Consider the following 128,080-nt stretch of genomic DNA (forward strand, 5'->3'; position numbering starts at 1 on the left):
CAAATGCTAGGGCCGGCCCTGTTAGTAGATATCACACTTAAGAACTTTAAATAGAAGGGTGTGATAATAACTTCAAAAGGAATGATGTGCTAATATTATATGATATTAAGTCATTGTTTGTTGTTTATGTTTTGTGCGAAAGCAAAAGGATTAGATGGAAATAAAAAGAGAGTTTCCATTGGATTGAGGAAAGATGAATAGAGGGGTAATAACTCGAGTGTGAAGTTTAATTCTGAAATTATATACGCCAAACCCGAATAATGGACTATTCAAGCATTACTAAGAATAACTTTTGGATCTGTTATACTCGATTGTGTAAATTTTGTTTGAAGGTTAATTAGTGTAGCAATAAAATACTCGCCATTTAGATATATTATTAGTAAAAATAACAAGTTACCTGGAATTCGCTGTATATCATGCAGTTTTATTCGTGGCAACAAAGTTTAAAATGAAAAACTAACTTTAAAAAAACTTTGATTTCTGTGGAAAAAAATATTTTTAAAATGTCAACAAAGTCAACGTACTGATAGACCTAGATCTAGGTTTAGTCTTTGTTATAAATTTAATCCATAAATGTTGAAAACAAAAAAAAAAGACACCCGTTGACACTATTTGTCAATCAAATATATTAAATTTATGTATTTACAAATAAATTTTGGACACCCATTTGGGCCCCCCCCCTAGGTGGTGGCCCTGGGGGATTTTTTAATTCTCCCCCCTCCCTTCCCCCTTTAGTTACGCCACTGACTACCATAAAGTGTTTTATGAAATTAATGTTATTTCTAGTCTTCCAAAACTCGGACTCACTCAATCCTTATCCTTTGTGTTTGTTTGGTAACAAATGTCACTCTAGAAAGCAAGAACCCAGCAATCTACGCATTCGCGACACATTGGTGGTGCCCAGTCCAATGTGTGATAGTAATACGGCATACTTCAACATTACACATTACACCATGTAAATATCATCTTTTACATCCCCAACTCCAAAGTTCTAGATCCGCTAGTTATTCTCTTTGAAAGTGAAAAAAAAACTATATTTCTTTATTAATTCTCATTTAAAAAATCAATTGTTTACAAGTTATATTTACATTGCGACACTATAAATGACCTGCCATATAGAAATAACTATAGTCAAGCAACAGGTTCAAACTTGATCAGTACGCGTTTTCCTATTCAAATTAAATTGGATGTTGTTTATTTATAAAATAGACGATGCTAGTTGGTCACTTCCGGCTACTTGTATTTATTGATGCCAAGGTAAACTGTTAAACAATGATTGACTCGTTGAATCGACAGGTCATAAGTTGTTGTCTTTACCAAAACTGAAGGGCATTTGAAAACGAATATGTCATGTTAAGAGCTTGAATAGGGATTGGTATCATATATTCAATATATATATATCACAGATAGACTACAGCCTTCCTGTGCAAATTTATGGCTCTAGGACTGTTCTTGAACAACTTGATAAAATACAGTCCCAAGCACTTAAGATTTGTCTGTGAAACCTTTAGGGCATTCCAGTAAATGCTGCTGAAATAATGGCTAATATAGGTCCACTAATTCTTAGGAGGGAATGGTCAATACTGACCTGCAATGAGCGGTATAAAAGGCTGGATGAATACCTCCCATCTAGAAAACTAGTGGATGGTTGGAGATGCAGAAGACGTATCCAGATGCAGTCTTTTATGCATCATGCCACTAGACTATCTGATGAAGCTGGCCTCTCCACCAACCGACAAAATATTCAACGCTTTCATCCCCTTTCCCCTTGGTGTCGCCCAATGACCCCAGACATACGCTTGAAATTAGTAGACCCTAATGCCACTAAGCAAAGTCGGTCATCTAACGACTTTAAAATCCCAGCTCTGAAGACCATTAATACCTTCAAGCCCAGTGCTATTTGTTGTATACACTGATGGGTAGGCATCAATAGATTCTGTAAGAGCAGGCTATGGAGCTTACATCGACTTTCTTGGCTCTTACACAGTCAAAATCTTTGGACCATGTGGTAGTGTTTGCAGTTTTGATCCCGAGACCATGGCAGTCTGTGAAGCCTCAAAAGTCATTGACTCTCAACTCGGCGAGGGACATTTGAGGGCAACACAGATTGTTGTGGTCACTGACTCAAAATCTGTACTACAGGCTTTGCAAAGCCCCGGACCATAGCCCCCAAATATCAACACTGTCATCATGTCTTCACATAACATTAAACAACACTATGGCACCCCTGTGGGTACCGAGTCACATAGGTGTGATTGGCAACACAACTGCAGACTCTTTGGCCCACCAGGGAGGGCAAACTCCACAGTGCAGGACAGGCCACTCACCGCTATGGCCAAATTTTGATTCACGGTTTCCCCGCTGCGGGTAAGAAGAGGAAACCGTGCCTCATATTATGTTTGACTGCCCCAGACTTGCTGATCTCCGTCTCGACAGGTCTGGGAAACCCAATATTATCGACCTGCATGGCGACATTGATGCACTACTCAAGACAGCAGGGTTTCTGTCCAGGGCTTTTGCAAGAGAGGATTTCAGCCTCTCAAGTCCTCACTCAAATGGAGTTTGATGATGATGAAAGAAAACTATTATGGATTGCAAATTTGAAGATGACAAAAAAATCTACAATCGCGGGGCCTGGACTGTTCCATCACTTGCCAAGGGCCGCTACTGCTCATAGTAATTACTTATTAAATTATTACCACCGATGATTGACTTTCTCTAATTTTTCCCTAACTTTATAATTATTATTATTTTATATTCTTTATTCATTCTTCACTTGTGGTCTATGTACTTCTATTTGGTTGTGAAAGTTGGACATTTAACGCTGAGGCTAAACGAAAAATTTAAGCCTTTGAGAGCTGGCTGGATGAATATAAAAGAATGGACGGCCTCTCTCATGATATCCTACCAAGAAGAGACGGACGACTGGAAAAGTGGAGGGATATGTATACTTAGAGTTAACACCCCTACAATGAAAGTTGAAGGACAAATGGTAGATGACTTTTGTTTTACTCTACCATTGTTTTCAATTTTCTGTTTTGTATGAGTGTTGCTCTAGTTCAATGTTATTGTCTACGCCCCTGCATGACATCACTAGGTGTGTCTCTATTTGTTCTTTTACCTTAATGAAACTTTTACAAGTGACAGCGACTAACGAGAACAATGTACACAGGTTGCAGTGTAGCTCAATGGTTCTAAAAATATTTATTTTGACCATTTTGTTTTCAGATTTTTTTTCACCTATGAATCTAAGAGCTCTAGGCCCTTTTTCTAGTATAAACATTAGTACATTTTTAATTCTGGGGAAACAGCCGTAGTGTCTGGTCGATTAAAGTGTTTAAAACCTTTTGTATGCTGCTGTTAAATAATTACTATTTACTGGTGTGATTAATTAAGTCAAAATGTTTGAGTCAAAATGTTATTGCTTAGTACGCTGTAGTATAATAACGTGTAATATTATTATTATTATAGCTTTCATATAGCGCTACTTTTATGCTTATAGCATGCTTAGAGCGTTTTTTTTTTCCAATTTCATTTCTGGACCAGCAAACATATCTTGAAATGAAAAATTAATTACAAACATTTTCGTTATACAGATCTTAATACTTTTAAATCGAACAGGGTGATTGTGCCGAGCTATTGTCGTTTAAAAAAAATCTACTGTCATTCTTATTATTTATTATATAAAATTACGTTATTAAAAAGCTTATATGAATTCACTTAATGTGTCTGGTATTGTGGCAAAAATTTGAACAAGTTTTTTCTCCCACACCCAATCTATGATCAAATTAAAATATTACACATTTCTTGTGCCTGATAAAACCAGAAATCAATGACAAAAAAAAATCACTTAATTCATTGAATATTGTTAAATATTTTCTTTATTTGACATCAAATAAGGTACAGATATCGTACTTGACAGATGTGGTATATAAGTGGAATTAGTTCCCTTGTGGAGGCTTAAGACTTGAGCTCTAATTCTTCTTCTTCTTCTTCTTCTTCTAGCCAGCTTTATTGCTGCTGAGCTGTCAGCTCTTTTGTAGACTGTGCCAAGGAAAAAAAGTGTGCTGTTTTCTTCAGTTGTTCAGCACTGCCATATAGGGTGTTGGTTATATTGGGCTGTAGTGGAAGTAGGGTCTTCCTAATGTGGATTAGGGAGGGGCATTCAAAGATAATATGCTTTACGGTTTCAAAGGGGTGGGCGCAGTGTCTGCAGAGGGAGAGTTGTGTGGAGTTTATTTTGTTCAGATGGTAATTTAATAGTGGTGTGTGTCCTTTTCTTAGTTGGAAAAAAGAAAAAAGCGCATAAAATTATGACAAAACCCCAAACAAAGCCTTTAATAAATTAAAAGACATCTGAAATAAAAACTTTACGGTCAATGCCTTAGATAATAAATAGCAACGTTTTACTTTGGAAATATTAACTAGCTTAGCTATCAAAAGAGAAATAACATTACTTTTTAAAAAAATTATCTAAGTTAAAGAACCGCTAATTACTGTCATTTATCTTCGCAAACACGAGACACACACAAGACACACACAAAGCACACACACAAGACCCACAAGATACACACGAGACAAACACACAAGACTCAAAAGACACACAGAATACACACACAACACAAGACTCACAAGATACTCATAAGATACACACAGAATACACACACAACACAATGTCGGTGACATCTACTGCGGTTAGTTAAAGGTATCAACTCAACTCACAATCACTTCTCTCTAAAATTGTTATATTCCAAAAAAACTTATCTTTATTATTAAGCGTGCAAAAGTTTGTTCATGTATCAAGATAATTTATTCTAACGTCTGCTGGTGATGTGCCACGTGATGTGACCCTGCTGTTTTTATATATAAATCTGTTCTTCAAAATTTTGACAATAGGTATGAAATTCGTTGCTCTATATTTTATAACTTACAAATAAATAGTGCCTTCATGTTGATGTTGCAAAACTTATATCAACTCACTCTGTCTGTCGGAAAAAGAAGTTTGTAGGCGTTATTTCTCCCACACCCATTCTTGGATGATGTTAAAACATTATTTATTGGTGTAGACATGACATAAATCGATAACAAAAAATAACCAATAAGTCAATTAATTATTGGTAATGAATTGTTTTGTTTGATATCGAATAAGGGAAATACCTTCTACAATATTGAGAAATATAGTTGTAAGAGCAGAGGTTTTTTTTTTCCCCTTTGATAATTTTATGTAAAGGATTTTTAACAAAAAATATTTAAAAACTTCTGGTAAGGATCCTCTACAGGTTGGACATGCTTTAAATAACAAAGAAACAATTAATCTGGACAAAACAGTAGAACTGCTGCTTGTTTTGCGTTAGTGTCATGGATGCATTTGTAGCCTGAATGTTATGAATGTTATCCATGGATGGTATCCATCTACGTGGCGTGGATAGCACTTTGGATTTAGATTCGGCCTCAAGGCGTTATTGTGAATATCGTACAAGGAGCGTATTCTTAAACTCTTCTCTTTGATGCTCAAGTAACAAGTTTTTTTTTAATTTCTTTAACACTTGGACCTTTTAAAGAATAACTTATTAATATAACTTATTAACTTATTATAGTGGGAAGCTTGGTCGAGAGACCAAGTGCGCTTGAACTTGGCTTAGCCCCCTAGAAGGGGGCTCGAGGTTCGCAACCCGACTCGGGCAGAGTTGAGTTTACTGAAAACCAACTCCTAGATTCCACTTACTCCCCCCCACCCCGCTGCTCCACAAATGAAATTTGACCAAAGCGCTCTGAGCATGCTCTAAGCATGAAAGTAGCATTATATAAAAGCTATAATAAATAATATATATATATAAAATCAAAACCTAAAAAAAAAATACTCAGAAATACACAAATATAAAACATGTCTTTTTCATACTACAGGTATCATATATATAAATACACTACGCAGCCACCATGGCGCCAAGCTTAGGGGTGTTATACTCAGATTAAGGCTATTTAACCCTTTACGTGTCCGCACAGCTGATTGGTTGTCTCGTACGCTCTTGTTTTGGCACGATTTTGAATTTTGGGGGGAAAAGTTGTTTCACAAAAAGGGAAAGGTTTGACTTAGAGACGATGACGCGACGAGTTAAAAATCCAGACGAGGTTTCTAGAAAGAAAAGCGAATTGTAAACAGACAAATAATAAAATATGCATCCTCTGTTTGGGGCCCCTCAGCCCAAGTAAACATTAAAAAACTTGAACAGACACAAAATAGAGCAGTGAGATTGACAACTAACGAATATTCAGATTTGAGTAAAGTAACACCTTTAGTAAAATCACTAAATTAAGAAAGCCTTCAGGAGAGAAGACTCAAAAGTAAAGTAGCAATCATACATAAAACACTGAACCATAATCTTCAAATACAAAAACAAAATCTAATAAAATACTCAGACACAAAGATAAATAAAGGCACATTCCTAATCCCATATGCTAGGACAAATTTGTACAAATACTCCTTCTTCCCTAGCGCTGTTAGAGCATGGAATGGGTTGCCTGAGCCAGCCAAGAAAACCAGTGACTAGGCAGCATTTAAGTCATTGGTTAATGTGCATGACTGAATGCATGATGCGTAGGACGTAAACGTCTGTATTATATAAGATCAAACTACTTTTAACGGCATTAAAGAGAGGCAGTTTTTATGGACGTAGAGATTTAACTTGACGACATTCGACTGTTTGCTTCGTTATTATAAAACGTCTTGTTCGACATTTAATATCTAGCGTCGACTAACTTCTAATGTTGGACTTTCGCCTGTGTGTTATTTGATTTCGTTATTTGAGTGTTACCTCCATTTGACTTAGCTGCATAAGACACAGATAACACTTAAATCAAAGTTAAAAGTGAATTTGCAGGGTAAAAAGTCGTGGAGTCTTTTATACCAAGCGGCCCAATAGTCACTTCATCTATCATCACTAAGCCTGTTATATTTTCTTTTCTTATTCTATCTACCCATATGGCATCGCGTTGCTACTCAAGTTACATTTTTTAAAATCTATTAATAATATTTCATAGTAAAGTTTCCCCTTTTAGACCAAGAGATCTATAGGGCATCTATTTATTTGGCCAACGGTTAACGAGCATGGTGTCATGTGGCAAGCACAATGACCAACCGCATTTACTTTTTCCAATCAGGTACCCATCAAAGTTGGAGATCTAAAAAAATTAAATCCTTGTCTTCCACAATAATTCGAACCCGGGACCTCGGAAAACAAGCGCTTTACCGCTCAGCTACCCCACCAATAGATAATAGAAAAATATTTTTCATTTCTTAGATAAAAATTAAAAATGCTGTAATCTCCCAAGCCGTAACGATACTCCTTCCAGCCTCTATTGAACCTTTCCAATGATTCGTCACTAAAAGATGATCGATCCCCCGCCGTCTGTCTTCGTGTCACACATGACCTGTAACCCGGAAACTGAAAGATGGTCGACAACGTACAGGATTACGTCAGAATTATCAAAATCGAGAAAGCAGCCAGTGCATTTAAACCATATAAATTTAAAATATTAAAATATTTAAAAATTTACAAAATGACAAAGTTCAAAACTAAGAATTGCTTTATTTTAAATTCATTTTTTTTTCACAAAATTCATTTTAGTATCTCTTAATGTATTTTTTTTAATTGGGAAGGGAGGGGCGTCTCTTTTATTCTCTGGGGTATGACTGTTGATCCAAATGTTCGTTTTATTTTCTTTCTCTTATTTTCATCTCGCTAAAAGAAACACTGTTAGACCATTCAGTTAATTCATACCAGTTCATTCCCTTGTAAAATGATGTACTTCCCCATAGACCATTTAGATTAGAACTATGACAACTTCTATACCACCAGGCACCTGAACAACGTTCTGCACAGTTTGTGCCACTGTGTACATCGTTATCTCTATCAAAAGTCGTAAAGAACATGTTGTTATGATAAGATAACTCATATCCAACATTTCCTGAATAGTCTCCTATCTGTAGTTTATATTTCTCAGTCTCACTCAATATTTTAAAGTTTTCGTATTGCGCAAAATATTTTTTGTTGTTCAATTCTAAATCAATTCTCAAATCATATTGTCCAGTAGAAGTTAAACTAAAAATATTTTCATTTCCCAAATAAAATTCACCAATGTTGTAATCTCCAAAGCCGTCACGATACTCCTTCCAGCCTCTATAGAAATCTACTTTTCCGTTGATTCTTCTCTGAAAGATGATCCATCCACCACCATCTGTCTTGGTGTCACACATGACCTTTAACCCGGAAGCTAATGTCACCTCCACGCGTTCTTTTTTATGGATGATGCCACGACATGACTCCGGTATTAAAGTTTTCTGAAATTCTTGTAATAGAGATGTGTAATTTGTTTTTCCTGAAAGTAAATAGAAACAGTTCTAAAATTATTATCTTTTAAGTTCACATTTGATGCATGCAGTCCATCGGACAGGTACATAACGTTTTGTCGCAGCCTTTTAGTAGCTGAGTTTTTAGCGCCGATGTTTGTTTGTTCAAGAGATGTTATTGGGATAATTTAAATATTTTATAACAAACATAATTGTTGTTTTTTCTTACTATATTATATAGCATGTGTTGGCCCCTTTACTTATTTTACACATACAAATCATAGACATGCGTTTTTCTTTTTAAGGACAATAATAAAAAAAATAAATTAACCAAAACATTTCTCGCCAAAAAGTTTGCGTGAAAATAGCCATCATGCCAAATATAAACCTATAAACTATGTCATTACAAACAAAACTACAAGTAAAAAAATTAAAAAAAACACTAGTCTACTGGCGGCGTAGCATACTGCGCTATTTTGCAGGGCCGGCATTAGGCCATTTCAACCTAAACGATCGCAGTAGGCCACGCAATTTTCATAGGACCCGCAATAATTATAGGTGTATAGATTTTTAAATTAAACCATTTTATAACTTATAAAAGATTTCCCTCGCCTTCCTGTCGATTAAAAATTCTGATTCTGATTATGTTAAGCAAAAGTGTAAATTTACTCAGAGCTTATAAAAGGTAGGTATTTACATCTTGACTTCTTCTTCTTCTCGGAACTCTAGGCCAGCAAAAGTGAACAAGAGCTCTCTCTCACCGTCCTGAATGAGAACATTGTTCTCTCTGGCGTGTGGGTCAGACTCGTGGCAAGACCCCCGCCATTTTCCATTTCTATACCAGGCTAACCGTGCGAGACAAACTTAGACAACGGTACCCTTAATGTTCCTGAAAGTCTAATTATTTAATAAACTAGAACCAGGAGACCGAGCCATGCTAGTTGAAATTAATTTGGGAATACTATTACATGAACTCATGTCGGAATGCCTTTTGTTATTACGAAAATGATCGAGCGATCGGGAAACGACTACCAATCTGAAATTTGCTTTTTATGATATGTTACCTAGTAATGTCATTGTACAGGGCGATTAGAATAGAAAGTCTCTTAAATATTATAATAGAAAATCTCTTAGCAATTAGAATTGAAAGTTTCTAAGAGATTAGAATAGAAAGTCCCTTAAATATTATAATAGAAAGTCTCTTAGCAATTAGAATAGAGAGTTTCTTAGAGATTAGAATAGAAAGTCTCTTAGAGATTAGAATAGAAAGTCTCTTAGAGATTAGAATAGAAAGTCTCTTAGCGATTTGAATACAAAGTCTCTTAGAGATTAGAATACAAAGTCTCTTAGAGATTAGAATAGAAAGTCTCTTAGAGATTAGAATAGAAAGTCTCTTAGAGATTAGAATACAAAGTCTCTTAGAGATTAGAATAGAAAGTCTCTTAGAGATTAGAATACAAAGTCTCTTAGAGATTAGAATAGAAAGTCTCTTAGAGATTGGAATAGAAGGTCTCTTAGAGATTAGAATAGAAAGTCTCTTAGAGATTGGAATAGAAAGTCTCTTAGAGATTAGAATAGAAAGTCTCTTAGAGATTGGAATAGAAAGTCTCTTAGAGATTAGAATACAAAGTCTCTTAGAGATTGGAATAGAAAGTCTCTTAGAGATTAGAATAGAAAGTCTCTTAGAGATTAGAATACAAAGTCTCTTAGCGATTAGAATACAAAGGCTCTTAGAGATTAGAATACAAAGTCTCTCAGAGATTAGAATACAAAGTCTCTTAGAGATTAGAATAGAAAGTCTTTGAACTCCTCCAACAATCTAGAACAACCACAGCTCAGGTCGTGTCGTTTTACGTGGAAACTTTTGCTTAAAACTTCTAGACTGTTATTGGCTTGGAAGAAAGTCTTTGTAATTTAACTTTTCAAATAGTGACATACTGACATTTAATATTACAGTCAGTGTATTCATTATGGCTTTAGTACGAAACATAAATTGTTGCGGAACCTCTAGGTTATACTGTAGAATATAGAATAATAGGGCTTGTTTTTGGAGCCCGAAGATTAGTGAGGAGTGCAGTTTATTCCCGTGGCTGCGCAGCCCCAGCTGTGACCTGCATCTTTTACCACAAGCATAACCATTGTCTGCAGGTGGTCGATTTAGATTTTCTTTTCCCTGTCTGCGTTTGTCCTTGGCAACGGATTTTCTTTTGGTCTCGAATGCGTATCCTGAGGCCTTATTGAGTGACCTACAGATGTCTGAGGCCGTATGCAACCAGGGGATGTCTTCTTAATCAGCTAATGAAAATGTGACGCCTAAGCTGGTTTTTGAAGCGTTTCCGTGGGGCGCCTCTGTTACGTCGACAACCTTTTAGTTGATCAAAAAAGACTGCCTTTGGCATACGTTCGTCTCCCATACAGGATACGTGCCCTGCCCAGCGTAAGTGTCAAACCAAAAGAAGTCCCTCTATACTGTCCATACCGGCGTGCGCAAGTACATCGCTATTTGTATTTCGGTAATGCCACCGTATGTCCATGATGGAGCGCAAGCATCTTTGGTGAAAGCGCTCAAGAAGTCTTAGTAGTTTTCTTTAAAGTGTCCATGTCTCAGAGCCATATAGAAGGGTTGAGAGAACCATCTCCTGGTAAACAATGATTTTTGTAGGCAAGCGGAATGATTTGTTCCGCCAAACTCTCGTCTGAAGACGTTCAAAAGCGTTACTGGCCTTGGCTAGATGGTTATCAATTTCCCTTGAAAGTGAGGCGTCATTTGACACTATACTACCTAGATATGTGAAGTGGTCTACCACATTAAGGGGCTGTTTGTTTACGGTGATCTTTGGTCTGGGTATGTTTTGTTGGGTGACTTGTTGAACATAAATTCTGTTTTCCCGAGGTGTATTGATATACCGAAAAAAAGAGACAGCGTTCTGGAGATCATGTTCATTGTGAGCTAGCAGGGCATAATCATCGGCATAGAGAAGCTCCGTTATAACCATCTTTTTTTGTTTTGTATGGGACAGTAGACGTCGAAGATGTAGTGAAGCAGGGCTGTGTACTTGCTCCTACTCTATTCGCTATCTTCTTTGGCGTAAAGCTGGGTCAAATAAAGCAGCAATTTGCACGAAAGCATCTACATCCGGTTTCGTACAGATGGCAATTTGTTCAATCTTCCACATCTACTATCCCAGAACATGGAATATGTAACAATTAATGGCTGCCTAATGAAGATGTATGCGCGATGGACTGTCAATTGGTCGTCGCGATGTTCATACCCTGCCTGCTACCATCCCCTGTCGTCCTGCGGGAGGTTTGTACTAGGAAGTAGATTCTCTTCAACTCTGAAAGAACATCCGAAACATGTAAAATATTCTAGATAACAAAGGCGGACTTTTACCTTAAAAAAACTTAGAAACGTAGTGCTAGTAATCAAAAGAATGTTTCATCCAGCATTTTTCCAGCACCATTTTTGGACAAAAACTTCAAAGCAGTATAGTTTAAATAGAAAAGTAACATTTCTTTTACAATATAGATTTTTATATACTAGTCGACTGGTGTAGAAATTTTTAAAATAAATCATTTTTTAACTTAAAACAGATTTCCCGCGCCCTCCTGTCAATTTACCAAGAGCTCCTAAAAATCTCCAGAAATTGCAAAATATACGAAAAAAGTCCTTAAAATATACGAAAATATATAGTCAAAATTTGTCATTTGGGGTATCATTCAATATGGAAAACGACAATCTAACGCGCGATAAATAAAAATAGCATTATGCATAAGCCGTAAATGCGTAATCTGGTGAAAGAATTTTCTCGAGTCTCAAACTAATGAAAAATTACTTGAGGTCAACATATCTTAAAAATAGATTAAAACATTTGATAATTCTTAGTATTGAGCGTAATCTATGTAGAAAACAGAAGACTCGTAAGGCAAGGCTCGTAAAAAAAATATGTACGTAGTCAAGAATGAATAAAATTCATTGACTTATCATCCGCTTCCCTACCCAAACTTTGCCCCGCGAAGTTTATTCGCATCGGGCCACATAATGCTTAAGTCCGACCCTACTATTTAGTGACGGTTGAATATACATAGTAGATTATTTGTTCTCTTTTAATGACTTCTTGGTCACTATTTAGTGTTTGTAAAATGTTTGTAAATTGTTTCACATAGTTTACTTCCAAGTCCAAACCTCCCACAGGACGAAGGAAAGTGGGAGCGGGCAGTGTTTGAAACCGGGACTATTGAGAAATCCAAAACGATAGTCCAGCGAGCAAATCGCATGAACAGGTAGCCATACGTAGTGACGGATGAATACTACTTGCACTCCCCTATCTCGTTTTTTCTTGGGGTAACTCTATTCACAGAAATAAAAGAGCATCTTTCCTTTACTTTTTCTTGCGTGTCCAAAATCTTAAGCCATGAAGATAATGATATATATATATATATATATATATATATATATATATATATATATATATATATATATATATATATATAGTAATAAATAATAAGCAAAATAGAATATTACCCTGCATATACAGGGCTATCTAAACTGGAAATATACGGTGGAAAGACCGCACAACAAAATCGATGTAAACCGGTATGGACAGTATAGAGACCTTACACTGGGCAGAGCATTTATCCCGTATTGGGGACCATGATATGCCAGTCGTTTATGGTGAGCTGAAAGCTGATCGGCGTAACAGAGGAGCCCAAGGTAACGCAACGCTTTAAAGATACATATATATATATATATATATATATATATATATATATATATATATATATATATATATATATATATATATATATATATATCATGGGCGTAGCCAGGGGGGGGGGTCTTGGGGTTCAAACCCCCCCCCCCCCCGAAATGAAATTCCCTTCTTCCCCCCCCCCCCCCGGGGGGAGTTGGAATTTAGTGACTGATTTTTTGCTTTGATTTTGTTTATTTTAGGTGAGATTTTAATAGTAAACCATCACTTGCCCTAGCAAAACCAAAGGGGTTTTAAGTTTAAAAACCCCTACCAGGGGGGTTCGAGTTTAAAAACCCCTACCAGGGGGGTTCGAGTTTAAAAACCCCTACCTGGGGGGGTTCGAGTTTAAAACCCCTACCAGAGCGATTCGAGTTTAATAACCCCTACTAGGGGTTTTGAGGTTAAAACCCCCTACCAGGGGTTTTGAGTTTTAAACCCCCTACCTGGGGTTTTTGCAGTTAACTCCCCCTCTTCTATAAAACAAAACAAAAAAAATGCAAACGAAAATCCCCTAATTCCAAGAGCACAGTTAAGGAAGATTTTGATTTTAAAACCCCGTCTAAAATTTAAACCCCCTCTTTAATATAAAAAAAGCTAATTACGCACTCAAAATGTTATGAGCGTAGATAAATGGGTTTTGACTCAGTTTTGAGTTTAAACCCCACTTCAGTGGGGTTTGAAGGTAAAAAATACCTCTTTTTAATAATAAAAAAAAGCAAATTATACACTAAAAATGTTATGAGTGTAGTATATGGGGTTTTGAGTTTAAACCCCCCTCCAGTGGAGTTTGAAGCTAAAAAGTACCTCTTTAATATAAATAAAAGAAAATTACTCACTCTAAAATCTATGAGCGTAGTCAAAGGGGTTTTGAGTTTAACCCCCCCGCCATCTTCAGTGTAAGAAAGAAAGCAAATTACGCACTCAAAATGCTATGAGCGTTGCCGAAAGGGGTTTTGAGTATAAACCCCCATTCAGAGGGGTTTGGTGCTAAAAATACATCTTCAATATAAAAAAAAAGCAAATTGCACACTAAAATTATTTGAGCGTAGCCAAGTCAATCGGGGATTTTGAGTTTCTTCTACACATGGGTTTTTTTTTTTAAAGTTTATAACCCCTCCAGATGGTTTTGAGTCTAAGATCCCCCTACAGAGCATTTTAAGGTGGAAAACCCCCAACAGAAGATTTTGACGATAAAACTTCTCTTTTCGATATAAAATCTAAATCAAACTAAAGTCACTTAATTCCAAGAGCGTATTCAAGAGAGGTTACACATTTTTACCAGTGGCAGGGCTCCATTAATAAACTGCAGTGAATAGTCATCTACCGAAATCGAAAAACACTAAATATAGCTCAACAAAGATGGCTAAGACAGATTTCAGGAGTCAGTTATAGAGATCGGATCTAAATCAAGGAAATCCTATGCCGAACTGGGGATCGACCCCTTAGTAAGATTGTGAGAGAACGACGCATGAGGTTTGCGGGACATGTTCTCCGACAAAATGAATTACACATAAGAAGAGTTGCAATGATATCCTAGTACAACTTGACGCCACTCATTAATGGAAGTCCTCATGGTAGGTGGGAAGAGGCTTCAGACATTACCAGTGACATATTTTTATGGAAAATGCTTGACGTCAAATGTTCCGAACGGCGTGGGAGGGTCTAAGTCAGTAAGAATAGCACATTAGGTTTTTAAAATAAAACTTTTTAATAGCATTAAAATGGACTGTAGATACCTCAGAATATGCATTTTGTTGGCTTTCCATACCAGAAATAGTGCTTGGCGGGCGGGGCTTCGCCCCGCGCTGGGGAGCTCCTGGCGCTCCCCAGACCCCCTTGCTAGTAATGGCGGGGAGTCTACAATTTTATGGAAACAGTTGGATGGCAAATGCGCCGAACGACGAGGGAGGGTCTAAGTCAGTAAGAATAGCACATTAGCTTTTTGAAATAGAACTTTTTAATAGCAGGAAAATGCACTGTAGATACCTCAGAATATGCATTTTGTTGGTTTTCAATATCAGAAATAGTGCTTGGCGGCGGGGCTTCGCCCCGCGCTGGGGGAGCTCCTAGCGCTTCCCCAGACCTCTTTGCTAGTAATGTCGGGGAATCTACAATTTTTTCACTAACTCATGATAGAACCTATTCTAGGGCACAATAAACGTCTTCCGAAAGAATGAAGGGTCAGAATGTAATAAAGATTATGTACCCACACACACACACATAAATACATACAATTTTTTTTCGCGGGGGAGGGGGGGTCGGGGGGGGGAGAAAAAACTCACCCCCCAAAACCCCCCCCCCCCGAAAAAAAATCCTGGCTACGCCCATGATATATATATATATATATATATATATATATATATATATATATATATATATAATATTTATATATATTATAAAGTAGAAAGTAAGGTGTATGTATGTATGTATGTCACTTATAGAAATAAAAACCTCTTAACCAATCTTGATAAAACTTGGCATGAATGATCCTTGGGTATCAACTTAGACTGTAGTGCATGTATTGTAGCCCTAAAACAAACTTAGGACTCTTAAAAAAATTATTGTAGCCAACAAGCACAAATAGCCGCTGTTCAAGATAAAGATTTTCTAGACCTCTCGCCGAAATTAATTGATATTTTTAATATATTTTGTATAATTTTAAAGTCCAAATATGAAATTTCAAATTATGATCAATTATGTGGTAATTATATTCCCAAAGATATACATTAACTTTCAAATTTCTAAGGAAATAGAGCCGTTTTTTGAGTTCCAATGTTTGGAGTTTTGATCCAACGAATTTTTAGCATTATAGATAAATGGAAAAAAAACTCAGTACCTTCATAATTGGAAAGATTGTACTGTAATAAATCTATTGTTTCTTTCAAGCGGGTAAGGTTTCGTTGATTGATTTTCACATCTTCTTTAACATTTTCAATGTTTTGTTGATTGATTTTCACATCTTTTTTAACATTTTCGATGTTTGTTGATTGATTTTTACATCTTCTTTAACATTTTCGATGTTTTGTTGATTGATTTTCACATCTTCTTTAACATTTTCGATGTTTTGTTGATTGATTTTCACATCTTCTTTAACATTTTCGATGTTTTGTTGATTGATTTTCACATCTTTTTTAACATTTTCGATGTTTTGTTGATTGATTTTCACATCTTTTTTAACATTTTCGATGTTTTGTTGATTGATTTTCATATCTTTTTTAACATTTTCGATGTTTTGTTGATTGATTTTAACATCTTTTTTAACATTTTCGATGTTTTGTTGATTGATTTTAACATCTTTTTTAACATTTTCGATGTTTTGTTGATTGATTTTCATATCTTTTTTAACATTTTCGATGTTTTGTTGATTGATTTTCAGGTCTTCCTTTACACTCGTCATATTTTTCTGATGAACCTTGAATTCTTCATGAATATTTATTATGTTTTGTTCGCTAGTTTTTTGCCTCTGTTTTTCTTCACCAACTTCTCTCTGCAAGTCCTGCACAACTTTGACCAAATCATCCAAAGTCGGTCTTTGTACAGAAATGACAAGCTCCTCCTGAAGTCTGTCTTTTTGTCCGAATAAATTGTTGACATGAGCACCACAAAAATATTTCCCAGAGTCTGACAATTTCACATTTTGCCATGTGACTTGAAGATAGGAATCTTTAGACAAGTTGTGATAGAGTTCGCCTTGTATTGTATTGGAGCTCAGATTTTGTCCAGATTTGGTAACAGGTTGATCACTAGATATAGTTGCAATAACATCATTAGTCTCTGAAAAAAAAAAACACGTACCGATATAATGTAAGATTAAAATGCTACAAATTCATAATAAAAAAAAAGGGATACATTTTACTTTTTTTTTAATGTATCATAAAAAATATATCACACGGAACTAAACAAAATATTGAAATTGAAATTTTGAGAAATAGTGAAATAGGACTGCATGGATATAAGCTTAAAAGTCGTAAGTCCTTACTGGAAGAGGGATAGAGAGGGTTATCTCGGAAATGCAGCAATGCCATAAATAGCAATATTGCCACAGAATTTGGGTGCAACATCATTGGAAAAAAGAGTCTCTGTGGCTGAGTGGTTAAGCTTAAGAGCCTGGCGTAAGGGCTAGGGTTCGAATCTCGGTAAAATCTGGGACTTTAATTGGGGAAAGTAAAGGCGGTTTGTCATTATGTTGGCCACATAGCAATCTGTTCGTTAACCGTCGCCCATAGAAACAGATGACCTTAATTCCATCTGCCTTATAGATCGCAGTCTCTGAGAGAGGAACTAATTGAAATAGGAAGAATTCCCATAGGTGTGTCCGAATTGATGATACTGTGGGAGGTGGAACGATACGACTCAAACCAGTAATGGCCGATGCCGCCGAGAAGTTTACGGTCTCGTGTCTTTTGAGACTAATTGACAGAGCTACTCGAAGTGCTTACTGTCTACGAAGAAGTTTTTGAAATGAACCATAGTCACTCTACCACAGAAGGAGGTCAACAGACGTCAACAACAACCATTTCCCTTATTCGATACCAAGCTAAATAATTAATTACCAAAAATTAATTGACTAGATGAGATTTTTCGTTTATTGATTCAAGTTTCTTTTTTAATTACAATAAATAATTGTTTAATATATCAAATTGATCGGAGAATGCTAGATGAAGAAATAGTGTTAACCATTGTTTAAGGAGACTTAACCCCGAAAAATTAGTCATATCTGTAAATACTAAAGGATTATGTCCCTTGTTGGTATTAAGAGAAATATTGAATTGCAAGTAATTAATGGTCTAATTGGTTATTTATTGGATTGACTCATGTCTTGTCCATGTCAATGGACTATGCGAAGTTTCAGCTTGATCCCTGAATGGGATCGGGACAAATAATGTGTACACACTTTGTACCAGACAGACAGTGAGTTGATTTAAGCTTTTTAAGTAACACTTCTCTTAGTTTCACCAATGTTTATTATATTAATACCACGTTACCGTGAAGTATGTACATGGATTGAAGAACTGAATCTTCATAAGGTCTATCGTTGGAAGCCTGCAAAACAACAACAAAAAATATTAATACAATTTTTCTAAAGATATGCAAAGTAATGTTAAAAATTACTTACCTATTTACAATAGACAAACAATACAAACACACTTGTGTACAGCAAATGGTTTGTTAACACCATAAGACAATTAGCTATTGAATTCTGATTAAAAATTATTAGTTTTTAAATTTTAAATGAAATCTAGAAAAAACAATTAAATTATACTATAGTTTAAAACATGTGTGTGTGTGTTTATTTGAGTGCATTAGTGTGTGTGTGTATTTACGTTTGAGTGTGTATTTCCTATGTGGATGTCGTTTGATTACCTTGTGTTTATATATCTAGGTGCGTTTCTCTGTGTATTTGCGTTAGTGTGTGTTTTTGTGTGTATGAGGGTACTTTTGTGCGTGTATTTGAGTGCGTTTTTGTGCGTTTATTTTAGTGCATATATGTGTGCGTTTGTCTGTGTTTGTTTTATGTATTTGAGTGCAATTGTGTGCGAATGTTTTTGTATTAGTATGTATGTGTGCTTGTCTGTGTGTGTTGGTGAAATAAGATTTATATCTGCATTAAGTGAATTCTAAAAAAATATATAGTTCTGTTGACCTTACCAGAAAAGAACATTTGACTGTCAAGGGTTCTATGAGTTCTTTTACAATTTCTGAACTTCCAACGAAATGAAGTTTTGATCCTGTATATAAAAAAAAACATTTTAGAATCGGCATTTAATTGCATATTCCAATTTAGCCATTATACCAATTTTAATTACTCTTTTTACATAAATACTTTTAATATATATCAAGGCCCCCCTCTCCCAAGCATCCGAATCCCTAGTTACACAACTGCAAAAAAGTCAACAATATTGTATTATAATATTTCTAATATTTACTTATATTATTGTATCCTGAAAGCTCTACATTTTTCGAAGAACATTTTTCTATATCTTCAGAAATCTTTAGTCGTGTGATTTCTTGAATCAATGCTGTGACATTTGGTTCATATCTCACTTCTTTCTTGGCTTTCATGGGAACATTTTTCTGAACAGAGTTATCTCCATCAACGTTACATCTGTAAGTTTGAGCGTCAGACTGAACAGGATTGTAGACAGTTAAGGAAAGGAACAGATTTCCAAAACTGACTTGCGCATGTCTGAACTGAACAAATTGTTGGAGATTGAAAGTTTGAGTGTCCAGTGACAGAAGAACATAAAAGTCTTTGATCGTTTCGTTAAAACGTGACAGTGATACAGATTTGATGACATCAATGTTTGGAACTTGGTTGTTAGTTACAGAACAGTTGATCATCAGTTGTGACGTGAACACTGGCGATATGACCTCTGGCTGGACATTAATGATAAGATCTGAAACAAAATATTTAAAATACTTACAATTTCCATTTCAATAAAAAAAAAAATTTCAATTATTCTTAAATACAAATTATTGTCTACAATTTCTAAATGAAGCTTCAGGAGTTAAGAAAAAATATATTCTCCTGACATGATCCACTTATAACATTTAGACTCTTGAACAGAGCTAGAGAAAGCGTATACCTTAAGCTAAAAATTTTAACTAGTCAAACATGCGCAGGATAACATAAAATTTCTGACCTGGTCCTTCAAACCTGCATATGATTAATTTAATCCAGAGGGAATTATCTTCCTCCCCCATCGGAAAAAAAACCCTTAAGAACTTAAACTGTAAGAAGAATTGACTGATTCAGAAACATATCCAAAAATCTTTACGTAAATAGGATTTTTCAAACTTACTAGGATAACGACATATTTTTTTTTTCCATAGTATAACTTATTGATAGATAACTATCTTAACTCTTTCTCTAGTAGTTATTTTCTTCGTTTTAAAATGTTATATTTGACATCGAATTATAAGAATATGCATGCTCTCTTTACATAACGCAAATAAAAGTGTATACATTTAAAAATCAATTTAGTTTATTGGGGTCAAATCCAAGTCGACATCGCCTATTAGCAGAGAAAGAGTTAATAGTTCTTTTAGGTAATATATATATATGTATATATATATATATTGGTAACATAAAGTGTATATAACAATAAAAGCTTTTATAAAGCTAATATCAACTCACACAATGTCTGTCTGTCTGTCTGTCTGGTAAAACGTTTGTTCGATATTTCTCCTACACCCATTCTCAGATCAAGTTCAAACTTTGTTAAATTATTCATTGACATATTCAAAAAATAAATTAATAAGACAATTACAATTAGAGAATTAATTACTGGTAGATTATTATTAACTTTGACACCAACAAGTAAAATTAATACTTAAGTATTTACAACTATGGATAAATCTGTAGGATTTCGTCCCCTTCAATAATTCTTAATGCTTTTTCTCCCACACTTTTTATCAAAATAATTTTATACTTTAAAAAAAAATCTATATTGTACATAACAAAGCACTAACTAATAAACAAAATAACTAATTATTCAATTAATTATTGGTAATTTAACTATTTTGTTTGATACCGAATAAAGGAAATAAATATGATTTAGAATTATAGTAGTAAAAGGCGAAGTTCATCCCCTTACAAATTTTATATTTTGCTTATTTTCCTTTAATAGATTTAACTAAAGACAATTTTTGCGCTTACACAATAGCATGCTCAAAGCGCTTTGTTCCAATCTCATCTGCTTTCCAGTGGGGATGGGATTATTTGGGAGAACTTTTTCCGAGCAGTAACTTTAAATTTAAGCCGCTCAGTAGACCCAGACGGGTGTCGAACCTTAAGCCTCATCGATAGGTTTCTCAGCCAAGCTCAAACGAACTTGCGGTCAATCAAACATCCCAAAAGGTTATAATAAGGTTATAACATAACATACATATAACATAAAGTGTATGTAACATACAAACGTGCGCGATAGGACCTTCTCAGCATCTTTATAGTCCTTAGGCTACGCCGCTTGCGCTGGCTCGGACATTTTCGCGGATAGAGGACACTCGCTTCCCAAAAAAATCATTCTGTACGGGCAAGTTGCGTCTGGCTCAAGAAAAACTGGTCGCCCCCACCTCCGTTACGTGGATGTGATAAACAGTGAAACATTTCTTCTTCTTCTTCGTTCTCATTTTTATGTTGGAGCATTCAGATGACTAGATGAGTTAAACTGCGCAGTGGTTTCTAAATCAGCGAGCTCTCTATATATTGTTCTTTCTATTGGGGTGTTTTTGGGGCCAGTGTCTTGTAAGGGCAGTTTTGGAGGACATAGTCAGCATGTGACGAAACGCGTTCCCTCCTCAATACAGAACTGACCAGTGCGGAACTATTCCCCCCCTCTTAGCCACTAGTTAGCATTGTAAAGCCACTTTTAACACTAAAACGACCAGTGTAGAACACAAACATCCTATCACACCAAGGTAAGATCCAACCCCCAAATTATAGGCCATAAACACACACCCCAAGTTACAACCAAACGCCGAAACAAACGTACGCAGCCGTTAAGTTCAGGAACATTAAAATTGAAAGTTATGCCCCAAACGCCGAAACAAAAGCACGCAACCGTAAAGTCCAGTGACATTAAATTTTAGTGTCCACGTGTATCCCTTTAAGTCGACACTCCTAACGCCCATGGCTATTCAAATCGTTCTCGTCCGCTGTACCATCGAGCGATGGTCCAGCCTGATAATTGTTGCATGGTTCCGCTTTCATCCTCCTTCGCCCAACCCCCTGGCCGCGGGTTAAAGAAGTCAGGTGAGTGAGCCCCAAATGAAAAGATAAGTCCAATTTAACAATTCTAAACTCAAAAGACTCGCTGGCCATTGGATCGTCACTACCCTTAACATACCGCTCGGGAACCTATAAAAGCCGGAGACGAAAGTTTCAGGTTAATTCTAGATCAGAATCACTGATAAGTCAGGAGACTCTCAAGTCAACGATTCATTTGGGAACTTGTGTAAGGCAAAGCGGGTGAGTTGGAAAAACTTTATTATTATTATTTAGTGTGTCTTCGCCTGTAACATTTATGTTCATGTATCATTACCATGTTAACACTTGTTTGCTTTCAAATATTATATTTGTAAATCTCTATGATTAACTGTTCCGCATTTACTAGACAATGTTGACTGTACTCCCAACGGTGGACATCCACCTTACGATTTAGTTAATTATAATTATTCATTTGTTGTTCATTCATATCCATATTCATACTCGCGTCTAGATTATTTCCTTACCTGTGCATATGTACCTGTACATGTGCACATATATATACATTATAATTATGCTTGTTCTTGCTATGCACTTACTGTACTGTTACCATGCATCCTTAGGCCCCTTAACCCTAACCCTACCCCACTATTTTCGGCTTCTCTGCCTGCATAATTATGTGACCTTCTCTACCCCCTCCACCTTTCTTCTTGTCACGGTCCTCCGGTCACGAGCGACAGCGGACTTGTTTACCTGTTGGTCAATAAAATCACAGGGGCTACAACCCTGTAATATGGTTCCCTGTTTCCCTCCAAATTTATGCCCCTGCCTTGTACATTTATATATGTATTTGTATTATTATTATTGTATTATTTGTACAGCAATCATCACTAGACCTAGTAAAATGTTTACATGTATCTTAGTTAGCCTGAAGGAGACGCTCCTACCCAGGATGCGCCCCTTGCCACCCAGCCTGTATGGTTTAATAATTCAGGCTCCTCTCATGTCTCATTTCATAGCCTCCTACACCAGGGCTGGCGTGTCCTCAGCAGCTCTCCACACATTCCCGTTGAGGGTGAGTTACTCAGGCATTCCAGGCTGAAGTCCCAGGACCGGTCTGCAACTACAGCAGGAGTAAGCCCATCGCGTGGCATCCTCATATTCATCACACTAGTGCCAGCCTACCTGCAGGGCACCAGCAACTGGCTGCCGGCACAACGGAGCTTCAACTCACCCCACGCCGAAGGAGAACCTTGAATACAGATAAGTGAGAGACAGCCAACAACCATACACGAACCTTTATAAGCATCCTAGTGATGATATTATCTTAAACGTCATCATAAAGTCCTAAATCATTTTATACATCCCCCCACTTACTCGCTGATAGTATTTCTTCTTAATTAATCTTTATTAAATATTTGTTCTTCCACAAAATCATTAAGCTTTGGTTTTGCTTGTGCCTCTCTATGTGCCTATATAATACCAACAAAAGATTTACCACGTTGTGGCTCTAAGACTTTACCCCCTAGGAGTCGCAGGCCATCGTCCCCATCGGGAAGTGCAAACGAACCAATCGGCGGACTTATTCCACCACACAGCATTCTCTGGTAGCACACCACATGACAGTGAACATGGATACTGACCATTGGGAAGACATAGCTCTAGACCGCACTAGAGAGAGACAGTGACCAACAGAGCTATGGAAAGCGAGAAAACATGGGCATCGGTTCTTGAAGAAAAGCGTGCCACACGAAAAATGGCCAGCTCTTCTACCACCAAAGCGAAAGCTACTTAGACGTGCAATATATGTGGACAGGAGAGTCTCTCCAAAATAGGGCTCCAGTCATATGGAAAAGCATTGTAGATGAAGCAACGTCGTTTTATGACTGAATGAGGCCAATAACTATAGCATCGCTTTTATATAACATAAGGCGTATGTAACTGTCACACACTAGTTTTAGAACCACTGTGACACAAAGTGAATTAGTAGTGATTTAGTAATCATGTAACTACTTTGTGCCAACGCACGAGGAAATATTGGGTCTGTAACTGACCACGGGGTGATTTCAGTCAGTTGATGTTTGGACTCCTGAGAGTAAAGAGCTATACAAGAGAGTGTGATTTGTTATGATATGACTTAGAATATCATTGCAAGTTGTGGACTAGATATATAGACATTTTTCACTTGGATTATGTGAAGCCTATTGTCTATTTTCTATGGCTCTGTTTGCCATCAAATTTATTTTATCTATCATGCAATAAACCTATATGTTGTCTGCAAAATGAGAACTTATTCAGTTCGTGATTGTAATTAACTGTTGTGCTATAGCCGTAGTCTTACGACGTAATAAGTAGTGCAGAAACTCAAGTAATATTAAGTCATCCTCAATCAGGGTCATAAACATTTATAAACGAAACACCCAAGCCATTTACACTAACTTAGAGTGTATACAACATAAACTGTTTACTTTGTTTTAACAAATAGGCCTACGTTTTAAAAATTTAGACATGTAGATATTTAAACTCCCACAGGATAGAGGAGGACGGCGGCAGGCAGGGTTTAAACTTGAGATCATCAAAAGACAAACTAAAGAGCATTCCTTTTTTTTACGAATAACATGTAACATCAAGTTTATGTAACATCAAGTTTATGTAACATCAATTAATGTAACATCAAGTTTATGTAACATCAAGTTTATGTAACATTATGTTTATGTAACATCAAGTTTATGTAACATCAAGTTTATGTAACATCAAGTTTATGTAACATCAAGTTTATGTAACATCAAGTTTATGTAACATCAAGTTTACGTACACAAAGCTTGTGTAATATAAAGTGAGATTCAAAATAATTTTTATAAGTATCAAAAAACATTTCTTAGTTAGCTTTAATAATTAAAGTTAGATGTATATAATAATTCTAAACTAAAAGTAGTACATATAGCTTTTCAAACAAAAGTCGAAAGTCTAAATACCTGAAAGAGCTAATGGAGCTAAATAAACGCCAAGAAGAAGACTCAGTAGGAAAGCCATTTCTCAACAATTGACAAGCGAGAGAAACTCGTCTCTTTATAGATAGACACTAGACGAGTTATACAACGATGTAAGATGGCGGAATATTGTTATCATATTTAGTTTCACCATTGATGTTCAACTCATGGCCCGATAAGCGCATCCGGCTCGTGACATAGTGCTAACTGACCCTTAAAATTATCTGGTCACGTAGCAGGAGAGACATGGTTCCATTATATCCATAACTTTTAAGTTGATGCGACCTGTAAGTCATTGAAATGTATTATGTCACCCTGACTAAGAAATTTGGAGAACCCTCGAGTTACAGAATCAGCTCTAGAAAAAAATAGTTCTTTGAGAGTAATGGATACTTGTAACTTGTTTGACATTCGTGATGGCTCTCTTGTCATGACAACGAAGTAATAAAGATAAAAACAAAGATAATAATAGAGAAAGTAAAAGAAAGAGAAAGAGAGGCAGAGAGGGAGGGAGAGGCAGAAAGATTGTTGGGAAATATTTTTTAAAGTTAAGAAGCCCTTTTAGACCTTAGAGCAGATGGTTAGACATTAGTTTCCAAACAAGTTTACTGTCATAAGGCCAGGCCCAATGAACAACCACCTATATTTCCTAATAAATACTAAGAAAGACACAAGGACAGAGGCGCATTTCTTATTCCATAAGGTAGAAAAAAATTCGTACAAGTGCTCCTTCTTTCCTAGTGCCATTTTTAGAATGGAAAGGGTTTCTTGAATCAGCCAGGAAAACCAACGATTTAGCAGAGTTTACATGTTACCTGCATGAATTGATTGACACATGAAATGCGTAGGACGTAATTATCTTCTATTTTGAAGTAACCTCTGTAATATATAAGATTTTCTTAACTAAAGTCAGATACCAATAAAAAGGTCTTTAAAATCCTAATGTTTGAAAACTCCATTGTATGGGTCGCCGTTTTTTTAAATTTTCTCTGAGAAGCCTTTCCCATATTTGAGTATAGCTGCAAGGAAACAGAGGTTTGAATTCATAGTTGTCTTTCTCCAAGGTGGCTCGCTCTTGCCCCTTCTCCTGTTACTAAAAACTTCCTCCCGGACTCAATATCTGAGGCACACGTGAAGGCAAGGAGTTGGACTGGTTGTCAGAGGCTATTTCAGACTCATTGCATTAGGAAACATTTTATAGGTAGTGAAATGCTTTGATCCATAACCACTTCCAGCAATGACAACTTTGCGAATTATAAAAAATCTTACACTACATGGTTGTACAATCTATATATCTTCAAGATGGTATGCCAGCAAATGTTAAAAAAAAACAATTATGGTGCCTCTAAATTGTAGTTTACTTTGATTGACTAATGTTAATTCATTTCTCTAATACCTAGAACTAGTCATACCTGCTTCCTCTTCTACCTTCATTATTATGTTGGAGCATCCAGATGACTATGAGATGAACTGCCCAGTGGTTTCCAAATCAGAGATCCCTCCATATAATTTTCTTTCCATTTGGGGTGTTATAGGGCGAGTGACTTTTTGGGCATCCTGGTAAAAAAATGCGTTTTTAAAGGACATGGTCAGCATTCTCTGATGACACTCCACAAGGGCAGATCTAACAGGGTTCACTTTTAAGCTTCCTTAACATATTTTGTCTCATTCTGTTTTGTTCGGTTCTGATGCGAAAGATTAGACGTTGATCTTGGAATAGCTTATAATAAGCGTCATCTTTCTTGTATTCGGATGATATCTTGTCCATTTCTCATTTATTGTATTGACTATTAGTTTCTTTATTTCTTCATACTCATCACTAAAAATATAAAATAAGTTTATCCATCTTTTGGGGTTCACGGTTAAAAATTTAACTAACAAGGGGAAGTAAACTAATATATATTAGGAACTTTGTTTCAATCCTAGTTATCTCTCTTCGAGAAAATATTTGTGTTTTTGAGTATGCTAACAATGCTTTTAGCTAAAGAATGTTTTAATCACGAAATCGTTTTATAGGATTTATTTAGGTATACGCTAAAGATGTGTTCTCCCTTTTGGACAAAAATAATTTCTGATCATTCTGATCATTAATAAACCGCACACATGGGGGTGCACACCCACCCTCTTGGATTCTGTGTAGCAAAATTCTAGCTTTTTTTTTTAACAATCAAGTCAATGAACTTCTAATTGACAACTGAACAAGTAGTGCTTCCACTTATGACTGAAGTAGAGTTTTAAATATAAGAGTATCCTAGGCTTATCAGGAACTAAAGGCCGTCCATGTACGTGCACCTCTCTGAATTCTGCGTACCCAAATTTTAGCCAATTTGTTTACCTTTAAATCAATTAACTTCTAGGTAGCAGCTTAACAAGTCATACTTCCATTGAAGTACAGTGCTAGTGTCGTAATACACTTGAATAGCTTTGTCCGAAGTTCATGTCCGACCATGTAAACTTTATTATAGGCTTGAAAATTTAGTTCTATAAACTATGTCAAATACAGTATTGCACGTGAGTCGTGATAGTTAGAGTAACAGAAACTAACAGACTAATAGTTATCATTAGTTAATTTTCGATATGAAAATAGTAAAAGTTTCTTTCAACATTGAAGACTGCAGTCATTTGGGTAAATGTATTTACTGTTTACGTTGTGCAAGGTTGAGGCCGGTGTTAGCGCTCGATAAAATAGCAGGTGAAACACCTTCACCAGTTACAATTGAAAGGATACAAGAAATTTCATGAAATGCTATTGTGTGAGTCAAAACGTTCGTTTGTACTAACGGAGCACTGGCAGCAGATGTTGAGAAGACTAAAGACTTCATTGCGTTTGTTTCTGTTGTACAGAGACTGTGGTGATAGTGTTTGTATGGAGTATTGTAAACAACACTACATAGAATATTGGGTGTAAGTTTAAAGGAATTCTATGTATATTTATTATTATTTCATTGGTCCATTAGTTGGAACAGAGTGGCGGCCCTTGGGGAGTATGTTATTGTTGTCAGAGTCCTGAGTTTTGAAGCCTAGTCGTATAGTATAAGTAATAGCAAACAGTAACGATTGCGATGAGTTCAGAACTTAAATATTTGTTTCCTAGTTGCCTTATTACTGTCTTTACTCAATCTGATATTTTTCTAGCTAAATAAACGTGGGACTATAGCTCACAATTTATACATGAATCCAAAAAATGAGAAAAAATTCACAGTAGAATCTAATTGGTCCACTTAATTTCTCCTCTTACATCCGAATTTTTTGTTTAGAACTTTGATTTTATGTTCTGTAACAAAACAAAGTTACAAACATACGATGAATTATAATCTGTAGAAGTCAGGAGAACGCGTTTCTGTTGTGCAAAGTGCAAGAAACGATTTTGACGTCAGGAAGTCAAGTGGTATCCTTTGGACAAGGCAGTCAAGTGGTATCCTTTTGACAAGGCAGCCAGGTGGTATCCTTTGAACAAGGTGTCAAGTAGTATCTTTAGGTAGTGACTTAAGTATTTTTGAGTTGAGTAGTCTTCTGAGACAGTACACGTATTTTGATAGTTAGTAACTGTAAAGTTTATTGTTACCCGCTGTGATGCGGATGTGATTTGATAAGATTAACTACGTCGTATGTTTGATACCGCTGTTATGCGGACGTGATTGTATTCTATGCACTGGATCATTTAGTAACTACCATCAGGGGCGTAACTAGGGATATGGGGGCCCGGGGGGATCGACATTTTTGGGGGCCCCTTGCATTTTGACATTGGAAATATGACATGGGATAATGTACGCAAAAATATATAAGCCCCAAATCAAATTGGTTCAGTATATCAGTAAACTTAACAAAAAGTAATCAAGACTCTTTTAATGAATAATACCTTTGTTTATTAAATAATGCACAAGTGACAAATCTAAATTGATATCGCTTCACGTCGTGCATTCTGTGCAGCAAAGACATCTATAACATCAACTACATCGATACTTTCTAGTATTTGTGACTTCACTGACATTAAAGCCATGATAAGCCTTTCTTGTGTCATTGTGCTCCTGAGATAGCTTTTGATGAACTTGAGCTTTGAGAATGATCTCTCACATGACGTAATGGAAGTGGCCTGAGTTAGCAGTATTCGGAGGAGGTTGCAAAGTTTGAGCACACGTAATTACCATATGAAGCCTGTTTCCTCAATATGTCTATTGGTGATTGTATTACTGGTTTGTTGATGAAAAGTGCTCGTGCATCAAAGACATCATTAAAAAAGCGATTTGCCATTTATTTCATCATACAAACAGGAAAAGTAGCACAGTTTGTCATAAGCAGGTCTTCATCTAACAGGTGTCTTGGTTCAAGAAGAAACACAAAGATATCCATTTTCTTTTCAGCCTTTGAAATCTGTCCAGCACTTCTGTCGCAACACGTTTAAATTGCAGTTCTATTGACAGTCCTACATTAGAACTCAACTTCCCATCAAGTCTTTTCTTTCTTCTGGTTGTTTTGATTACAGGGAATCCATAGTATTCACTACCTTCTTTTGCTTTTTCGATGGATTGGGTTTTTGTCAGTTTCTCATCATTTTGCAGAAAGCATGAAAGGGTACTAATTTCTTTATCAGCTTCCCATATATGCAGTCCAGACTTTTGTAGTTTCTTCTGAACTATAGTAATTGGGCGCAAGAGCTTTGACCAGAATTCAAGATAGGCAAAAAATTCTTAATTTTCCACAGCTTGAAGAAGATTCTGTGCTAATATTATATGGTATTATGTCATTGTTGGTTGTTTATGTTTTGTGCGCAAGCTAAAGGATTCAGAGCATACAAAAGTGGGAAAGATCCATATCTCGTTATGCTCGAGTATAGAAATACTCCGATAAGTGGACTGCCGTATTCACCATCACAACTGCTGACGAGTAGAAGACTCAGAGAATCATTCCAACTGATCCCAAACTATTGAAACCATTGGTAGCTGAAAATGCAGAGACATTTCTCAACGAACGACAGATGAAAAGCAAAGTGAAAAACAATGCAAAAGCAAGACTGCCTAAAGATTATTCTGTAGGAGAGTTCGTCTATGTCAAACATGGCAGAAAGCAGTTGTCATAAAAAACATTCAGCACTCAAACATTCAGAGATCTTACATCATAAAGACAAACGGAAAAACATACAGAAGAAATCAACGCTTTTTAAATAAGAGTTTCGATGAAGACATCTCTTGGTACTATGATACCGATGGAGACAAAACTGTTGGAACAAACGGAACTAAAAGTTATAGACCAACGTCTAGAGAACTTGTTGTGTCAGTCAAGACAACCAGAAGTGGACGAATTGTTAAGTTCCTAGTAGGCCACTGCAGCCTATGCGGTAGCAGTGGGCCCCGCGCTTTCATAGGACCCGCGCTAATTCTAAGTGTACATTATTAAATTAAACCATTATAACGTATATGAAATAACAGGGTTTTCGCGACCTCCTGATTTTTCAGGGCCTCCAGGAAATCTCATGAAAAGGCAAAATATACGATAAAGTCCTGAACTTTTTTTTTATGTATTCAAATCTAATGAAGAATAGACGAAATTGACATTTTGGGGTGCCTATAAATAAAAGTGGCATTACGAGCTTTCATTTGATAAAAATTTATTGCAAAGACGAAAGTAGGCCTTTTTTTCTAATTCAAAAAAAATAATATTGACATTATGCTCATCCCTACCCAGACTAGGCACCGCGCGTTCCGTTTCGCATAGGGCCCCGCAAATGCTAGGGCCGGCCCTGTTAGTAGATATCACACTTAAGAACTTTAAATAGAAAGGTGTGATAATAACTTCAAAAGGAATGATGTGCTAATATTATATGATATTAAGTCATTGTTTGTTGTTTATGTTTTGTGCGAAAGCAAAAGGATTAGATGGAAATAAAAAGAGAGTTTCCATTGGATTGAGGAAAGATGAATAGAGGGGTAATAACTCGAGTGTGAAGTTTAATTCTGAAATTATAGACGCCAAACCCGAATAATGGACTATTCTAGCATTATTAAGAATAACTTTTGGATCTGTTATACTCGATTGTGTAAATTTTGCTTGAAGGTTAATTAGTGTAGCAATAAAATACTCGCAATTTAGATATGTTATTAGTAAAGATAACAAGTTACCTGGAATTCGCTGTATATCATGCAGTTTTATTCGTGGCAACAAAGTTTAAAATGAAGAACTAACTTTAAAAAAACTTTGATTTCTGTGGAAAAAAATATTTTTAAAATGTCAACAAAGTCAACGTACTGATAGACCTAGATCTAGGTTTAGTCTTTGTGATAAATTTAATCCATAAATGTTGAAAAAAAAAAAAAACACCCGTTGACACTATTTGTCAATCAAATATATTAAATTTATGTATTTACAAATAAATTTTGGACACCCATTTGGGCCCCCCCCCTAGGTGGTGGCCCTGGGGGATTTTTAAATTCTCCCCCCTCCCTTCCCCCTTTAGTTACGCCACTGACTACCATAAAGTGTTTTATGAAATTAATGTTATTTCTAGTCTTCCAAAACTCGGACTCACTCAATCATTATCCTTTGTGTTTGTTTGGTAACAAATGTGACTCTAGAAAGCAAGAACCAAGCAGTCTACGCATTCGCGACACATTGGTGGTGCCCAGTCTAATGTGTGATAGTAATACAGCATACTTCAACATTACACATTACACCATGTAAATATAATCTTTTACATCCCCCCACTCAAAAGTTCTAGATCCTCTAGTTATTCTCTTTGAAAGTGAAGAAAAAACTATATTTCTTTATTAATTCTCATTTAAAAAATCAATTGTTTACAAGTTATATTTACATCGCAATACTCTAAATGACCTGCCATGTAGAAATAACTATAGTCATGCAACTGGTTCAAACTTGATCAGTTCCCGTTTTAATATTCAAATTCGATTGGATGTAGTTTATTTACAAAACAGACGATGCTAGTTGGTCACTTCCGGCTATTCGTTTTTATTGATGCCAGAGTGAACTGTTAAACAATGATTGACTCGTTGAATTGACAGGTCATAAGTTGCTGTCTTTACCCAAACTGAAGGGCATTTGAAAATAAAAATGTCATGTTAAGAGCTTGCATGGTTATCTATATCATTTATATATATATATATATATATATATATATATATATATATATATATATATATATATATATATATGTATATGTATATATATCAGGAAAGCTTCCAAAATATCGAGTAACAAGACCTAGTTAATGAAAACTATTCTGAATTGCGAAACTGAATGTGACAAGGAAATCTATAATCGTGTGGCCTGGGACTGTTCCATCACTTGCCAAGGGCCGCTACTGCTCATAGTAATTTTTTATTAAATTATTACCACCGATGATTGACTTTCTCTATTTTTTTCCTAACTTTATAATTATTATTTTTTTTATATTCTTTATTCATTCTTCACTTGTGGTCTATGTACTTCTATTAGGTTTTGAAAGTTGGACATCTAACGCTGATGCTAAACAAAGAATTCAAGACTTTGAGAGCTGGCTGGATGAACATAAAAGAATAGACTGGTCTCTCTCATGATATCCTACCAAGAAAAGACATATACGCCATAAAGTAGAGGGATATATATACTTAAACTTATTACCCCTACAATGAAAGTTAAAGGACAATTGATGGATGTCTTTTGTTTTACTCATCCATTGTTTTCAATGTTCTGTTTTCAATGAGTGTTGCTCTAGTTCATTGTTATTGGCTACGCCCCTTGCATGACATCATTAGGTGTGCCTCTATTTTTTCTTTTACCTTAATGAAACTTTCACAAGTGACATGACTAACGAGAACAATGTACACAGGTTGCTTTGTAGCTCAGTGGTTCTAAAAATATTTATTTCGACATTTTTTTCAGTTTTTTTTCTCCTATGAATCTAAGAGCTCTAGGCCCTTTTATTAGTATGAACATTAGTACATTTTTAATTCTGGGGAAATAGCCCAAGTGTCAGGCGATTAAAGTGTTTAAAAGCTGTTGTATGCTGCTGTTAAATAATTACTATTTACTGGAGTGATTACTTAAGTGAAAATGTTGGAGTCAAAATGTTATTACGAAGTATACTGTGGCATAGTAACATGTAATATTATTATTATTATAGCTTTTATATAGCGCTACTTTCATACTTATAGCATGCTCAGAGCTTTTTTCCAATCTCATTTGTGGACCAGCAAACATATCTTGAAGTGAAACATTAATTACAAACATTTTCGTTATACTGAAATTAATACTTTTAAATCGCACCGGGTGATCGTGTTTAGCCATAGTAGGCTATTAACGCTTTGAAAAATCTACTGTCATTCTTGTTATTTATTATATGAAAATACGTTATTACAAAGCTTATATCAATTCACTCAATGTGTCTGGTATTGTGGCAAAATTTAAACAGGTTATTTCTCCCACACCCAATCTATGATCAAATTAAAATATTGCATAATTATTTCTTGTGCCTAAAAAAACAGGAATCAATGACAAAAAAAAATCACTTAATTCATTGAATATTGTTAAATAATTACTTTATTTGACATCAAATAAGGTACAAATATTGTACTTGACAGATGTGGTATATAAGTGGAATGAGTTCCCTTGTGGAGGCTTAAGCCTTGAGCTCTAATTCTTCTTCTTCTTCTTCTAGCCAGTTTTATTGTTGCTGAGCTGTCAGCTCTTTTGTAGACTGTGCCAAGGAAAAATAGTGTGCTGTTTTCTTCAGTTGTTCAGCACTGCCGTACAGTGTATTGGTTATGATGGGCTGTAGTGGAAGTAGGGTCTGCCTGAGGTGGATTAGGGAGGGGCATTCAAAGATAATATGCTTTACGGTTTCAAAGGGGTGGGCGCAGTGTCTGCATAGGGAGAGTTGTGTGGAGTTTATTTTGTTCAGGTGGTAATTTAATAGTGGTGTGTGTCCTGTTCTTAGTTGGAAAAAAGAAAAAAGCGCATAAAATTATGACAAAACCCCAAACAAAGCCTTTAATAAATTGAAAGACATCTGAAATAAAAACTTTACGGTCAATGCCTTAGATAATAAATAGCAACGTTTTACTTTGGAAATATTAACTAGCTTAGCTATCAAAAGAGAAATAACATTACTTTAAAAAAAATATCTAAGTTAAAGAACCGCTAATTACTGTCACTTATCTTCGCAAACACGAGACACACACAAGACACACACAAAGCACACACACAAGACCCACAAGATACACACGAGACAAACACACAAGACTCAAAAGACACACAGAATACACACACAACACAAGACTCACAAGATACTCATAAGATACACACAGAATACACACACAACACAAGACTTATAAGATACACACAGAATACACACACAACACAATGTCGGTGACACCTACCGCGGTTAGTTAAAGGTATCAACTCAACTCACAATCACTTCTCTCTAAAATTGTTATATTCCAAAAAAACTTATTTTTATTATTAAGTGTGCAAAAGTTTGTTCATGTATCAAGATAATTTATTCTAACGTCTGCTGGTGATGTGCCACTTGATGTGACGCTGCTGTTATATATATAAATCTGTTCTTCAAAATTTTGACAATCGGTATAAATCTCGATGCTCTATATTTTATAACTTACAAATAAATAGTGCCTTCATGTTTTGTTTTGTTTTGTTTGTTTGTTGTTGTTGCAAACCTTATATCAACTCCCTCTGTCTGTCAGAAAAAGAAGTTTGTAGGCGTTATTTCTCCCACACCTATTCTTGATTGAAGTTGAAACATTATTCATTGGTGTAGACATGACATAAATCGATAACAAAAAATAACCAATAAGTCAATTAATTATTGGTACTTAATTGTTTTGTTTGATATCGAATAAGGGAAATACCTTCTACAATATTGAGAAATATAGTTGTAAGCGCAGAGTTTGTTTTTTTTCCCCTTTGATAATTTTATGTAAAGGATTTTTAACAAAAAATATTTTAAAACTTCTGGTAAGGAACCTCTACAGGTTGGACATGCTTTAAATAACAAAGAAACAATTACTCTGGACAAAACAATAGAACTGCTGCTTGTTTTGCGTGAGTGTCATGGATGCATTTGTAGCCTGAATGTTATGGATGTTATCCATGGATGGTATCCATCTACGTGGCGTGGATAGCACTTTGGATTTAGATTCGGCCTCAAGGCGTTATTGTGAATATCGTACAAGGAGCGTATTCTTAAACTCTTCTCTTTGATGCTCAAGTAACAAGTTTTTTTTTTAATTTCTTTAACACTTGGACCTTTTAAAGAATAACTTATTAATATAACTTATTAACTTATTATAGTGGGAAGCTTGGTCGAGAGACCAAGTGCGCTTGAACTTGGCTTAGCCCCCTAGAAGGGGGCTCGAGGTTCGCAACCCGACTCGGGCAGAGTTGAGTTTACTGAGCACGGAAAACCAACTCCTAGATTCCACTTACTCCCCCCCCATCGCTGCTCCACAAATGAGATTGGACCAAAGCGCTCTGAGCATGCTCTAAGCATGAAAGTAGCACTATATAAAAGCTATAATAAATAATATATATATATAAAATCAAAACTTAAAAAAAAAATACTCAGAAATACACAAATATAAAACATGTCTTTTTCATACTACAGGTATCATATATATAAATACACTACGCAGCCACCATGGCGCCAAGCTTAGGGCTGTTATACTCAGATTAAGGCTATTTAACCCTTTACGTGTCCGCACAGCTGATTGGCTGTCTCGTACGCTCTTGTTTTGGCACGATTTTGAATTTTGGCGGGAAAAGTTGTTTCACAAAAAGGGAAAGGTTTGACTTAGAGACGATGACGCGACGAGTTAAAAATCCAGACGAAATTTCTAGAAAGAATAGCGAATTGTAAACGGACAAATAATAGAATATGCATCCTCTGTTTGGGGCCCCTCAGCCCAAGTAAACATTAAAAAACTTGAACAGACACAAAATAGAGCAGTGAGATTGATAACTAACGAATATTCAGATTTGAGTAAAGTAACACCTTTAGTAAAATCACTAAATTAAGAAAGCCTTCAGGAGAGAAGACTCAAAAGTAAAGTAGCAATCATACATAAAACACTGAACCATAATCTTCAAATACAAAAACAAAATCTAATAAAATACTCAGACACAAAGATAAATTAAGGCACATTCCTCATCCCATATGCTAGGACAAATTTGTACAAATACTCCTTCTTCCCTAGCGCTGTTAGAGCATGGAATGGGTTGCCTGAGCCAGCCAAGAAAACCAGTGACTAGGCAGCATTTAAGTCATTGGTTAATATGCATGACTGAATGCATGATGCGTAGAACGTAATCATCTTCTTTTTAAAGTAACGTCTGTATTATATTAGATCAAACTACTTTTAACGGCATTAAAGAGAGGCAGTTTTTATGGACGTAGAGACTTAACTTGACGACATTCGACTGTTTGCTTCGTTATTATAAAACGTCTTGTTCGACATTTAATATCTAGCGTCGACTAACTTCTAATGTTGGACTTTCGCCTGTGTGTTATTTGATTTCGTTATTTGAGTGTTACCTCCATTTGACTTAGCTGCATAAGACACATAATACACTTAAATCAAAGTTAAAAGTGAATTTGCAGGGTCAAAAGTCGTGGAGACTTTTATACCAAGCGCCCCAATAGTCACTTCATCTATCATCACTAAGCCTGTTATATTTTCTTTTCTCATTCTATCTACCCATATAGCATCGCGTTGCTACTCAAGTTACATTTTTTTAAAATCTATTAATAATATTTCATAGTAAAGTTTCCCCTTTTAGACCAAGAGATCTATAGGGCATCTATTTATTTGGCCAACGGTTAACGAGCATGGTGTCATGTGGCAAGCACAATGACCAACCGCATTTACTTTTTCCAATCAGGTACCCATCAAAGTTGGAGATCTAAAAAAATTAAATCCTTGTCTTCCACAATAATTCGAACCCGGGACCTCGGAAAACAAGCGCTTTACCGCTCAGCTACCCCACCTCTAGTTGAAGATAATAGAAAAATATTTTTCATTTCTTAGATAAAAATTAAAAATGCTGTAATCTCCCAAGCCGTAACGATACTCCTTCCAGCCTCTATTGAACCTTTCCAATGATTCGTCACTAAAAGATGATCGATCCCCCGCCGTCTGTCTTCGTGTCACACATGACCTGTAACCCGGAAACTGAAAGATGGTCGACAACGTACAGGATTACGTCAGAATTATCAAAATCGAGAAAGCAGCCAGTGCATTTAAACCATATAAATTTAAAATATTAAAATATTTAAAAATTTACAAAATGACAAAGTTCAAAACTAAGAATTGCTTTATTTTAAATTCTTTTTTTTTTTTTACAAAATTCATTTTAGTATCTCTTAATGTATTTTTTTAATTGGGAAGGGAGGGGCGTCTCTTTTATTCTCTGGGGTATGACTGTTGATCCAAATGTTCGTTTTATTTTCTTTCTCTTATTTTCATCTCGCTAAAAGAAACACTGTTAGACCATCCAGTTAATTCATACCAGTTCATTCCCTTGTAACTTGATGTACTTCCCCATTGACCATTTAGATTAGAATCATGACAACATCTATACCACCAGGCACCTGAACAATATTCTGCACAGTTGAAGTCACTGCGTATATCGTTATCTCTATCAAAAGTCGTAAAGAACATGTTGTTATGATAAAATAAACTATCTCCAGCATTTCCTGAAAAGTTTCCTATCTTCAGTTTATATTTCTCAGTCTCACTCAATACTTTAAAGTTTTCGTATTGCGCAAAATATTTTTTGTTGTTAAATTCTAAATCAATTCTTAAATCATATTGTCCAGTAGAAGTTAAATTAAAAATATTTTCATTTCCCAGATAAAATTCCCCAATGTCGTAATCTCCAAAGCCGTCACGATACTCCTTCCAGCCTCTATAGAAATCTACTTTTCAGTTGATTCTTCTCTGAAAGATGATCCATCCACCGCCGTCTGTCTTTGTGTCACACATGACCTTTAACCCGGAAGCTAATGTCACCACCACGCGTTCTTTCTTATGGATGATGCCACGACATGACTCCGGTATTAAAGTATTCTGGAATTCTTGTAATAGAGATGTGAAATTTGTTTTTCCTGAAAGTAAATATAAACAGTTCTAAAATTATTATCTTTGAAGTTCACATTTGATGCATGCAGTCCATCGGACAGGTACATAACGTTTAGTCGCAGCCTTTTAGCAGCTGAGTTTTTAGCGCAGATGTTTCTCGGTTCAAGAGATAATTTAAATATTTTATAACAAACATAGTGTTTTTTTTATATACTATATTATATAGTATGTGTTTGCCCCTTTACTTATTTTACATATACAAAACAAAGATAGGCATTATTCATTTTAAAGACATAATAACAAAAAAAAATAATGATAATATGACTAAAACATTTCGCGCCAAAAAGTATGCGTGAAAATAGCCATCATGCCAAATATAAACCTATAAACTATGTCATTACAAACAAAACTACAAGTAAAAAAATAAAGAAAAACACTAGTCTACGGGCGGCGTAACATACGGCGCTATTTCGCAGGACCGGCATTAGGCCACTTCAACCTAAGCAATCGCAGTAGGCCACGCAATTTTCATAGGACCCGCAATAATTATAGGTGTATAGATTTTTAAATTAAACCATTTTATAACTTATAAAATATTTCCCTCGCCCTCCTGTCGATTAAAAATTCTGATTCTGATTATGTTAAGCAAATGTGTAAATTTACTCAGAGCTTATAAAAGGTAGGTATTTACATCTAGACTTCTTCTTCTTCTTCTTGGAACTCTAGGCCAGCAAAAGTGAACAAGAGCTCTCTCTAACAGGCGTGAATGAGAACATTGTTCTCTCTGGCGGGTGGGACAGACTCGTGGCAAGACCCCCGCCATTTTCCTTTTCTATACCAGGCTAACCGTGCGAGACAGACTTAGACAACGGTACCTTTAATGTTCCTGAAAGTCTTATTATTTAATAAACTAGAACCAGGTGACCGAGCCATGCTAGTTGAAATTAATTTGGATATTTACCGTATTCATGTCGGAATGCCTTTTGTTATGACGAAAATGATCGAGCGATCGGGAAACGACTACCAATCTGAAATGTGCTTTTTATGTTATATTACCTAGAAATATCATTGTACAGGGCGTTTAGAATAGAAAGTCTCTTAACTATTATAATAGAGAGTCTCTTAGTGATTAGAATGCAAAGACTCTTAGAGATCAGAATAGAATATCTTTTAACTCCTCCTACAATCTAGAACAACCAGGGCTCACGTCGTACAGGGTGTTTAGAATAGAAAGTCTCTTAAATATTATAATAGAAAGTCTCTTAGAGATTAGAATAGAAAGTTTCTTAGAGATTAGAATAGAAAGTCTCTTAGAGATTAGAATACAAAGTCTCTTAGAGATTAGAATACAAAGTCTCTTAGAGATTAGAATACAAAGTCTCTTAGAGATTAGAATAGAAAGTCTTTGAACTCCTCCTACAATCTAGAACAACAACAGCTCAGGTCGTGTCGTTTTACGTGGAAACTTTTGCTTAAAACTTCTAGACTGTTATTGGCTTGGAAGAAAGTCTTTGTAGTTTAACTTTTCAAATGGTGACATACTGACATTTAATATTACAGTCAGTGTATTCATTATGGCTTTAGTACGAAACATAAATTGATGGGGAACCTCTAGGTTATACTGTTGAACATGGAATAATAAGGCTTGTCTTTGAGCCCAAAGATTAGTGAGGAGTGCAGTATTTTCCGTGGCTGTGCAGCCCCAGCTGTGACCTGCATCTTTTACCACATCCAGGGCAAGCATAACCATTGTCCGCAGGTGGTAGATTTAGATTTTCTTTTCGCCGTCTGCGTTTGTCCTCGGCAGCAGATTTTCTTTTGGTTATCAATGTGTATAACGCGGCCTTCGTGAGTAACCTTCATCTGTCTTATTCTGAGGCCGCTTGCGATCAGGTGCTATCTTCTTAATCAGCTAAGGAAAGTTGACGCCTAAGCTGGTCTTTAAAGAGTTTCCGTGGAGCGCCTCTGTTACGTCGACCACCATTTAGTTCACCCTAAAAGATTTCCTTTGGCATACGTTCGTCTCCCATACAGGATACTTTCCCTGCTCAGCGTAAGTGTCAAACCAAATGAAGTCCCAATATACTGTCCATTCCGACGTGCGCAAGGACATCGCTATTTGTATTGCGGTCATGCCACCGTTTGTCCATGATGGAGCGCAAGCATTTTTGGTGAAAGCGCTCAAGAGTCTTAGTTGTTTTCTTTATAGTGTCCATGTCTCAGAGCCATATAGAAGGGTTGAGAGAACTATTTCTTGGTAGACATTGATTTTTGTAGGCAAGCGGAGCGAATTGTTCCGCCAAACTCTCGTCTGAAAACTTTCAAAAGCGCTACTAGCCTTGGCTAGATGGTTATCGATTTCCCTTGAAAGTGAGGCGACATTTGACACTATAAAACCTATATATGTGAAACGGTCTACTACGTTAAGGGGCTTTTTGTTTACGATTATCCTTTGGTCTGGGTATGTTTTGTTGGGTGACTTTTTGAATATAAATTCTGTTTTCACGAGGTGTATTGATAAACCGAAAAAAGGTGGCATCCTATGCAAATTCATTTACCGCGTTCTGGAGGTCATGTTCATTGTGAGCTAGCAGGGCACAATCATCGGCATACATATATATATATACGAATTGCTTGCTTAAAAGTAAAGGATATAATGATTGTATCCAACAAGAGGAAATAGCCGCTGTTCAAGATAAAGATTTTCTAGACCTCTCGCCGAAATTAATTGATATTTTTAATTTATTTTGTAAAATTATAAAGGCCAAATACGAAATTTCAAATTATGATCAATTATGTGGTAATTATGTTCCCAAAGATATACATTAACTTTTCAATTTCTACGGAAATAGAGCCATTTTCGAGTTCCACTGTTTGTATTTTTGATCCGACAAATTTTTAGCTAAATAAATGAATGGAATAAAAACTCAGTACCTTCATAATTGGAAAGATTATATTGTAATAAATCTATTGTCTCTTTCAAGCGGGTAAGGTTTTGTTGATTGATTTTTACTACTTCCCTAATATTTTCGCTGTTATCTTGATTGATTTTCAGTTCTTTTTTAACATTTTCGAATTTTGGTTGATTGATTTTCACATCTTCTTTAACATTTTTGATGTTTTGTTGAATGATTTTCACATCTTCTTTATTTTTTTCGATGTTTTGTTGATTGATTTTCACATCTTCTTTAATATTTTCGATGTTTTGTTGATTGATTTTGACATCTTCTTTAACATTTTTGATGTTTTGTTGATTGAATTTCACATCTTCTTTAACATTTTCGATGTTTTGTTGATTGATTTTCACATATTCTTTAAGATTTTTGATGTTTTGTTGATTGATTTTCACATCTTCTTTAACATTTTCGATGTTTTGTTGATTGATTTTCACATCTTCTTTAACATTTTTGATGTTTAGTTGATTGATTTCCACATCTTCTTTAACATTTTTGATGTTTTGTTGATTGATTTTCACATCTTCTTTAACATTTTTGATGTTTTGTTGATTGATTTTCAGATTTTCTTTAAAATTTTCTATGTTTTGCTCATGATTATTCATTATGTTTCGTTCGCTAATCTCTCGTCTCTGTTTTTCTTCACCAACTTCTCTCTGCAAATCATGAACAACTTTGACCAAATCATCAAAAGTTGGTCTTTGTACAGAAATGACTAACTGCTCCTGAAATCTGTCTTTTTGTCCGAGTACATAGTTGACATGGGCACCGCAAAAATATTTCCCAGAGTCAAACAATTTCACATTTTGCCATGTGACTTGAAGATAGGAATCTTTAGACAAGTTGTGATAGAGTTCGCCTTGTATTGTATTGGAGCTTAGGTTTTGTCCAGATTTGGTAACAGGTTGATCTCTAGATATAGTCGCAATAACTCCATTGGTCTCTGAAAAAAAAATATGTTGCAAGATTAAAATGCTGGAAATACAGAATGAAAAAGGTATATTTTGTTTTATTTTGAATGTTTTGCTTTATCATAAGAAATATGTCATAAAGAGTAAAAAAAATATTATTGAAAAAAAATTTGTTTGAGAAATAGTGTGCTTCCGTTTGTAGTAGGATTGCATGGACTCAAGTTGACAAGTCTTTAATCCTTACTGGAAGAGGGATAGAGAGGGTTATCATGGGAATGCAGCAAAGCCAACAATGGCAATCATTTATTGGAATAAGGAGGCTCTCAGGCTGTGTGGTTAAGTTTAAGCGCTTGGCGTGGGGTTCAGGGTTCCAATCTTGGATAAGACTGGAACTTTGAATTTTGGGATTTTAATTGCACCCTCAAATGTGTACCTCCTGACTTTAGTTAGGGAAAGTAAAGGATTTTGGTCGTTGTGTTGGCCACATGGCGATCTACTCGTTTACCATCGCCCATAGAAACAGATGACCTTAGTTCCATCTGCCCTATAGATCACAGTCTCTGAGAGAGGAACTAATTAAAATAATAAGAAATACCATCTGTGTGTCCAAATTGTTGATACCGTGGGAGGCGGAAGGATACTCTACAACATGGTACGAATCAAACCATTAATGGTCGATGCCGCCGGGAAGTCAACAGTCTTGTGTCTCTTAAGACTATTCTAAGTGCTTACAGTCTATGAAGAAGTTTTCGAAATGAACCATAGTCACTCTTCGTCAGATGGAGGTCAACAGACGTCAACAACAACCATTTCCTTTATTCGATACCAAGCTAAATAAATAATTACCAATAATTAATTGACAAGTTGATATTTCTTTGTTTATCGACCCTTGTTTTGTTAGGTAAAATAAATATTTATTGAATGTATTGGAGAACGCTTGATAGAGAAATAGTGTTAACAATTGTTTAAGGGGACTAAACCCAAAAAAATGTAGCCATATCTGTAAATACTGAAGGATTAGTTCCCATTGTTGGTATGAAACTGAAAATGAATTGTTAGTAATTAATTGTCTGATTGGCAAGTTTATTTTATTAACTCATGTCTTGTCTATGACAATGAACACTGCGAGGTTTCAGCTTGATCCCTAAATGAGATCGTGACAAATAATGTGTACACACTTTGTACCAGACAGACAGTGAGTTGATATAAGCTTTATAAATTACAATATTTTAAGATCGCAAATGTTTGTTATATTAATAAAACATTACCGTGAAGTATGTACATGAATTGAAGAACTGAATCTTGATAAGGACTATCGTTGGAAGCCTGCAAAACAAAACAAAATAAATTAATAGAACTTTTCTAAAGATCTGCCAAATAATACTACAACTACTCACCTATTTACAAATACAGAAACAAACTCAAACACACTTGTATACAGCTAATTGTTTGTCAACACCAGGAGAATTCAAATTAACTATTGACAATCCGATTAAAACATTAGTGTATTTTTTTATGAAATCTAGAAAAAACAATACATTAAATTATAATGTTTGTGCTTGTATTTTAATGCGTTTGTGTGTGTCTGTATATTTGCGTTTGTGTGTGTTTTTGTGCGTGTATGTGGGTACTTTTGTGTGTGTCTTTGAGTGCGGTTGTGTGCGTGTGTTTTTGCATTTCTTTCTATGTGTGCTTGTCTGTGTAAAATAAGATTTAATTTCCGCCTCAAGTGATTTCTAAAAAAAATGATTTATGGTGACTTTACCGGAAAAGAACATTTGACTATCAAGGGTTCTATGAGTTCTTTTACAATTTAAGAACTTGCAATGAAATGAAGTTTTGATCCTGTAGACAAAAAAAAATTAAGTTTGTAGGGAATATGTTATACAAATCGAAATAGTTTACAAGAATATGTAATATTTTCAAGATATTTAAGTCAATTTGTTATTGAATTGTATGTCTACATATACGTTTAGTTCGAAGATGTTAAACAAAGAAGGAAGAAAATAATTTAGTTGTTTTTGAGTTTGTTGTCAAGTTATTTATAAACATCTCCGGCAAGATGATTCTGTTGAAGAAGAAAACATCAGGCAATAAAGAAACAGAAATCATCACAGTTAGCACCTGTCGCCTCTAGCACTTCTCAGCACTTTGTAGAGTATTCTACAAGCATTCTCCTTCAATAACTTAAAATAGAGTTCGTAATACGTAAATAAAATGTTGGAAATGTAACAGACAATAAAATATTATTCAGAACGTAAGTAGTGGCGAAGCTAAAATGGGGGGAGTGGGGAAAAATAAAAAAAAAACAACATCAACCCCCTACTTGAGGGGGGTTCCTCCATCGTAGTCTCCCAGATTAGTTTTTAACATTAAATATAACACCATTATCTTATGTCATGTTGTCAGATGTCAAAATGTAAGGGTCCCTAAAGAGGTCAAGCCCCGCGCATTCAAACCCCTAGCTACACCACTGCTAAAAGAACTACAATATTGTATTATATTGTTTCTAATACTTACTTATATTATTGTATCCTGAAAGCCCTACATTCTTCGAAGAACATTTTTCTATTTCTTCGGAAATCTTTAATCGTGTGATTTCTTGAATCAATGCTGTGACATTTGGTTCATATATCACTTCTTTCTTTGCTTTCATGGAAACATTTTTCTGAACAGAGTTATCTCCATCAACGTTGCATCTGTAAGTTTGAGCGTCAGACTGAACAGGATTGTAGACAATCAAGGAAAGGAACAGATTTCCAAAACTGACTTGCGCATGTCTGAACTGAACAAACTGTTGGAGATTGAAAGTTTGAGTGTCCAGTGACAGAAGAACATAAAAGTCTTTGATCGTTTCGTTATAACGTGACAGTGACACAGATTTGATGACATCAATGTTTGGAACTTGGTTGTTAGTTACTGAACAGTTGATCACAAGTTGTGATGTGAACACTGGCGATATGACCTCTGGCTGGACATTAATGATAAGATCTGAAACAAAATATTTTAAAATACTTTCAATTTCTTTTTCAATAAATATATTTTTTTAAAATTATACTTAAACACAAATGATTGCCTGCAATTTCTCAATGAAGCTTCAGGAGTCAAGACAAAACATATTTTCCTGACATGATCCACTTATAATATTAGACTCTTAAACAGAGCTAGAGAAAGCGTATACAGTAAGCTAAAAATTTTAACTAGTCAAACATGCGCGGGATAGCATAAAATTTCTGACCTATCCTTCAAGTTACCAAATTATATAACCGTAGATAAATGAGGTTTTGAATTTTTAAAAAAAATCCAGAGATTTTTTAATTTAAAACCCCCAGCAAATGATTTTGACGATAAAAATTCCCTTTTCGAACTAAAATCTAAAGCAAACTACAGTCACCTAATTTCAAGAGCGTATTCAAGAGAGGTTACACATTTCTACCAGACGCGGGGCTCCATTAATAAAGTGCAGTGAATAGTCATCTGCCGAAATTGAAAAACACTAAATGTGGCTCAACAAAGATGGCTAAGACAGATTTTAGGAGTCTGTTATAGAGGGCGGATCTGAATTAAGAAAATCATATGCCGAACTGGAAGTCGGCCCCTTAGAAAGATTGTGTCAGAGAGTTGCATAAGGTTGACGGGACATGTTCTCGGACAAAATGAATTACGCATAATAAGAGTTGCGATGACATCCTATTAAGTACAACATTCATCATGGAGATCCTCAGAGCAGGTGGGAAAAGGATTCAGTGACAGATTTTTTTGGAACCAGCTTGACGGCAAAAGCGCAAAACGGCGCGGGAAGGTCTAAGTCAGTAAAAATAGCAAATTAGGTTTTTCAAATAAAACTTTTTAATAGCAGGAAAATGCAATTTATTGGCTTTCAGTACCAGAAATAGTGCTTGGCGGCGATTCCCCAGACCCTATTTCTGGCAATGGCGGGGAGTCTACAATTTTTCCACCTAATACAGGAAGAAATTCTAGGGCACAATAAACGTCTTCCGAAAGAATGTATGGTCAGAATGTAATAAAGGTTATGTACACACACACATACGTACATATAAATATTTTTTTTAGGGGGGAGGGGGGCGGTTGGGGAGAAGGAAAAAATCCCCCCAAAACCCCCCCCCTCTAAAAAAAATCCTGGCTACGCCCATGATATGCATCTTCTATTTACATAACGCAAATAATGTTTATACATTTAAAAATCAATTTAGTTTAATGGGGGTCAATATCAAGTCTGCATCTTCTACTAGGAGAGAAAGAGTTAATAGTTCTTTTAGGTAATAGATGTAAGTAACATTTAGAGCATTTGACTTAACTATAGGTAGCATAAAGTGTATATAACATTAAAAGTTTTTACAAAGCTAACATCAACTCACATAATATCTGTTTGTCTATCTGTCTGGTAAAAAAGTTTTTACGATATTTCTCCTACACCCATCCAAATTTTATGTTTTGCTTATTTTATTTTAGTAGATTTAACTAAAGACAATGTTCGCGCTTACACTAATAGCATGTTCAGAGCGGTTTGGTCCATTCTCATTTTCTTTCCAGTGGGGGCGGGATTACGTTTTCCGAGCAGCAACTTGAAATTTGATGCGCTCAATAGACACCACTGTGCTTGAGACGAGTGTCGAACCTTGAACCCAATCGATAGGTTTTTCATCCAAGCGCAAACGAACTCACGGTCAATCATACATCCCAAAAGCTTATAATATGGATATAATATAACATACATATAACACAAAGTGTATGTAACATACAAACGTGCGCAAAAGGACCTTCTCAGCATCTTTATAGTCCTTAGGCTACGCCGCTTGCGCTGGCTCGGACATGTTCGCGGATGGAGGACTATCGCTTCCCGAAAATCATTCTTTACGAGCAAGTGCGTCTGGTTCAAGAAAAAATGGTCGCCCCCACCTCCGTTACGTGGGTGTGATAAACGGGATTTAAAATCAGTGAACATTTCTTCTTCTTCTTCTTCTTCATTCTCATTTTTATGTTGGAGTGTTCAGATGACTAGAAGAGATAAATTGCGCAGTGTTTTCTAAATCAGCGATCTCTCTATATAGTTTTCTTTCTATTGAGGTGTTTTTGGGGCCAGTGTCTTGTAATGGCAGTTTTGGAGGACATAGTCATCATTTTCTGGTGACACCCCACATGGGTAGAATTCACTGGTTTCAATTTTAAGCTTTTTTAGCAGTGAACATTGATACTGACCAATGGGAAAATATAGCTCTAGACCGCACTAGAGAGACACAATGACCAACAGAGCTATGGAAAGCGAGAAAACATGGGCATCGGCTCTTAAAGAAAAGCGTGCCGTACGAAAAATGGCCAGCTCTTCTACAACCAAAGCGAAAGCTACTTTGACCTGCAATTTATGTGGACAAGAGTGTCGCTCCACAGCCATAAAAAAAAGCATTCGAGATGAACCAACGTCTATGACTGAATGAGGACAATAACTATATCATCGCTTTTATATAACATAAAGTGTATGTAACTTAGAGTGTATACAACATAAAGTGTATGTAACTTAGAGTGTATAAAACATAAAGTGTTTACTTTGTTTTTACAAATACGTTTTAAAAATTTAGACATGTAGATATTTAAACTCCCACAGGATAGAGGAGGACGGCGGCAGGCAGGGTTTAAACTTGAGATCATTAAAAGACAATCCAGAGTGCATTCTTTTTTCTTTACGACTAACATGTAACATTAAGTTTATGTAACATTAAGTTTATGTAACATTAAGTTTATGTAACATTAAGTTTATGTAACATTAAGTTTATCTAACATTAAGTTTATGTAACATCAAGTTTATGTAACATTAAGTTTATGTAACATCAAGTTTATGTAACATCAAGTTTATGTAACATTAAGTTAATGTAACATCAAGTTTATGTAACATTAAGTTTATGTAACATCAAGTTTATGTAACATCAAGTTTATGTAACATCAAGTTTATGTAACATCAAGTTTATGTAACATCAAGTTTATGTAACATCAAGTTTATGTAACATCAAGTTTATGTAACATTAAGTTTATGTAACATTAAGTTTACTTATGTTAAGATTATGTAATATATAGTAAGATTCAAAATAATTTTTATAAATATTAAAAAATAAAGGTAGATTTATATAATGTTTCTAAATTAAACGTAGTACATATAGCGTTTCTTATAAAACTTTGCTAATATGAAAGCTGCATGACTGTAAACTAGATTGAAACAAAAGTCAAAAGTGTAAATACCTGAAAGAGCTAATGGAGCTAAATAAACGCCAAGAAGAAGACTCAGTAGGAAAGCCATTTCTCAACAACTCATAAGGGAGAAAAACTCGTCTCTTTATAGATAGACACTAGACCAGTTATATAACGATGTAAGATTGCGGAATATTGTTATCCTATTTAGTTTCACCATTGATGTTCAACCCACGGCCCGATAAGCGCATCCGGCTCGTGACATGGTGCTAACTGACCCCTAGAATTATCTGGTCACGTAGCAGGAGAGACCTGGTACCACTATCTCCATAACTTTTAAGTTGATGCGACCTGTATGTCATGGAAATGCATTATGTCACCCAGACTAAGAAATTTGTAGAACCCTCGAGTTACAGAATCAGCTCGAGAAAAAGTGATTATTTAAGAGTAATGGATACTTGTTGTAATTTGTTTGACATCCGTGAAGGCTCTCTTGTCATGACAACGAAGTAATGAAGATAAAAACAAAGAGAATAATAGAGAAATGAAAAGAAAGAGAAAGAGAGGCAGAGAGGGAGGGAGAGGCAGAAAGATTGCTGGAAAATATTTTCTTAAAGTTAAGAAACCCTTTCAGACCTTGGAGCAGATGGTTAGACATAAGTTCCCGAGCAAGTTTACTGTCATAAGGCCAGACCCAATAAACAACTGCCTATATTTCCTAATACATACTGAGAAAGACACAAGGACGGAGGCGTATTTTTTATTCCATAATCTAGAAAAAAATCGTACAAGTGCTCCTTCTTTCCTAGTGCCATTGTAGAATGGAAAGGGTTTCTTGAATCAGCCAGGAAAACCAACGATTTAGCAGAGTTTACATGTTACCTGCATGAATTAATTGACACATGAAATGCGTAGGACGTAATTATCTTCTACTTTGAAGTAACCTCTGTAATATATAACAGTTTCTAAACTAAAGTTCGACACCAATTAGAGTTGGGTGGACTCTGGGGAGTCCTTAAAATCCCTAAGTTTTAAAACTCCATTGTAAGGGTCGCCGTTTCCTGATATTTTTTTCTGAGAAGCCTTTTTCATATTTGGGTATAGCTGCAAGGCACTAGAGGTTTGAATTCATAGTTGTCTTTCTCCAAGGTGGCTACTCAGCCATGTCTATCGAGCCACTCCTGCACAAAACTTTTCTGGTTGAGGCGCCAGTTACTCGCCCTTGCCCCTTCTCCTGTTAATGAAAACTTCCGCCGGAATCAATATCTGAGCCACAAGTGAAGGCAAGGAGTTGGACTGGTTGTCAGAGGCTATTTGAGACTCATTGCATTAGGAAACATTTTATAGGTAGTGAAACACTTTGATCCATTACCACTTCATGCAATGACAACTTTGCGAATTATAGAAAACCTTACACTACATGGATGTAAAATCTATACATCTTCAAGATGGTACGCCTACAAATGTTAAAAAAAGAATCGTGACTCTAAATCAGGGATTCTCAAACTGTGGGTGGCGACCCCCCATTGGGGGTCGATTGACGATTTGCCAATGGTTGCCTAAGACCATCGAAAATATGGATTGTAATTGTTTATTCTTCTATTGATGTATGTGTGTGTGGGGGGGGGACGCCGCGGCAGAGTGGGGGATTGTAAAAAGTGGTCGCCGAGCTTAAAAGGTTGAGAACCGCTGCTCTAAATGGTAGTTTAGTTTGATTGACTAATGTTAATTCATTTCTGTAATGCCTAGAACTAGTCATACCTGCTTCCTCTTCTTCTTTCTCGTTCTCATTATTATGTTGGAGCATTCAGATGACTATGAGATGAACTGCGCAGTGGTTTTAAAATCAGGCAGCCCTCCATATAATTTTCTTTCTATTTGGGGTGTTATAGGGCGAGTCACTTTTCGGGCATCCTGGTAAAAAAAAATGCGTTTTAAAAGGACATGGTCAGCATTCTCTGGTGACACTAGACAAAGGCAAATCTCAGTGGGTTTACTTTTGAGCTTCCTAAACATATGTTGCCTCATTCTGTTTTGTTCGGTTCTGATGCGAAAGATTAGACGTTGATCTTGGAATAGCTTATAATAGACGTCATCTTTCTTGTATTCCGATGATATCTTGTCCATTTCTCATTTATTGTATTTACTATTAGTTTCTTTATTTCTTCATACTCATCACTACAAATATAAAATAAGTGTAACCATCTTTTGGAGTTCACGGTCAACTAACAAGGGGAAGTAAACTAATATATATTTGGAACTTTGTTTATACCCTAGTTATCTCTCTTCGAAAATATTTATGGTTATGAGTATGCTAACAATGCTTTTAGCTAAAGTATGTTTAAATCACGAAATCGTTTTGTAGGATTTATTGAAGTACAGGCTAAAGATTTGTTCTCCCTTTTAGACAAAAATAATTTCTGATCATTAATAAACCGCACAACCTTTGGCGCACACATGTGGGTGCACACCCGCCCTCTTGCATTCTGTGTAGCAAAATTCTAGCATTTTTTACCATTAAATCAATGAACTTTTAATTAACAACTGAAACAAGTAGTGTTTCCACTGATGACTAAAGTAGAGTTGTAAATATAAGACTTGACAAGGCTTATCAGGAATTAAAGGCGGTCCATGTACCTGCACCTCTCTCTTAATTCTGAGTAGCCAAATTTTAGCCAACTTGTTTACCTTTAAATCAATTAACTTCTCGGTAGCAGCTTAACAAGTCATACTTCCACTGTAGTACAGTGCTAATACACTTGAATAGCTTTGTCCGAAGTTCATGTCCGACTATGTAAACTTTATTATAGGCTTGAAAATTTTGCAGTATAAGCTATGTTAAATACTGTAATGCACGTTAGTCGTGATAGTTAGAGTAACAGAAACTAACAGACTAATAGTTATCATTAGTTAATTTTCGATATGAAAATAGTGAAAGTTTCTTTCAACATTGAAGACTGCAGTCATTTGGGTAAACCTATTTACTGTTTACGTTTTGCAAGGTTGAGGCCGGTGTTAGCGCTCGATAAAATAGCAGGTGAAACACCTTTACCAGTTACAATTGAAGAGATACAAGAAATTTCATGAAATGCTATTGTGTGAGTCAAAACGTTCGTTTGTACTAACGGAGCACTGGCTGCAGATGTCGAGAAGACTAAAGACTTCATTGCGTTTGTTCCTGTTGTTTAGAGACTGTGGTGACAGTGTTTGTATGGAGTATTGTAAACAACGCTAAATAGAATCTTGGAGTAAGTTTAAAGGAATTCTTTGTATATTTATTTTTATTTCATTGGTCCATTGGTTAGAACAGAGTGGCGGCCCTTAGAGAGTTGTCAGAGGCCTGAGTTTTGGAGCCTAGTCGTAAAGTATAAGTAATATAAAAGAGTAACGATTGTGATGAGTTTAGAACCAAAATATTTGTTTCCTAGTCGCCTTTTTACAGCCTTTACTAAAACTGATATTTTTCTAGCTAAAAACATGTGGCACTATAGCTCTCAATTTATACATGAATCCTAAAATTGGGAAAAAATTTACAGTAGAATCTAATTGGTCCACTTAATTTCTCCCCCCACATCCGAATTTTTTGTTTAGAACTTTGATTTTAAGTTTTGTAATAAAACAAAGTTACAAACATACGATGAATTATAATCTGTAGAAGTCAGGAGAACGCGTTTCTGTAGTGAAATGTGAAAGAAAACGTTTTTGGCGTCAGGCAGTCAAGTGGTATCCTTTGGTCAAGGCAGTCAGGTGGTATCCTTTGGACAAGGCAGTCCAGTAGTATCTTTAGGTAGTGACTTGAGTATTTTTGAGTTGAGTAGTCTTCTGAGACAGTACACGTATTTTGATAGTTAGTAACTGTAAAGTTTATTGTTACCCGCTGTGATGCGAATGTGATTTGATAAGATAAGATTTGATAAGATTAACTACGTCGTATGTTTGATGCCGCTGTTATGCGGACGTGATTGTATTCTATGCACTGGAACATTTAGTAACTACCATCAGGGGCGTAACTAGGGATATGGAGGCCCGGGGGGATTGACCTTTTTGGGGGCCCCTTGCATTTTGACATTGGACATATGATATGGGATAATGTACGCAAAAATATATAAGTCCAAATCAAATTGGTTCAGTATATCAGTAAACTTAACAAAAAGTAATCAAGACTCTTTTAATGAATAATACCTTTGTTTATTAGTTAAATAAGGCACAAGTGACAAATCTAAATTGATATCGCTTCACGTCGTGCATTCTGTGCAGCAAAGACATCTATAACATCAACTACATCGATACTTTCTTTTATTTGTGACTTCACTGACATTAAAGCCATGATAAGCCTTTCTTGTGTCATTGTGCTCCTGAGATAGCTTTTGATGAACTTGAGCTTTGAGAATGATCTCTCACATGACGTAATGGAAGTGGCCTGAGTTAGCAGTATTCGGAGGAGGTTGCAAAGTTTGAGCACACGTAATTACCATATGAAGCCTGTTTCCTCAATATGTCTATTGGTGATTGTATTACTGGTTTGTTGATGAAAAGTGCTCGTGCATCAATGACATCATTAAAAAAGCGATTTGCCATTTATTTCATCATACAAACAGGAAAAGTAGCACAGTTTGTCATAAGCAGGTCTTCATCTAACAGGTGTCTTGGTTCAAGAAGAAACACAAAGGTATCCATTTTCTTTTCAGCCTTTGAAATCTGTCCAGCACTTCTGTCGCAACACGTTTAAATTGCAGTTCTATTGACAGTCCTACATTAGAACTCAACTTCCCATCAAGTCTTTTCTTTCTTCTGGTTGTTTTGATTACAGGGAATCCATAGTATTCACTACCTTCTTTTGCTTTTTCGATGGATTGGGTTTTTGTCAGTTTCTCATCATTTTGCAGAAAGCATGAAAGGGTATTAATTTCTTTATCAGCTTCCCATATATGCAGTCCAGACTTTTGTAGTTTCTTCTGAACTATAGTAATTGGGCGCAAGAGCTTTGGCCAGAATTCAAGATAGGCAAAAGAATCTTAATTTTCCACAGCTTGAAGAAGATTCTGTGCTAATATTATATGGTATTATGTCATTGTTGGTTGTTTATGTTTTATGCGCAAGCTAAAGGATTCAGAGCATACAAAAGTGGGAAAGATCCATATCTCGTTATGCTCGAGTATAGAAATACTCCGATAAGTGGACTGCCGTATTCACCATCACAACTGCTGACGAGTAGAAGACTCAGAGAATCATTCCAACTGATCCCAAACTATTGAAACCATTGGTAGCTGAAAATGCAGAGACATTTCTCAATGAACGACAGATGAAAAGCAAAGTGAAAAACAATGCAAAAGCAAGACTACCTAAAGATTATTCTGTCGGAGAGTTCTTCTAGGTCGGTCAAACATGGCAGAAAGCAGTTGTCATAAAAAACATTCAGCACAGAGATCTTACATCATAAAGACAAACGGAAAAACATACAGAAGAAATCAACGCTTTTTAAATAAGAGTTTCGATGAAGACATCTCTGGGTACTATGATACCGATGGAGACAAAACTGTTGGAACAAACGGAACTAAAAGTTATAGACCAACGTCTAGAGAACTTGTTGTGTCAGTCAAGACAACCAGAAGTGGACGAATTGTTAAGTTCCTAGTAGGCCACTGCAGCCTATGCGGTAGCAGTGGGCCCCGCGATTTCATAGGACCCGCGCTAATTCTAAGTGTACATTATTAAATTAAACCATTATAACGTATATGAAATAACAGGGTTTTCGCGACCTCCTGATTTTTCAGGGCCTCCAGGAAATCTCATGAAAAGGCAAAATATACGATAAAGTCCTGAACTTTTTTTGAATTTATTCAAATTGACATTTTGGGGTGCCTATAAATAAAAGTGGCATTACGAGCTTTCATTTGATAAAAATTTATTGCAAAGACGAAAGTAGGCCTTTTTTCTAATTCAAAAAAAATAATATTGACATTATGCTCATCCCTACCCAGACTAGGCACCGCGCGTTCCGTTTCGCATAGGGCCCCGCAAATGCTAGGGCCGGCCCTGTTAGTAGATATCACACTTAAGAACTTTAAATAGAAGGGTGTGATAATAACTTCAAAAGGAATGATGTGCTGATATTATATGATATTAAGTCATTGTTTGTTGTTTATGTTTTGTGCGAAAGCAAAAGGATTAGATGGAAATAAAAAGAGAGTTTCCATTGGATTGAGGAAAGATGAATAGAGGTGTAATAACTCGAGTGTGAAGTTTAATTCTGAAATTATAGATGCCAAACCCGAATAATGGACTATTCTAGCATTATTAAGAATAACTTTTGGATCTGTTATACTCGATTGTGTAAATTTTGCTTGAAGGTTAATTAGTGTAGCAATAAAATACTCCCTATTTAGATATATTATTAGTAAAGATAACAAGTTACCTGGAATTCGCTGTATATCATGCAGTTTTATTCGTGGCAACAAAGTTTAAAATGAAAAACTAACTTTTAAAAAACTTTGATTTCTGTGGAAAAAAATATTTTTAAAATGTCAACAAAGTCAACGTACTGATAGACCTAGATCTAGGTTTAGTCTTTGTTATAAATTTAATCCATAAATGTTGAAAACACAAAAAAAGACACCCGTTGACACTATTTGTCAATCAAATATATTAAATTTATGTATTTACAAATAAATTTTGGACACCCATTTGGGCCCCCCCCCTAGGTGGTGGCCCTGGGGGATTTTTAAATTCCCCCCTCCCTTCCCCCTTTAGTTACGCCACTGACTACCATAAAGTGTTTTATGAAATTAATGTTATTTCTAGTCTTCCAAAACTCGGACTCACTCAATCCTTATCCTTTGTGTTTGTTTGGTAACAAATGTGACTCTAGAAAGCAAGAACCCAGCAATCTACGCGTTCGCGACACATTGGTGGTGCCCAGTCCAATGTGTGATAGTAATACGGCATACTTCAACATTACACATTACACCATGTAAATATCATCTTTTACATCCCCAACTCCAAAGTTCTAGATCCGCTAGTTATTCTCTTTGAAAGTGAAAAAAAAACTATATTTCTTTATTAATTCTCATTTAAAAAATCAATTGTTTACAAGTTATATTTACATTGCGACACTATAAATGACCTGCCATATAGAAATAACTATAGTCAAGCAACAGGTTTAAACTTGATCAGTACGCGTTTTCCTATTCAAATTAAATTGGATGTTGTTTATTTATAAAATAGACGATGCTAGTTGGTCACTTCCGGCTACTTGTATTTATTGATGCCAAGGTAAACTGTTAAACAATGATTGACTCGTTGAATCGACAGGTCATAAGTTGTTGTCTTTACCAAATTTGAAGGGCATTTGAAAACGAATATGTCATGTTAAGAGCTTGAATAGTAATTGGTATCATATATTCAATATATATATATCACAGATAGACTACAGCCTTCCTGTGCAAATTTATGGCTCTAGGACTGTTCTTGAACAACTTGATAAAATACAGTCCCAAGCACTAAGATTTGTCTGTGAAACCTTTAGGGCATTCCAATAAATGCTGCTGAAATAATGGCTAATATAGGTCCACTAATTCTTAGGAGGGAATGGTCAATACTGACCTGCAATGAGCGGTATAAAAGGCTGGATGAATACCTCCCATCTAGAAAACTAGTGGATGGTTGGAGATGCAGAAGACGTATCCAGATGCAGTCTTTTATGCATCATGCCACTAAACTATCTGATGAAGCTGGCCTCTCCACCAACCGACAAAATATTCAACGCTTTCATCCCCTTCCCCCTTGGTGTCGCCCAATGACCCCAGACATACGCTTGAAATTAGTAGATACTAATGCCACTAAGCAAAGTCGGTCATCTAACGACTTTAAAATCCCAGCTCTGAAGACCATTAATACCTTCAAGCCCAGTGCTATTTGTTGCATACACTGATGGGTAGGCATCAATAGATTCTGTAAGAGCAGGCTATGGAGCTTACATCGACTTTCTTGGCTCTTACACAGTCAAAATCTTTGGACCATGTGGTAGTGTTTGCAGTTTTGATGCCGAGACCATGGCAGTCTGTGAAGCCTCAAAAGTCATTGACTCTCAACTCGGCGAGGGACATTTGAGGGCAACACAGATTGTTGTGGTCACTGACTCAAAATCTGTACTACAGGCTTTGCAAAGCCCCGGACCATAGCCCCCAAATATCAACACTGTCATCATGTCTTTACATAACATTAAACAACACTATGGCACCCCTGTGGGTACCGAGTCACATAGGTGTGATTGGCAACACAACTGCAGACTCTTTGGCCCACCAGGGAGGGCAAATTCCACAGTGCAGGACAGGCCACTCACGGCTATGGCCAAATTTTGATTCACGGTTTCCCCGCTGCGGGTAAGAATAGGAAACCGTGCCTCATATTATGTTTGACTGCCCCAGACTTGCTGATCTCCGTCTCGACAGGTCTTGGAAACCCAATATTATCGACCTGCATGGCGACATTGATGCACTACTCAAGACAGCAGGGTTTCTGTCCAGGGCTTTTGCAAGAGAGGATTTCAGCCTCTCAAGTCCTCACTCAAATGGAGTTTGATGATGATGAATGAAAACTATTATGGATTGCAAATTTGAAGATGACAAAAAAAATCTACAATCGCGGGGCCTGGACTGTTCCATCACTTTCCAAGGGCCGCTACTGCTCATAGTAATTATTTATTAAATTATTACCACCGATGATTGACTTTCTCTAATTTTTCCCTAACTTTATAATTATTATTATTTTATATTGTTTATTCATTCTTCACTTGTGGTCTATGTACTTCTATTTGGTTGTGAAAGTTGGACATTCAACGCTGAGGCTGAACGAAAAATTCAAGCCTTTGAGAGCTGGCTGGATGAATATAAAAGAATGGACGGCCTCTCTCATGATATCCTACCAAGAAGAGACGGACGACTGGAAAAGTGGAGGGATATGTTTACTTAGAGTTAACACCCCTACAATGAAAGTTGAAGGACAAATGGTAGATGACTTTTGTTTTACTCTACCATTGTTTTCAATTTTCTGTTTTGAATGAGTGTTGCTCTAGTTCAATGTTATTGTCTACGCCCCTGATTGACATCACTAGGTGTGTCTCTATTTGTTCTTTTACCTTCATGAAACTTTTACAAGTGACAGCGACTAACGAGAACAATGTACACAGGTTGCCGTGTAGCTCAATGGTTCTAAAAATATTTATTTTGACCATTTTGTTTTCAGATTTTTTTTCTCCTATGAATCTAAGAGCTCTAGGCCCTTTTTCTAGTATAAACATTAGTACATTTTTAATTCTGGGGAAACAGCCGTAGTGTCTGGTCGATTAAAGTGTTTAAAACCTTTTGTATGCTGCTGTTAAATAATTACTATTTACTGGTGTGATTAATTAAGTCAAAATGTTTGAGTCAAAATGTTATTGCTAAGTACGCTGTAGTATAATAACGTGTAATATTATTATTATTATAGCTTTCATATAGCGCTACTTTTATGCTTATAGCATGCTTAGAGCGTTTTTTTTTCCAATCTCATTTCTGGACCAGCAAACATATCTTGAAATGAAAAATTAATTACAAACATTTTCGTTATACAGATCTTAATACTTTTAAATCGAACAGGGTGATTGTGCCAAGCTCTTGTCGTTTAAAAAAAATCTACTGTCATTCTTATTATTTATTATATAACATTACGTTATTAAAAAGCTTATATGAATTCACTTAATGTGTATGGTATTGTGGCAAAAATTTGAACAAGTTTTTTCTCCCACACCCAATCTATGATCAAATTAAAATATTACACATTTCTTGTGCCTGATAAAACCAGAAATCAATGACAAAAAAAAATCACTTAATTCATTGAATATTGTTAAATATTGTCTTTATTTGACATCAAATAAGGTACAGATATCGTACTTGACAGATGTGGTATATAAGTGGAATTAGTTCCCTTGTGGAGGCTTAAGACTTGAGCTCTAATTCTTCTTCTTCTTCTTCTTCTTCTAGCCAGCTTTATTGCTGCTGAGCTGTGAGCTCTTTTGTAGACTGTGCCAAGGAAAAAAAGTGTGCTGTTTTCTTCAGTTGTTCAGCACTGCCATACAGGGTGTTGGTTATATTGGGCTGTAGTGGAAGTAGGGTCTGCCTAAGGTGGATTAGGGAGGGGCATTCAAAGATAATATGCTTTACGGTTTCAAAGGGGTGGGCGCAGTGTCTGCAGAGGGAGAGTTGTGTGGAGTTTATTTTGTTCAGATGGTAATTTAATAGTGGTGTGTGTCCTGTTCTTAGTTGGAAAAAAGAAAAAAGCGCATAAAATTATGACAAAACCCCAAACAAAGCCTTTAATAAATTGAAAGACATCTGAAATAAAAACTTTACGGTCAATGCCTTAGATAATAAATAGCAACGTTTTACTTTGGAAATATTAACTAGCTTAGCTATCAAAAGAGAAATAACATTACTTTTAAAAAAATTATCTAAGTTAAAGAACCGCTAATTACTGTCATTTATCTTCGCAAACACGAGACACACACAATACACACACAAAGCACACACACAAGACCCACAAGATACACACGAGACAAACACACAAGACTCAAAAGACACACAGAATACACACACAACACAAGACTCACAAGATACTCATAAGATACACACAGAATACACACACAACACAATGTTGGTGACACATACTGCGGTTAGTTAAAGGTATCAACTCAACTCACAATCACTACGCTCTAAAATTGTTACATTCCAAAAAAACTTATCTTTATTATTAAGTTTGTTCATGTATCAAGATAATTTATTCTAACGTCTGCTGGTGATGTGCCACTTGATGTGACGCTGCTGTTATATATATAAATCTGTTCTTCAAAATTTTGACAATCGGTATAAATCTCGATGCTCTAAATTTTATAACTTACAAATAAATAGTGCCTTCGTGTTGTTGTTGCAAAACTTATATCAACTCCCTCTGTCTGTCAGAAAAAGAAGTTTGTAGGCGTTATTTCTCCCACACCTATTCTTGATTGAAGTTGAAACATTATTCATTGGTGTAGACATGACATAAATCGATAACAAAAAATAACCAATAAGTCAATTAATTATTGGTACTTAATTGTTTTGTTTGATATCGAATAAGGGAAATACCTTCTACAATATTGAGAAATATAGTTGTAAGCGCAGAGTTTGTTTTTTTTCCCCTTTGATAATTTTATGTAAAGGATTTTTAACAAAAAATATTTTAAAACTTCTGGTAAGGAACCTCTACAGGTTGGACATGCTTTAAATAACAAAGAAACAATTACTCTGGACAAAACAATAGAACTGCTGCTTGTTTTGCGTGAGTGTCATGGATGCATTTGTAGCCTGAATGTTATGGATGTTATCCATGGATGGTATCCATCTACGTGGCGTGGATAGCACTTTGGATTTAGATTCGGCCTCAAGGCGTTATTGTGAATATCGTACAAGGAGCGTATTCTTAAACTCTTCTCTTTGATGCTCAAGTAACAAGTTTTTTTTTTTTAATTTCTTTAACACTTGGACCTTTTAAAGAATAACCTATTAATATAACTTATTAACTTATTATAGTGGGAAGCTTGGTTGAGAGACCAAGTGCGCTTGAACTTGGCTTAGCCCCCTAAAAGGGGGCTCGAGGTTCGCAACCCGACTCGGGCAGAGTTGAGTTTACTGAGCACGGAAAACCAACTCCTAGATTCCACTTACTCCCCCCCCCCCCCCGCTGCTCCACAAATGAGATTGGACCAAAGCGCTTTAAGCATGCTCTAAGCATGAAAGTAGCACTATATAAAAGCTATAATAAATAATATATATATATAAAATCAAAACCTAAAAAAAAAATACTCAGAAATACACAAATATAAAACATGTCTTTTTCATACTACAGGTATCATATATATAAATACACTACGCAGCCACCATGGCGCCAAGCTTAGGGGTGTTATACTCAGATTAAGGCTATTTAACCCTTTACGTGTCCGCACAGCTGATTGGCTGTCTCGTACGCTCTTGTTTTGGCACGATTTTGAATTTTGGCGGGAAAAATTGTTTCACAAAAAGGGAAAGGTTTGACTTAGAGACGATGACGTATCGAGTTAAAAATCCAGACGAGGTTTCTAGAAATAAAAGCGAATTGTAAAAAGACAAATAATAAAATATGCATCCTCTGTTTGGGGCCCCTCAGCCCAAGTAAACATTAAAAAACTTTAACAGACACAAAATAGAGCAGTGAGATTGATAACTAACGAATATTCAGATTTGAGTAAAGTAACACCTTTAGTAAAATCACTAAATTAAGAAAGCCTTCAGGAGAGAAGACTCAAAAGTAAAGTAGCAATCATACATAAAAGACTGAACCATAATCTTCAAATACAAAAACAAAATCTAATAAAATACTCAGACACAAAGATAAGTAAAGGCACATTCCTAATCCCATATGCTAGGACGAATTTGTACACATACTCCTTCTTCCCTAGCGCTGTTAGAGCATGGAATGGGTTGCCTGAGCCAGCCAAGAAAACCAGTGACTAGGCAGCATTTAAGTCATTGGTTAATATGCATGACTGAATGCATGATGCGTAGAACGTAATCATCTTCTTTTTAAAGTAACGTCTGTATTATATTAGATCAAACTACTTTTAACGGCATTAAAGAGAGGCAGTTTTTATGGACGTAGAGATTTAACTTGACGACATTCGACTGTTTGCTTCGTTATTATAAAACGTCTTGTTCGACATTTAATATCTAGCGTCGACTAACTTCTAATGTTGGACTTTCGCCTGTGTGTTATTTGATTTCGTTATTTGAGTGTTACCTCCATTTGACTTAGCTGCATAAGACACAGATAACACTTAAATCAAAGTTAAAAGTGAATTTGCAGGGTAAAAAGTCGTGGGGTCTTTTATACCAAGCGCCCCAATAGTCACTTCATCTATCATCACTAAGCCTGTTATATTTTCTTTTCTCATTCTATCTACCCATATACATCGCGTTGCTACTCAAGTTACATTTTTAAAATCTATTAATAATATTTCATAGTAAAGTTTCCCCTTTTAGACCAAGAGATCTATAGGGCATCTATTTATTTGGCCAACGGTTAACGAGCATGGTGTCATGTGGCAAGCACAATGACCAACCGCATTTACTTTTTCCAATCAGGTACCCATCAAAGTTGGAGATCTAAAAAATTTAAATCCTTGTCTTCCACAATAATTCGAACCCGGGACCTCGGAAAACAAGCGCTTTACCGCTCAGCTACCCCACCTCTAGTTGAAGATAATAGAAAAATATTTTTCATTTCTTAGATAAAAATTAAAAATGCTGTAATCTCCCAAACGTAACGATACTCCTTCCAGCCTCTATTGAACCTTTCCAATGATTTGTCACTAAAAGATGATCGATCCCCCGCCGTCTGTCTTCGTGTCACACATGACCTGTAACCCGGAAACTGAAAGATGGTCGACAACGTACAGGATTACGTCAGAATTATCAAAATCGAGAAAGCAGCCAGTGCATTTAAACCATATAAATTTAAAATATTAAAAATATTTAAAAATTTACAAAATGACAAAGTTCAAAACTAAGAATTGCTTTATTTTAAATTCTTTTTTTTTTTTCACAAAATTCATTTTAGTATCTCTTAATGTATTTTTTTTAATTGGGAAGGGAGGGGCGTCTCTTTTATTCTCTGGTGTATGACTGTTGATCTAAATGTTCGTTTTATTTTCTTTCTCTTATTTTCATCTCGCTAAAAGAAACACTGTTAGAGTAATCAGTTAATTGAGCCCAGTTCATTCCCTCGCTATTTGATGTACTTCCCCATAGACCATTTAGATTAGAACTATGACAACTTGTATACCACCAAGCACCTGATCTATCTTCAGCACAGTTTATGCCACTGTGTACATCGTTATCTCTATCAAAAGTCGTAAAGAACATGTTGTTATGACCTGATAAACTATCTCCAGCATTTCCTGAATATTTTCCTATCTGTAGTTCATATTTCTCAGTCTCATTCAATATTTTAAAGTTTTCGTATTGCGCAAAATATTTTTTGTTGTTAAATTCTAAGTCAATTCTTAAATCATATTGTCCAGTAGAAGTTAAACTAAAAATATTTTCATTTCCCAGATAAAATTCCCCAATGTTGTAATCTCCAAAGCCGTCACGATACTCCTTCCAGCCTCTATAGAAATCTACTTTTCCGTTGATTCTTCTCTGAAAGATGATCCATCCACCACCATCTGTCTTTGTGTCACACATGACCTTTAACCCGGAAGCTAATGTCACCACCACGCGTTCTTTCTTATGGATGATGCCACGACATGACTCCGGTATTAAAGTATTCTGGAATTCTTGTAATAGAGAAGTGTAATTTATTTTTCCTGAAAGTAAATAGAAACAGTTCTAAAATTATTATCTTTGAAGTTCACATTTGATGCATGCAGTCCATCGGACAGGTACATAACGTTTAGTCGCAGCCTTTTAGCAGCTGAGTTTTAGCGCAGATGTTTCTCGGTTCAAGAGATAATTTAAATATTTTATAACAAACATAGTGTTTTTTTTTATATACTATATTATATAGTATGTGTTTGCCCCTTTACTTATTTTACACATACAAAACAAAGATAGGCATTATTCATTTTAAAGACATAATATAAAAAAAAAAAATAATAATAATATGATTAAACATTTCGCGCCAAAAAGTATGCGTGAAAATAGCCATCACGCCAAATATTAACCTATAAACTATGTCATTACAAACAAAACTACAAGTAAAAAAATATAAAAAAAAACACTAGTCTACGGGCGGCGTAGCATACGGCGCTATTTCGCAGGGCCGGCATTAGGCCATTTCAACCTAAGCGATCGCAGTAGGCCACGCAATTTTCATAGGACCCGCAATAATTATAGGTGTATAGATTTTTAAATTAAACCATTTTATAACTTATAAAAGATTTCCCTCGCCCTCATGTCGATTAAAAATTCTGATTCTGATTATGTTAAGCAAAAGTGTAAATTTACTCAGAGCTTATAAAAGGTAGGTATTTACATCTTGACTTCTTCTTCTTCTCGGAACTCTAGGCCAGCAAAAGTGAACAAGAGCTCTCTCTCACCGTCCTGAATGAGAACATTGTTCTCTCTGGCGGGTGGGTCAGACTCGTGGCAAGACCCCTGCCATTTTCCTTTTCTATACCAGGCTAACCTTGCGAGACAGACTTAGACAACGGTACCCTTAATGTTCCCAAAAGTCTAATTATTTAATAAACTAGAACCAGGAGACCGAGCCATGCTAGTTGAAATTAATTTGGGAATACTATTACATGAACTCATGTCGGAATGCCTTTTGTTATGACGAAAATGATCGAGCGATCGGGAAACGACTACCAATCTGAAATTAGCTTTTTATAATATGTTACCTAGAAATGTCATTGTACAGGGCGTTTAGAATAGAAAGTCTCTTAAATATTATAATAGAAAATCTCTTAGCAATTAGAATTGAAAGTTTCTTAGAGATTAGAATAGAAAGTCACATAAATATTATAATAGAAAGTCTCTTAGCAATTAGAATAGAAAGTTTCTTAGAGATTAGAATAGAAAGTCACTTAAATATTATAATAGAAAGTCTCTTAGCAATTAGAATAGAAAGTTTCTTAGAGATTAGAATAGAAAGTCTCTTAGAGATTAGAATAGAAAGTCTCTTAGAGATTAGAATAGAAAGTCTCTTAGCGATTTGAATACAAAGTCTCTTAGAGATTAGAATAGAAAGTCTCTTAGAGATTAGAATAGAAAGTCTCTTAGAGATTAGAATACAAAGTCTCTTAGAGATTAGAATACAAAGTCTCTTAGCGATTAGAATACAAAGTCTCTTAGAGATTAGAATAGAAAGTCTCTTAGAGATTAGAATAGAAAGTCTCTTAGAGATTAGAATAGAAAGTCTCTTAGAGATTAGAATAGAAAGACTTTGAACTCCTCCAACAATCTAGAACAACCACAGCTCAGGTCGTGTCGTTTTACGTGGAAACGTTTGCTTAAAACTTCTAGACTGTTATTGGTTTGGAAGAAAGTCTTTGTAGTTTAACTTTCCAAATGGTGACATACTGACATTTAATATTACAGTCAGTGTATTCATTATAGCTTTAGTACGAAACATAAATTGATGCGGGACCTCTAGGTCATACTGTAGAACATGGAATAATAAGGCTTGTCTTTGAGCCCAAAGATTAGTGAGAAATGCAGCATTTTCCGTGGCTGCGCAGCCCCAGCTGTGACCTGCATCTTTTACCACATCCAGGGCAAGCATAACCATTGTCCGCAGGTGGTCGATTTAGATTTTCTTTTCGCCGTCTGCGTTTGTCCTCGGCAGCAGATTTTCTTTTGGTTATCAATGTGTATAACGCGGCCTTCGTGAGTGACCTCTATCTGTCTTATTCCGAGGCCGCTTGCCATCAGGTGTTATCTTCTTAATCAGCTAAGGAAAGTTGACGCCTAAGCTGGTCTTTAAAGAGTTTCCGGGGAGCGCCTCTGTTACGTCGACCAACATTTAGTACACGCAAAAAGATTTCCTTTGGCATACGTTCGTCTCCCATACAGGATACTTTCCCTGCCCAGCGTAAGTGTCAAACCAAATGAAGTCCCAATATACTGTCCATTCCGACGTGCGCAAGAACATCGCTATTTGTAGTGCGGTCATGCCACCGTATGTCCATGATGGAGCGCAAGCATCTTTGGTGAAAGCGCTCAAGAGTCTTAGTTGTTTTCTTTATAGTGGCCATGTTTCAGAGCCATATAGAAGGGTTAAGAGAACCATCTCTTGGTAGACATTGATTTTTGTAGGCAAGCGGAGCGATTTGTTCCGCCAAACTGTCGTCTGAAAACTGTCAAAAGCGCTACTGGCCTTGGCTAGATGGCTATCAATTTCCCTTGAAATTGAGGTGTCATTTGACACTGTAACACCTAGATATGTGAAACGGTCTACTACGTTAAGGGGCTGTTTGTTTACGGTGATCCTTTGGTCTGGGTATGTTTTGTTAGGTGACTTTTTGAACATAAATTCTGTTTTCACGAGGGGTATTGATAAACTGAAAAAAGGAGGCATCGTATGCAAATTCGTTTACCGCCTTCTGGAGGTCATGTTCATTGTGAGCTAGCAGGGCACAATCATAGGCATATATATAATATATATATATATATACGAATTGCTTGCTTAAAAGTAAAAGATATAATGATTGTATCCAACAAGAGGAAATAGCCGCTGTTCAAGATAAAGATTTTCTAGACCTCTCGCCGAAATTAATTGATATTTTAAATTTATTTTCTAATATTATTAAGGCCAAATACGAAATTTCAAATTATGATCAATTATGTGGTAATTATATTCCCAACGATATACATTAACTTTCCAATTTCTACGGAAATAGAGCCATTTTCGAGTTCCACTGTTTGGATTTTTGATCCGACGAATTTTTAGCTAAATAAATGAATGGAATAAAAACTTAGTACCTTCATAATTGGAAAGATTATATTGTAATAAATCTATTGTCTCTTTTAAGCGGGTAAGGTTTTGTTGATTGATTTTTACTTCTTCCCTAATATTTTCGATGTTATCTTGATTGATTTTCAGTTCTTTTTTAACATTTTCGAATTTTGGTTGATTGATTTTTAGGTCTTCTTTAATATTTTCGATGTTTTGTTGATTGATTTTGACATCTTTTTTATTTTTTTCGATGTTTTGTTGATTGATTTTTACATCTTCTTTAACATTTTTGATGTTTTGTTGATTGATTTTTACATCTTCTTTAACATTTTTGATGTTTTGTTGATTAATTTTCATGTCTCCTTTAACAATTTCGATGTTTTGCTCATGAATATTCATTATGTTTCGTTCGCTAATCTCTCGCCTCTGTTTTTCTTCACCAACTTCTCTCTGCAAATCATGAACAACTTTGACCAAATCATCCAAAGTTGGTGTTTGTACAGAAATGACTAACTGCTCCTGAAATCTGTCTTTTTGTCCGAGTACATAGTTGACATGGGCACCGCAAAAATATTTCCCAGAGTCGGACAATTTCACATTTTGCCATGTGACTTGAAGATAGGAATCTTTAGACAAGTTGTGATAGAGTTCGCCTTGTATTGTATTGGAGCTCAGGTTTTGTCCAGATTTAGTAACAGGTTGATCTCTAGATATAGTTGCAATAACTCCAGTGGTCTCTGAAAAAAAAATGTACCGATATGTAGCAAGATTAAAATGCTAGAAATACAGAATGAAAAAAGGCATACATTTTTTTTTTATTTTAAATGTTTTGCTTTGTCATAAAGAGTAACAAAAATTATTATTCTAAACAAAATTTTGTTTGAGAAATATTGTGCATTGTTCTGTAGTAGGATTGCATGGACTCAAGCTGACAAGTCTTTAATCCTTACTGGAAGAGGGAAAGAGAGGGTTATCACGGGAATGCAGCAATTCCAACATTGGCAATCATCCCACAGAATTTTTGTGCAATATTATTGGAATAAAGAGGCTCTCTGGCTGAGTGGTTACTTTTAAGCGTTTTGAGTGGGGTTCAGGGTTCCAAACATGGTGAAGACTGGAATTTTGAATTTTGGGATTTTAAGGGCACCCTCTAATGAGTACCTGACTTTAGTTAGGGAAAGTAAAGGATTTTGGTCGTTGTGTTGGCCACATGGTAATCTACTCGTTAACCGTCGCCCATAGAAACAAATGACCTTAGTTCCATCTGCCCTATAGATCGCAGTCTCTGAGAGAGAAACTAATTGAAATAGGAAGAAATCCCATAGGTGTGTCCACATTGCTGATACCGTGGGAGGCGGAAGAGAACTCAACAGAATGGTACGACTCAAACCAAAAATGGTCGATGCCGCGAGAAGTCTACATTCATAGGCATTTTGAGACTAATTGACTGGACTTTTCAAAGTGCTTACAGTCTATGAAGAAGTTTTGGAAATGAACCATAGTCGCTCTTTGACAGACAGAGGTCAACAGATGTCAACAACAACCATTTCCTTTATTCGATACCAAGCTAAATAATTAATTACCAATACCATTAATTAATAAGTTAAGATTTTTTGGTTTATCAATTCATGTTTTGTTAGGTAAAATAAATATGCGTATAATGTAATTAGAGAACGCTTGATAGAGAAATAGTGTTAACAATTGTTTAAGGGGGCCAAACCCTAATAAATGTAGCCATATCTGTGAAGGATTAGTTCCCATTGTTGGTATGAAACTAAAAAAAGGAATTGTTAATAATTAATTGTCTGATTGGTAAGTTTATTTTAATGACTAATGTCTTGTCTATGACAATGAACACTGCGAGGTTTCAGCTTGATCCCTGAAAGAGATCGTGGCAAATAATGTGTACACACTTTGTACCAGACAGACAGTGAGCTGATATAAGCTTTTTAAATAACAATACTCTAAGATCGCAAATGTTTGTTATATTAATAAAATATTACCGTGAAGTATGTACATGAATTGAAGAACTGAATCTTGATAAGAACTATCGTTTGAAGCCTGTGAAACAAAACATGAAAATATTAATAAACTTTTCTAAAGATCTGCCAAATAATACTACAACTACTCACCTATTTAAAAATACACAAACAAACAAAAACACTCTTGTATACAGCAAATGGTTTGTTGACACCACGAGATTTCAAATTGACTATGGACAAAGTAATTCAAACATAATTTTTTTTTATGAAATCTAGAAAAAAAAATACAATTATTTATAATGTTGGTGCTTGTATTTAAGTTCGTTTCGATGTGCCTGTGTGTTTTTGCGTTTGTGTGTGTTTTTGTGTGTGTATGTGGGTACTTTTGTATGTATGTGGGTACTTTTGTGTGTGTATGTGGGTACTTTTGTAGCATGTGGGTACTTTTGTGTGTATGTGGGTACTTTAGTGAGTGTCTTTGAGTGCGTTTGTGTGCGTGTGTTTTTGCATTTGTTTCTATGTGCGCTTGTCTGTGGATGTGTGTAAAATAAGATTTAATTTCCGCCTCAGGTAATTTCTAAAAAAAAATATTAATGGTGACTTTACCGGAAAAGAACATTTGACTGTCAAGGGTTCTATGAGTTCTTTTACAATTTCAGAACTTGCAACGAAACGAAGTTTTGATCCTGTATACAAAAAAATTAAGTTTGTGGTGAAAAAGTTATACAAATCGAAATAGTTTACGTAAAAATGTAATATTATCAAGATATTTAAGTCAATTTGTTATTGAATTGAATGTCTACATATACGTTTAGTTCGAAGATGTTTAACAAGGAATGAAGAGAAGAACTCAGATGTTTTTCAGTTTGTTCTCAAGTTATTTAAATACATCTCCAACAAAAGAAGAAAACACCAGGCAATAAAGAAAGAAAACATCACAGTTAGCATATGTCGCCTCTACCACTTCTCAGCACTTTGTAGAGTATTCTCCAAGTTTTTTTCCTTCAATAACTTAAAAAAAGAATTCCTACTACGTAAATAAAATATTGGAAATATAACAGACAGTAAATTATCACTAAGAACGTAAGTAGTGGCAAAGCTGAAAAGGGGGGAGTGGGGAAAAATTAAAAAAAAACATTAGGCCCTCACTTCAGGGGGGTTCCCCCATTGGAGTGTCCCAGATTAGTTTTTTACATTAAATATAAAAATTATCTTTTGTCATGATGTCAAGTGTCAAAATTTAGGGGTCCCTAAAGAGGTCAAGCCCCCCGCGTATTCAAACCCCTAGCTACACCCCCACTGGATTGTCCAAGATTAGTTTTTTTACATTAAATATAACACCATTATCTTGTGTTATGATGTCAAATGTCAAAGTTCAGAGGCCCCTAAACAGGTCAAGCCCGCGCGCATCCAAACACCTTGATACACCACTGCTTAAAGCCTACTACATTGTATTATTTTGTTTCTAATACTTACTTATATTATTGTATCCAGAAATTCCTACATTCTTCGAAGAACATTGTTCTATTTCTTCGGAAATCATTAATCGTGTGATTTTTTCAATCAATGCTGTGACATTTAGTTCATATCTCACTTCTTTCTTGGCTTTCATGGAAACATTTTTCTGAATAGAGTTATCTCCATCAACGTTACATCTATAAGCTTGAGCGTCAGACTGAATAGGATTGTAGACAGTCAAGGACAGGAACAGATTTCCAAAACTGACTTGCGCATGTCTGAACTGAACAAATTGTTGGAGATTAAAAGTGTGAGTGTCCAGTGACAGAAGAACATAAAAGTCTTTGATCGTTTCGTTATAACGTGACAGTGACACAGATTTGATGACATCAATGTTTGGAACCTGGTTGTTAGTTACAGAACAGTTGATCACAAGTTGCGATGTGAACACTGGCGATATGACCTCTGGCTGGACATTAATGATAAGATCTGAAAGAAAATATTTTAAAATACTTACAATTTCCATATCAATAAATATTTTTTATAAATTATACTTAAATACAAATTATTGCCTGCAATTTCTCAAAGAAGCTTCAGGAGTCAAGACAAAATATATTCTCCTGACATGATCCACTTATAACATTTAGACTCTTGAACAGAGCTAAAGAAAGAGTATACCGTAAGCTAAAAATTGTAACTTGTCAAACATTCGCAGGACAGCATAACATTTCTGACCTGGTCTTTCAAACCTGCATATGATTAATTTTTTCCAGAGGGGATTCTCTTCCTCCCCCTCGTAAAAAAAACCTTTAAGAACTTAAACTGTAGGAAGAATTGAATGATTTAGAAACCTATCCAAAAATCTTCACCAAATAGAAATCTTTAAAATTTTTTCAAACTTTCTAGGGTAACGATAAATGCATACAAATTCATCTTTTGCATCGTATAACTTAATGATAGATCACTATCTTAATTCTTGATAGAAAACTATCTTAACTCTTGATAGATAACTATCTTATCTCTTGATAGATAACTATCTTAACTCTTGATAGATAACTATCTTAACTCTTGATAGATAACTATCTTGTCTATTGATATATAACTATCTTAACTCTTGATAGATAATTATCTTAGCTCTTAATAGATAACTATCTTTACTCTTGATAGATAACTATATAAACTCTTGATAGATAACTATCTTAACTCTTGATAGATAACTACGTTAACATTTGATAGATAACTATCTTTACTCTTGATAGATAACTATCTTAACTCTTGATAAATAACAATCTTAACTCTTGATAGATAACTATCTTAACTATTGATAGATAACTATCTTAACTCTTGATAGATAATTATCTTAGCTCTTGATAGATAACTATCTTAACTCTTGATAGATAACTATCTTAACTCTTGATAGATAATTATCTTAGCTCTTGATAGATAACTATCTTAACTATTGATAGATAACTATCTTAAGTCTTGATAGATAATTATCTTAGCTCTTGATAGATAACTATCTTAACTCTTGATAGATAACTATCTTAACTCTTGATATATAACTATATAAACTCTTGATAGATAACTATCTTAACTCTTGATAGATAACTATGTAAACACTTGATAGATAACTATCTTAACTCTTGATAGATAACTATCTTAACTCTTGATAGATAACTATCTTAACTTTTGATAGATAATTATCTTAACTCTTGATAGATAACTATCTTAACTCTTGATAGATAACTCTTTCTCTCGTAATTACTTTCTTCGTTTTACAATGTTATTTTTGACATCGAATTATAAGAATATGCATGCTCTCTTTACATAACGGAAATAAAAGTGTATACATTTAAAAATCTATTTGTATTAATGGGATCAAATCCAAGTCGGCATAGTCTATTAGGAGAGAAAGAGTTAATAATTCTTTTAGGTAATAGATGTATGTAACATTTAGAGCATATGACTTTAACACTATGTGCTATATATATATATATATATATATATATATATATATATATATATATATATATATATATATATATATATATATATATTTGTATTATAATGTGTATATAACATTAAACGTATTTTCAAAAGCTAACATCAACTCACACAATGCCTGTCTGTATGTCTGTCTGTCTGTCTGGTAAAACGTTTGTACTATATTTCTCCTACACCCTTTCTCAGATGAAGTCTAAACTTTGTTAAATTATTCACTGACATATTCAAAAAAAAACAACTAATAAACAAATTAACTAATTAGTCAGTTAATTATTGATAATTTGACTATTTTGTTTGATACCAAATTAAGGAAATAAATCCTATATGATTTAGATATATAGTTGTAAAGAAGAAGTTCTTCCCCTTATAAATTTCATATTTTGCTTGTTTTCTTCTAATAGATTTAACTAAAGATAATTTTCGCGCTTACACTAATATCATGCTGAAAGCGCTTTGGTCCAATCTCATCTGCTTTCCAGATGGGGTGGGCTTATTTTGGAGAACGTTTTCCGAGCAGCAACTTGAAAATTTAGGCGCTCAGTAGACATCACTGTGCTTGAGACGGGTGTCGAACCTTGAGCCCCATTAATAGATTTCTTAGCCAAGCTCAAACGAACTCGCGGTCAATCAAACATATCAAAAGGTTATAATATGGTTATAACATAACATACATATAACATAAAGTGTATGTAACATACAAACGTGCGTGATAGGACCTTATCAGCATCTTTATAGTCCTTAGGCAACAACGCTTGAGCTGGCCCGGACATGTTCGCAGATGGAGGACAATTGCTTCCCAAAAAGAAAAACTGGTCGCCCCCACCTCCACGATCTCTCTATATAATTTTCTTTCTATTGTACTGTTTTTGTGGCCTGTCTTATGTATGGCAGTTTTGGAAGACATAGTCACCATTCTCTAAGGACACCCCACACGAGTAGAATTCACTGGTTCCAATTTTTGAGCTTTCCAGCAGTGAACATTGATACTGACCATTGGTAAGACATAGCCCTAGACCGCACTAGAGAGAGACAGTGACCAACAGAGCTATGGAAAGCGAGAAAACATGGGCATCGGCTCTTGAAGAAAAGTGTGCCACACGAAAAATGGCCAGCTCTTCTACCACCAAAGCGAAAGCTAATTTGACCTGCAATATATGTGTACAGGAGTGTCTCTCCAAAATAGGGCTCCACAGTCATATGAAAAAGCATTCGAGATGAACCAACGTCGTTCTAGGACATAATAAGGTTAATAACTATAACATCGGTTTTATATAACATAAAGTGTTACTTTGTTTTAACATGTACGTTTTAAAAATGAAGACATGTAGATATTTAAACTCCCACAGAAAACACGGGGAGGGCGGCAGGCAGGGTTTAAACTTGAGATCATCAAAAGACAATCCAGAGTGCATTCCTTTTTATTTACGACTAACATGTAACATCAAGTTTATGTAACATCAAGTTTATGTAACATCAAGTTTATGTAACATCAAGTTTATGTAACATCAAGTTTATGTAACATCAAGTTTATGTAACATCAAGTTTATGTAACATCAAATTTATGTAACATCAAGTTTATGTAACAATAAGTTTATGTAACATCAAGTTTATGTAACATCAAGTTTATGTAACATCAAGTTTATGTAACATCAAGTTTATATAACATCAAGTTTATGTAACATCAAGTTTATGTAACATCAAGTTTATGTAACATCAAGTTTATGTAACATCAAGTTTATGTAACATCAAGTTTATGTAACATTAAGTTTATGTAACATTAAGTTTATGTAACATCAAGTTTATATAACATCAAGTTTATGTAACATTATGTTTATGTAACATCAAGTTTATGTAACATTAAGTTTATGTAACATCAAGTTTATGTAACATCAGGTTTATGTAACATCAAGTTTATGGAACATTAAGTTTACGTACGCAAAGCTTATGTGATATAAAGTAAGATTCAAAATAATTTTTATATGTATTAACAAACATTTCTTAGTTAGCTTTAATAATTTAACTTATATGTATATAATATTAAACGTAGTACATATAGCCTTTCTTATAAAAATTTGCTAATATGAAAGCTGCATGACTGTAAACGAGATTCCAACAAAAGTTGAAAGTCTAAATACCTGAAAGAGCTAATGGAGCTAAATAAACGCCAAGAAGAAGACTCAGTAGGAAAGCCATTTCTCAACAACTGACAAGGAGAGAAACTCGTCTCTTTATAGATAAACACCAGACGAGTTATACAACGATGTAAGATTGCGGAATATTGTTATCATATTTAGTTTCACCATTGATGTTCAACCAACGGCCAGATAAGCGCATCCGGCTCGTGACATGGTGCTAACTGACCCCTAGAATTATCTGGTCACGTAGCAGGAGAGACCTGGTACCACTTTCTCCATAACTTTTAAGTTGATGCGACCTGTAAGTCATGGAAAATATTATGTCACCCAGACTAAGAAATTTTGAGAACCCTCGAGTTACAGAATCAGCTCCAGCAAAACAATAGTTCTTTGAGAGTAATGGATAGTTGTTGTAACTTGTTTGACATCCATGAAGGCTCTCTTGTCATGACAACGAAGTAATAAAGATAAAAAGAAAGATACTAATAGAGAAAGTAAAAGATAGAGAAAGAGAGACAGAGATGGAGGGAAAGTCAGAAAGATTGCTGGAAAATATTTTTTTTAAGTTAAGAAGCCCTTTCAGACCTTGGAGCAGATGGTTAGACATAAGTTTCCGAGCAGGTTTACTGTCATAAGGCCAGACCCAATGAACAACCGCCTATATTTCCTAATACATACTGAGAAAGACACAAGGACAGAGGCGCATTTCTTATTCTATAAGATAGAAAAAAATCGTACAAGTGCTCCTTCTTTCCTAGTGCCATTGTAGAATGGAAAGGGTTTCTTGAATCAGCCAGGAAAACTAACGATTCAGCAGAGTTTACATGTTACCTGCATGAATGATTGACACATGAAATGCGTAGGCCGTAATCATCTTCTTTTTTGAAGTAACCTCTGTAATAAATAAGATTTTATAAACTAAAGTCAGATACTAATTAGAGTTGGGTGGACTCAGAGGCGTCCTTAAAAACCCTAAGTTTAAAAGTTCCATTGTAATGGTCGCCGTTTCCTGTTATTTCCTCTGAGAAGCCTTTCCCATGTTTGAGTATAGCTGCAAGGCAATAGAGGTTTGAATTCATAGTTGTCTTTATCCAAGGTGGCTACTCAGCCATATCTCTCGAGACACTCCTGCACAAAACTTACTGGTTGAGGCGCCAGTTACTCGCCCTTGCCACTTCTCCTGTTACTGAAAACTTTCGCCGGAGCCACAGGTGAAGGCAAGGAGTTGGACTGGTTGTCAGAGGCTATTTGAGAAGCATGGCATAAGGAAACATTTTATAGGTAGTGAAACACTTTGATCCATTACCACTTCCTTTAATGACAACTTTACGAATTATAGAAAATGTTACACTACATGGGTGTACAATCTATATATCTTCAAGATGATACGCCTACAAATGTTAAAAACAACAATTCTGGTGACTATAAATGGTAGTTAAGTTTGATCGACTAATGTTTATTCATTTCTCTAATGCCTAGAACTAGTCATACCTGCTTCCTCTTCTTCTTTCTCGTTCTTATTATTATGTTGGAGCGTTCAGATGACTATGAGATGAACTGCGCAGTGGTTTCCAAATCAGGCATCCCGCCATATAATTTTCTTTCTATTGAGGGTGTTTTTAAGGCGAGTGTCTTGTCTGGCATCTTTGTCAAATATTTGTTTTTCAAAGGACATGGTCAGCATTCTCTGATGACACTCCACAAGGTCAGATCTCACAGGGTTCACTTTTGAGCTTCCTAAACATTTGTTGTCTCATTCTGTTTTGTTCGGTTCTGATGTGAAAGATTAGACGTTGATCTTGGAATAGCTTATAATAGGCGTCATCTTTCTTGTATTCTGATGATAGCTTGTCCATTTCTCATTTATTGTATTTACTATTAGTTTCTTTATTTCTTTATACTCATCACTAAAAATATAAAATAAGTTTATCCATCTTTTGGAGTTCACAGTTGAAATTTAACTAACAAGGGGAAGTAAACTAATATATATTAGGAACTTTGTTTTGATACTAGTTATCTCTCTTCGAGAAAAAAAATTACATTTATTTGAGTATGCTAACAATGCTTTTAGCTAAATGATGTTTTAATCATGAAATCGTTTTGTAGGATTTATTGAAGTACAGGCTAAAGATGTGTTTTCCCTCTTGGACAAAAATAATTTCTAATTATTCTGAGCATTAATAAACCGCACAACCATTGGCGCTCACATGGGGATGCACACCCACCCTCTTGGATTCTGTGTAGTAAAATTCTAGCTTTTTTTTTAAAACATCAAATCAATTAACTTTTAATTAACAACTGAACATGTAGTGCTTCCACTGATGACTGAAGTAGAGTTGTAAATATAAGACTAGCCTAGGTGTAAATGCACGTTTTGGAGACGTGGCGTTGATATTGTGTGACGTGTATTACAATTACACACCTAAGTGACTGGTCACTACTACTGTGTCTCGAATGCGGAGAATGCTGGGTTCGTGTTTCCTGGAGTACTCTTGACACGTGACAAACATAGATACTACAGATTGACTTAAGTCCGTTTCAGCAGACAAAATATAAAGTTTATTTGATAACAATAATAATTTTAATGCATACAAGTCTATAATAAACAATTCTATCCGCATAACAGTGGTATCAAATATATCCAATACGTTAAACTCTTCAGAGTAGATTACAAATAACGTCCGCATCTCAGCGGGTAACACTGTACAGAATAATACAGAATAACTACTAGAAATACATGTCTCAAAAAGACCACTGGCATCAACTGCTTAAAAGTTACTAACTAACTGAAATTACTACTCGACTTTCTAAGTCGCTACCGTCCGTCCCGGACCAAAAGTACCACTTGACTGCCTGGTCCAAAGGATACCACTTGACTGACTTGACTTCCACGTGTCTTTTAAACCTCTTAACATGATGTGAACATTAAATCAGGCAATGTCAACTGAGACTGTGACACTAAGCTTATCAGGAATTAAACCCCGACCATATACGTGCACCTCTCTGAATTCAGCGTAGCCAACTTTTAGTCACTTTTTTTTTTACCTTTAAATCAGTTAACTTCTAGGTAGCAGCTTAACAAGTAATGCTTCCACTGTAGTACAGTGCTATTGTCGTAATAGCTTTGTCCGAAGTTCATATCCGACCATCTAAGCTTTATTAGCCTTTGCGCGTCTCACAAAACTTCACCTTGTTATCAATAACCCGAATGATGATTATTATAAACGTAATACAGCTGGTTACATCAATAAGATTATCTGTTTCTTCAAGGGGCGGACTTGCTATATGGCCATTCGGCCAATTCCCGGTGGACCGGAAGGACCACAGTAATCCTCTTCTTTTTAGATATCACGTCTGTATTTTATAAGATAAGGGCCGCATGGATGTTAATTTGGCACGTATTTTATTGTTAAAAGTTTTATAATGTTCTCTTACAAAAGGGGCCCTCTGAGCGACGTATGTATAGTCACTGTATGCATGTGTACAGCTATCGATACGTTATCAAACTGAACAGAAGGATTCTGAGGACAGGTAGACCTAGAGTTGAATGTCCATCATATAATAGACAATTTATGGGCGGATGAAATAGAAATGCCCGGGACGATTTTGACACCCAGTTCTTCCCTGAGTTCTTCCGTAACAGTCACAAGCGAAAGTGTTTGGTGCTAAATTTATCTTATTTATATCAGACACAATCGATTGAGAAATACGAATCCGTTCGCGCTTTAAGTCACAACTTTGAAAAAGATCTTTGACTGTTTGGCGTATCGTAAAACAACGGCACAGAGTGAAACAAGACATACTGCACAGTGCCCGCTTCTTATATATTTTCTGATCTGCCCTTTCAATCGCAGTAAATTATTCATGTTTTTGAACCAGTTGCCCTCATGTCTGCTCGACTTAACGTTCTAGACGCACACCAGCAGTCATGTTAATGACATAATCAAAAACCATATTGACCATGCTGAGGAACACTTTGGAAGGCGAGACTGCCGGCAGACAAACTTGGTACCGGGTATTGAGTTGGTGCTGCCTAGAGTTGGCAGTTGACAGACACACTGAGCAAAAACCACATATTTTGATTTTGGGAGATAATACAAAACACGGCTTTACGTTACGTATCCTGATTCGTTAATTTCTACATTACGTTCGCTTTCCGAGCAATAATAATACTCAGTTCAACTTGTTTTGTCTTCATCCTAAAATAAGGAAAGAGCTGCAACTTAAAGATGAATAGCAGAACTGCTCGATAAGCGTTAATCGCAAGTTTGTCAATCGCGACGAAAAGTATTTATTGGTAAAAATATCGACAGCTTCGGCAGCTACAGTCAATGATTACATTTTTCTTGGAAGGCACGGCCGCGCAGATAAACTTAACAATGTTTTCAGTAAATACTTTGTTCACAAGTTGTTGTTTTGTTTTGTTTTATTTCAGGAAACTAGTATTTATAGTTCATTTAATATCGCGTAGATGTATGGGGCGAGGGGAGCCAGTATATACCCGTAACAAGAAAGTTGAAGCTACGAATATGAGCCATAAGGTAGCAACTTGCACCCCCTTGCGAAAAATCCTGCGGGCTCCCATGGGCACAGCATATTACTATGATTATGCTGCCACATGCCAAATTAGATACCTGGTGTTCAACAAAGAAATATTTGGAAGAAAGCATTGATTGTAATTTGCGTACCGATAGTCTTTAATTTGAGAATGTGTTATGGAGCCAAATACAATCTAATGGTTGTAACAGTTTTTACGCGTTTTTTCATGTTTAACATTAGGATTGATGGCTCTTACAGTAAGAAGAGAGCTGATCTAAAACAATGGTTCTCAAACTTTTAATGAAATTCTAGTTATTAATCTACACATGAAATAATGTAGTTCCTATTGAAATGGTTTTATCAATATGCTTTAAAAATTTAATCCAATTTCGCTTTTAAACTAAAAAAATTATTAACTTGCAATTGGGTACGCTGGAAAGCCTAATTGATTCGTCAATGAGCGAGCCTGTACTTAATCAAAGCTGCGGCTGTACAGGTAGTTACCACAGAGCTGATGGGGTTGTGCAGAAAGTTACAAGAGGGGCGCTGGGGTTGTGCAGGTAGTTAAAAAACAAAGGCGTTGGGTTGTAGCGCTTTCTGTGACTGTGTTGTGGGCAAATTATACCAGTGTGGCTTTCAAGACAAGAAAAGTGATAATGATTCCTACGTAGATCTCATCGATAAGCAATGGACCTGAAAAGAAAGAGACAGGTGTAGAAACAAGAGAAGTCTAAAATGTGACTGAAGTTTTCACCTCTTGGATACTGGCACATGTGTGGAATAGGAAATACCTGCAAACTGCGCTGCAGAGGAAATACCTGCAAACTGCGCTGCAGAGGAAATACCTGCAAACTGCGCTGCAGAGGAAATACCTGCAAACTGCGCTGCAGAGGAAATACCTGCAAACTGCGCTGCAGAGGAAATACCTGCAAACTGCGCTGCAGAGGAAATACCTGCAAACTGCGCTGCAGAGGAAATACCTGCAAACTGTGCTGCAGAGGAAATACCTGTATACTGACATTTTGGGAGGGTGCAATGGCAGCCACACACCTCGAAGCACCAAGTACGTACTTACAAGCAACGGCACAAATCCGAGCACTCATTCATGAGAAGTGGTTAAAGTCCTGGGAGGAATCCGACAGAGCACGTGGTGTCTGGTAGCGCATGCGTCACCCAGATCGCGACGATCCATGGTGGCGACTGAGGCGGTCAGAGCAGTCAATAGTTGCGCAGTGCAGGACGGAACACTGTCCTATTGGGGCATACTTTGCCCGGTTCCGCACTAACTTTGACTCCCGATGCCGTCACCGTGAAGAGAGCGTCGAAACAGTGTCACATGTCTTGTACGAGTGTCCCCAGCTCCGCGAGCTAAGGGGGGACTTGCCTGTGCAGTCACTCGACTTGTATGGTAGCTATGAGGCACTACGCCGGACGGCTAAGTTTCTTGCCAGAGCACTACGGGAGGACTAGTCCTTCCTGCTCTGATTTTTCAATAGGAGTTCATCTCAGGCATACTGACATTAGCGAAGACCGCCATTAAGAAGATATTATTTTGTTATATATGTAATAACTATGGATAAAATTGTGTAAGCAACGACATCTTGAAATAGATAAGACACTAATTTTACATGGTGTATTATGGCATTCCATAATCAACCTTTATGATGGTTTCACCTGCCAAGTAACCCACAGTGGCAAGCTGTCAGAGGAATTTCCAGTCACAACAGGAGTCAAACTGGGATGTCTTCTTTCACCACTCCTGTTCCTTCTAGTATTGTATTAGGTCACAAAAGAAGCCTACTCTAACGCAGGGAAAGGAATCCAATGGACTCTCACACAAAAGCTGGAAGATCTGGAATTCGCTAGTGACATAGCCCTATTGTCACACAGTCTACAGGATATGCAAGAAAAGGTCACAGCTTTAAGCGAAGTAGGAAAAAAAAATAAACCACCAAAAAACAAAAGTACTTAAAGTAAACAACAAACAAATTGGAGACATAGAACTGGATTCTTAGACAATAGACCAAGTAGAAAATTTTATATACCTTGGGAGTGTAGTCAGTATATCAGGTGGAACAGATGAAGACATTAAACGCCGTATAAATCTAGCGTGTCATACATGTACGCAGCTAAAACCAACCTGGTAATCTCCTCACATCTCAAACAAGACTAAAATAAGAATCTTTAACTCTAATGTCAAAGCTGCCCAACTGTATTTTTTTAAAACATGGAGAACAACTGAAGCGACAACAACAAAAAAGTACAGACCTTCATCAACAGATGCCTGAGAAATATCCTAAAAATACACTGGTAAGACAAAGTAGAAAACACCAAACTGTGGGAGATGAGTGGACAGAAAAATATAGAAGTGCAGATCTTAGAAAGGAAGTGGAGATGGATTGGTCAGACCCTTAGAAAAGATACCAGCAACAGAGCTAGGCAGGCCTTAGAGTGGAACCCCCCAGGGAATAAGACGAAGAGGAAGACCAAAAAAAAACATGTCGACGCAGTGAACTAGAAGAAGCCGAGAGGACGGGTAGAGCTGGGACACCATCAAAAAGCTAACAAGAGACCGTGGAGAGTGGCGTGATTTGTAGAGGCCCTATGTTCCATGAACCCAAAGGTATGATGATGATGATGGTGATGATGATGATTATGGCCTACAATAGAAGAACGAATGTACTGTCACACCAGCATTTGATATGGTGACGTATGGGTTGGGAAATATTAATTGATAAACACTGAGTAATACAAATAATGGTGCTGCACGAGAAAAACATGAGTAAACAATTGAATTATGGGATATTGGTCACATGATTATGGCAGACCACATGGGCAAGAAGTTAGTCTACGCTATGTACTTTACAGAAGACAGACGTGTTAGGACTGTAATATAATAATAATGGAACGCTTTACTAATTGTGTATTTGATTTCTTGGGATTAAAATTGATTTTTGTGAACTTGATTCCATGTGATTTATGTAAGTTGTTAATGGTTGAAATTGCCAGTGAACTGTTATTGTATTTCTTATGATGAATAAATATTTGTCTGCAGATCATACTCTTATTAGATTACTAGTAATATCTGTTGTGCCATACTAGTGGAAATATATTTACTAAAAGCATATCATATTATAAAAGAGAGTATTTGTCAATTACATTTTTTTTTTCGTTTAAAAAAAAAACCAATTTTTTAGTGTGCATATTTTAGTAACAAAAATGTAAATTTTTAGGGTTCACTCAATGTAGTAAAAATCTGGAGCATATTACAAGTATACGAGAAAACTATAAGTAGACATTGGTGCCAACGTAAAATTGAAAGTATTGTTTGTAAAAATGTGAACGAAAAAAAAATGTACAAGAAAAATGTAAAGTTTCTGTCCCATCCAAATATGGATTTTTTTCTCTATTGTGGGTGGTCCTTGTGGAAATATGGATTTTTTTCTCTATTGTGGGGGGTCCTTGTTTAAATATGGATTATTTTTTCTCTATTGTGGGTGGTACTTGTGGAAATATGGATTTTTTTCTCTATTGTGGGGGGTCCTTGTGGAAATATGGATTTTTTTCTCTATTGTGGGTGGTCCTTATGGAAATATGGATTTTTTTCTCTATTGTGGGGGGTCCTTGTGGAAATATGGATTTTTTTCTCTATTGTGGGGGGTCCTTGTGGAAATATGGATCTTTTTCTCTATTGTGGGGGGTCCTTGTGGAAATCCCCCTGAGCTGTAGCCCCTCCTGCCCTCCTTTACATCTGGCCAAGCCTTTGATCTATAAACACAAAAAAAAAAAACATTCCATCTATTTCTGTTTCATATTACTTTAACACGATCTTCTATTGGCATGCAGGATGAGCTGGCCTAGCCCCTAGGCTACCTAACTAATTCAAAGTAGATATTTTATAATTGATGTTGACTTACACTGATTTGGCTTAGCTGTGCATCTAAAGACAGCAGGGAAATTGTCCATATACATCCGACCCCTCCCCCTTCACGATTTTTCAAAAGAGATGAACCGATCTAAAAAAAAAATAAAACCAAAGCTTATCTAAAGGATAAGAGCTTCGTCCTTAAAACTTCATCTCTCAATAATGTACATGTTATTTCCCTTATTTGATACCAAACAAAATAATGAATTACCAATAATTAATTTACAAATTAGTTGTTTTTTTTTATTGATTCATGTTTTGTTAGCTACAATAAATAATTGTTTTAAGTATCAACTTGATCAGAGAATACCTGAGGGAGAATAATAGAATATGCATCCTCTGTTTGGGACCCCTCAACTTAAGAAAACATTAAGAAACTTGAACAGACACAAAATAGAGCAGTGAGATTCATAACAAACGAATATTCACATTTGACTAGAGTAACACCTTTAAAACAAGGTTACAAAAGACAGTTTGTGTGGAAACACAAATTCAAAATCGGCCCCCGAAGTGGTCCACCCAAGCAGGCTTCAATATTTTCAGAACGAATATCCGAATGAAATTATATCACAGACAAATGAGAGATAAGAATGGAGAAAGAAGGTTAACAGATCTTGTGTAGTGCCCCAACGGTCCAGCAGATCAAAGGATAGGTGAAAGTGAATGTAAATTTAGATGTGAACCTGGCCTAACTAGTTCCCCTTACAGACCTTGTGGTCTATAGGGCAGATGATGTAAAGTTCATCTGTTTTTGTGGCCTACGGTTAACGAGGGTGTCATGTAGCCAGCACAACGACCAACCGCCTTTACTTCTCCCCAACTAATGTCAGGTACCCATTAGAGCTTAGTGGACTCAGAGGCACCCAAAGATTCCAAAGTTAAAAATCCCAGTCTTCACCAGGATTCGAACCCTGGACCCCCGGTTCGTAAGCCAAGCGCTTTACCACTCAGCTGCCGCGCCTCCCCTGGCCTAACTCAATCTCTTAATCGAATCCTAAAAAAAAAATTAAAAAATTCCGCAATAAATAGATGTTCAGGAAAATGGAGTTTGTAAGATAAATATTCGTTTTAAATTAGATCTAACTTATAATGCATACTAATTAGCTTTTTCTCTTTAAAAAAATACTTGCATAACTGATTTTAAAAATTAGATTTTTCGCTGTCAGAAAAAAAAAAGTAGCCGTTGCATCAGAACTTTGAATGGTGTAAAATATTGTGATGTCCGATTTTCAATATCTTTTCTAGTTTACGAGATCTAAACGGGACGGACGGACAGACATTTTACATAAAACTAAAAGCGTCTTTTCCCCTTTCGGGGCCGCTAAAAATCACTAAATTTAGAAATCCTTCAGGATAGAAGACTTAAATGTAAAGTTGCAATTATATATAAAACACTGAACCATAATCTTCAAATACAAAAACAAAATTTAATAAAATACTCAGAAAGACACAAAGACAAATGTACACTAATCGTCCCATATGGTAGGACAAATTTGTACAAATGCTCCTTCTTCCCTAGCGCTATCAGAGCATGGAATGAATTGCCTGAGGTAGCCAGAAAAACCAGTGACTTGGCAGAGTTTAGGTCATTGGTTAATATGCATGACTAATTGCATGACGCTTAGGACGTAATCATCTTCTATTTTGAAGTAACGTCTATAACATATAAGATAAGAGAAATAACGCTAACAACTATTTAAGGCGACAAAGTCCAATATATGTAACCTGTCATGGTGGGTTTTTCAGCACGTTGACTTCGGTTTAGAGTTCATCGAGTTCCCAGGTTCCCCACCTTGACAGTTTAAACCCAAGCAATTAATATCGGCATCGAAGCATTGACTTTCTAACACTGAATACAGGTTTTCAGTTGTACATTTAGTGAATACAACAATCGTTCAACGATAACGACCAGTTAACTTGTATTCGTTAACAACAAAATCGCAAATTTTGTAAATTTAATAAGCAAATAAAACGTTATGATATAATGATAAACGTATGATAAGATCTAGTAGCATTTACTGGGCAAATATAATTTAAACAAATTACTCAAATAACATAGCACACCTTAATTCTCAATGCCACCATTGACCAGGGCCCGGAGAAGCCCACAACCTAAGCCATGGAGGCAACAACCAGACCACCAATCACTATCAGGCTTGACTCCAACAAGCCTGCGTCCCTAAATAATAAAAAATAAACATTCCTTGAGATCTTCATTCCCAAGATCATAAGACCAACGAATTTCGAGCTACGGCATTCCGAAAGCAGTAAAATAAACTTTTTTACCCAATACTGGGGAAGACACACCAAAGAATGCAACTCAGCAAAGTCAGCACAACCCCAACAAAGGCAAAGACGTAATGACAACAAAGCGCACCCTTAGGAACAGAAACTCACGAAACCTTATGGTGCTCAAAGGAATATACCAAACAAGATGCGCACGACATAACTATGCCCGTAAATGTTGAAGGATTATGTTCATTTGTTGTTATAAAACAAAGCAATTAGGTTAGTAATTAATTAAGTAATTAATTGACTACTAATTGACTAATTGTTTACCTTTTTTAATTGATTCATGTCTTCTCTATGCTAATGAACGATTGTGTGAAGTTTCATTCGATCCGAGAATGTTTGTGGGAGAAATAACGTGTACACACACAGACAGACATAGAATAATGACGAAGGTTACTTAACTCTTATCTCTGTAATTATTTTTCCTTGTTTGTGACAGAATTGTTCCTTTTTCACATTTGTACAGTCTACCCTGTTATGATTAATCTTCAATAATAATTTTGTTTGTAATTAGAAAACTTTACTCTGAACTAGAATTATTGTGGAACACATACTCTTTTTATTTAACACAAATTAAAGTTTATAAAAACAACAACAAAAAAAAAACGTATCTAAGGGAAATAGCTCTGCTCTTACATCTATGCATCTCAATTTTGTAGAGGTTATTCGTCTTATTCGATACTAAACCAAATGATAAATAGACTAATTAGTTACTTTTTTTTATTGATTCATCTCTTTTCTATGCCACTGTGCAAAATTTCAATTTGATCCGAGAATTTGTGTGGGAGAAATAACATGTAAATCTTTTCCCTAGACTGCGTGAGTTGATATAAGTTTTGTAAAAAAAACAACATATAAGCACTATTTATTTGTAAGTTATCAAATATAGAACATCGAAATTCATGCCTAACCCTATTTCGCTTGTTTCAAAGCTTGAAGTTAGGATCATCTACAGGTCGGACAGGTTTTAAGTAACAAGCAAAAAATAGTCTGGATATATTTGTATAACTTTTTTAGTTTGTTTTGCGTGAGTATCATGGATATACATATATATATATATATAGTGGCGTCACTCGGGGGTGGATACCACACCGGGTGGCATCCAAAAGATGGTAATATCCAAGTGAACAAATTCACTTTTATAATAGCAGACAATTTTTTAAATATCAGTGGCTAGATACCCGAAAATGAATATGCAAAATTGATATGTTGATGTATGTTTCATACACAGGTATTACATTCTGTTTCACAAAATCTTTGGTTGAGAATCCATCGCAATGTCTAAAACATTGTATCACACTTTATGTTATCAGCAAATCATTCAATTGTACTTTTAGCTTTGTAACAGATACATGACAATAAGCACTGAATCACACATGCGTTTCCATTATCAAAGTACCTTGCAGCTATTATGTCTCTTAATACGATTTCAAAAAAGGAGGGGGTATAAAAACTGCTGAGATCGGTTCTGATATCTTAAATGTCTGGAAATCGATAAACTTGACTTCAAGATGTGTCAAGCTCAGCGATACGAAACTACATGGTCTGAAATCATAGAAATCCTTGCAATTTTAGTAACCACCAGAAAATATATCTGAAAAGCTATAGAGGTGTCAATCACTGTAGTCAACATTTTTTTCAGAAGATCTCTTTAACGTAAAAGTTTTTGGTACCATTGAAAGAATGAGGGACTCTTTTTTTTTACTTAAATGTAGATGTACTAGAAATGCAATGATGCACAAATGTACATTCAATCTAAATTGTTGATTATTGTCAAAGTTGAGGCCAAGAAAAGGTCTTTAAACATTTTCTCTACAAAAAAATAAATATAACAAGGTAGTGAATAACATTATTTAAAGTTGTTGTTTTTTTTCTTAAAAAAAAATAAAGTATGATATTGCAATTAAAAAAAAAAAGAAAATGTTAGTAGAGCAACCTTAATGTTAGGGACTCCCTATTTAAAAAAAAAACAAAAACAGATGCCAATGCTAAAGTGTATTGATATTTTTCATTATTCTGAACTTTAATATATAAAGTAGAAGATATTAAAGTTGCATATACACTTGTAATGCTGCAACTGATGGAAAATTATATTTAAGCAACCGATAAGTGGTGTTATGTACGTTTCAAAACCAGTCGCTGCATTTGAGGATTTACCAAAGAACGACAAACGACATCTGAATAGAAATACAAAGACAGAAGACTTCCGTAGGTAGCAAAAGTTTATCTTCAAGAAACTGTGCAGTGCTTTTTTTTTTACACCTGATATGCCATTGGGACTTCATATAATCTCTACAAATATTTTCACTACGCTTCCAACTGTTTCTTACCATCTTCGAGTCTGTGGCGTCATGTGAAAAATTCTTTTAGCAGCCAAAGATAATTAAGAACTAATTGAGATTAATAAAGTGACAACCACAAAACTTTCAAATCTAACAATTCTGTCTGTTGAAAGAGATATCAAAAATATATCCACCTTGATGACGTTATTGATAACATTGTAAGTTTGAAATTCAGTTCAGTGAAATTTCAGTTTTAAGAGCGTCTTGTACTGAGATGCCTGTTTGTAGTCGCTGAATGAACTCTTTATGTTGTAGTTCTATTTATGTTGGGTGTTTTTTATATGAGAAAAGAGTCCTTGTAATCACAACACATTTCTTTAAGGATCAATAAAGAAGTCTTAGACTTAAGCATAGTTCTTATACGCTTTAAAATGTTAAGTTTATAAACGCTAGGTTTTTAGTTTTGGCATCTTTTAATATATTTTACGATCGTTTGGACCCTCTTAGTCGCTACTACAAACATGACAGTATCATTTAGAACAGTTTCCGTTAGACCTAAAAAGCTTTTTAACATAAAGACTTTTTTTTTTAATAGTGCTTTTGAATACTTGTTGATGCATACGATAAATAGTCATAAACCACGAACTTTTAAAATACTATGGATACTCATTTTATAATTGTCTAACCTCCAAATAATTAGCTCAATGTTGACTAGTATGGTTCAACAAAGAAAAAAAAACAACGACAAATATATGGGGTGTGGGTGACACCATAACCTGACCTCACCGATTGACACCCACCCTAGTGACACCACTGCGCAATACAGTAACTGAAATTTCTTTTAAAAAAAAAACAGCTGCGGTCAACTCGTGCTGCTTAAATCATAAACGTTATGTTAAAATAAGGGGTAAGCAAGAGTTTCAGTTAGTTTAATGTAACTAGTTTGTTTGTACATTGTCTAGGTAATTTATACGGAGGAATCCAGCTACCGTCGCCTCCGCGGAAACGTCCGCCAAGGGAAACGGATAGGCAAAGAACGGTAGCACACATAGCTCTCAGTGGGCTACCACAAGTATGATTGAGAGAATTTAAATTGTACGTGATAGGGCTGTAAAAAAAAGGCTCGCTATCCAGTCCAAACCCCCACCTATCCGTTCCCTAACGGGGCCATACGGGTGGTGACGAACCCTCGCACGGGTTCGGTGGGACAGTATAGGCATATAAGGTACCCTTCTGTGGGGCTCTTGACTACGCTCTTGGAATTAAGTGACTGTTGTTTGCTTTTTATTTTATAGCGAAAAGGGAAGTTTTATCGTCAAAATCATTTGTTGGATGATTTAAACTAAAAAATCTCTAGAGTTGTTTTTTTTTTTTTAAATTCAAAACCCGATTTAGCTACGGTCAAAGAATTTGGTAATTGTAGTTTGCTTTAGAATATTATTGAAGAGTGAGGTTTACCTCCTCAAAACGCTATGTAGGGGATTTTAAACTGAAACCTATCTGGATGGGTATTGAACTTAAAAAAAGCCATCTGGGGGATGGGGTTTAAGCTCAAAACGCCCTATTGGCTTGGCTACGCTCAAATATTTTTTGTGTCTAATTTCCTTGTTTTTTTATATTGAAGAGGTATTTTTTTAGCTTCAAACCCCGCTGAAGGAGGGTTTAAACTCAAAAACCCATTTAGCTACCCTCATCTGGAGGAGAGGAGTTTAAACTCAAAACCCCCAATTGGCTTGGCTAAGCTCAAATAATTTTAGTCTCTAATTTGTTTTTTTTTTATATTGAAGAGATAATTTTTTAGCTTCAAACCCCGCTGAAGGGGGGTTTAAACTCAAAACCCATTAGGCTATGGCTCCGCTACGCTCATAGAATTTTGAGTGTGTAATTTGCTTTTTTTTATATTGAAGAGGGTGTTTATCATAAATTTTGGAGGTGTTTTAAAATCAAAATCACCCTTAACTGTGCTCTTGGAATTTGGGGATTGTCGTTTGCATTGTTTTGATTTGTTTTATAGAAGAGGGGGATTTAACTGCAAAAAACCCTGGTAGGGGGTTTTAAACTCAAACCCAAATTGGCAGTGCTGGGGCAAGTGATTGTTTAGTATTAAAATCTCACCTAAAATAAAAAAAAATCAAGGAAAAAATCTGTCACTAAATTCCGATCCCCCCCTTTCGGGGGAGATTTCATTTCGTGGGGGAGGGGGGGGAGGTTGTACCCCACCTTTCCCTGGCTAGGAAAAAGAAGAGGCAGACAGAGAAAGCAATGGGATTGTCGGGCCTGCCAATGAAGAGGTTCTAAACAAGGCAAAGGACAGGGAGGAATGGAGAAAAACGGTCGACGAGTCTTGGTGCCCCAACGGTCCAACAGAGTAAGGGATAGATAATAGTAATAGTAAAGGTAATGTGAAATCGTCTAGCCATTAAATGTATATTATCTGTCAGTGTTACCTTTAGGATAATCTTTGATAATTGCTAGCAAAGTTTATTAATTATCTATGTCAGGGTTCAGGAGTCGCGGTGCCTGACCGGTTAGGCGCTTGGCTTCCGAACCGATGTCGGGGGTTCGAATCCTGGTGAAGACTGGGATTTTTTATTTTGGTTTCTTCGGGCGCCTCCGAGTCCACACAGCTCTCATGTGTACCTGACATTATTTGGGGAAAAGTAAAGGCGGTTGGTTGTTGTGCTGGCCACATGACACCCTCGTTAACCGTAGGCCACAGAAACAGATGACGTTTACATCATCTTCCCTATGGACCACAGGGTCTGAAAGGAGAACTTAACATTATGTCAAGCTTAGGCAACCTTTTATACTTAGTTAGTCACAAGCAAATAGAGAAAAAAAACTTAATGGAGGGGCTCACTTTATTTTTTCACAAAATACATAGCAATTATAATTGTTATTGACTACATGTTGAGAAAAATATAAGATCCAATTTAAAGAATTCGATTTTTTTTTCTATTTAGATCATAAACATATAAAGCAAACAAAAATGTACAGTAATATTAAAACAGTTTCTTGCAGCCTCCACAAATAAAAATGTATTATGTTGAAAAATTTTGTAACTAAATTTATATTGCGGTTGACTTAACTATATCCGACATTTCAACTACAATTATTTGTTCGCGTTTAATATATAAACATTTTTGGAAATGATTACAGGTAAACAAACATGCTGTCTGCTACTTTTTAAATAAAAGCTTGGATAATATGATGTTTTTTTTTCAATGTTAATATATATAATATATATATATATATATATATATATATATATATATATATATATATATATATATATATATATATATATATATATATCCACACATGGGGATATATATATATATATATATATATATAGAGAGAGAGAGAGAGAGAGAGAGAGAGAGAGAGAGAGACAGACAGAGAGAGAGAGAGAAAGCATAGAGGAAGCATACACAACATAGTAGAAGGAAGGGTGAAAATGCAACGGCGCATGGAGATAACATATGCCCAACCTGTGACCGCAGCTGTGTATCAAGGATTGGCTTCTTTAAACACACAAGAAGTAGCGAAGGAAAAAGGTTGTACCAGATGTAAAATGCCAAAAATTTTGTTTTTAAATCAGAATGATGTGATAAAAACTCAAAATCATTTGCTGAAAAATTATAAAATATTAATCATTTTTGTTATTATCTTTCTTTTTAATTATATGACATTCTAGTTAATTTTCGACACATGATATACCTTGAAAGTACCATTTGAAATGGTTTTTATTAATATGCTAGATTGCATCTTTATTCATCTTCACTTTAAAATTAAAATAAATATGAACTTGCTAATGAATATGGTAAAACTATTTTCAAGGTACTTTTTTATATACATAGGCCTACGTTATTAAAGAGACAGACTAATAGCCAAACAAACTAAATGCAAATAAATGTATCTTTATTTTTTAATTTCGGGAGTTACTAATAATAGAATGAGTATTATATTTAGAAAACAAAACTTTTGTATTATTTAGTTCAAATCTACTTCTCTTATTTTCATGTCAGTAAAAGTAACACTCGTATTTCTACTCAACGTATTCCAGTTTAAGTAATTACTTTCCCAGTAACCATTAAGGTTTGAAAAAAAACAATCTTTGTACCACCAGGCTCCTGTAAAATGCGAAGCACAGTTGCTTCTCATAATGTCTTTATCATACGTGGAGAAGAACGTGTCATTATAATATTTTAAACTATCTCCAGCATTTCCTGAATAGCCATTTATTTCAAGTTTATAGTAATCTTCTTCACCCCATATATCAAAGTGCGTGTATCGAGCATAATATTTTTTATTGTCAAACTCTAAATCAATTCTTAAATCATAATTTTTAGTAGAAGTTAACTTTAAAATATTTTCATTTCCCAGATAAAATATCCCAATGTTGTAATCTCCAAAGCCGTCACGATACTCCTTCCAACCTCTATAGAAATCTACTTTTCCGTTGATTCTTCTCTGAAAGATGGTCCATCCAAGCGGAGATTCTGTTTTGATTCCCTATAGATCCAATCTTTTCCTCTAACGACCGTTTCCACCGATACACTATCTTCAGGCTTTCGGGTCAAGACCTGAGGAAGGTTCACATGTGACTGCTCAACTCCATTGATAAAGCCAATGGGGCTGGTCAGCTCATTTAACAAAGACAGCGTTGGAAAAAAAATGTGAAAAAAATTTACATTATTAAGTAGAAATTTGAAGAGTCCCTCAAAAAGTAATAGAAATGCCCGCAATTTCAAGAGGACTTTTACGAGACACGATTTATTAGGAAATATTAGTAGAATTGAAGTACGCTACGAATTCTGTCTACAATAGCATAATTACACAAAAACTGCATGGCCGGTTATCTCAGATGGTTAGAGCGTCGTGCTAATAACGCAAATGTCCTGGGTTCGATCCCCATACTGGCCACATTTTTTTTATATCTTTTTTTTTTAACTATAACAAATAAAATGTAACGATAGTTAGCTATATTATTTAAACAAAATAATTGATTTATTAAAGTATTTTTTTTCCTGAACAAAAATTTCAAAGAACCTTTTCGACGTAAATTTATTTGTTACGTCAGATTTTACAATTTGTTATAATGGTTAAAGATGGACAACACCTTGAGAAGGACGTATTACTGAGTAGAAAGGACAATTGCTATAGTAGTAATGCTGAGGTTAACGTGGTTTGGACAAATAAAATTATCTTATCTTATCTTATTATATCTTTCTAGGTATCATCTACAAAGACCGCATCAAAACGAGAAAATTAGCGAACAGAATCACAATCCTAACAGGGCCCCACGATGACCCGAAGAACAACGTCGAAAAAAACAAACTTAAGGTCCCCAAGAATCGTAAAGAACTTCCTTCCGGGAATAGTACCAGGAAAAAGAATAATAGGTAGATAGACAAGCGTAGGGAAGACAACATTGAAAGAGATTCTATTTATGGCCCCAAAAAAAAGAAGAATGGAAAATGGCGGTCGATAGATCATGTTAAGTGCCTCAAAAGTTGAAAAGACTAGAAAATAAGGGAATGTGAAGAAGTTTTTTCATATGCTTATATTTGTATTGTTGCAAAAACTCTTTATTCACCAATGAACCAGTCTTTGCAGTTCACAGTATTAGAGATAGGACACAGAGATTTAGAAATGTCTGAAAAAAATGTTTGAAGTTTTGAAGTAAAAAAACATCTTATTCATAAAATTGAATTTTCCAAATATCTTAGCAGCACAAATTAATAAGTATATCTTGTCTTCTTATCGTATAAAATATAGACGTTACTTCAAAAAGAAGATGATTACGTCCTACTCGTCATGCATCTATTTATGCTTGTTAATCAAGTCACTGGTTTTCCAGGCAACACATTTCTTACTCTGACAAGAATACGTAGGAAGGAGTATTATATTGACATTTTTTTTTTGTATTTGAAGATTATGGTTCAGTGTTTTATGTCTAATTGCTACTTTACATTTAAGTCTTCTATCCTGAAGGTTTTCTAAATTTAGTGATTTTACAGTCAAACAAACTAAATACAAACTAACAGTCAAATAAACTAAATACAAACTAACAGTCAAACAAACTAAATACAAACTAACAGATTTTTATTTATCAGGAGATAGGCATTGTTAAAAGAGGATTATTATTTAGTACTTTTTATTTTAGCAGCAAGTCTAAATTCTCTTATTTTCATTTCAGTAAACGTAACACTCTTATCATTTCCAGTCAATGTAGCCCAGTTAATCTTATTACTTCCCCATTTAACATTTAGGCTTGAATCAAAACAAGCATTGTGCCACCAGGCTCCTTTCCAGTACTCAGCACAATTGGATGATGTAGCCATGTCATTGTCTTTATCATACGTGGAGAAGAACATGTCATTATGATTAGTTGTTAAACTATCTCCAGCATTGCCAGAATAGCCTCCTATCTGTAGCTTATAGTAATCTTGTTCACCCAATATTTCAAAGCGCGTGTACAAGGCGAAGTACTTTGTGTTGTTAAATTCTAAATCAATTCTTAAATCATATTTCTTACTAGAAGTTAATTTGAAAACATTTTCGTTTCCCAGATAAAATTCCCCAATGTCGTAATCTCCAAAGCCGTCACGATACTCCTTCCAGCCTCTATAGAAATCTACATTTCCGTTGATTCTTCTCTGAAAGATGGTCCATCCACCGCCTTCTGTCTTGGTGTCACACATGACCTTTAATCCGGAAGCTAGCGTCACTACCTCGCGGTCTTTTGTGCTGATGACGTTACGACATGATTCAGGTAGTAAAGAGCTTAAGGGCTTATGCAGAAATGTGTAGTTTGTCTTTCCTAGAAAAAAAAAAGAAAATTTATATAATTACTTGTCTAGATTATTCTAGATTATTGTCAGTAGTCAGTCAGTCAGGGATTTGAATAAGGAACTGTAAGAGACAAAAAAGTAAATAAATTTCTTTTAATTAGCAAATGTAATTGTTATACATAGATTTTTTTTTCTGTATCTCTCTCTCTTTCTCTCTCTCTCTCTTTTTAGAGAGATATTGAAGAGAAACAACCGGGTTTAGCCAAAGTCTAGAGTTTATGAAGAAGTGACTGTGTTGTGGGCAAACTGTATGGGTGTGACTTTCAAGACAAGAAAAGTGATAACGATTCCTACATAGATCTCAAAGATTAGCCATCGACCTGAAAGGAAAGAGACAGATTTGGGAACAAGAGAATTCTCTAAGATAGTTGAAATGTGTGGCAGAGGAGATACCTGCAAACTGACACACCTGGCGGATCCAAAGGGGGGGGGGGGTGGTAGGGGCGATCGCACCCCCACTCGGCCGACCCCCCCCCCCCCGGAAGGGTGGGGCGGACGAATTTCAGTATAGAATTCACACAATTGGTATACGAATGTATTACTTATGTTAATAATACATACTAATTATTTATATTTCAACCTATTTTTAGATTATTTCACCCCCCCCCTCTAGTAATGTTGGCCGATTAGGTGGGATCGGGAAAGGGCGACGGCATAAATTCCGCCCCGCCCGTAAACTTTCGAGGGGGGGGGGGGCGATCCAATATATTTGTAAAAATCACAGCTTGCTAACAGAATCAATATATATATATATGATTAAATCTTGTTATTGATATTTTAACCGATCTTTATCTTATGTCGTTCCCTATTGGCCGATGGGGGAGGGGGTGCGAATACCTCAACTGCCCTACCCACCTAAACCCTTTGAGTGGGGGGGGGGCGGTCCTACTTTTATGGGGAAATTATAGTTAATGAACAAAATTAGTTAAATTAAAATATAATTTTTATATTAGGTCGCTCCCCTTCTGGTATCTTGGCAGTTTCTGTGAGGTAAAGGAGGGGGGCGATTGCATCTACTGCCCTCCCCACTCTAGTCCTCTGAGCGGGGGGGGGGGGCGGTCCTATTTTTATGGAGAAATCATAGTTTGTGAACAAAACTAGTTGAATATCTATATAACATAAGCTACGTATTGATATGTGAACCCATTTGTTTACTATGTCGCACTTACACTCTAATCTCAAATTTTATTATTACTAAATATAAAATGAAAAAGGGTTGCACCAGGAGGGAGGGGCGATATGTGCGTTCGCCTTCCGCTCATTGGACAAACCAATACTTTTAATTTTTGTATTATAGTTAAGAAATAACAAAATTTAAAAGAAAAATATGTATTAATTTATATATGCTATAAATTAAACTCTTATATTATTAGCAGAAATTTTAAAAAGGAGCGAGGATTAATTGTTTCCACTTTATCGCCGCCACCCCTTCTCAGAAGATAACATGACGTTTTAAAACAGAATAGTCAAATATGGCGACATAGTTTATGTAATTTCATATGAATTCATCATAATTTTTTTAAAGAAAGACTTTGCTTAGGAAAATTTAGAATTCATACGTATTTTTTTAGTATAAAAGTAACGATTGAGATGAGTTCTGAACCCAAATATCATTTTGCTAGTCGCCTTTTCAACATTTACTCAATCTGAAATTTTTATTTGTTAAATAAATTTGGGACTATAGCTCACAGTTAAAGCTTGAATCCTAAAAATGCAAAAAGAAAAAATAATAAATAAAATCTGATTGGTCTACTTAATTTCTCCTTCCACTTTCGAAATTTTTTGTTAGAGCTTTGAATTATAGTTCTGTAACAAAACAAAGCTACAAACATGCCTATGGAACAATATGTATCACTTACAAATGAGCTTTTTTAATGATATTATCTTTTTTCGGCTGCGATCCTCAAAGCCTTAATCAAAATATGTGGGTTATCTTCAAACCATTTTTTTATTGCTATGTAGTAAAGGCCTATAATTTCATATTAGAATATTTTTCAAGTAAAACATTATTCAAAAGGTCCTTTTTAATAAGATGAATAATTAGCTGTAGGTGTCAGGAGAATGCGTTTCTGCAGTAAAGTATGCAAGAAAACCCTTTAGGCGTCGGGGCTTCGACCCGAACCCCACTAATAAATAATAAGCTGTAGATGTCAGGAGGATGCGTTTCTGCATTGAAGAATGCAAGAAAACACTTTTAGCGTCGGGGCTTCGCTACATTACATATATATTTATAATAATATATAATTAAATTATTTTGATTAAATGTTTTGATTAACTTTTTGTCTGAAACATTTTAAAGAGCAAATTATGTTAATGAGTTGTGTAATTAAATAAAATTAAAAAATCTGTACCTTCATAAATCAGGTTTATTACTTTACTTTGAAACTCAGATAGATTAGCAGATAATGAATATATTGTCTGTGTCCAGCGTTGAATGTTTTGTTGACTGCTTTTGAAACTTTCTTTAACACTTTCTATGTCCTGTTTAAATGTGTCCATGTTTTGTTGATTCATTTTCATATCTTTGTTAACACTTTCTACACTCTGTTTAGTTATTTTCAAATCATCTTTAACAGTTTCTATGTTCTGTTTAGTTATTTTCAAATCATCTTTAACACTTTCTACGTTCTGTTTAGTTATTTTCAAATCATCTTTAACAGTTTCTATGTTCTGTTTAGTTAGTTTCAAATCATCTTTAACACTTTCTACGTTCTGTTTAGTTAGTTTCAAATCATCTTTAACAGTTTCTACGTTCTGTTTAGTTAGTTTCAAATCATCTTTAACAGTTTCTACGTTCTGTTTAGTTATTTTCAAATCATCTTTAACAGTTTCTACGTTCTGTTTAGTTATTTTCAAATCATCTTTAACAGTTTCTACTTTCTGTTTAGTTATTTTCAAATCATCTTTAACACTTTCTACGTTCTGTTTAGTTATATTCAAATCATCTTTAACACTTTCTACGTTCTGTTTAGTTATTTTCAAATCATCTTTAACAGTTTCTACGTTCTGTTTAGTTATATTCAAATCATCTTTAACAGTTTCTACGTTCTGTTTAGTTATTTTCAAATCATCTTTAACAGTTTCTACGTTCTGTTTAGTTATATTCAAATCATCTTTAACAGTTTCTACGTTCTGTTTAGTTATATTCAAATCATCTTTAACAGTTTCTACGTTCTGTTTAGTTATTTTCAAATCATCTTTAACAGTTTCTACGTTCTGTTTAGTTATATTCAAATCATCTTTAACAGTTTCTACGTTCTGTTTAGTTATTTTCAAATCATCTTTAACAGTTTCTACGTTCTGTTTAGTTATTTTCAAATCATCTTTAACACTTTCTACGTTCTGTTTAGTTATTTTCAAATCATCTTGAACAGTTTCAATGTGACGTTGATTAATTTTGAAATCCTCTTTGACACTTTGGATGTTTTGTTGACTTGTTGTTAAATCTTTTCCAAAACTTTCTAGTTTTTGTTGATTGTTTTTCAAGTCTTCCTTAACACTCATCATACTATTGTTATATGTCCTGAGGTCTTCATTTATGTTAATTATGTTTAGTTCGCTAATTTGTTGGCTGTCCTTCCATTTATCTACTAGTCTTTGTAATTCATGCACAACTTTGACCAAATCATCATGTGTTGGCCTCTGTACACTGACTAATAACTCCTTCTGGAACATATCTCTCTGGCCATTTACGTTGTTGACATGAGCTCCGCAAAAATACTTCCCAGAGTCTGAAACTTTTGCATTTCGCCAAGACAGCCGTATATATGAGTTTTCAGATATGTTTTTATTTAGTTCGCCTTGAAGTGTAACGGAGTTAAGTTTTTGGCTGGTTGTAGGAGCAGGTTGATCTCTAGATATGGTTGCAATGACACCATTGGTCTCTGGAAAAAATATAAACGTAACCATTTGTGGCAAGAATTAAAATGATATACTGATATACATTCAAAAAACAAAAATAAAATCATTAATAAAAAAAATATGTTATTGAAATAAAATGCAATTATGGACATTGAGCCTAACCTACTTTAATCCGATAGCTCTTATTCTAAAACAAGCCTCGAAATCGAAAGGCCACCCTTAATATTATCAATCCGCAGCGATAGACCACCATCTAAACTGACAAACCTTCACTGCCCTGTGGTGAACATGTTTCTTTTTTGGGGATTAAAATCATAAAACGTTAGAACCCTCCATTGCGTCGTTATATTTCTCAGAATTGTGTCTTAGAACAAAAGTGAAAAAAAACAAACTGTAGTTTTGCAAAAGCAGACTAGTTTTAAAAAAATAAGTGACGATAGATAAATACTGAAACATTCTTGCTTACGTTTAATATCTAAATCTAGAATTATATATAGGTCTGTTTATTTTTTTATACAAATATTGTCAAATGCTTCAAATTTGTATAATATTACATAGTAATGTATGTAATAACTATTGATAACAATGACATAAACAACGGCATTTTTCAAAAAGATAAGACGCTCCTTCTACACAGTGTATAGCAGTATACAATTGATTAATGAAGGTGGTTTGCACACTGTTTTGGGATTCCACAAAAGATCAAACTAAGGATAGTTTTTACTGGGAAATTGGTGGGGGTGTGATACCCTGATATAACCCCACCCGTTGACACCGACCCTAGTGAAGCCTCTAGTGAAGCCTCTGAGAGCCTCCCTTTCTCAATTTTCATTGTGATTACTGTCCTAGAAATGTGAATAGTATTATGTTACCAAGATATTGCCCTCAATCATTCTTTAATAAGGGAAGCGTGGTCGAGAGGCTAAGTACGTTTGAACCTGGCTTAGCTACCTTTGAAGGGGGATCGTGGCTCAACACCCGACTTGAGGAGAGTTGGCAGCATGGAAAACCTCCTAGATACCCCCTCCCACTTGTCCACTTGCTATGAGCATGCTATAAGCATGAAAGTAGCACTATATAAAAGAAGGGGAAACAATTTTCTTTTGACTTTCTATGTCGAACTATTTTCTGTTCTCTGGCTTTACGTTTTACTTGACAATCTAACCTATAAACAAATCTTCTCCTAACTTTTATTTTACATGTCATGGTGTCGGATACAGGCTAATCGAGAGGGTGTTGACATTGTTTTACTACAAAACATAGTCTACACAAATTTACTATTACGGCTCGTATAAAGGTATTACATTACCGTGAAGTATGTACATAAACTGAACTGCTGAATCTTGATGAGCATTTTCGTTGGAAGCCTATAAAAATACATAGCAAATGCAACATTTCTAAATTTATTTTTATTGGTAGTAAAAAAAATTCTCCCCCCTAATACACTCACATACAAACACATGCATACAAAAACAAAATAAGAATATGAAAAGCTAAATTACACTATAATTTAACATTTGTTAGTTGTTGCTTTTTTTGTAAAAAATGTGTAAAATACAACTCTATCTCCATTTATCACTGGCAAAGTTCCCCTTTCAGACCTTGCGATCTATAGGGCAGTTTTTTTAAAGGTCATCTATTTCTGTTGCCCACGGATAACGATGGTATCATGTGGCCAGCACAACTACCTTTACTTTTCCCCAACCAATGTCAGGTACCCGATAAAGCTGACTTAGAAGTGCCTAAGGATTTCGAAATTAAAAATCCCTGTCTTCACCAGGATTCGAACCAGGGACCCTTCGGTTTAGAAGCCAAGCGTTTTTCTGTTCAGCCATTGGTATATCAAAAACTTTAGCTCTTACTAATAAGTAATCAAATAATGTGTTCATTGTGTTTATATTTTTGTTTGTTCCGAATAGTTTTTTTTTTAAATCCCATACATTTTTTGACGTTGAAGAAGAGGGCGTATCGACGGAAATTATAATAACCCTATTCATTTCATAATTATTTTATAATTTATTCGTAAAAAAAAATAAAAAACACAACAATTTAGAATTTGGAAATATGATATTGGTAAAGACACTCTTTCCGTAATCCTGGAGTATATTAAGCACACTTTGGGAAACGTCGGTCAAATATTTTAATATTAGCTACATTATTGATTCAAATAATTTACGCTCTTTGTAAGATTTTTAAAAACTATTTTGATATTGTACATGTTTTTTTAATATGTTTTCGTTAATCTTACCAGAAAAGAACATCTCAAAGTCAGCGGTTCTATTAACTCTTTGACGAATTCAGAATCTCCAACGAAATGAAGTTTTGATCCTGGACAAAAAAAAAAGGCGTTTAATTATTTGTATTTGTTTGTTCAATCCTTATTAGCCTACAAAGAAATTTAATAATTCATTTCATAATAATATTTTTTTAGTTATATTAGATACTCTCTACTTCAGTGTTCTCCAAACTTTTTTCCTAAACGGGACACTTGGCACAGTCCGCGTATTTATCGGAACACTTGGCACATTTTGAATATTTAGCGGAACACTTGGCACATTCTGAGTATTTAGCGGAACATTTTCATTCTTTTTTTTTACAGAGATTAATTTACGTGGTGGTCTACTATTTAGTTATTCCAGCAGTTCGCGGAACACCTCGCGGAACACTAGGGTTCCGTGGAACACAGTTTGGGAAACTCTGCATTACTTTGACAAAAAATAACAATTAGTTTTTCCAAAGGACTAAAAAATAGTTGTCTATAGGTTGGCTTGCTTAACAAGAACAACGTATTAAGGGTTAGCTCAGCGTTTCTCAAACCATAGGACGAAGCGTGCTGACAAAAAAAGGCAGGGAAACAAAGGCGACCTATTATTTCCGAAAATATTGAATCTGTATTTTAATGGTTAAAAATTAAAATTTGATAGTTACTCTATCAAAAGAAGCTTTATGACGAAATGATAATAAATTAAATTATTCAATTAAGTATCATTTTCTCTTCTATGTTCTGTTTTATTATTATCGTTTGAGTCATAAGATCGTCGATGTGTTTAGCAAAAAAGGCAGAAGTGATGAAAGACTTTAGAATCGCATTGGCGAAGACATGAACTTACTTAAATGTCTTCTTAAGAAGCATGTTTCTTCCCGAGATTGGTGCAGACAGTGCTGGGCTTACTTATAGGCGACACAATGTTTGTTTTAAATGTTTCGAATGTTCCTTCAGATTCTGAAGATAATTACATCCTAGCTATAATCTCTCACAGGACGACGGGGGAGGTTGTGGTGATGGGCAGGGTTTGAACTTGAAACCTTCGTTACCAACGAAAGTCAGTCAAGAGCGCTTACCACATGACCAGGCAACTATAGTTTATGACCCCCTTACCACATGACCAGGCAACTATAGTTTATGACCCCCTTACCACATGACCAGGCAACTATAGTTTATGACCCCCTTACCACATGACCAGGCAACTATAGTTTATGACCCCTTTACCACATGACCAGGCAACTATAGTTTATGACCCCCTTACCACATGACCAGGCAACTATAGTTTATGACCCCCTTACTACATGACCAGGCAACTATAGTTTATGACCCCCTTACCACATGACCAGGCAACTATAGTTTATGACCCCCTTACTACATGACCAGGCAACTATAGTTTATGACCCCCTTACCACATGACCAGGCAACTATAGTTTATGACCCCCTTACTACATGACCAGGCAACTATAGTTTATGACCCCCTTACCACACGACCAGACAACTATAGTTTATGACCCCCTTACAAGATGACCATGCAACTATAGTTTATGACCCCCTTACCACAAGACCAGGCAACTATAGTTTATGACCCCCTTACCACACGACCAGGCAACTACAGTTTATGACCCCTTTACCACATGACCATGCAACTATAGTTTATGACCCCCTTACCACAAGACCAGGCAACTATAGTTTATGACCCCCTTACCACAAGACCAGGCAACTATAGTTTTATGACCCCTTTACCACATGACCATGCAACTATAGTTTATGACCCCCTTACCACATGACCAGGCAACTATAGTTTATGACCCCCTTACCACACGACCAGGCAACTATAGTTTATGACCCCCTTACCACATGACCAGGCAACTATAGTTTATGACCCCCTTACAAGATGACCAGGCAACTATAGTTTATGACCCCCTTACCACATGACCATGCAACTATAGTTTATGACCCCCTTACCACATGACCAGGCAACTATAGTTTATGACCCCCTTACCACATGACCAGGCAACTATAGTTTATGACCCCCTTACCACACGACCAGACAACTATAGTTTATGACCCCCTTACAAGATGACCATGCAACTATAGTTTATGACCCCCTTACCACAAGACCAGGCAACTATAGTTTATGACCCCCTTACCACACGACCAGGCAACTACAGTTTATGACCCCTTTACCACATGACCATGCAACTATAGTTTATGACCCCCTTACCACAAGACCAGGCAACTATAGTTTATGACCCCCTTACCACAAGACCAGGCAACTATAGTTTTATGACCCCTTTACCACATGACCATGCAACTATAGTTTATGACCCCCTTACCACAAGACCAGGCAACTATAGTTTATGACCCCCTTACCACAAGACCATGCAACTATAGTTTATGACCCCCTTACCACAAGACCAGGCAACTATAGTTTATGACCCCCTTACCACACGACCAGGCAACTATAGTTTGTGACCCCTTTACCACATGACCATGCAACTATAGTTTATGACCCCCTTACCACAAGACCAGGCAACTATAGTTTATGACCCCCTTACCACATGACCATGCAACTATAGTTTATGACCCCTTTACCACATGACCATGCAACTATAGTTTATGACCCCCTTACCACAAGACCAGGCAACTATAGTTTATGACCCCCTTACCACAAGACCAGGCAACTATAGTTTATGACCCCCTTACCACAAGACCAGGCAACTATAGTTTATGACCCCCCTTACCACATGACCAGACAACTATAGTTTATGACCCCCTTACCACATGACCAGACAACTATAGTTTATGACCCCCTTACCACATGACCAGACAACTATAGTTTATGACCCCCTTACCACATGACCAGGCAACTATAGTTTATGACCCCCTTACCACATGACCAGGCAACTATAGTTTATGACCCCTTTACCACATGACCAGGCAACTATAGTTTATGACCCCTTTACCACATGACCAGACAACTATAGTTTATGACCCCTTACCACATGACCAGACAACTATAGTTTATGACCCCCTTACCACATGACCAGGCAACTATAGTTTATGACCCCTTTACCACATGACCAGGCAACTATAGTTTATGACCCCCTTACCACACGACCAGGCAACTATAGTTTATGACCCCTTTACCACATGACCAGACAACTATAGTTTATGACCCCTTTACCACATGACCAGACAACTATAGTTTATGACCCCCTTACCACACGACCAGGCAACTATAGTTTATGACCCCTTTACCACATGACCAGACAACTATAGTTTATGACCCCTTTACCACATGACCAGGCAACTATAGTTTATGACCCCCTTACCACATGACCAGGCAACTATAGTTTATGACCCCCACTTGTTTAAAGGCCCCATTAGTATTGTTGCTGTTGTTTTTAATAGCAAATGAATAAATTGGCTTATCTTTGAAAGCATCCAAAAGCCTAGATCTATATCAAGTCTAAAGACAATTCTAGTTTCAGACTCTCACAAAAACAGATACAAAGATTCTATTTAGAAGGTGATTTGATATATTAAAATGTATGACTAGATGATCCTATGGGCAGGTACAATATTTAATCATCTTTCTTTTTTTTAAAATAATTTATATATTTAATAAGATAAGAAAAATTGGTTAAATAATTTTAATTATATCGTTTTAAATAAAATCTCATCTATATATTTTAACACTACTACAATTATAATATATATTTGTCTTAAGAAAAATGGGTAAGCACATAACGCCTCTACCATTCATCGACACAACACCTCCTATGTTCTCGCTCCTTGCACTTACCAGCACTACTCGCACCCCTCCCCTTCCTCATTTGTCAGCAATATTCGCCCCAACTAGTTAGTTTTTCTTTTCCACCCCACTGGGCAGAACATTATCCTCACCACACACACACTTTTAAGCACATCATCTCTGTGGGTGGGGTGGGGGGGGGGTTACCGTATGAGAATCCCCATTAGTAAACGAAACATGCTGAGATTACTCCCTTAGAGCACGTGAAAGGAAGCGAGCAGAGAGTTTTAAGGTCGCCTTGTACCCCGTAAAAGGACAGCCTCGTTGCAGCACATGGACCTGTGATCTCTTCCTCCATCCTTGTCCCCATCGTCCTTCGTGCAATACGATGAAATTCATACAGAATGTGGTCTACTGTTTCTTTGTCCTTTATGCAGTGGCGTCACCGTGTGTCGTAGTTCTCTCGAAACCGTCCAAACTAAACACCAATAGGACAGCGACCCACAGAACTGGGCTAGGACGACCTACACAAGGAGAATAAGTTGCCACCACGCATACTTTCGGTCTTGTCAACTCATCTGCCTATAGAGCTCACGACCTTTATCGAAAGCGTCTCAGCTCCCGTACCTGGGAGGAAGGTTATCACAACGATGCGCCCGTATTCAGCTTGTCAGCAAGTCGACTCCCTATCTTCTCGCTTGTACCTGAATTTGAGAATCACTGACCTACATCATTGTTTCAATGCGAACAATCAAAAACACGAGTTAACATTGCTTTTAGACATTTTTACTATCTAGAAACGACCTAAATTTCTTGTATCCTTTTTTTAACTTCAAATGTATGGTTTTTAGCTGTATATTAACAAGAGCGTAAATAAAACAATAAAGCCTACTATATTGTATCACAATGTTTCTAAAACTTACTTATATTGTTATTTCCTGAAAGCCTTACATTGTTCAAAGAACACTTTTCTATTTCTTCAGAAATCTTTAATCGTGTGATTTCTTGAATCAATGCTGTGACATTTGGTTCATATCTCACTTCTTTCTTGGCTTTCATTGAAACATTTTTCTGAATAGAGTTATCTCCATCAACATTACATCTGTAAGCTTGAGCGTCAAACTGAACAGGATTGTAGACAGTCAAGGAAAGGAACAGATTTCCAAAACTGACCTGCGCATGTCTGAACTGAACAAACTTTTGGAGATTGAAAGTTTGAGTGTCCAGTGACAGAAGAACATAAAAGTCTTTGATCGTTTCGTTATAACGTGACAGTGACACAGATTTGATGACATCAATGTTTGAAACTTGGTTGTTAGTTACAGAACAGTTGATCACAAGTTGTGACGTGAACACTGGCGATATGACCTCTGGCTGGACATTAATGATAAGATCTGAAACAAAATATTTTAAAATACTTACAATTTCCATTTCTATAAATATATTTTTTTATAAATTATACTTAAACACAAATTATTGCCTGCAATTTCTCAATAAAGCTCCAGGAGTCAAGACAAAATATATTCTCCTGACATGATCCACTTACAACATTTAGACTCTTGAACAGAACTTGAGTAAGCGTATACCGTAAGCTAAAAATTTTAACTAGTCAAACATGCGTAATACAGCATACAATTTCTGACCTGGTCCTTCAAACCTGCATATGATTAATTTTATCCAGAGGGGATTCTCTTCCTCCTCCTAGGAAAAAAACCTTAAGAACTTAGAAAACTGTAAGAGAAATAGACTAATTCAAAAACCTATCCAAAAAACTTGACGAAAATACGACTCTTTGAATTCATACAAATTCGTCTTTTGGATTATATAGTTAACTTGCATCGAGTCATACACATCTCTCTTCTACTGTCTAGCACAGTAGACAACAGTAACGACAGCTGTACCGACGACTTCCTACAACTCCATACGACTCACTCACGACTGACTTTCACATTAACACTCCTCCAAAGCTGCACAAACACTGCTAGTGAGGAAACGTCACATCCTGTCTTTGTTTATACATGAAGATTCCAGAAAACATCGGCTGCAGTGTCATCTTGCCGGGGTCACACGTAATGACCTCTATCTGTCACTGGACACTGCTAGTACCTTCGGAAACAACACGTAAGGACACGTCACATCCTGTCTCTGTTTATACATGTACATTCCAGGGAACACCCGCTGCTGTGTTATCTCGCCGGGGTCACACGTTAACCTCTTCCTGTCACTGGTCATTAGTAAAAATATATATATATGCTCTCTTTACATAACGCAAATAAATGTTTATACATTCAAAAATCAATTTAGTTTAATGGGGTCAAATCCAAGTCGGCATGGTTATTAGGAGAGAAAGAGTTAATAGTTCTTTTGGGTAATAGATGTATGTAACATTAAGAGTATATGTCTTTAACACTATGATCTCTCTCTCTCTTTCTCTCTTTCTCTCTCTCTCTCTCTCTCTCTCTGTATATATACATATATATATATATATATATATATATATACATATATATATATATATATATATATATATATATATATATACATATATATATATATATATATATATATATATATATATATATATATATATATATATATATATATTGGTAACATAAAGTGTATATAACATTAAAAGTTTTTACAAAGCTAAAATCAATTCACACAATGCTGTCTGTCTGTCTGGTAAAAAGGTTTGTACGATATTTCTCCTACACCCATTCTCAGATCTAGTTGAAACTTTGTTAAATATTTATTGGCATATTCAAAAAATAAAGGAATAAAACAATTACAATTAGAAAAATTAATTACTGATAGATTATTATTTACTTTTACACCAACAAGTGAAATTAATACTTCAGTATTCACAAATATGGCTAAATCTTTTCGTCTCCTTCAATAATTCTTAATGTTATTTCTCCCACTCTTATTATCGAATTAATTTTATACTTTAAAATAAAAATTTATATTGTACATAACAAAGCACTAACTAATAAACAAATTAACTAATTAGTCAGTTAATTATTGGTAATTTAACTATTTTATTTGATACCAAATAAAGGAAAAAAATCTATATGATTTAGATATATAGATGTAAAGGCGACGTTCTTACTCTTATAAATTATTTATTTTGCTTGTTTTCCTTTAATAGATTTAACTAAAGACAATTTTTGCGCTTACACTAATAGCATGCTCCGAGCGCTTTGGTCCAATCTCATCTGCTTTCCAGATGGGGTGGGCTTATTTTGGAGAGCAAAAACTTGAAAATTTAGGCGCTCAGTAGACACCACTGTGCTTGAGACGGGTGTCGAACCTTGAGCCCCATCGATAGGTTTCTCAGCCAAGCTCAAACGAACTCGCGGTGAAACATATCAAAAGGTTATAAAATGGTTCTAACATAACAAACATATAAAATAAAGTGTATGTAACATAAAAAACGTGCGCGATAGGACCTTCTCAACATCTTTATAGTCCTTAGGTAACGCCACTTGCGCTGGCTCGGACATGTTCGCGGATGGAGGACAATCGCTTCCCAAAAAGAAAAACTGATCGCCCCCACCTCATATACGTGGATGTGATAAACGGGATTTAAAACCAGTGAAACATTTCTTCTTCTTCTTCTTTGTTCTCTTTTTTATGTTAGAGCGTTCAGATGACTAGATGACATAAACTGCGCAGTAGTTTCTAAATCAGCGATCTCTCTATATATAGTTTTCTTTCTATTGGGGTGTTTTTGGGGCCAGTGTTATGTACGGGAAGTTTTGGTGGACATAGTCAGCATTCTCTGTTGACACCCCAAAAGGGTAGAATTCACTGGTTCTAATTTTGAGCTTTTTAGCAGTAAACATTGAAGACCATTGGGAAGACATAGCCCTAGACCGCACTAGAGATAGAGAGAGACAGTGACCAACAGAGCTATGGACAGCGAGAAAACATGGGCATCGGCTCTTGAAGAAAAGCGTGCAATGCGAAAATGGCCAGCTCTTCTACAACCAAAGCAAAAGCTTCTTTGACCTGCAATATATGTGGACAGGAGTGTCGCTCCAAAATAGAGCTGCACAGTCATAAAAAAAAGCATTCGAGATGAACCAACGTCGTTCTATGACTGAATGAGGCCAATAACTATATCATCGGTTTTATATAACATAAAGTGTATGTAGCTTAGAGTGTATACAACATAATGTGATTATTTTTATTAACATGTACATTTAAATATTTAGATATGTAGATATTTAAACTCCCACAGGATAGAGGAGGACGGTGGCAGACAGGGTTTAAACTTGAGATCATCAAAAAACCAATCCATAGTGCATTCCTTTTTCTTTACGACTAACATGTAACATCAAGTTTATCTAACATCAAGTTTATGTAACATCAAGTTTTTGTAACATCAACGTTATGTAACATCAAGTTTATGTAACATCAAGTTTATGTAACATCAAGTTTATGTAACATCAAGTTTATGTAACATCAAGGTTATGTAACATTAAGTTTATGTAACATCAAGTTTATGTAACATCAAGTTTACGTAACATCAAGTTGATGTAACATCAAGTTTATGTAACATCAAGTTTATGTAACATCAAGGTTATGTAACATCAAGTTTATGTAACATCAAGGTTATGTAACATCAAGTTTATGTAACATCAAGTTTATGTAACATCAAGTTTATGTAACATCAAGTTTATGTAACATCAAGTTTATGTAACATTAAGTTTACGTACGCAAAGCTTATACAATATGAAATTAGATTCAAAATAATTTTTATAAGTATTAAAAAACATTTCTTAGTTAGCTTCAAATAATTAGTTAGATGTATATAATGTTTCTAAATTAAACGTAGTACATATAGCCTTTCTTATAAAACTTTGCTTATATGAAACTGCATGACTGTAAACTAGATTCAAACAAAAGTCGAACGTCTAAATACCTGAAAGAGCTAATGGAGCTAAATAAATGCCAAGAAGAAGACTCAGTAGGAAAGCCATTTCTCAACAATTGACAAGGGAGAGAAACTCGTCTCTTTATAGATAGACACTAGACGAGTTATACAACGATGTAAGATGGCGGAATATTGTTATCATATTTAGTTTCACCATTGATGTTCAACTCACGGCCCGATAAGCGCATCCGGATCGTGACATAGTGCTATCTGACCCCTAGAATTATCTGGTCACGTAGCAGGAGAGACATGGTTCCATTATATCCATAACTTTTAAGTTGATGCGACCTGTAAGTCATTGAAATGTATTATGTCAAACTGACTAAGAAATTTGGAGAACCCTCGAGTTACAGAATCAGCTCTAGAAAAAAATAGTTCTTTGAGAGTAATAGATACTTGTTGTAACTTGTTTGACATCAGTGATGGCTCTCTTGTTATGACAACGAAGTAATAAAGATAAAAACAAAGATAATAATAGAGAAAGTAAAAGAATGAGAGGCAGAGAGGGAGGGAGAGGCAGAAAGATAAAATATTTTTTAAAGTTAAGAAGCCCTTTCAGACCTTGGAGCAGATGGTTAGACATAAGGCCAGACCCAATAAACAACCGCCTATATTTCCTATTAAATACTAAGAAAGACACAAGGACAGAGGCGTACTTTTATTCCATAAGCTAGAAAAAAATTCGTACAAGTGCTCCTTCTTTGCTTGTGCCATTATAGAATGGAAAGGGTTTCTTGAATCAGCCAGGAAAACTAACAATTTAGCAGAGTTTACATGTTACCTGCATGAATTCATTGACACATGAAATGCGTAGGACGTAATTATCTTCTATTTTGAAGTAGCCTCTGTAATAAATAAGATTTTCTAAACAAAAGTCAAATACCAATTAGAGTTAGGTGGATTTACAGGCGTCCTTAAAATCCCTAAGTTTTAAAACACCATTGTAAGGGTCGACGTTTCCTGATATTTCCTCTGAGAAGACTTTCCCATGTTTTGGTATAGCTGCAAAGCAACAGGTTTAAATTCATAGTTGTCTTTCTCCAAGGTGGCTCATCAGCCATGTCTATCGAGCCACTCCTGCACAAAACTTACTGGTTTAGGCGCCAGTTACTCGCCCTTGCCCCTTCTCCTGTTACTGAAAACTTCCGCCGGACTCAATATTTGAGCCACACTTGAAGGCAAGGAGTTGGACTGGTTGTCAGAGGCTATTTGAGACGCATGACATTTATAAACATTTTATAGGTAGTGAAACGCTTTGATCCATTACCACTTCCTTTAATGACAACTTTGTGAATTATAGAAAATCTTACACTACATGGATGTACAATCTATACATCTTCAAGATGGTACGTCTACAAATGTTTAAAAAATAATCCTGACTCTAAATTAGGGGTTCTCAACCTGTGGGTGGCGTCCCCCTTGAGGGTCGAATGACGATTTGCCAGGGGTCGCCTAAGACCATCGGAAATATGGATTGTTATTGTCTATTCTTCTATTGATGTATGTGTGTGTTTGGGGGCGGGAGGTCGCGGCAGAGTGGGGGATTGTAAAAAGGGGTCCCCGAGCGTAAAAGGTTGAGAACCGCTGCTCTAAATGGTAGTTTATTTTGATTGACTAATGTTTAATTCATTTCTCTAATGCCTAGAACTAGTCATACCTGCTTCCTCTTCTTCTTTCTTGTTCTTATTATTATGTTGGAGCGTTCAGATAACTATGCGATTAACTGCGCAGTGGTTTTCAAATCAGGAATCCCGCCATATAATTTCCTTTCTATTTGGGGTGTTTCAGGGCGAGTGTCTTTTCGGGCATCTTGGTCAAATATGAGTTTTTCAAAGGACATGGTCAGCATTCTCTGATGACACTCCACAAGGGCATATCTCACTAGGTTCACTTTTGAGCTTCCAAAACATATGTTGTCTCATTCTGTTTTGCTCGGTTCTGATGCAAAAGATTAGACGTTGATCTTGGAATTGCTTTTAATAGGCGCCATCTTTCTTGTATTCCGATGATATCTTGTCCATTTCTCATTTATTGTATTTACTATTAGTTTCTTTATTTCTTTATACTCATCAGTAAAAAATATAAATTGTTTATCCATCTTATGGAGTTCACAGTTAAAATTCAACTAACAAGGGGAAGTAAACTAATATATATTAGGAACTTTGTTTCAATCCTAGTTATCTCTCCTCGAGAAAAAAAAAATGTCTTTGAGTATGCTAACAATGCTTTTAGCTAAAAATGTTTTAAGCACGAAATCGTTTTGTAGGATTTATTGAAGTACAGAATAAAGATGTGTTCTCCCTTTTGGACAAAAATAATTTCTAATCATTCTGATCATTAATAAACCGCACAACCATTGGCGCACACATGGGGGTACAGACCCACCCTCTTGGATTCTGTGTAGCCAAATTCTAGCTTTTTTTACCATCAAATCAATGAACTTTTATTAACAACTGAGCAAGTAGTGCTTCCACTGAGTACTGATGTAGAGTTTTAAATATAAGGGGGTCTACGATACTAGATTTCATGTAAGCAAATTTAATGTTCACATTCCACTACAGACAGAAATTTAAAAAATGTTAATGAATTTGCAAAAATGTGCAAGTTAAGCAAGTTGGTTGAGCAGGGGGTCTACCGAAAACAAGAATACATGGCAAGGGGTCTACAAGACAAAAAAGTTTAGGAACCACTGATCTAATTGGTCCACTTAATATTTCTCCCCCCACTTCCGAATTTTTTGTTTAGAGGTTTGATTTATAGTTCTATATTAAAACAAAGTTACAAACATACGATGAATAATAAGATGTAGATGTTAGGAGAACGCGTTTCTGTTGTGCAAAGTGCAAGAAACGTTTTTGACGTCAGGCAGTCAAGTGGTATTCTTTGGACAAGGCAGTCAAGTGGTATCCTTTGGACAAGGCAGTCAAGTGGTATACTTTGGACAAGGCAGTCAAGTGGTATCCTTTGGACAAGGCAGTCAAGTGGTATTCTTTGGACAAGGCAGTCAAGTGGTATCCTTTGGACAAGGCAGTTAAGTGGTATCCTTTGGACAAGGCAGTCAAGTGGTATCCTTTGGACAAGGCAGTCTAGTGGTATCCTTTGGACAAGGCAGTCAAGTGGTATCCTTTGGACAAGGCAGTCAAGTAGTGTTTTTAGGTAGTGACTTAAGTATTTTTCAGTTGAGTAATCTTCTGAGACAGTACACGTATTTTGATAGTTAGTAACTGTAAAGCTTATAGTTACCCGCTGTGATGCGGATTTGATTTGATAAGATTAACTATGTCGTATGTTTGATGCCGCTGTTATGCGGACGTGATTGTATTCTATGCACTGGATCATTTAGTAACTACCATGAAGTGTGCAACATATTGTTTTATGAAATAAATGTTCTTTCTAGTCTGCCAAAACTCGGACTCACACAATCTTTACCCTTTGTGTTTGTTACGTGACAAATGTGACTCTAGGAAGCAAGAAGCCAGCAGTCTACGCATTCGCGACACATTGGTGGTGACCAGTCCAATGTGTGATAGTAATACGTCATACTTCAACATTACACATTACACCATGTAAATATCATCTTTTACATCCCCAATTCCAAAGTTCTGGATCCGCGAGTGATTCTCTTTAAAAGTGAAGAAAAAACTATATTTCTTTATTAATTTTTATTTAAAAAATCAATTGTTTACAAGTTATATTTACATCGCAACACTCTAAATGGCCTGTCATGCAGGAATAACTATATTTATGCAACTTGTTCAAACTTGATCAGTACGCGTTTTCCTATTCAAATTCGAATGAATGTCGTTTATTTACAAAATAGACGATGCTAGTTGGTCACTTCCGGCTACTTGTATTTATTGATGCCAAAGTGAACTGTCAAACAATGATTGACTTGTTGAATTGACAGGTCATAAGTTGCTGTCTTTACCAAAACTGAAGGGCTTTTGAAAACGAATATGTCATTTTAAGAGCTTGCATTTGGATTGGTATCACATATATATATATGCCAGGAAAGCTTCCAAAATATCGAGTGTCAAAACCGATTCCTGTATTTAGGAGCAGTCCGATCACAGATAGACTACAGCCTACCTGTGCAATTTTATGGCTCTAGGACTGCTCTTAAACAACCTGATAAAATACAGTCCCAAGCACTAAGATTTGTCTGTGGAACCTTTAGACAAGTCCAGTAAATGCGGCTGAAATAATGGCTAATGTAGGTCCACTAAACCTTAGGAGAGAAAGGTCAGTACTAACCTGCTATGAGCTGTATAAAAGGCTAGATGAATACCTCCCAGCTAGAAAACTAGTGGATGGTTGGAGATGCAGAAGACGTATCCAAATGCAGTCTTTTATGCATCATGACACTAGACTATCTGATGATCTGGCCTCTCCACCTACCGACAAAACATTCAACGCTTTCATCCCCTTCCCCTTTGGTGTCGCCCAACGACCCCAGACATTCGCTTGAAATTAGTAGACCCTAATGCAACTAAGCAAAGTCGTTCCTCCTAGCTCTGAAGACCATTAATACCTTCAAGCCAAGTGCTAATTTTGCATACACTGATGGGTCGGCATCAATAGTTTCTGGAAGAGCAGGCTATGGAGCCTACATCGAATTTTGGCTCTTACACAGTCAAAATCTTTGGACCATGTGGTAGTGTTTGCAGTTTTGATGCGGAGACCATGGCAGTCTGTGAAGTTTTAAAAGTCATTGACTCTCAACTCGGCAAGGGACATTTGAGGGCAACACACATTGTTGTGGTCACTTACTCAAAATCTGTACTACAGGCTTTGCAAAGCCCTGGGCCATGGCCCCCAATTTCAACATTGTCATCATGGCTTCACATAACATAAAACAACGCTATAGCACCCCTGTAATAATGCAGTGGGTACCGAGTCACATAGGTGTGACTGGCAACACAACTGCAGACTCTTTGGCCCACCAAGGAGGGCAAATTCCACATATCAGGACAGGCCACTCACGGCTATGGCCAAATTTTAATTTACGGTGCCCTCACTGCGGGGAAGAAGAGGAAACCGTGGCTTAAATTCTGTTTGACTGACGCAGATTTGCTGATCTCCGCCTTGACAGGTCTGGGAAACCAAAAATTCTCGACCTTTATGGCGACATTGATGCACTACGCAAGACAGCAGGGTTTCTGTCAAGGGCTTTTGCAAGAGAGGATTTGAGCCTCTCAAGTCCTCACTCAAATGGAGTTTGATGATGATGAATGAAAAATATTCTGGATTGCGAAGCTGAAGGTGACAAGAAAATCTACGATCGCGGGGCCTGGGGCTGTTCCACCACTTGCCAAGGGCCGCTACTGCTTATAATAATTATTTTGTAAATTATTACCACCGATGATTGACTTTCTCTATTTTTTTCCCCTAACTTTATAATTTTTATTATTTTATATTCTTTATTCATTCTTCACTTGTGGTCTCTGTACTACTAGTAGGTTGTGAAAGTCAGACATTTAACGCTGAGGCTGAACGAAGTATTCAAGACTTTGAGAGTAAATGTTACAGAAATATGCTGGGTGTCAGATACCAAGAAATGAAAAGAAACGGGTTGGTCTTATTACAAGTCAACACAATAGCTTATGAGTAGCCATCATTTTCCGGTAAATAGATTAAAGATGAGATGGTTTGGTCATATTGTAAGACATGACTCACTGTCAAAAGTCATCCTTCAAGTTACATTGAAGGGAGAGCAAAAGAAAGGGTCGTCCAAAGAAAAGCTGGCTGGATGAATATAAAAGAATGGACCGGCTTCTCTCCTATCCTACCAAGAAGAGGTGTACACCCGTAAAAGTGGAGGAATATGTAAACTTAAACTTATTACCCCTACAATGAAAGTTGAAGGACAAATGGTAGATGACTTTTTTTTTACTCAGTAATTGTTTTCAATTTTCTGTTTTGAATTAATGTTGCTCTAGTTCAATATTATTGACTACGCCCCTTGCATGACATCACTAGGTGTGTCTTTATTTTTTCTTTAACCTTAATGAGACTTTCACACGTGACAGGACGAGCAATAACAATGGACACAGGTTGCTTTGTAGCTCAGTGGTTCTAAAAATATTTATTTCTACATTTTGTTTCAGATTTTTTTTCTCCTATGAATATAAGAGCTCAAGGCCCTTTTTCTAGTATGAACAATTGTACATTTTTAATTCAGGGGAAATAGCCATAGTCTCTGGGTGATTAAAGTGTTTAAAAGCTGTTGTATGCTGCTGATAAATAATTACTATTATTGGAGTGATTACTTAAGTGAAAATGTTTATCAAAATGTTATGCTGTGCTATAGTAACATTGTGTATTATTATTATTATTATTGTAGCTTTTATTTTACTTTATTTGACATTGAATAAGGTACAGATATCGTACTTGACAGATGTGGTATATAAGTGGAATTAGTTCCCTTGTGGAGGCTTAGCCTTAAGCTCTAATTCTTCTTCTACTAGCCAGCTTTATTGCTGCTGAGCTGTGAGCTCTTTTGCAGACTGTGCCAAGGAAAAAAAGTGTGCTGTTTTCTTCAGTTGTTCTTCAGTTGTTCAGCACTGCCGTACAGGGTGTTGGTTATGCTGGGCTGTAGTGGAAGTAGGGTCTGCCTAAGGTGGATTAGGAAGGAGCATTAAAAAATGATCAGTTTACGGTTCCAAAGGGGTGAGCGCAGTGTCTGCAGAGGGGGATTATTGTGGAGTTTATTTTGTTCAGGTGGTAATTTAATAGATGTGTGTGTCCTGTTCTTAGTTTGAAAAAAAAAAGCGCATAAAATTATGACAAATTGAAAGACATCTGCCATAAAAATTTTACGGTCAATGCCATAGATAATATATAGCGAAGTTTTACCTTGCAAATATCAACTAGCTAAACAATCAAAAGAGAAATAACATTACTTTAAAAAGAATTAATTATCTAATTGAAAGAACCGCTAAATAATGTCATTTTTCTTCGAAAACACGAGACACACACAAGACACACATAAGGCACAAACACACAAGACACACAAGATACACACGAGACAAATACACAGGACTCACAAAACACCCAAGAATACACACACAACACAAGACTCACAAGATACACACGAGACACACATACAAGACACAGAAAACTCACAAGATACACACAAGCGTCACAAAACACACACAAGTCTCAGAATATACACAAAACACACATACAAGGCACACACAAGACACACACAAGACTCACAAGACAAAAACAAGACACACACAAATCTCAAGATACACACAAGACATACACAACACTCACAAAATACAAGATACACATAAGACACACAAGACACATATATGACTCACACAAGACTAACAAGATACTCACAAGATACACTCAAGACACACACAAGACACATAGCCACAGAACAAATGAATGAATATAAATCCAGAGAGCAAGTCTGAGAAATACATTTCTAAAAAAACTAGAATACAAACTTCTGGTTTAATTCCATTCAAACGACTCATTTCTAAGTGAAATCTGCCCATGTGGAGTATCACCAGAGAATGCCGACCACGTCCCCAAAACTGCTCTCTTTACCAAGAGGTTCGTATAAGACATTGGCCCCAAATCACCCCAATAAAAGGAAAACTATATGGAGAGCTCCATGATTTGGAAACCTCTGCGCAGTTCATCTCATGTATTGGTATAGTCATATGAACACTCCAACATAACAATGAGAACGATGAAGAAGAAGAAGACTCATTTCTAGAACCCATGATTGAATGAATCTATCATGCTTATTTTTCTTAAGGACTTTACAAGTTTAAAACTAGCTTATTCCCCTTTGTTTTGCCACGGTCTGTGTTATATAAGATAAGATAAGAGGGTCTGTGAAAAAAATTTTTTTGAGGTGTATTGAGTAAGCTTTAATAGTCGTGTTTTTCTGTCCTACTGTCTGACAGGTAGTTTGCCATCTCCTCAACATCAGTGACATTTAGTGAAAAAATTGGAGGACAAGTTTAAACATTCAGCTGGGAAGCAACTCTGTAAACTGGAATAACTCCCGGTTCTGAGACCAAGCGCTTGACCGCTCAGCTTACCCGCCTCCCCAGGCCTAAATGAAGTGTTATAATTGTGATATTTAAGAGATTACACTATGCGCCCTTTCTTTTTTTTTTTTTTAATACAAATTACTATTCGTTTTAAATTAGGTCTAACATATAATGCATACTATAAATAGTTTTTCTTTAAAAAAAAACTGCTTGCATAAAGGAATTAAAAAATTAGATTTTTTTGCTCTCACAAGGAAAAGTAACCCTTGCATTACAACTTTGAATGGCCTAAAATATTATAATGTCTGGTTTTCAATATCTTTTCTAGTTTACGAGATCTAAACGGGACAGACAGACGGGCAGATGGACAGACGGACAGACATTTTACACAAAACTAATAGCATCTTTTCCTATTTCGGAGGCCGCTAATAAAATACCTAGACACAAAAATAAAGGCACATTCCTGGTTCCATATGCTAAGACAAATTTGTACAAATGCTTCTTCTTCCCTAGTGCTATTAGAGCATGGAGTGAATTGTTTGAGCCAGCCAGGAAAATCTAGTGTTAAATGTTCTGTTTGTTGATAATTATAGTTTCTAGGTGTTGATGTTGCATGCGAGTTCGTTACAAAACACAATAACAGATAGAACAAGGAATATACTTCATAACTAGTGAACTTTAAAACACTTTTAGTACATAAGAAAAAAAAGGCAAGAGTCCTGTCGTCGCTAACTTGGTGTTGTCTCTTTTTCTCCGTTACTTATCATCTAATCCTACTTTTTAACTACTAGTCACATCACTACGGAAAAAATCAAAGTAAACCAATTTCTAGGCGTCTTGTGTCACTACACCAGTGACTTAGCAGAATTTAAGTCATTGGTCAATATGCATGACTACAGGCATGATGCGTAGGACGTAATTATCTTCTTTTAGAAGTAAAGTCTGTAATATATTAGATCAAACTACTTTTGACGGATTTAAAGAAAGGCAGTTTTATGTACATAGACATTTAACTTGACGAAATTCGACTGTTCACTTCGTTATTATAAAACTTCTTGTTCGACATTCAATATCAGCGTAGACCAACTTCTATTGTTTGCTTTTCGCCAGTATGTTATTTGATTTCGTTATTTAAATGTTACCTCCATTTGACTTAGCTGCATAAGACACATATAACACTTAAATCAAAGTTAAAAGTGAATTTGCAGGGTAAAATGTCGTGGAGTCTTTTATACCAAGCGCCCCAATAGTCACTTCATCTATCATCTCTAAGCCTGTTATATTTTCTTTTCTTATTCTATCAACCCAAATGGCATCGCGTTGCTACTCAGGTTACATTTCTTAAATCTATTAAACTAGTCGAACGGCGGCGTAGCATACGCCGCTATTTTGCAGGGCCGGCCTTAGGTGACCGCAGTGGGCTCTACACTTATGCGACCGCAGTGGGCTCGCAATTTCATAGGACCCGCGATAATTCTAGGTTATAAATTATTAAATTAAACCAATGTATAACTTATAACAGAATTTTTCCGCGGCTTCCTGTCAATTTACCAGGAGCTCCGGAAAATCTCCTGAAATTGCAAAATGTACGAAAAAGTTCTGGAAATATCCGGAACTAATTTAAATCTTTAGAAAACTCAATACGAATCTCCTGAAATATATAGATCTAGAAAAAAATTGTTATTTTGGGATGTCAATCAATAAGGAAAATGCCAATCCTAGGCGCGATAAAAAAAACGGCATTATCCAGTAATTTTGGAATCTGGTGAAAGAAGCTTCTCGCGCCTCAAAAAAATGAAGAGTTACTTAAGTTCAACAATTCTAGTACATAGATTTAAACATTTGGTAATTCTTGCTATTGAGCGTGATCTATGTAGGAAATAGAATTTTAATGATTTATTGTATGACTTCCCTACTCGCAAGGCTCGTAAAGTTCGTGGGATAACTCTATGTACAGAAATAAAAGTGTGATCTTTCCTTTACTTCTTTTTTTCGTTCAAACTCTTGAGCGAAGAAGAGAATTATAAATAGATAGTAGACCGGCGGCGTGGCATACGCCGCTATTTTGCAGGGCCGGTTTTAGGCCACTGCAACCTATGTAACCGATGGATCCGCACTTTCATGGAACCCGCGATAATTCAATGTGTATAAATTATTAAATGAAACCATTTTATAACTTAAAACAGATTTCCCGCACACTACTGTTGATTTACCAGGAGCTCATGGAAATCTCCCGAAATTGCAAAATACACGAAAAAGTCCTTAAAATATACGGAAATACATAGAAAAAAAATTGTCATTTTGGGGTGTCATTCAATATGGAAAACGTCAATCCTACGCGCTATTAATAAAAACGGCATTATGCATTAGCCGTAATTGTGTAATCAGGTGAAAGAAGCTTCTAGCACCTCAAACTAATGAAGAATTACTTGATGTCAATAATTCTCAAAGATAGATTGAAGCATTTGGTAATTCTTGCTATTGAGAGGGATCTATGTGGGAAACAGAATTATTATGATATACTGTATGACTTTGCTACACGTAAGGCTCGTAAAGTAATTCTGTAGGTAGTAAAAAATGAATAAAATGCATAGAAGAATTTATTTTCTAATACAATCTCTTAAATTTTACTTATTGTCCGCTTCCCTACCAAAACTTGGCCCTGCGAAATCCGTTTCGAATAGGGCCCCACAATGCATAAGTCCGGCCCTGCTATTTAGTGTTTGTAAAATGTTTTACATGTTTCGGATGTTCCTTTAGAGTTGACGATAGTTTACTTCCTAGTCCAAACCTCCCGCATGGGATGAGAGCGGGCAGGGTTTGCCAGTCAAGCGCGCATCAATCCGTAGCGAGCTGTGAAAACGTGTTCTCCACCCCCCCCCCTCTTGTTTTTTTTCGTGGGCTGACTATCCGCAGAAATAAGAGAGTGATATTCCCATTTACTTCTCGTCTGACCTGATTAGGGAAGAAGAGAATTATATATATATATAGATATATTTCATAGAAAAGTTTCCCTTTTAGACCGAGTGATCTATAGGGCAGATGATGTTAAGGTCATCTATTTATTTGGCCAACGGTTAACGAGCATGGTGTCATGTGGCCAGCACAACGACCAACCGCCTTTACTTTTTCCAAGCTAACGTCAGGTATCCATCAAAGTAGGGTGGACTTAGAGATCTCGAAATTAAAATCCTTGTCTTCCACAATAATTCGAACCCGGCACCTCGGAAGCCAAGCGCTTTACCGCTCAGCTACCCCGCCTCCAGTAATAGATAATAGAAAAAATATTTTTATTTCTTAGATAAAAATCACCAATGCTGTAATCTCCCAAGCCGACACGATTCTTCTTCCAGCCTCTATAAAACATTTCAATTGATTCGTCACTAAAATATGATCGATCCATCGCCTTCTGTCTTCGTGTCACACATGACCTGTAACCCGGAAACTGAAAGATGGTCAACAGCGTACAGGACTACGTCAGAAATATCAAAACAGTAATCGAGAAAGCAGCTAGAGCATTTAAACCAATTAAATCTAAGATATTAAAATATTTAAGAATATTCAAAATGACAAAGTTCAAAACTAAGATGTGCTTTATTTTTATTATTTTTTACAACATTTAATATATTGTCTCTTAATTTTTTTTTCATTGGTTGGGAGGGGCGTCTCCTTTACTCTCTGGGGTATGACTGTTGATCAAAATGTTCGTTTTATTTTTTCTCTCTTATTTTCATCTCGCTAAAAGAAACACTGTTAGACCATCCAGTTAATTGAGCCCAGTTCATTCCCTTGGCATATGATGTACTTCCCCTTTGACCATTTAGATTAGAACGCTGACAATCTTCATACCACCAGGCACCTAAACTAAAGACTGCACAGTTTAAGTAACTGCTTATATCGTTATCTCTATCAAAAGTACTAAAGTACATGTTGTTATGAACTGATAAGTCATCTCCAGCATTTCCTGAATAGTCTCCTATCTTCAGTTTATATTTCTCAGTCTCACTCAATATTTTAAAGTTTTCATACTTCGCAAAATATTTTATGTTGTTATATTTTAAATCAATTCTCAAATCATATTGTCCTGTAGAAGTTAGCTTAAAAATATTCTCATTTCCCAGATAAAATTCACCAATGTTGTAATCTCCAAAGCCGTCACGATACTCCTTCCAGCCTCTATAGAAATCTTTTCCGTTGATTCTTCTCTGAAAGATGATCCATCCACCGCCGTCTGTCTTGGTGTCACACATGACCTTTAACCCGGAGGCTAGCGTCACCACCTTGCGATCTTTTGTGCTGATGACGTCTCGACATGATTCAGGTAATAAGGAGCTAATGAGTTCATGTAGAAATGTGTAATTTGTCTTCCCTAGAAGAAAAAAAGAAAATGTATTTAATTATTTGTCTAGATCACTAATCTTAAACCTTTTTTGGCCTACCGCCCCCTTTTCGTATTTTTTTCTTTAAAAAAATCCGCCAGCGCCCCCTCTAAAAAATACTTATAAAGAAGCGCGAGAAGGCAAATTTGAACGAAATTTATTTATATTTTTATTTATGCTGTCAATAACACTTATCCTGCATAGTAGGCGAACGCATGCCAAAGGCTATCTTCTTTGGCGAGCTTAGAGTAGGACGGAGTTACAGAGGTGCCCCCATAAGCGCTATAAAGATCCATGCAGGTGCCGTTTCGCCCTCACTGGCATAGAGGAAAGTACCTGGCAGCATTCTCTGGCAGCAGATGGCCTCTGAGAGAAATAGTTGGAGAGCTCTCACAAAAGTGGCGGAACAAACATTTGAGATTCAAAGAAAAGCCATTATTGGAGAAAACCTAAATAGACCGCGAGCATACAACGGCTTTGTCTGCACAAAATTCCGGAAAATATGCAGGTCGCAACTGGATTTGCGTAGTTATGTGTAACACTGCACTCAGTCGTAATCTCAATTTCTAACGTTGTTTCTTTTCTTAAATTAGAAGCAAGCTAATTATAATTTGTTTAAAGTTAGTTCGCTAGATTTAATTTTGAAGCATTTTAAAAATTTGTTTAGTTTCAGTGCACCTTTAGTTTCTTCTTTCCGCCTTTATGCCCAGCGCACCCTTCCCGCCCCCTTTTTTGCCCAGCGCCCCATACCGCCCCTTTGGCTCCCAGCACCCTCCCACCCCCCCCAAAAAAAAAAAAATCTGGAAAACGCTTCCAGGGGGCGATGAATGTAACTATGAATTAGATCTAAAGTTAAATATAGATCTAGAGTTAAATATAGATATAGAGTTAAATATTGGCATGGATAGATTTCGTTATGCCCGTGCGTGGAGCCTTCGTTCCGCGCTTGCCCGACCTTTCTTGTTAGATGTACGCGACTCAATGTAACTATTAAAATGTATGTTAACACGGCTTCGAAGCTATAGCGAACGAATGTATGAAAAATGCTTTAGAAAAACAAAATTTGAAGGTTAATTTAATTAAAATATGAAATGAATGGACTATAATTAGTATGTTGTATCATCTTAGAGTTTAATTAGACCTAGGAATAGAGAGATGTATAATATTTCGGTCTTATTTAATGATAGAATGTACTTCAGGACTTCTAAACTCGCAGATATAAGAAACGAATTTCTGTAACAATGCTTTTCAAACACAAATTTGAAGGTTAATTTTAAATACAATCAATAGACTATATTTCTTCCCTAGTGCTATTAGAGCATGGAATGGGTTGCCTGAGCTAGCCAGGTTAACCAGTGACTTGGCAGAATTTAAGTCATTGATTAATATGCATGCAGGACGTAATCATCTTCTTTTTTGAAGTAAAGTCTGTATTATATAAGATAAGATAATTATTATTTTCATGTGTTAAAGTAAAAAAAACAAAACTATCTGTGCAAAGTGTAGTTTTAAAACTTAGATCTAGATCTAGATTCATTGGATCTAAACATGGTAAACATGGCATAGATCCATAAAATAGTAATAGAATCTTCTTTTTTTTTTTTGAGGATCTTATGTTTGTTTTAGGGCTACTATACATACGTTACGGTTCCAGTTAGTACCCAAGGAAGATTTTTGCCAAGTTTTATCAAGATTGATGAAATGGTTTGGATTTCTATTCGGGACATACATAGGTCTTACTTTTTACTTTCACTCCCCGCTAGTGAAGGGAGGTAACGCTGAACGTAATACGTTTTCCAATAAGACCGGCGAAAGGCCGAACAATCGACATAAATTAGTCGACGCAGATACTGAATGTCGAACAAGTATGATAGTAATGAAGGGAACCATCGAATGTCTTCGAAGAACATTTTTCTATTTTTTCGGAAATCATTAATCGTGTGATTTCTTGAATCAATGCTGTGACATTTGGTTCATATCTCGCTTCTTTCTTGGCTTTCATGGAAACATTTTTCTGAACAGAGTTATCTCCATCAACATTACATCTGTAAGCCTGCGCGTCAGACTGAACAGGATTGTAGGGTCACATCCGGCTCGTAACAATGTGCTGACTCCAGGATATGTCTGGCCACATTGGACAACGTAGCAGAAGAGACTTGGTTCTATTATCTCTACTACTTTTGAGTTGGTGCGACTCTGGACTCATTGAAATGTATTAAAAACCCCATGCTAAAAAGAAAGTTTGAGAGTCACTGAGCTACAGGATGAGCTGAAGAGAAAAGTTGGTCTTTGTTCCGAGAATGTAACATAAAAGTAACAAAGAAAGAGAGAAAGATAGGTACAAAGAGAGTACATAGAGAGAGAAGCAAAGAATGAAAGAGTGTTTTAAAGAGATAGAGAGACAAAAAGATTGTGCAAAATTGATGAATTAGAAACAGAGGGAAACAGAGAGTCGGAGAGGGAAAGAAAGAGAGAAAGAAAGAGTGTTTCAAAAAGAGAGTAAGGGAGAAATAGAGAGTGAAAGAAAGAGTGTTTCAAAAAGAGAGTAAGGGAGAAATAGAGAGTGAAAGAAAGAGTGTTTCAAAAAGAGAGTAAGAGAGAAAGAGAGAGAGAAAGAAAGAGTGTTTCAAAAAGAGAGTAAGGGAGAAATAGAGAGAGAAAGAAAGAGTGTTTCAAAAAGAGAGTAAGAGAGAAAGAGTGAGAGAAAGAAAGAGTGTTTCAAAAAGAGAGTAAGAGAGAACGAAAGAGAGAAAGAAAGAGTGTTTCAAAAAGAGAGTAAGAGAGAAAGAGAGAGAGAAAGAAATAGTGTTTCAAAAAGAGAGTAAGAGAGAAAGAGAGAGAGAAAGAAAGAGTGTTTCAAAAAGAGAGTAAGAGAGAAAGAGAGAGAGAAAGAAAGAGTGTTTCAAAAAGAGAGTAAGAGAGAAAGAGAGAGAGAAAGAAATAGTGCTTCAAAAAGAGAGTGAGAGAGAAAGAGAGGAGTGTATTTGGAATGTAACAACAAAGTAACAAAGAAAGAGAGAAAGATAGGTACAAAGAGAGTACATAGAGAGAGAAGCAAAGAAAGAAAGAGTTCTTCAAAGAGACAGAGAGACAAAAAGAATAAAAGAGTGTGCAAAAGTGATAAAATAGAAAGAAAAAGAGGAAAACAGAGAGTAAGAGAGAAAGAGAGAGATAGAGAGAGAGAGAGAAAGATTGTTTCAAAAAAAGGGGGAGAGAGAAAGAGAGGAGTGTATTTGGAAGAATAAGAGAAAGACACAGATACAGAGACACAAATTGACATAAAGAGAGAGTGAGATAAAGAGGATTTAGCCACACTGACCCCACTAAAAGTAAATAGACTCATGTGTGTTATCAACAACGAAACTAACATTTGATATTGGACTAACAGTACTTAGGTCAAACAACATGGCATCCTTTTACAAGCTACAGGGCTTCGTGCCCTAGACACCTAAGGACACATTAGTCGTTCTTACAAATAAAAAAACATAACAAAGGTCATATGACGTCACCAACACACACAAAAAAAGACAACATTCAAATTTGAAGATACTGATAATATAAAGGCTTTGTGCATGATACGACACTAAGCAGAGAATGAATGTAGGACGTCTTCGAAATTAAGGCCAATGCATGAAGGAGGTCTGGTCACCCTGCTATACCTATAGCTTACAGTCTTAGGCGATCCGATATTATTTTGGGGAAAAGATAAGGTAAAGGTACCCCTTGCAAAGTTTATCTTTATTCAAAGGTCGACGGTCAACAAAAATGTCGTTTGGCCAGCGCTAAAACCAGCCGCCATTACTTCCCCATAGCATGTCCGATACTCATTAGAGTCGGTTGAACACAATGGCGGTTTGCGCGCTGGACTGTCGTTCAGATTTATCGATGGTCCCGGGTTCAAACCCTGCCCGCTCCCATCCCCCGTCGTCCTACAGGAGATTTGGACTAGGAAGTAATTATCTTCAACTCTGAAGGAACATCCGAAATATGTAAAACATTTTACAAACATTTTACAAACATTTTACAAACATTTTACAAACATCCAAAGCTCAAAATCCAAGTCTTCATGTAGATCTGAAATGAGAATAAGCCTTATACACAAGATTACATACACACACATACGTATGTTACAGATATATAATCCTAATCAGGAGAAAGATCATGCCTATTATAAACTACCCCGACAAGATCAACGTATATACAAGTAGCTCAACATTGGAACCAGTGAAATCTGCCCATGTGGAGTGTCCCGAGAGAATGCTGACCATGTCCTTCGAAAATGCTCTCTTTATCAATAGGCCCGAGCATAACAATGGCCCCAAAACATCCCAGTAGAAAGAAAACTGTACGGAGAGCTCCCTGAGTTGGAAACCACTGTTCATCTCATATATTGGTCTAGTCATCTGAACACTCCAACATGACAATGAGAACGAAGAAGAAGAAGAAGAATTGATTGGTATGTGTGTGTGGAAATCCATAATATTGATGCCGCCGTGTCAGCCACATACGAATGAGAGTTCATATTTTTAGCACATGAATTAGTGTATCTGTTTCAATAAAGCGAAACAGCCCGCTTTCTTTCATTTTCTCTCTCTCTCTCTCTCTCTCTCTCTCTCTCTTTCTCTCTCTCTCTCTCTATCTATCTATCTATCTTTATTTCTCTCTTTTTTTCTATGGAAATCCACCTTTTTTCTGATTTTTATGCGAGTCATTGAGTTTTCCTATATTATCGATTATTTTTCAGATTTTTTACCAGAATCAAAGCCAAGATTCTTGTGTTTTTAGCACCAAATAATTTAAATACATTTTAATAAAGAGGGGATATCGGACTTTCAATCTATGACGACTGACATATTTATAACTAAATGAAAAACGAACTTGCGGAAATGAAGAAGATTTAATACGAAAATCAACTGTTACGCATTCAGATAGTGTTCACATGGAAGCTCAATTTTATTGTAATGTAGTTGGCAACATTGAAGCTCTATTAGGCGTTCTTGGCATTGCTTGATAACTAGTTATGTTGTAGTAATAAGGGAAATAACCATGTGAACCGATATGAAATGTTTATTTATTATTAATCCCGGATTAATTCCCCTTAGAAATAAGTATCGAAATTCGAATTATTCAATATGATTCTTACCAAAATATTCATAATCTATTACAAATGTATATCTATAATCTATCAAACTATTTAATAATGTGCATACGTATAAATATGTAGTACTATTTATACCTTTTCATATATGTTATTTATAACAATAATGCTCAAAGTACAGCCCGCGGGCTAGGACACGAACACAGTGTCAATCCATCCAGCTCGCCGAAACGTCGGGAAAAAAAGTAGAAAATCCTCCCCCCCCCTCCTTTTCAAAAAAGTGAAAAAGGTATCTTTACCTTCGTTAGGGCCCTCACTTTTTCTCTGGTGGATTGCTACCATGACCTTTAACGAGTGTGCGATTATGAGTTTATGAAATGGGACTCTGAATATAGAATCTAGCAAGAAAAGTGAATGGATCTTTTTTTTTTTTCTAGAGATTGGAAGATTGATATGAATATTTACCAAAAAGAGACAAGAAAATAAGTTGGTGGTAATTGTTGTGTAACGGATGCATGTGCTATCAATTGTAGATTAAGTATTTCTAAAGATAATTATTTATTCTAGATGCGTGCGTACCTTGTTTGATGTATTTTAATCGCGAATTCTTGAAATCATGCACACGTCACAAATATAGATAAGGTACTAACAGGAACACAGACTCTATGACCAAGTTGACTTTACTTTGAACTTCAAACAAAACGTTTATTACAGAATGGGCCACAGTCTAGTCCGTCACTAACACGATGTTCACCCTTCAAGAGTCTAGCAGTTACTGATTTTCTATATGTCAATCTTAACCTCTAACCCCAAAGTCTACGTCGTCATTCTAAAATATTCGTGCACTGTCAGTATCCTAAAGTGCGTAACCCAACTAACTAAACTAGGTATCTAACAGTTGCTCACATTTTAAGTAGAGAAAATAAGAAATGAACCCATTTTTAGACGCGTAAAAAATGATAGACTTTAAATATCCCATTAATTAATGTAAATACTTCATCTAAGGGTTTCAAATAGTGTCAGGTGAATTTATATTTCAATTTTTGTTCCTTTTTGTTGATGTGGTCCGCGACACGCGTGTTGAAAGTTCAAATGGCCCGCAGGTCGAATTAGGTTGAGCATCAATGATTTATAATGCAGTTTTCTATAACCGCATCTATTGTATTTTAACCTTAATATATGCATATTTATCTTATCTTCTTATCTTATATAATACAGACGTTACTTCAAAAAAGAAGATGATTACGTCCTACGCGTTATGCATTTAGTCATGCATATTAACCAATGACTTAAATTCAGCCAAGTCACTGGTTTTCCTGGCTAGCTCAGGCAACCCATTCCATGCTCTAATAGCACTAGGGAAGAAGGAGTGTTTGTACAAATTTGTCCTAGCATATGGGACGAGGAATGTACCTTTATCTTTGTGTCTTTCAGAGTATTTTATTAAATTTTGTTTTTGTATTTGAAGATTATGGTTCAGTGTTTTATGTATAATTGCTACTTTACTTTTTAGCCTTCTGTCCTGAAGGCTTTCTAAATTTAGTGATTTGAAGGCATATCATTGTATCATTTCTATATCTCTATATATCTAATTTTTATTTATAAGTCTTTAAGGTTTCTTGTATTATAGATGTATGAATAGAAAGCTTTTTTCGTGTATATGGTGTAAAGATTATGGATATAAAAAGTAGTGAGTTTAAATTTGAAGAGTCCCATCAAAAAGTAAATACAATTCCCGCAATAGTAAAATGATTTTTTACGAGCCTGGAGTCATATATAAGATAAAATAATTTGTATTGATTTAATCAAATGGAAATTTAGTTTGACTACAATTGACAACCTAAGCGTAACTGCTGTGCAATAACAATATAGATGCAAATACGAGCAACATTCACACACGAAACACATACACACTCACACCCAGCGCTTTATGAATTAGACTTTTATGTACTTCTCGATGACGACAGATGATCTTGTAACACTCTGACCGAAAGTGGGATGAAGGAGTTTTTACATCTTTCTGTTTTAGTTATAATAGAAAGGGGACGACAACTCCGTTCAGATCTTATGTAACAGTGGTTTAATGGGTGAAGGTTATCTTTAAGAATCGTGAGTGTTTTGGAAAGGCATCTTTCATGAAATAGTTCTTCAAGAGATTAGGAAATATAAGTAGAAGTGACTTGCGCTACAAACGCTGTCTACATATTGCATGTTTGTCCACCACCTGGTCGGTTATCTCAGTTAATTAGAACGTCATGCTATAACACAAATGTCGTGGGTTCGATCTCCATACTGGCCAATATTTTTTTTTCTTTTTTTTTTTTTTAAATCAATTTAACGTTTGTTAGCTAAATTATTTTAAACATAAAGTATTAATTAATTTTTTAAAAGCATATTATTGCTTTTTCCTCAACAAAATTTAAGAGAAAATTTTTCCCGTAAATGTGTTTGTTAAGTCAGATTATACAATTTTGTTATAATGGTTAAAGATGGACAATATCTTGACAGGGATGTAGTAATTAGTAGAAAGGACAATTGTAATAGTAGTAATGCCGAGGTAAACAAGTGTAGTCAACTAAATTTCCATTAGTTTGGACCAAAAAAAAATCTTATTTTATTTAATCTTATTCTCTCATTCTAGGTATCACCTACAAAGACTACGTCATAACGAGTAAATTAGTATCCCAATCCTAATAGGGTTCTACAATGACCTGAAGACCTACGTCAAAAAATGCAAACTGAAGCTTTATGGTCATATCACAAGGTCCCAGGATTTGTAAAGGCCTCTCTTCAGGAAATAGTACCAGGAAAAGACTAATAGGCAAAGGGAAGAC

The 128,080-nt window shown here is 35.8% G+C and overlaps 4 protein-coding genes, 1 non-coding gene and 1 pseudogene across 7 annotated transcripts; 1 reads left to right on the forward strand and 5 right to left on the reverse strand.

The window, feature by feature from the left end:
• Positions 1-7,566: 7,566 nt before the first annotated feature.
• Positions 7,567-24,930, reverse strand: LOC106072525 (fibrinogen beta chain-like). Of its 3 annotated transcripts, XR_008774193.1 has the most exons (6): positions 24,784-24,930; positions 19,029-19,499; positions 18,751-18,830; positions 18,087-18,144; positions 15,938-16,875; positions 8,238-8,376 (listed from the first exon to the last, which is right to left on the reverse strand). XR_008774193.1 is itself a non-coding variant. In XM_056007401.1 (5 exons), exons 1-5 carry the CDS (start codon positions 24,839-24,841, stop codon positions 7,712-7,714), a joined length of 1,332 nt encoding a protein of 443 aa, XP_055863376.1. In that variant the 5' UTR covers positions 24,842-24,930; the 3' UTR covers positions 7,567-7,711. The 3 variants fall into 3 exon arrangements, 2 of the variants coding, with proteins under 2 accessions (XP_055863376.1, XP_055863375.1); XM_056007401.1 differs by lacking the exon at positions 15,938-16,875 and having other exon boundaries at positions 7,567-8,376; XM_056007400.1 differs by lacking the exon at positions 8,238-8,376 and having other exon boundaries at positions 15,937-16,875.
• Positions 24,931-37,098: 12,168 nt separating this feature from the next.
• LOC129922256 (angiopoietin-2-like) lies at positions 37,099-48,108 on the reverse strand (annotated as a pseudogene).
• Positions 48,109-61,553: 13,445 nt separating this feature from the next.
• LOC106066961 (angiopoietin-2-like) lies at positions 61,554-73,109 on the reverse strand. Its single transcript, XM_056007399.1, has 6 exons — positions 73,037-73,109; positions 68,916-69,386; positions 68,046-68,125; positions 67,461-67,518; positions 65,484-66,194; positions 61,554-62,365 (listed from the first exon to the last, which is right to left on the reverse strand). Exons 1-6 carry the CDS (start codon positions 73,092-73,094, stop codon positions 61,701-61,703), a joined length of 2,043 nt encoding a protein of 680 aa, XP_055863374.1. The 5' UTR covers positions 73,095-73,109; the 3' UTR covers positions 61,554-61,700.
• A 16,196-nt stretch (positions 73,110-89,305) lies between these two features.
• LOC106074953 (uncharacterized protein PF3D7_1120000-like) lies at positions 89,306-107,892 on the reverse strand. The gene is made up of 6 exons (XM_056007397.1): positions 107,743-107,892; positions 103,739-104,209; positions 99,041-99,120; positions 98,102-98,159; positions 95,283-96,815; positions 89,306-92,900 (listed from the first exon to the last, which is right to left on the reverse strand). The coding sequence occupies exons 1-6, from the start codon at positions 107,798-107,800 to the stop codon at positions 92,221-92,223; spliced, it is 2,880 nt and encodes a 959-aa protein (XP_055863372.1). The 5' UTR covers positions 107,801-107,892; the 3' UTR covers positions 89,306-92,220.
• On the forward strand, positions 90,927-91,000 carry Trnai-aau (transfer RNA isoleucine (anticodon AAU)). The gene has a single exon. It is a non-coding gene; the product is annotated as a tRNA-Ile (tRNA).
• Positions 107,893-119,429: 11,537 nt separating the features above from the next.
• LOC129922567 (ficolin-1-like) lies at positions 119,430-120,151 on the reverse strand (the record flags this gene model as incomplete). The annotated part of the gene is made up of 1 exon (XM_056009211.1): positions 119,430-120,151. A coding segment is annotated over one exon (672 nt), but the record flags the coding sequence as incomplete, so codon positions are not given.
• Positions 120,152-128,080: the final 7,929 nt, after the last annotated feature.

This window comes from Biomphalaria glabrata, chromosome 13 (assembly GCF_947242115.1).
Source record: "Biomphalaria glabrata chromosome 13, xgBioGlab47.1, whole genome shotgun sequence".
Lineage (NCBI taxonomy): Eukaryota > Metazoa > Mollusca > Gastropoda > Planorbidae > Biomphalaria > Biomphalaria glabrata.

Bases quoted from the DNA above. Each gene is read 5' to 3' on its own strand.
- LOC106074953 (XM_056007397.1), bottom strand. From the start codon at position 107,800: ATGGCTTTCCTACTGAGTCTTCTTCTTGGCATTTATTTAGCTCCATTA. The intron at 104,210-107,742 runs GTATTTAGACGT...ATTTTGTTTCAG, and splicing joins AGCTCCATTAGCTCTTTCAG to ATCTTATCATTAATGTCCAG. The intron at 92,901-95,282 runs GTACAGATTTTT...TTTTTTTTCTAG, and splicing joins AATAAACCTGATTTATGAAG to GAAAGACAAACTACACATTT.
- LOC106066961 (XM_056007399.1), bottom strand. From the start codon at position 73,094: ATGGCTTTCCTACTGAGTCTTCTTCTTGGCGTTTATTTAGCTCCATTA. The intron at 69,387-73,036 runs GTATTTAGACTT...ATTTTCTTTCAG, and splicing joins AGCTCCATTAGCTCTTTCAG to ATCTTATCATTAATGTCCAG. The intron at 62,366-65,483 runs GTACTAAGTTTT...ATTTACTTTCAG, and splicing joins TAATCTTTCCAATTATGAAG to GAAAAATAAATTACACTTCT.
- LOC106072525 (XM_056007400.1), bottom strand. From the start codon at position 24,841: ATGGCTTTCCTACTGAGTCTTCTTCTTGGCGTTTATTTAGCTCCATTA. The intron at 19,500-24,783 runs GTATTTAGACTT...ATTTTGTTTCAG, and splicing joins AGCTCCATTAGCTCTTTCAG to ATCTTATCATTAATGTCCAG. The intron at 18,145-18,750 runs GTAAGGTCAACA...GTTGTTTTGCAG, and splicing joins CAGTCAAATGTTCTTTTCTG to GCTTCCAACGATAGACCTTA.